Below are 135,796 nucleotides of genomic sequence, written 5' to 3' on the forward strand. Positions count from 1 at the left end.
ATGATGGCAAGTGACCTTGGTTTGTGTTGTTTATTTTCTTATGCTTGCCCCCGGCCATCTGTTTAACTTTAGTGCCACCTGTGCTTGCTAAATCTGACTGGAGCCTGTCCTTCCTGTGATCCTGGTTGTGTCAGAACTCCTCAGAGTCAAGCTGTCTCTGTGATCCTGTGATTCTGGGATCCTGGGATCCTGGGCTTGTTAGATCACCTGGGAGTGTGCCTTTCTCTGTGTGTTGTGGAACTGGCTGCAGAGCTTGTGCCCAAGGTCTGCTTAGAACACTAACCCAGACGGACCGGAAGGAACTGGAGTCACTGGGTTGGCGGAGTTCCTGTGTGCCTGGTCAAGCTGGTCCCAGTTACTCCCAGTGTTGGGACAGATGTTTGTTCCTGCTTACCTCTGATCCTGGGTGTGTCAGAGCGCCTGGGAATAGAGCTTCCTCTGGGTGTTGTGGGACTGGCTGTGGAGCTTGTGCCCTAGGTCTGCTCTGGACCCCAGCCCAGACAGACCAGAAGGAACCCAAGTCACTGGCTGGCAGAGTTCCTGTGTGCCTAGTCCCGATGGTCGTATTTACTTCCAGTGTTGGGATCATGTTTCTAATTTTTTTAAATATTTATTTATTTTATGTGTATGTGTGTGTACTTAGTGTATATATGTGCACCACATGCATGCAGGTACATGCAGTGGCCAGAAGAGTGCATTGAATCTCCTAAATACCCAGACTGCTGCAAAATACCCAGTAGAGGTGCTGAGAAACAAACCTATGTCCTCTGCTAAAATAGCAAGTGCCTTAACCACTGAAACATCTCTCTTTCCCTGATGTTTCTAGTTTTCATGTAGTATAAGTTATATCTTTTCATGAATTTTGTTTTTTGTGTAGTAAGCATCTTCTATGTAAGTAAAGATCATGAAGATCTTGTATTTTATTCTACAATTTGGGGATATTTTCTGCATGTGTATGATATAGTTCTAAGCTCACTTAATTGTATGTGAATGATTTCCAGTATCAATTGCAAATAAGACTATCGTTTACTCCATTGACCTTTTTGGTTATTGTTCTTTAGTTACTTTTGAGTTACTATGCCCAATATCTTACACAACTACCCTTAGGAAAGAGTGTTTTCCTTGGCATACAGATCGATGGATTCATGCCGTTCTGGCAGACAGTGTCATGGATGCAACAGCTCCACCACTGGTGGAGAAAACCTTCAAACCATCATACCACAGTGCCAAGCAGGTTATCAACATCCTTGGCCCAAAATGAGCCCATTTGATTACCTTTTTATGCCTATCCTCAGTTTTATACTCCGTTCAGCAATGCAAGCCCCCCTCCCAATAATCATATAACCTCCCCAAAACCATGTCACCAACTGAGGACTAGATACTCAAACACAAGAGGCTGGGGGACATTTTCTATTCAGACCACAGCAGGAATTTCATTAGCAGCAAATTAATCCTTACCATGAGTGTTTATTTTTGTTCTTATAAGTTGCTTATAGTAACCATTGGCTTGTTTTCAAACCATACTTCATATTGAGTCTGTTCTTCAGCAACAAAACTGCAGTATATTCTGGCCCTCTCTGCTTATCAGATAGCTGCTCTCACCAGCTGAGATGTTCACAGTGGTAGGCTTGCTTTCTACAAAAAGACTTTAAACTGCGCTGTTCTTACACAAATCAGTGGCAGCTTTGCAGGAAAAAAAAAATACATAAAATTTGCCTACTCTGGCCAATGTGCACAGGCCCTGGAATGATTCTTTTTCATAATGTCATGTAGTGTTATAGATGTTTGTGGGAAGAATGGTCTGAACACTTTGCATAGCCATTGTTGGAATGTTCTCCCCCGTTCAGATTTTTATGGGGAAAAATATGTTGTTTAACCTCATTTCAGCACATTTTCCCACAGGAGTTCCATCAAATTATATAATAAAGTAATTTTGGAACATCTGTGTCCATATGGCAGATTGAATCTATGTGTTTATTCCATGCTCCCTACAGGATGTCCCCAAAATAGCACTCATAAAATAAAGCATTCCTCAATGACAGAGAGAAAAATGAAAAGAAGCAATAGGGAAAGTGATACTGTTATTGTGAAAAATACAATCATAACTGACCAGTGAGATATGAGAATTATCTGTCACTACGAGTGACAGAAAGATCTAAGTTAGCAACACACCAGAAACCCAGAAGGCTTGGGTACTTAAGCTACAAGATGCCAGTTAGCTTGCTGACAAAATGGGACTAAATTAGAAGATAAGGGAAGTCTTTAAAAGGGTGATTTCTGCTTTGAGCTTCCCAGCTCATTCTGGAAGTCTGGAAAAATGCCCTTCATATAGTAAAGCTTAAAGAAGATGAACTTTTGTCACACAGAGAGACTGAACTTAAAAAATAGTCTATGTTAAAGGACATTATGGATAACTGAGGTCATGCTGAGCAACAGAAGACAAAAAAAAAAAAAAAAGATAGAATGAGCCTAGAGATACTAAAATCCTACCCATAACTAAAGGCAATCAGGGAGATGTGTATGTCCTACTGGGCAAAAGAATAGAGTAACCTAACTGAGTTGTCTAGGTCAGGAAAAAGCTCTAAAAATGATGAGAACGGGTAGCTCTTCATAAACTAGGCATCACCACCATTTGACCCTACCTTACTATAGTTACAATATGTTAATGTCCAAGTTTCAGCTTTATTAGCATGATAAAATACCTTCCTAAAAACCAATGAAGGTAGAAAGACTTTACATTGGCTCACACTTCCAAGTTTCATAACATGGAAGTTAAAACAGAAAAAATTTAAAACAGTCACATCATATCCATAGGCAAAAGCAAAATGAATAACTAACTGCATGCATATTTACTATTCAAATTATTTTTCCACTCTTACACAGTCTAGGACACAAGCCTAGAGAGTATTGGCACCCACAGCGGGATAGGTCTTCCTACATCAATGAACACAATAAAGTCATATTCCCATGAACCAGCCCACAAGCCAATCTACTCAAAATAATCCCTCATTAAGACTCTGTTCTCAGGTGATTTTAATTGCATTGACAATTAAAACTAATCACCAAAGTCTGGCCAACTAATTCCATTCATAGACATACAGTTTTCTTACAACATTTCATAGCTCTTAACTACAAACTGATTAGTGTGGAGCGACCAGGCATTTTAATAGAAATAGGAGTAGGTATGCATAAATCAAAACAATCAAACATTAGAAAATTTATACTAAATAGGGACAATATAAGAAACAGAAAATGTTTCTCTGAAGACTCCAATTGATAAACTAAAATGATAAATTGAAACAAAGGCAGGTGCTACAGCCAAGACTAATGGCACAAGCCTATAATCCTAGTAATTTAGAAGACTGAGGCAGGAGGATCACAAATTTAAAAACTGTATGAGCTACAGCTACCTCAAGAATTCCTAAGAAAATGAACAGCAGTATTTCTCAAAATAAAAGGTAAGAAGGCGGCTAAGGATATGGCTTAAGGGTGCAGTGCTGGCCTAGCAATGATAAGACTCTGTGTTCAGTCACTTGTACTGGAAAAAGGGGGCCCTCCAGAGAAGGAAAAATGTAGCATGTCTGACATGTAATAAGTACTCAATAAATATTTATTGAACGAATTAAGTTCTTTAGATGTCATAGAGTTTGGATATACAAGTCATTTATAATGCTTTACTACAAAGCATAAGAGATACCTTCAGTAGAATTAAAAAGCAGATGTTGAGAAGTATTAGAGTATCAGTTTCAGTTACTCAATATATTTATGAAAGTATTTGAGAATGAGAAAGACACAAATAAGTGTGGAGGTGAAGGTGATTGATGGTAAGGGCAAGGAAATTATTAAAAAGTAGCCCAAGAAAACTTGTAACACTGATGAACAGAGCTCTCAAATTCAATAAAGAGGGACAAAAATCTCTACAAATTGTAGAGAGCACGAATTACATTAAATGTCTCACCTGCAAAACTAAAGCAATGTCTTTACACGTAGGAGTGAAAATTATTTTCATCCTGGGACTCTATATCCATCAAAACTGTCACATGATACAGTGGGAGAATTATTAGATTTTCAGAAATATATTGTCTCTAAATTTAATCTACAATACACTTTGGCCCAGTAAACTACCATAGAGCATACTGCACAAAAATGAGAGATGAAGTCTAGCATCTAGGAAAAGATGTGAAGATCAGAAAAGGGACTGTAGATCCCTAGACAATGACAAAGAGATAGTGCAGCATAGCAGGTCTGTAACAAGCAATCAGCCTAAATAATACACTAAACCAGACGACTCCAGAAGAGAGAGCTATCTAAGAAAAGCAGTAGAAACTAGAGGAACATTTTACATTTCCATAGAAGTGATAAATCTCAAAGAATTTGTGTGTACATAGAAATCCATGCAAAGGAAAATAATATAATCATTAAACTCAGGAAACATTAACACAAGAAACAAAATGTAATTATAATGCACTTTGTGATTTAACTGAGTAATTTTTGTGCAGCTATCATAATATAAACATTGAATATTATTCTAAATTTATACTATTATTAAGTTACAAAGATAAAATCAGAGAAAATGTGTATGGGGTAGATGGAGAGGAAAAGAGGAAAAGAATTTTCTAACTTTCATATTCAGAAGCCAATAAATATCTACATTTTTAAGATATCATAATCATCTATTTGTTATTTATAATGCAGTGGAGATAAATGAATGCATACTAAAAGTATTCAAAGAGTTTCCTTGTAGGAATAATAACCAGGAGCTGAAAGAGAGGAGCTGCAAGCTTCTGTCTTCAGTTTACCGGTCTGCTAAAACCATTTGAGTTTTTAAATTATGCTTTCATCCATATTTAACTTGAAATGTAAAAAAGTAAACAAATGATGGGCATACTTTCATACTCTCTTCTAATTATGCACTGTAAAAGCCATTCTACTAATTTCCAATGCATCCCAACTGCATCAAATTAAGTCACCCACCAGGAGGAACTTGAACCCAGTAAGACACTTAACAAGAATGGACAAAGCCGAGCAAACTGCAAAGTCAAGTCCTGTCACCTTGTCAGGAAACCCCTTGTGGAGATGAGGGGGTTGCCCCACTTGTTTTTGGTGGTAAAACACAACTGCCTTAGGATATGCTTATTGTATACCTTGGATTTGGTTTCCCCTCCAGATATGATCTGAGCTGGATGCATGATAATTAAAATGTGCACAAGAACAGATGTTCCTAGGTCTCTGTCAGGCACTGAGCAAATGTTTTCATGTGTCACTTCTTCCAGTAACTGTGCACGAAAATCACAAGAATGGCATTTCAGACTCCTACGAGTAACTGCAACAAATTAGCACAAACTTGGTGGATTAAAACAATAGGAACGTATTACCTCAGATTTCTAAAGGCCAAAGATTCAAGCTCAAAGTTTCAAGCAGGGCTGAGCTCATACTGAAGGCTCCTTGGGAGACTCATTCCTAGCCTTTTATATCTTCTGGCAGTGGCAAGGTTGTTTCTTAGCTTTTGGTTGCCTAACTCCATGCTTCTGTCTTTACATGTGTTTCTACTCTTGACCTTGTCTTTCTGTTTGGGTGTCTCCTATAGGGATGCCTGCCATTGGACTTAGGGCCAATCGAGATAATCCATGATCTCATTTTAAAATATCTTCCTTAATGACATCTATAAAAACTTCTGCCAAATACAGTTCCATTCACAGGGGGTTCAGAATATGGATACGTCTATAGAAAGCTGCCACTCAAACCATTAAAACAGTACAAAAGAATAAAGGGGGGAATGTTACATATTATTACCTTTAGTAGAATGTTGTATTTGGACAATGCTAAGCCTGAAATGTATTGTCCTGGAGAATGGAAGAAGAATGAGCCAAGAAAATGCAGAATTCTGGAGACAGTTCTGAAAACTAGTCATGGAGACTTTCCTTTTGGGAACTTGTTTAAACGTCCTCCCAATTTTATTGCAGCTATAAACTTGTTGGGCTTGTTGTCTATTTCAAAATAATGTTATAAAGTAAAACCAGCGTTGACTTGAATTTCTCAATTGCTTCAGTTCAGAGATAAGTGAAAGTGAAGTCTTAGCAATGCCAGTTTTAAGTCTTCTTCAGCAATGGGAAGTATTTTTAGCCCGGTAAAGAAAACACATTTAACATAATTTGACAATTTTAAAATTCTTCCCTTTTAAAATCCCTGTCATCTCATATTTGTTGGGACATCAAGGAGCTGGGATAAGGCTTTTACAGAATGTTGGTACCATGCACAAGATTTTCATATGCGTACCTGCTGCCTTTAATGAGTTCACAAGTAGACTCCTATCAACACCTTCTACTATTGTTGTTTTGTTATGTGTCAACCAGTGTCTTGAGAAATCAGGGCTGATTTCATTGACTCCTTATTTGTGCTGCTCATGTTTAACTGCACTCTGATTTCAGCACTGCTTAGAGCCCTTGAGAAGAAAGAATCCTCAGTGTCCAGGAGCTGAGAGGAAATAATTGAGACAATGAGACTTGGGAACCATTCAAAGACACTCTCTTTGCTCATTTGTGTCCTTTTGTCTTTGTGAAATGGATACTTGCTTTTCTTTAAAAAGTAGTATTAAGTATTAAAATATTTGTTCATGAAGTTATTCTCACAGGCCCAGTCACATGACAAAAATTCAGTAATAATAAGTGTTTCTATTACTTGCTTTGTTACCATCCTCACTGTTCAACATCCAGTGGTAGGATGCTACTCTGCCACTCCCTCCGTTCTGTTTAACTCATTCCATTGAGTGGTCTATTTCATTCATACATTACTGTTGTTCATTATTGACTCCTGAGTCCCACAGTTTGTGCCCAGCCTTTATCTCATGCTTCCAGGATTTGGTTGACAAGGGTGATATGTCTAATTGTTCTTGTCTTTTGGTTTCCATTATAAGTTGTTAGTTATCTGTGTATAGACTACTACCTGAATGGTGACTCTCTTGGAATTTGTATTCTATAGTTCTTTCTTCAGTAGTCTACTTTCATTTACAGTCTCAGAGTTTCCTCTAGACTTTGATCCTGACTTGAGACCTGCAAACTTCCTGCTTATAATCTTCACCCTGGTATTTCCTTAATCACAAAGGCCTAAATGTTCCTACTTCAAAAGTAATACTTCCAGGAAATTTTTCCCTGTGCCAATGTGGTTGCAGCTCTTGCACACTTTCTCTTCTATTGGATTCAGTGTATCTGGTTTTATGTGGATGTCCTTGATCTACTTGGACTTGTACAAGAAGATAAAAATCAATTGCATTCTTCTACATGCCAACTGCTAGTTGAACCAGCACCCTTTGTTGAAAAGCTTTCTTTCTTTCCACTGAATGATTTTGGCTTCTTTGTCAAAGATCAAGTGGCCATGGGTGTGTGAGTTTATTTCTGGGTCTTCGATTCTATACTATTGATCTACCCTTCTGTCTCTGTACCAATACCATGCGATTTTTATCATTATTGCTCTGTAGTAGAGCTAGAGGTCAGGGATGGTGACTCCCTGAGAAGTTCTTTTATTGTTAAGAATTGTTTTTGCTATCCTGGGTTATTTTTTATTCCAGATGAATTTGAGAATTGCTCTTTCTATCTCTGAGAAGAATTGTGTTGGAATTTTGATGGGGATTGCATTGAATCTTATTCCAATTTTGTGCAACTGAGAATAAAATGTCTCTTTGAATCCCTGTGCCTTCCAAACTGTGACAAAGAATAATGCAGATTACCAAATCTGACTCATTGTAAAATCTTATAATTGCTAAATATTTAAAGTGAAGAAATTATTAAAATTTTGGTTTTTAGTTAGTCAAAATTATTGAAAGGTAAATGTTTTATTTTTTGTGTGGTTGAGAAGATATTGGAGACACACTTATAAAAACAGAAATAAAACTAAGAAAATATAAAAAAGTAATGCTATGTCAGATTCACTTAGTAGGAGTAATATGTTTTTAACCCTCCAAATTGAAGTCATGAAGTAATTTTGAGGGCAACATTTTTAGCTAAAAGGTATACCCTTTTTAGCTAAAAGATAAAAAGCCTGACACATGAATGTTTTATTTGAATACCATATTTATAAGCTTCCATGTTTATCAGTCAGAAAGAAAGAAAACATAGTTTGAAAGTCAAAATATAAAAATAATCAAACCTAAAACAAATAGCACAAGAGAGATGAGTATAATATGATAGCACCTTAAGTTATTTCTTTTTATCAATGGTTTGTAATATACAATGAATTCACAAGCCACATGCATTTACCTTCCTTAAGAGTCCAAAAGAGTGAACACGGACTAGGCTGCAAAGATGATAAACATGCCCAATACAGTGTTATTCATATTGATAAAACATCAATAAGGTCTAAAATGTCTCTATTACTATATTGGTTAGAGACAGTTTTATATATAAAATATTTGAATAATGTGCAATTACTTAAATTGTTATGTAACGATTCTATCACTAGATATAGAAAGATATGTATGTATGCACACTGTCTACTAAAAGGTAGAGATTGGAGATAGAAGAAATGAGCTACTAAAAATGCTAAGGGCTGGTCTTTCCTTCAGATTTTCTAACCAGTGCATCCCTATGCATAAATGTAACAAGTCTGCTTTAACCCCATTCCTGGGAATCCTTGAAAAGTAACAAAAGAAATGAAATAGATTCAGATTAGGTTAAATAATTTAAAAGGCATCAGTTTTCAAAGAGAATTAGATATAAAGTCAAAGCTCACTTTATGTGCTGCACTGCAATGGAAATTGAGTCATTTTTCTCTGTCAAGTATCTACTAGTGACAGATGTGGAATTTGAAGCTTCTAGCATCATTGTGTTTGTCCTCCCTATCTTCCTGTCACCATCAGCCCGATAAGTGCTTCCACTCTGGACATCCTAAGTGGCTGTGAAAATCAGTGCATGCTCAAAACTTGAGAGTACTCACCTTTGTAGAAGCCAAATTGTATTTTAAGTGAAAGAATCTTAGGAAATAATTTTCCTTCGATCCTGTGTGTGTGTGTATGTGTGTGTGTGTGGTGGGGGGGGTATTTGGCTTCAGTGGTTGCCTTTAGACAAAATGCTCAGCTTTTCTGAGCATCAGCTGCTTTATCTACAGAATGGGCAGGTTACTATCTATTCCATAGGGTGTATCTGTGGTTGAAATGAGGTAATAGTGAGATCATTCATCTCCTGTATATAATGATATACAGTATAATATATAATTATATATAAGATACACTGACTTCCATCAATGTCAGTTCCCTCCCTTCTTCTTCTCTGTATTTCATGAGATAAACAGTTCACTCAACTATTACTGTTGTTCTTGTGAGGAATTGTTAGCATTTCACCAAGAAAGCACTTCAGTATAAATTTCTGTTGCTGATGCACCAATTTTAGGTGCTCTGTTATGTCAACACTGAGATACTGGCATACATACAGCTGTTTTGTTTTGTTTTGTTTTGTTTTTAGCTATTACTTGTAATGATGTCTCTTAAAGACTATCTCTCAGTCATACCTATAAGAACTATCATTTCCAAACTGAGGAATGGGTTCGAAATGCCTTTTATCCAACTCTAGATAGTACTATCAATATAATAATTCAATAGTAAAGAATATAAGAGCCTGGGAAAATAAATCAGTTGGTAAAATGTTTTCCACAAAAGCATGAGTACCTGAGTTTGATACGCAACAGCCATGTAATAAAAGCTGAGCACAGTGGAATCCCAGCACCTACAATCTCAGGGCTCAGTTGTGGAAATAGGGGAACCTAGGAGCTTCCTGGCTGGCCACCCTAGCCAAATTAGCAAGTTTTAGGTACAGTAAGACATTATCTCAAAAATTAAGGTAGAGAGCACTTGACACCTAATGCTGACTTCTTGCTTCCACGTGCACACATGTTTGCTTATGTTCATACCTGCATCCATGTGTACACACAGGAGAGGGGGAGGAGAAAGGAAAGGAGGGGGAGAGACATAGAAAGATGGATGCAGAGAAACTCAGAATTTATAAAAGAATATGAAGTCTCTCCAATGTAAATGACTAATTCTAATTTTCTAATAAATTACAATCAAATCTGGACTGTTCATCATGAAACACACTGTTATGTTAGACTAGAGATAGATAAAAAAATACAGAGACCTCAATCACCAGAATATCTACATGTCTATATCAAATCCGTACAGTCTATATAAAAATTGTCTGTCATTTAAGAAATATAATTGGACACTTTCTCCACAATTAAGTAAAGAACTTGCTACAAACATCATACTCACATATTTCTATTTTACCATAACTTGTCAGCTATTACTATGGAGATAAACAAATCACGTCCTCTCCTATCTTGTCCCATTTTCCAAATAAAGTTGTCTTCATTTTATGCTATTTCCTTGAGATAGTGTGCTAGAAGTGCAAGTACCAGGCCATAATTATATGCATTTTTAATAGCTTTCATACTTATTACCAGACTGACTTCCAGAAAAATTCATTCATTTGGAGCTTACGCTCAGGGTAATTTGTGCTCTCAAGAGAAAGAGGTATGTCATAGAAAATATTAACAACATCTGTGATCCACTGCCACATTCAGTAATGAACACCACATTATGAGAAACTCAAAGCCACGCATGGTGTTTGCAAAATGTGCAGAAATCTCAGGTCACAACCTCTCCAACACTCTCGGAATGCAACATTTAAACGCAGTGCAAACTAAGTAGCCAGCTGGGGGTCTAAGCACCAGTCTGCTCTATCCTCTCTGCTTATGGGGAGGTTTGCACTGATCTGCACATCCCAGTGTTTAGTTTAGAGATAATTTTCAATAAACTGTTGTCATTGGAAAAGAAACAGTCTGGACAATGTATGGTCCATTTGGGATCCTGAGAAAATAAACAACCAAGGGAATGCCTCCTTGCTTGTCTTTGCAGCCATTTCTGGAATGTCATTCCAGATACCTCCTCTTTTAATCTTTGTAGCAGAAGGTTTTACTTCAAAAAAATAATGCTGTTTCTTCGGTGTGTCCTGGAGACTGCCTGTTGAGGAACCACAGTCATGAATGGCTTTAGGGTCCTCCTGCGAAGCAACCTGTCCATGCTGCTGCTGCTCGTTTTCTTGCACTTTCAGAGTCTGGGTCTGGATATTGACACTCGATCTGCTGCTGAAGTCTGTGCCACACATACCATTTCACCAGGACCTAAAGGTGAGGAAGAAACCTCAAATTTCATACAATATAAGGATCTCTTTCCTCACCTCAAATCCACCCTAGCTGCTGTGTGACTTCTCTCCCCCTCCTTCCTAGTTTCCTCTGGCTTCCTGTCTATTTTGGAAATCAGTGGACTATTAGTTATTTACTATAGCGTTCCCTTGATTGTAAGTTAGACAAGGTGGAAAAGGGTGGAATCTTAGGATATAAGTCTGATGGCAAACACTGAGGACCCTGAGAAACTATTGCATTGTATTTAGATGGGCGTGAAGATTCATAACCGTTTGATTAGACCACCTTCCTTTATTCTAGAGCTGTCATCCTTTCTCTTTCTTCCCTCACACTGATTTTAAAAATAAATTTTGCTAGGAGGTCAAAAATAATTTTTTTCTGGAGTATATATTTTGTAATTAATGGGCTCCTAAGTTCCAATGGGGGAGATTATTTTTAACCAATAATCCAAAGTAGTATACAAATGAATATTTTTTATTCAAAAGTGGAATCTCTGAGGTCAACTGCCTTTGGCTGGAGAATGATAAAATATTGCTTTTTTCCCCCAAAGTAGAGTCAAGGGCTAAGGTTCAAATACCCTTCTAGCACTGGTTGTCGTTGGAACTTTTTTTGTTGGCAGGGGGGGGGGGGCATGCAGTTAAATAAATCTGTTTTCCTTATGTCAGCTCTTACCCTTTTGTTCTGAAAGTGGTCACTGCACTGCAGATTGGTTCTCTCCTATTAGTAATTCATGCTATGCTTCCCAAGGCTATAGGGTGGAAGAATTGTTGCTGCTTAAAATCTCAAATAGAAAAAAAAAAGGATTTAAAAGAAGAAAGAAAGAAAGGAAAGAAACATGGCTCAATGCTTGTCAGTTATTTAAATGTGTATTGCTTAAAGTGCATTTTTCTTAATCATTGAATTAATTTTCTCCTGTGATTGCAATCCGGCTTCTAACCTTTGATACCATAAAATAAATGGAGGGAGTCACAGGGAGACCTTGGGGCTTCCAAATCATTTCCTTGGTGAATAAATGAATAATGCAGGGCCAAATGTTCAGAGAGGAAAGTTTTGGTTAGAAATAGTATTTACTTAAGTCTATTACTGGACTTTGCAAGGAAATTGTGTTTTCCCTGTGGTGTCCTGAAGACTGGATAGTGAAGACTTCCTCAAATGTGCAACTGAGAGAATCTAGCTGAAGTATTTTTTTCCCCTTGAAGAAAATCTACAATTTTTACAATGGAATAAGAATGCACAAGAAGCTCTTAATTAAAGGCCCTGAACATAACACGTTCCCATCCAACTATGTCCCTTGCAATTCAGCTACTAGACATTGACTATATAGTGTCAGGCCCTATCTTAGGCACAATAGTACATATAAATAATATATTAGTGCCATGAGCAATAAAGAGATAAGTTGTTTTGCATAGGTTTTCTGAGAGGGTATTGAGTTGAGCCCTGGGCATGATACTGCAAAACAGATAACAACAGAAATTGTATTGACAGGAACAAGTCTGCAGAATGCGCTTAAGAAAAGCATTCATTAATTCTGGCTTCATGCAAAGGCCGCATGCAATATGTAGTAAAAATCTCAAATTTTTGCAAAATCAGCTAGGTCCCACAGCATTCAGGAGGTTCAAGCAGGAGAATCTTAAGTTGAGGATGACTCTTATCTACCTGATGAGAAACGATGCAAGTCTTTATAAGAGAGAGAAAAAGACATCTATCTTCTAAAAAATTAAACAACTTTATTTCATTTTCTCACTTCAATCTGCAATAGTGTTTATGAAGAACCAGTAGCATCCATAAGACTTCTTTAGTCATGTCTTCACCTGGTGCAAAGGTAGAGTCATCTCATTAGAAATTCAAGTACAGTTTTAAACTTCAGAAGCTTCACTCTCTTCCTGAGCCCAGGGAGAGCTGTGGGCAGATTCTAAACTGGTAAGGAAGGAGAGAGAGTTATAAGCATGCCTTGAAGGAGGAGCTGAGACAGCTCCAGAACACCTCTTTTCAAAACCTCACATCTAGATGTGGATATGCTTTCCTCTTGTGGAGCCTGTGGCCTTTGTACCACAGGTGCTGTAAGTTCCCTTCTCAGTAAAGAGATTCCATGATTCTGGAAGGTACTGGATACTTCCCGAGTTATAGGCACTCAGTCAGATGACATAGGTTTGAAGGTAAGATAAGGATCCCATCTCAGGACTAGGTAGCAAGCTTGGGGATAGATTGCAAGCTCTGGCGGAGCTCCTAGCTGGCTTATATCTTTGTGAACTGCCTTCCCAGTGCAGCAACCTCTGCATGTGTAGTGATGTCGTTCCTCTGTCCTAGGCACAGTATTAGAGGTAAAAACACACAGGACATTCTTATTCCTTGTAAGAACTACAATAAGCCCTCCCTGACTCCAAGAAGGCAGGTCTAAATATTGCACTCCTTGCAAGGAGGAAACATAGCTTGATGGCCAAGATGACATTTTAAGGGGCCAAATTATAGTTTTTTTTTTCTTTAGTATCTTTCCGCCATGGATAATCATTTCATTTCTATGTTTACCATCACAGCAATACTGTGCCCAGAAATTTCCAGATTCTCCGAGAAACAGACAATTAAAGGAACATAACTGTACATTTGTTCATGAGTGTGGGAACTAAATGAATTATTCAGACCTGCAGATGAAGCACCAATAATACATTCCAGTTATAGAATATGCTGTTCATTAGACAGGCTTGCTTTTCAGCATCATTTCTGAATTGCATCCTACCAGAGAAAAGAAGTAAATTCTATTTGACCTACTCAGGGTTCAGCTTCTTTATTTGAAAACTTGGCCTTCATCATATGGATTTCTTATTTTGAAGATATATGAATCACCATAAACTAACCTTGTACAAATATCACAAATGCATTTTTAACAAATTGGGCTTCTCTTTCTTTTGCCTGCCCCTCACATGCACCAACCAAGAAACAATTTTGGGGTTAAGCATTCTAGTTACCAAGACTTCTTTGCTAAAAGTCCCCATTATTATATTTCTTTCTGTATCTGAAATGTTTATATTATACTGCTTAGCAGAAAATGTTCTTTTTTAATTTTTTTTAATCCCTCCCACTTCAGTCTCTTTTTGCAACTTATGTGAAAGTCTGACCTCTGGTGGTTTTTGTTGTAAACAACATGGATGAAAAAAAAAATTAAGAAAAATTTTAAAGACTTTTAAATCAGTAAGGGGTACTTGGCAGATGCTTGGCAAACTGCAAGTAGATTTTGAATACACTGTCCTGTTTAATTTTCACAGCATCCATATCTATTATCAATCTCCTAAGCATACGCATGAGGAAATAATCTTTAGAAAAGCAAAGTAGAGCTCCCAAGTTCAATTAGAGCTACAGTTATCCTGTCCTTGCTCGCCTTCGTGTCCAGGTCTAGTCACTCCATGACATACTTTAGTTTGTAGTTGTCATATATTACACTTGAAAATACAGCCAATGGCTACCTTCTGATGATAGTAGCTGGTTGTTCATTATCACAGGACACTGAACTGAAAGCACCTCAATCCATTGGTGGTATTGGATACTAAAGTATGCTAAAGGGAAGCATGTGTCCTCATTAAGCACTAAAACTGGTGGTTCTTTTATTTGGAAGTAAGCATTATTTTACTCTAGTAACACATGTTAAACAAAGTACTTCCATTTGAAACTGTGTAAGTACTTTGCCACATGGTGGACTTTAATTATCTCAATAAACTTTGCAAAAGAGATATAATTCCCGTTGGCCACATAAAAAACTGAAGTTTGGAGTTACGGGGTCACTAGTATGATGCCACTGAGCTGGAAAGGGCATATTAGACTCTGGGGCAGCACAGCTCCCTTTGTATCCTTTTTTTGCATTCAGCTTGCTGAATGCTCTAGCTAGCCAGAGCATGGCCTTCAAAACATGCTGAGTGTGATATAGTATTGTACGGAGCCAGAAATTAGTTGATTTGAGTTTTACTTAAAACTCTCATTGGTCCTTGTAGAACTCATACATGGGAAGATGAGAGCATGCATCTGAGCAAGCACAAAGCAATACATGTATGGTATATGTGTGTCACAGCTGTTTTTTTTTTCCTAAGAGAGGCCATGCAGTAAGGGAAGATGAGTGAAGATCACCTCCATGGGGAGGAGTAAGCTCTTCCTGAAAAAGTGTTTTACCATAGAAAAGGGACATATATTTGGTCATCTTCTTTAATATTTGACATGGTTCTATATTGCAGAATTGACACAATTTTGGTTATTTTTTCAAATAATTCTCAACCTCCAGTAAGAAGAAGGGTTCTTGTCACTCCCTGATATATAAAACTGGATACATCCAGGAGGATTTGAATCTCTCACATCCTTAGATTACATGTATATCACTTGCCAGGTAACTCTCAATGATCATTTAATTTGAGCCCAATTTTGTGAATTTGAGGTCTAGTGAGGCACACTAATGTGCCAGTTTCACAGGCATTGGTGACCAAGTTCTAAGTAGAACTGAGAACCCATCCTGTTTCATTATCCCTGTTCTCATAATGTGTGTATGTTGATGGCTTGGTTTGACAAGTTAGCATTAGAGAAAGAGATCTATGAGATCATTGTGTAACATGACATAGGATCACATTGATGAGGTCATCTCTACATATTAAGCGGCCTGGTCTTTACAAGGGACTTTTACAAAGCATGTAAGCAAGTAGCTTGGTTTCTTTAACTTTTAGATTCCACATTGAGGGTGTTTGGGACCCACTTTCCCTCCCCCCATTTCCTTTGAGTAGATGCCAAGATAACATTTCAACGCTAGGTTAGGAGGGGAAGTATAAAACCTTCATTCATCAAAGTACAAAGATGAATCAGGGGTAGTGAATGAGAGTGATTTTAAAAGTTCCTTGTCTCATTTTATTAAAGGCATAACCCTTATTCTGTACCTCTTCCCAATTCTTTTATGTAACTATTTGTGTATGTTCAAATCTCTGATTGAGACTATAGCAACAGGCTCTTGCATATTGACAAAACTTGTTGGCTTTGGATAAATATATAAATATATATAGATATATAGATATATACACTTATAGACACACAGACATACAGAGATATAGGCATATATACATACAGACATACAGACATAAAGATGTATATATATATGTGTGTGTGTGTATGATTTTAAATTTGAGAACTTCAATAATTATATATGTGCATATATAATATATGTATACATATTATATATGTATATATAATATATGTACATATACATGCACATATATGTGCATATTATAAATATATAATAATATTAATTATATGTATATAATTAGCCTTGCTGCCTAAAACCTTTGGTGTCCTCAACCGTAAATAGGAGATATGAGTATCATACACATTAAAAGCTTATTTTAAAACTAAAATAATTTTAGCATGTATTTCAACTATCATTATTTAATCCATCCCCTTCTGTTGCTCTTACTGGTCACCATAAGCTTGCTTTCTCTTCTATTCACTTCCATTCAAAAATTCATTTATACACTTAATAAATTGGCTTTACAAATGCACCTCCACCTTGTAAGACCACAACTTTCTGCCTCATTTTGGAACTTTGTATTGGCTTGCAGTCCCACCTCAAACTCACTTTCAGTCTTCCAGGGCACACATCCCAAGACCCCACTTTTAGTCACTTGGATTTCCCTTTCTCTACTTTTCCACCTGGACTTAACATCATTTATTTGTAAAGTGTGAATAATAGCAGGCTTGTAATGGGGATTAAATGAACTTCAGGGAAAATGTTATCAAAACCTGGTTTTTCTCACCTGCAACACAGAGAAGAGAATTCTCTACCTATGTCATGGTGTCACTGTGAGGAAGAAGGAATTAAGCCACATGAAAGACTTAAGACTTAGTATATATAAGACTTAGTATATATTTGATATAACCTCAGGGATTCTGTAAATGTGAACAAATAAAAGGTTTAGCAAATGCCAAGAGAAAATCAGACTGGTTCTTACAACTTTGTTCTTTTTCTCCTTTTTCTCCTTCTTTTTCTCCTTCTTTTTCTCCTTCTTCTCCTTCTCCTTCCTCTTCCTCTTCCTCTTCCTCTTCCTCTTCCTCTTCTTCTTCTTCTTTTTCTTCTTCTTCTTCTTCCTCCTTCTTCTCCTCCTCCTCCTCCTTCTTCCTCTTTCCTCCTGCTCTTCCTTCATGAAGCATCACATCAGCCATGGTATACCATGGGTGACACATTCAGCTGTCCCCAGTCATTGTTGGGAGGCACATATCAGGCAGCAACTTACATCTCTTTTTGTTCTCCATTTAGACTATGAAACTCCACTTGTATACCCTGGTAACTCTTTTAAAATACTTTTATCAACTGTCACAGCTCATGCCATTTCGTTCCCTAATGAGTCTGCCTGCTTTTATGCATCAAATTATTTGATCTGCAATCTTCTATTATATCATAAAAGTCTTCTAAATTATATTTTATAGCTCTCTTTGCTCTTTTAGGAATGGATTGTAAATACATGCAATAAAATTCTGAACTCAAGATAGTCAAGTGAAATGTCATCTAAATAATTTAATATTTGGGGGTTATTTACTGTGATTGTGCTTGATTTGAGAACTCTGTAAGCATCATTTCAGGTCTCTTGTGGCCACTTGACAATACTTGTATCTTTTTAGCAAATTATACGCACATCATCTTACAACAGGGCTCATCCATTATTTTATTTTTAGCACTGCTGACATGTATGGGGATTGTAGCCCTTGTTTAAAAGAGAAGAAAATTCAGGCACTGCTTTTGTGTATGCTTCCCTGAACCACTATGGGCAAGTGTTTTAAAGAGAAATAAAATCTGACTTATTCTCCCTCCTTAACACCACACCCTATTGCTTGTGTAAGCATCAATGATACTGTATCTATTAATTGAATCACATTGCATCAGAAGAACTAGCACTGCCTGAATAAGGAAGAATAGATAGACCACTAATACCAACATGACTGACCAAGTGACACCAAATCAAGCTTCTTCTAGATTCATTTATTTGTTGTGAGCCAAAGTGCTGACATAGTAAGAAATAGTATTTGATGAAGTAAAACAATATTTTCAATAGGGGAGCTTTCCTTGTTCTAAAATGAAGCCCTATCTAGGGAAAACAATACCATTCGGAGACTAAACTTAAAGTCACCTCTATGTCATCAGACCATCTTCTTGGCCACCTAAGGACAAGGCAAGAAAAGATATGAGACTCATATGTCTCTGCAAATATAAGATGGGATGAAATGGGCATAGCAATATGTGGGAGGCTAAACTGAAAGTACCCTCAGAAAAATGGACATCTGGAAATATTAATTTACTGTGTCATCTTGTTGTTCAGTTTATTCCTCAAAAAGCAAGGCAGGCAGTCTTTCAAGGATTGTGTGGCAAAACCAGTGCTGAACACATGGAACAAACCAGTGACAGGAAGCTAGGAAAGTCACAATGCAGGGAAAATGATCTGTTTTCTGTATTGCACCAGACCTAAAATGGGATTTCCTTTTCCAGATTAAGATCAGCATCCACTGTAGCTTGCTTTCTGAAGACTTAAAAGGTAACATCCACATATAAGCAAACAAATACCATATTTGTCTTTCTGCGTGTGAGTTACCTCACTCAGAATGATTTTTTTCTAGTTTCATCCAATTAATTACAAATTTCATGATTTCATTTCTTTTATCAGCTGAGTAATATTCCCTTTTGTAAATGTACCACATACATCTTTAACTACTCTCCTGTTAAAATGACATCTAGGTTGTTTCCAATATCTGGCTGTTATGAATAGAGCAGCAATGAACAATGTTGAGGAAGTGCCTCTGTAGTAGGATGAAGCATACTTTGGGTTTATGCCCAAGAGTGGAATAGCTGGATCATGAAGTAGATAGAGTCCCATTGTTCTGAGGAACTGCCACACTGGTTTCCATGGAGGCTGTACAGGTTCGCACTCCCACCAGCAATGGACGTGGGCTTTGTATTTCACATTCTCACCAGCATGATTTATTGGCCTTTGCCATTCAGACTGGTGTAGGAAAAGTCTCAAAGTAGTATTGTTTTGCATTTTTCTGATGAATTGTGTTTGAATTTCAATGGAGATTGCACTGCATCTGCAAATTGCTTCTGATACAATGACCATTTTTACTATGTTAAACCTGCCAATACTTCAGCCAATGCATGAACATGGAGAGCTTTCCACCTTATGTTATGTTCTTCAAATTGTTTCTCAGAAGTTTTAAAGTTTTTATCATACAAGTCTTTCATCTGCTTGGTAGAAGTTACCACAGGATAGATTTTTTTTTAAGATGATTATGTTGTTTCCTTGATTTCCTTTTCAGTCTGTTTGTAATTTGTATATAAGAGGGCTACTAGATGTTCCCTAAGTAATTTAGATTCATTTGTGTATACTATCATATCACCTGCAAATAAAGATATTTGACTTCTCTCTTTCCAATTTGTTTACCTTTGATCTCCTTCACTCTGGCTAATACTTTAAGTCTTGAATGGGTATAGATAAGGTGGACAACTTTTCCTTTTCCTAACTTTAGTGATATCGTGCGACTTTCCACTTAAGTTGATGTTTATTGTGTATCTTCTGTAAACTGTCTTTATTATGTCTAAGTATGTCCCTTGTATCCCTAATCTCTCTGAGACTTTTATCATACAAGGTTTTTGGATTTGCCAAAAACTTTTTCTTCAACTAATGAAATGATCATGTGGTTTTTATCTTTCCTTTGTTTGTGTGGTGTGTTACATTTGAAGCATCCCTGCATGTCTAGGATGAAGCCAACTTGATCATAGTGGATGATCTTTTGGGAATGTATTGGATTTCATTGGGAATTTTTGTATCCTTTGCTCACAAAGGAAACTGGTAATTCTGTAATTCTCTTTACTGGATGATATGTGGTTTAGGCATCAGGGTAACTGTGGCCTCATAAAACAAATTGAGCAATATTCCTTGTTTCTATTTTGTGAAATAATTTGGGAAATATTGATATTATCTCTTTGAAAGTCTGATATATTCTGTACTTCAGTCACGTGACCACAGTTTGTTGTTGTTGTTGTTGTTATTAATTTTTGTTTTGTTTTGGGTTTTTTTTTTGCCTTTTGGGGGGGTTAGGGTATTTGTTTGTTTGTATGAATGTTTGTTTGTTCTTTTGGTTTTGGTGGTGGTGGTTTTGTTTAGTTGATATTTTTCCTTGTGAGACTTTAAATAACTGCTTCCATTTTACAATGGGATATAGGTTTGTTTCAATTGCTTATCTGAGCTTGATTTAACTTTGGTAAGTGGTATATATGGATGAAATCATCCATTTCTTTTAGATTTTACAATCTGATGGAGTGCACTTGTTAAAGGACATAAAATGTCTTATGGGTCTCTGGATTTCATCAGTGTCCATATTATGTTCTCCTTTCATTTCTAATTTTGTGGATATACTCTCTGCATCTTTTAATTAATTTTTATCGATCTTCTCAAAGAACCAATTCTTGATTTTATTGATTGTTCGGGGCTTTTTGTCCTTTCTCTCTCTTTCTCTTTCTTTCTTTCTTTCTTTCTTTCTTTCTTTCTTTCTTTCTTTCTTTCTTTCTTTCTTTCTTCTTCCTTTGAAAATATTTTCAGCCCTGAGTTTGACCTTTTTCTTTTTGCCATCTACGCTTTTAGTTGTGATATCTTCTTTTTATTCATTGGCTTTCAGGTATGCTGTCAACTTACTAGTATGAGATTTCTGATATTTTTATGTAGGTACTTAGTTCTATGAGCTCTTAGAATCTTTTAACCTTCATTGTATTTTACAAACTTGGGTATGTTGTTTATTCAATTTCTTTCCGTACTAGGGAGTCTTTAACTTTTTTTTCTCCATTTCTGTTTGGGCCCAGTTTTCACTGAGTAGAGAGTTGTTCAGTTTTCATAAGTTTGTAAACTTTCTGTTGTTACTGTTGTTTCTGATATCCAGTTTCAACCTTTAGTAGTCAGATAAGATACAGAGTGTTATTTTAATTTTCTAAAATCTGTTGAGACTTGCTTTGTGTATGTGGTGAGTTTTGGAGACAATTCTATGAGATATTGAGAAGAAGATATATTATTTTGTGTTTTGTGAAATGTTCTGTAAAGATCTTTTAGTTCCAAGTTCCACTTGGTTCATGAGATCAGTTAGCTCCATAATTACTCTGTTTATTTTTGTTTGAATTGCCTGTCTTTTGGCAAGTGTGGGGTGTTAAAGTTTCTCACTAACAATGTTTTGAGGGTCAACATGTCATTTAGGCTGAAGAAGTTTTTTTTGTTGTTGTTGTTTTTAAATATTTTATGAACTGGTGTCCTCGTTATTAAGAATTGAACCAGCTTCTTGATGGGTTTTTTCTTTGATAAGTATGAAGTATCCTTCCCTATCTCTCCTGATTAGTTTTGGTTTGAAGTATATTTTATCAGAGATTAAAATGATTGTACCAGCTTGTGCCTTATGTCCGTGTGTTTGAAATAATTTTTTTCTATCATTTTACTCAGACGTGACACCTATACTTGATTTTTAAGGTGTGTTTCTTGGATACAGCAGAAGGAGAGATTCTGATTTTACATCTATCCTGGTATTTCTCTTCTTTATTGGGGGATTGATGTTGAGATATATCAGGATTTATTCATTCCTCTTGTTTTTGTTGTGGTGGTGGTGGGTGGTGGCGCTGCTGCTGCTGCTGCTGCTGCTGGTGATGATAGTGTATGTATGCGTTTTCCCTCTTTTGATTTACTGATCTGGGATTATTCATTATCTGTTTTTCTTGGCTATGGTTAACCTCTTTAGCTTGGTGTTTTCTTTCTAGTGCCTTCTATAGGGCAGGATAGATGATAGTTAGATAGATAAATAGATAGATAGATAGATAGATAGATAGATAGATAGATAGATAGATAGATAGGTAGATAGGTAGGTAGATAGGTAGATAGATGATAGATAGATAGATAGATAGATATATGATAGATAGATAGATAGATAGATAGATAGATAGATAGATAGATAGATAGATAGATAGATAGATTAAATTTGGTTTTATCATGAAATGTCTTATATTCTCCATCTGCTGTGATGGAAAGGTTTACTGTGTATAGTAGACTTAGCTGACATTTGTGCTCTCTTATGGTCTATAGAACATTTGTCCAGTCCCTTCTGGTTCTTAGATTCTATATTGAGGAATCTTGTGCTATTCTGAGTCCATCTTTATATGTTACTTGGTCTTTTTTTCCTTGAAGCTTTTAGGTTTCTTTCTTCTGTGAATTTGTTGGTTTGATGTATTATGTGACTGATTTTTTATCCCAGCTAATTTGGTATTCTGTAGCCTTCTTTTATTTTGCTAGGTACCTCCTTCTCTAAGTTAAGGAAATGTTCTTCTATGATTGTGTTAAACATATTTTCTATACCTTTAACCTAGGTTTCTTTTCCTTCCTCTCTACCTATTATTCTTTGTTTGGTCTTTTCATATTGTCTTGATTTCTTAGATGTTATTTGTCAGGATTTTTCAAATTTAATATTCTCTAAGGTATCCATTTCTTCTATCATGTCCTCAATGACTGAGATTCCCTCTTCTATCTTATATTCTTTTGGTGAGCCTTGCTTCAGAGATTCCTGTTTAAGCCCCTAAATTTTTCATTTCCAGATTTCCCACTATTTGGGTCTTCTTTGTTGATTAAATTTTCTCTTACAAATTTTAGACTGTTTTATTTATTTCTTCCTTAAGAAGCTCCATGATATTCCTAGCTGTTATTGATTGTGTTTTTATGCTAGCATGTAGTCATCTGAGACTGTTTTTATTTACTCTTTAGGAATCTCTATGGTATCCATAAAGGTTATTTTATGGTCTTTTACTTGGGCTTCAGCTATGTTCCAGTAGTCAAGTCCTATGGTGGTGGTGTTGGGGAACTCTAGTAGAGACATATTGTCCAACTGTTACTGATTGTGTTTTTATGCTAGCACCTAGTCTTCTGGGATTAGGAACATTATAATTCAAGGTGCTGATATTTGTTTTTGTGTCTTTTTTGGTCAGTGTTTTGTTCCTTGGTTTCTATTGTCCTTACTGGGTCTTAGGAGAGAGATGTGGCTATGTATTGTCTAGAAGAAAATTGTTCTAGAATCCTGATAGGTATGACCATTTGAGGTTCTAGGTAAATGTGTTTTTAAGTATTGGGAGTTGACACTTGGTAATGGGGATGGGCCGAGGGAGGGGGCGAAGGTTCATAGAAGGGAGGAAAGTGGGGTATTCCATCAGGTTCTGCTTTGTCCCAGGAAATAGGGTCAGAGAGGAGAATCTTCAACTGGTGTTTTGATACAGAACTGAGGATAAGAATAAGGGATGGAGTTGAAGGAATGGAGGGAGAGGTAACAATATGCAAAAAGCTGACCTGCTTTATTGTTTCCTGCCTTGCTGGGGTTGAGATAAAGCCAAGAATGTGGCAAAGGATGTTTTAGAAAGTTTTATGTGGTCCACTGGAGAAGTAGGCAGAGAGGAAAAGAGGCCCCAAAAAGTGTTCTGCTGCAGAAATGGGGATGGGACGTGAGGATTAGATTTGAGGGAGTAGAGGGACAAGGGAAGATCTGCAGTTAGCATACCTACTTCCCTGGCTGGAGTAGCCTGTTTGTGTTCTAAGGAGATACAGAAATGCTGTGGATTTAGATGAATGGGAAGGTGGACAGGATCTAGGAGGAGTCAACAGAGGAGAAATTGAAATCAGAATATACTGTGCGAAAAAAATCTATTTTCAAAGAAAGTAAAATAGCAAAAAAAGATGAGCTCCCAGTTTGATAATTTTTATAGTATTTTTCTTACCTTGTCTTTATGGGATGAGAAAATACCATTGTGATAATATTGTCTATACTATACTAGCATGTAGTTTCCTGTTGTTCTTTATTCCTGATTCTCTATTTTAATTCTGAACATGTGAGTATATATACAGCTAATGTCCAGAATCACAGAGTTTCTTTGTCTATCTAATAAGTTACCCAATCCATCGTATTACTGTATATTCCCCAACATCCTCTTGGTTCTAGGAGTGAATACAACTATAGAGTGAGGAAAGGTCCTTGGAAAGGAAACCAACTATACTGAACTTACCTATGATGTCTCATAGGTGTATGGAACAGTGTCCTAACTCCAGTCACTGATCTTTACACACTTTCACTCATTAGACAGCATTAAAAGACACTGTTCAGAGATTCTCCACCACAGTCTTAGGCAGAGGTCAGGTTTTGTAAATACAATGTTCAATTCCTTTGAGTCCAACACAGAGCTGGATAGGCAAACAAGCACAAAGACAACAGATATCTGCTCAGTGAATACAAAAGTGAAATTGACACTACAAATGACACTTGATACCCAAGTGTTTCACACACAAAAAAATTGATTAGTCAAATTAAGTAGTGGACATTAATATGAAGTTAAATAAGAATGCATTGCTTAAATAATATGTCAAGGCATCAACTAGAAAGTTGTAACAAGGAACCAGGTGATCCATTACCAAGAAGACAATGTTATCAACAAGCTTGGATAATGAAGGAAATAAGACAGAATTTATAGGTTAGATTTATAAAAGAAGGAGAAAATATAGCCTTTTTTCATTATTTTTGACAAAGTTTGATAATAATTTTGAAGAGAATCTGTATAAAGAGAAGCTAGTGGACTTTCCCTGTACTCTTACCTTGTATTTCTGGATCCACTTCTCTCACTGAGGCTTTTCTATAGATTTGCTCTACTTATGTTTCTTCTTCTCTCTCTCTCTCTCTCTCTTTTTATTGGATATTTTCTTTATTTACATTTACATTTCAAAAGTTATCCCCTTTCCCAGTTTTCAACCTCCAAAAATCCCCTATCCCATCCCCCTGATTCTATGAGAGTGTTATCCCACCCCCCTGCCCACTCTTACCTCCCCACTCTGGCATTCCCCTACACTGGGGCATCGAGCCTTCACAGGGCCAAGGGCCTCTCCTCCCAGTAATATCCAACAAGGCCATCCTCTGCTACATATGCAGCTGGAGCCATGAGTCCCTCCATGTGTACACTGTGGTTGGTGGTTTAGTCCCTGGGAGATCTGAGGGGTCTGGTTGGTTCATATTGTTGTTCTTCCTATGGGGCTGCAAACCCCTTCAGTTCCTTCAAATCTTTTTGTAACTCCTCTGTTGAGGACCCCACTCACAGTCTAATAGTTGGCTGGGAGTACTGTACTTGTCAGGCTTTGGCAGAGCCTCTCAGGAGACAGCTATATCAGGTTCTTGTCAGCAAGCACTTCTTGGCATCCACAATAGTATCTTGGTTAAGTGACTATGTGGGATGGACCCCTAGGTGGAGCAGTCTCTGGATGGCCTTTCCTTCAGTATCTACTCCACATTTTATCTTTGTATCTCCTCCTGTGAGTATTTTCTTCTCCCTTGCAGGACTTAAGCATCTACACTTTGGTCTTCCTTTTTCTTGAGCTTCATGTGGTCTGTGAATTCTGTTTTGCATACTCTGAGCTTTTAGGCTTATATCCTAAGCTTATCAGTGAGTACATACCCTATATGTTCTTTTGTGATTGGGTTACTTCACTCAGGATGATATTTTCTAGTTCCAACCATTTGCCTAAGAATTTCATGGTCATTGTTTTTAATAGCTGAGTAGTATTATATTATGTAAATACACCATGATTTCTGTATCCATTCCTCTGTTGAAGGACATCTGGGTTCTTTCCAGCTTCTGTCTATTATGAACATAATGGAGCTTGTGTCCTTATTAAATATTGGAGCATCTTCTGGGAATATGCCCAGGAGTAGTGTAGCTGGGTCCTCAGGTAGTATTATGTCCAATTTTCTGAGGAACTGCCAAACTGATTTCCAGAGTGGTTGTACTAGCTTGAAATCCCACCAATAGAGGAGTGTTCCTTTCTCCACACCTCCGCCAGCATCTGCAGTCACCTGAGTCTTTGATCATAGCCATTCTGACTGGTGTGAGATAGAATCTCAGGGTTGTTTTGATTTGCATTTCTCTAATAATTAAGGATGTTGAACATTTCTTTAGGTGCTTCTCAGCCATTTGAGTTTCCTATTGAGAATTCTTTGTTTAGCTCTGTTCCCCATTTTTAATAGGGCTGTCTTGTTCTCTGGAGTTTAACTTCTTGAGTTCTTTGTACATATTGGATATTAGCCCTCTATCAGATTTAGGGTCCTATTGACAGTATCCTTTGCTTTTCAGAAGCTTTGCAATTTTATCAGGTCCAATTTGACAATTCTTGATCTTAGAGTATAAACCATGGGTGTTCTTTTCAGAAAAATTTCTCCTGTGCCCATGTGCTCAAGGCTCTTTTACACTTTCTCTTCTATTAGTTTCAGTGTATCTGGTTTTATGTGGAGGTCCTTGATTCACTTGGACTTGAGCTTTGTCCAAGGAGATAAGAATTGATCAATGTGAATTCTTCTTCATGCCTACCACCAGCACCATTTGTTGAAAATGCTCTTTTTCTCAACGGCATGGTTTTAGGTCCTTTGTCAAATGTCATGTAACCATAAGTATATGGGTTCATTTCTGGGTCTTCAGTTCTATTCTATTGATCTTCCTGCCTCTCTCTGGACCAATTCCATACAGTTTTTATCAATATTGCTCTGTGCTACAGCTTGAGGTAATGGATGGTGATTCCCCCAGAAGTTTTTTTATTGTTGAGAATAATTTTTACTGTCTTGGGTTTTTAGTTATTCCAAATGAATTTGCAAATTGCTCTTTCTAACTCTTTGAAAAATTGAGTTGGGATTTTGATGGGAATTGCATTGAATCTGCAGATTGCTTTCAGACTTTTATTATATTAATACTGCTAATCTATGAGCATGAAATGTCTTTCCATTCTCTGAGGTCTTGGATTTTATTCTTCAGAGACTTGAAGTTCTTGTCAAACAGACCTTTTACTTGCTTAGTTAGAGTCACACCAAGGTATTTTATATTATTTATGACTAGTATAAAAGGTGTTGTTTCCCTAATTTATTTCTCAGCCTGTTTATCTTTTGTGTAGAGGAAAGCTACTGAATTGAGTTAATTTTATATCCACAACTTTGCTGAAGTTGTTTATCAGATTTAGGAGTTTTCTGGAAGAATTTTTGGAGTCACTTAAGTATAGTATCATGTCATCTGCAAATACTGGTATTTTGACCTCTTCCTTTCCAATTTATATCCCTTTGACCTCCCTTTGTTATCTAATTGCTCTGGCCAGTACTATATTAAGTAGGTAGGGAGAGAGTGGGCAGCCTTGCCTAGTCTTTGATTTTAGTGAGATTGCTTCAAGTTTCTCTTCATTTAGTTTGTTGTTGCACTACTGATTTCCTGTATATTGCTTTTACTATGTTTAGGTTTGGGAATTGAATTCCTGATCTTTCCAAGACTTTTATAGTGGAGGGGTGTTATAGTTTGTCAAATGCTTTTTCAGCATCTAATGAGATGCTCATGTGTTTTTTTTTCTTTGAGTTTGTTTATATAGTAGATTACATTGATGGATTTTCATATATTGAGCCTTCCCTGCATCACTAGGATGAAGCCTACTTGATCATGATGGATGATTTTCTTTTCTTTTATATCTTTTTTCTTTCTTTTATTAGATATTTTCTTTATTTGCATTCCAAATGTTATCTCCTTTCCTAGTTTCCCCTCCAAAAACCTCCTATTTTCCCCTTCCTCCCCCTGCATCTATGAGGGTGTTCCCCTACCCACTCACCCACTCCTGCCTCACTGCCCTCATATTCCCCTACACTAGGGCTTAGAGCCTTCACAGGACCAAGGGCCTCTCCTCCCATTGGTGACTGAGAAGTCCATCCTCTGCTACATATGCAGCTGGAGCTATGAGTCCCTCCATGTGTACTCTTTGGTTGATGGTTTAGTTCCTTGGAGCTCTGGGGATACTGGTTGGTTCATATTGTTGTTCCTCCTATGGATTAACTGATGTGTTCTTGGATTCGGGTTGCAAAAATTTTATTGAGTATTTTTCCATTGATATTCATAATGAAAATTGGTCTGCGGTTCCCTTTCTTTGTTGAGTCTTTGGGTAGTTTAGTTATAAGCATAACTGTGTATTCTTAGAACAAATTGGGTAGTGTTCCTTCTGTTTCCATTTTCATTGAATAGTTTGAAGAGTATTGGAATTAGGTTTTCCTTGAAGTTCTGATAGAATTCTGCACTAAATCCATCTAGTCCTTAGCTTTTTTTGTTTGGGAGGCTTTTAATGACTGCTGCTATTTCTTTACAGATTATGGGACTGTTCAGATGGTTTAATCTGATCCTGATTTAACTTTGGTATTTGGTATCTGTCTAGAAAATTGTCCATTTCATCCAGATTTTCCAATTTTGTTGAGTACTGGCTTTTGTGGTAGGATCTAATGATATTTTTCTGTTGTTATGTCTCCCTTTTCATTTATAATTTCGATAATTTGGATACTGTTTCTATGCCCTCTGGTTAGTCTGGCTAAGGGTTTGATCTATCTTGTTGATTTTCTCAAAGAACCAGCTCCTGGTTTGTTGATTCTTTGTGTAGTTCTTTTTGTTTCTACTTGGTTGATTTCAGCCCTGAGTTTGATTATTTCTTAATGTCTACTCCTCTTGGTTGTATTTACTTCTTTTTGTTTAAGAGCTTTCAGGTTTACTGTCAAGCTGCTAGTGTATGCTCTCTCCAGTTTCTTTTTGGAGGCACTCAGAGCTATAAGATTTCCTCTTAGCTCTGCTTTCATTGTGTCCCATAAGTTTTGGTGTGATGTGCCTTCATTTTCATTAAATTCTTAAAAAGTCTTTAATTTCTTTCTTTTATTCTTCCTTGAACGAGTTATCATTGAATAGAGCATTGTTCAGCTTCCATGTGTACATGTTCTTTCTATTATTTTTGTTATTATTGAAGACCAGCCTTTGTCTGTGGTGATCTGATAGGATGCATGGCATTATTTCAATATTCTTTTATCTGTTGAATCCAGTTTTATGACAGTTATACTGTCATAGTCCCAAACTGTACACCCTAGGAGGCATAATACAAGAATAAAGATCATCCTCTCTAAGCCATCACTTTTACTATCAGCATAAAATTGAATATAATTATAATCACTAGAATATAATGTTAACCATGGTTTCAACCAGTGTCATAATAACACTTTCAGGTGTTTACAGTTTCTGATTTTTTTTACTTCAAACATTCTTGTATGTTATTTGATTATGTCCATGAAAGAAGTCCCTTGAAGTAAACTAGGGTATCAAATTTTCGATTTTAATTTTTTTCTTTTTCAATACTAGGGACTCAACCTAGTATACCACCCATGGTAGGCATGTATGCTACTATTTAACTATACATGCAGCTCTCTTTTTTTCACTTTAAAAGAATATTTATTTTACATTTATTTATCTCTATCTATCTATCTATCTATCTATCTATCTATCTATCTATCTATATATATCTACCTACCTATCTAACTATCTATTTATCCTTGCCATGTGTAGAGGTCAAAGGACAACTTCCAGAAGTCAGCAGACTCTCTCCTTTCACAGTATGGGTTCAAGGAGGGAACTTGAAACCTCAAGCTTAGCAGCGGGTGCCTTTACTCTGGGATTCATCCTGCTGGCCTGTGATTTACAGGGTCTTATTAAGTTGCTCAAACTACCCTTTAATTCATTATGCAGCCTAAGCAGACTTTAAAGTTTCAATTTTTCTCTATCAGTTTCCAGAGCAGCCAGGATTGCAGCCTGTAGATTTTTTACTTCTTTAGCACATGCACTTTATTTAGTCTAACTTCCAGATTATTTTCAAGATGTTTTTCTGTTGCCAAGAATCATTAATGAGAAACTTCAACACTCTTTATTTATATCTTCTTTGGATCTGTCATAAAATATACTATAGATAGTTATAGAGGAATATAAAATATTTGATATTGATATAATATATGGTATATGATATATATATACCTACACACATACACACACACACATATATATATGTATATATATATATATACATATATTGTATTTCTCATCAAGTATTTGTTATTTAAACCTTTGAGTAATCTTTTAAAATCATTCATTGCCCTTTCTGAAAAGGAATTTTTCTAAGTTCTTTGTATATTATGACAATTACTTCATTCTTATACAGTATTCACTTTTTCTTTTGCCATTTATTTGTTTATAATCTTTATAAATTTATGTATATCTACTTTAAACTCTCACCATGTCATTATGTTTGACCTATCCTTTATGACTTTTGTTTTCTTCTTTATGTGGACAAGATTCACAGAGAAAGAATGTGTATGTGCCGTTCTGTGAGAGCAAGAGCTCAAGGGCATTTTGATGATCAGGAAGCAAACAACTTGGTCAAGAAGAGATTCTACAAGTCAAGACCATAAAATAAGGTGTAAGAATTTCCTTGATGATAATCTGAAAGGCCATATACTAGACTAAGTGTGGTCTTACCCTACAGAAACTGCTAGAACATTTTGAAAAAGGGAATAACAGTGAAAATATTATTTCTAAGATTTGTTTGCAAGTTAGTTTGATAAAGCAAAGTTCAGATTCATGTAAACTGGTATTTCAATGGTTTGTTGAACAGAAACTATTCTAATTGCATTGGATGCATCAATTAGTTAAACATAATAAAGACCATTTAAGAATTACATACAATGGACAACAACTGGGGGCTGAAGACAGAATAGGTAAGATAGAGATAACAAGAACAAGAGGGGAAAAAAAGGTAGAAAATGAGAAAAGGTTAGAATGAAGATGGGCCTGAAGTTGGATAAATTATTAAAACCAGCTTGACTCTTCAGCCTGGGACATTTGACCATGATAGAAATATTAGGACAAAAAATAAATTAGAGGAAGAAACAAAACCACTTCAGGGCAGTAGCAGAAGTACTGTTCTGTGTATTTTCCTAGGCTGCCTTATTGCTTTATAGGATGTACTACAGACTGAGGCCAATTCATTAATCATCCACTACAGGGAATGACATTTCAATCAATCACAAATTCATTTGACTGTATTGTCATTAAGCTCACATTTATCCATCTTGTCTTTAGGGATGTTACTCCTTTCATTTCAAGACTACTTATTGAACAGGCACCTATTCAGCTCAGACTTGGTGCCAAGTGCTAAGAATGCAAGGAAGATAGTATGCCATTTCAGATCTATCCAATACTGGTATGATACCTTATAGTAGGAGGCTATGAGTTGGTGGAGGAGTACCATTAAGGGAGCACCATTAATTCTCTGTGCTAAAGTGCAATCCTGGCATAGGCATACCTGTACCTAGAAGGCTCATGACCTGGGACTGTCAGGAACATATCACCTAATAGAATATAAAAATTCACATGAGCTCTTATTGGTGAGAATGTTTTAGCACATACCTGTTATAACATACTAACAAAAGTATACATTGGTTCATTTTTGTGTTCCTGTCTTAGATGTGAATATACTCTGTTGAATTTCTCTCAGAGATTCTACTTTTTCCTAACAAAAGCAAGGGAGAGCTGGGGATGTGGGCAGACAGAGGCAGGCGGCTCTTTTCTGCTCCTGTAACAGATTCTTTTAGCGTTTGTTACACTGATTTTTGGCTTCCTGTGACTGTGCCCTTGCCCTGAGAAGGATCTTGCTGTCTTAATCATCATCTAGTAGTTATATTATTGAGAAACTTGTATTAGCAAGTAAAAGAAGCCAAAACAGCGAACAGAAGACAGAATGCCAATTTCCAGATTTCTGTACCAGGAAGCAATGGAGCCATGCTAGAGCCACATGCTTGACCAACTTGTTCTGGGCTCACATTTCTTGCCTTCGTTTTGTTTTCCTCTATAATTACCACAGTGTAAAGCTTGTTCCTTCTTGTGTTGTTAGGATATATTCAGCATCTTGTCTGGAACTCCTAAAGACAGATGGATTCTCCTCTATTTTTTGGAAATTCTAATTAAAATCCTTAAATTGAAATTTGTGGCTCCTTATAGGGTCACATGTTATCAGAATCCCAGAAAAAATATACCAAGAGTAAAACCAATGGATGACTATTCAGTATATGCATAATATTTATAAATGGAATACATTTGATCCAAGGACTGCAGTATGAGTTTGATCATCAATAATCTCACATAATTTTCAAGTAGTTTCATAACAAAGTAGTTATATTCTCAATAACTCTGAAGAATAGAAGTTAATTGTTTAGTATAAAATTTAATTTAAATTTAAATAATTGATTAAATAATTTAACAAGTTATATATTAAAATTACTTTAATTCAATTATTTATTAAATATAATGATTTAATGAAATGGAACTATACACTATTAAGCATGTTATTAAAAGCTTTTATTTGGGAAATTTAAAGTTTGAGTCTATCTCATATACATGTATATGTATATCCAAAGTATACCTAAATGTACATTTTTATGTACAGATTTGAATGAGTATCCCAGCACTTATTCCCAAAGCTGGAGTCATTAACAAATTATATCATTTTTTAGATAAATGTGCTTGTTTATTTTTATATAGAAAGTTAAAATTGATTAAATATTCAATTCTGTAAGACACCAGGCATCTTCAATGGATCATCAATCCAATTATAGAGGAAAACAGAGCCAAGAGGAGAACAAATTGCTCACGCATGTGGATCTAGCATGGCTCCATTCTTCCCTGATACCTAAGTTTGTAAATTGACATTTCAGAGCTGATCAATATTGTGAATTTATCATTGTCCATGCTTAAACTTTTCATGAATTGATAGTACAACGTCACATCTTCTTAATGCATTGCTATCTATTTTTAAGATCCTCCATGGAACAACCTTCCATTTAAGATCAAGAGTCCCAGTTAGTTAAGACACAATGGGTTCTTTTGTACTGTGAGCCCGGAAGAATCAGCTTTCCATAACTGTAACAGAATGCTTGATATAACTAACATGTAAAGAGGTTTACTTAAATGCTTGGTGTTAGAGCAAACCCATTACTTTTTGGATACAAGTGGTGGCAAACATGGCAATGACTGAGGTCATGCAAATGCAAACTGCTTCGTTCATGGGCATGAAGCAAAAGAAAAGGAAAGAACTAGATTCCTAAATCTCATGCAAAGGAATACCCCCAATGACCATGGGAGTTCATACTATGCCCAAACTGCTAAAGGTTTAACCACCTCTCAAGTCTTTGGGACATGAACTGCAGGAAACCTCTCTCCATCCAAACTCTAGCAGGTGGTAAGTGATCTGATGGGAGCTGGAACTCTTGATGTGTAAGGTTTAATCCTATGGATATAATCAGCTTATCCCAATCTTCTCAGGATTATTGCTTTCTATAAATGACCAGTAGGAATTTATCTTCCTCAGCTCCTTTTAGTCTATTAGTAGTTCTTTCAGTAGAAAAGAAAAATGACATAATTGTTCATGATTTGTTTTTAAAGAACTCAGGTTCACTCCTATGAATTTTGGCTTCTCTTTCTAACTGTTCATTTCTCCTTCTTACTAGATTAGGCTGAAAGAGCATAATCATATAGGCAGATGATAAGTGGAACCACAAGAATTCCATGAAGCAGATCTTATCAAGTACTTGAGTAAAATTCAGTATTGTTGTTATAGTAATATGCTTACATAGGATGCTGTTCCTACCCTTTAGACATTTGTTGACATGTTGAAGGACGATATGTTGCCATGCTTGTAATTTCAAAAAAGTCAACAAAAAATAGTTAAGGTAGTGACATCAACCTAGTAGCTATATCTTTGTACTGGTACATCTGTTCTTCATCTTTAAGTGTATGAAATTTTTCTTAGTGTGAAGTAAAAAAACATTCAGTCAAACAAAAATGTAATAAAGTTACAGGGTAGGGGTTGAGGTAGTGAATACATGGGGATTATCACTTTTTAACTCCCCATTAAAACACAAACAGTAGAGCACAAAGAAGTAGCAGGACATACCTTTAACTTGAAACTCTCTTATGAAATAGGTAGGGTTTTTTTTCCATTTTAAAAATAAAAATTAAGACCCAGAGAGGTGAAATGGGAATTTTCAATAATTCAATCTGTTCCCTGTGCCTCGGGGAGAGCTGTGCAGAAAGCATTGAATTGAAAAAGCTTGGGGTAAACAGGGAGGCAAATAAAGGCACTGAGGGAATAATAAATAGATAAACATGAGCAAGGCAAACGATTGCAGATCCCAAGAAGGACTGCATATTTCAGCAAAGAACCTGGAGAAGAGAAAATGCAGGTCCAGTATAATAATCTTTTTCCTTGAGGCTCATGAGCCATCTCTGTCCTTGTACTGAAAGCTTCAAAACAAGAGGTGGAATTGGCAGATTTGGAAACAAAATGTAAGGAGAGGTGAGGAGCTTGCTATAGTGGCAGAGGGTCTATGTCACATGCCCCATCCAGGGTGATTAGAGGAAAGATTGCTAACAACTTCTCTCCTGTCTCTAAAGTTACTTTAACATTAGAAAAGACACACTTTCCAGTGATTTTATTTGGCATTTCCAAAATTATGATAGTAATTCCTTTAAATATTTACTCCATTTAAATTCATGGTACAGACTTGAGTTCAGCTATTTAATTTCAAATAAATCCTACCTTTGAAAAAAGGTGGCTGACTATATGCTGTGGTGGAATTCTGATGGGGAGATTATTACAGTATGCTGATGGCCTGGAGGGGCTCAAGCAAATAATTTTTAGAAACTTAAAATTAGTCTATTATAGCTTAGCTTAGCTTGTTTTTTTTTTAAATGTAAGTAGTTATTTTTTTAATAAAGGAATCTCATAAAATATTTCCAAGACACTAAAAGACAACATTGAGATGTGGGGCTCCTTTCCAGTGCTTGTTTTTATGTCTCCCTTCTGTTTTCACTAAAGTAATTCTCAAAGATTAAATAACCAGGACCCAAGAGAAGTAAACACAAGTTGTTTGCTTCAGCTCTAGCAGGCAGGCTGGTGCAGTCACATAGGTCACAGGAACCTTAATCTTGTTTCTGTCCTTCAGGATCTTTCATCAGAAGCCACCAGGGAGCAGCAAATGACTAAATCACTCACCTTGCTTCCTCCAGTGAGACACTAGTTTGGAAATGAATGGGAGAGACCCTAGGGAGGGGAGGAAGGAAGGAAAAAAAATACTGGTACCAATATTCACACCCATGTGGCTTTATGATCTTGCCCTTTAATGACTAGAAATTGTCTCTTTAGTCCCATTGCATGGATCCACAGTCTAGGTCCCAAGATTGTGAGAATAAAAATCCATTTAAAAATCACTCCATTTTTGGAGAACATGGGCTTTGAGGAAAGATAGACAAAATATGAATCCCAATGTTACCATTACACATGCAGTAGCCAGATAGATGTTGTCTCACCTCTGCTTGACCTCATTCCCTCATCTGGAAAATGGAGCTGAGGAGAGCATCCTTCGGAAAGGTTGTCATGGGGATCAAATGATAGAGGACATAACAGATAGAATGGAAACTTTGGTGCATAATATTCAACAACACTGTCATAAAATTTGTAAAGTGTCATACGGTTCATTCAAAGTATAGACAATTCCATCCTATTTCAGACATCAGGCTGTGCTAAATTCTCTATGTGCAAACAAAAAATTGCTTAGGCTAGCAGCCTATCCTTCAGCTCTTAGAGGACTGAATGTGAGCTTTAAGCAGAGATGATCAGACACATTAAATATAAAAAGGTAACCGGAAGAATTTAGCTCAGTCTTCTAATAGTAAAGAAGATAATAGTTATGTATATAATGTCCATTGAATGAAAAATGAGGAAATAAAAGAAAGAAGAGGTGAAAAAGATGGAGGCGGGGGAAATCTTCTGGAAGAAACACACACACACACACACGCACGCACGCACACACACACACGCACACATACAAATAAAAAATTTTTTGTTCATTCCACCACTGAGCAAAACAATACTCAAAAAGATAAAGCGACTCCCAGAATGCAGAATTGCTCTGCTAGTGAGTGGCAAAACCAGGTTTCACAAATTCTACCTCTGAGACATGTTCTGTCTGAATTAAGTCATTGGAATACTAACATGATTCCAACTATCAGTTTTGTTTAGAAGGTAATTCAATTTTTTTCCTGGTAAGTTTCTCCTGTCTCTCTGAAAACTTTGACAAATGTCAAGTTTCCTAAAATCTACCATCTGCTAGAAGCCACTGAAGCCTACAGAGAATTTGTGAAATTTACAAGGGGAGGGCAGAAACAGACATGGGAAAATTCTCACTGGGATACTCAGATATCCTGCAATAATTCAGAAGTATCTTAACTGCACGGCATCCTTGTGGGGAATTGTTGTTGCTGTTGCTTTTTCTTTGCTTTTGTTTTAACTTATGAACTAGAGTGAAAATAGTTTCTACCTCCTGGAATTACCACAATTCCATGTCAAAATCCTTAGCTCAAGTGCACAGCACATATTAACCTTGCTAAATAAACACCACCAACCAAGCCCCCAGCACTGGAAAACACCATCTAGTCCAAACACAACTCCTCTAGTCTTGACCACAGAAATCATCTAAGCATCTTTGTAAAAGCCAGCTCTAGAAGGATCCTATAGTCAGCCTTATAAAACAGCCAGACGCTTGGATAATCTCACAGCCTGGAATCTCATTTTCTACTATTCTTCATGCTTTCACTGTCCTGAGACTGCCATGGTGACAATGTGGGTATATAGTCACAACATGGTATGTGTTATGCTCTTTATTTCCAAAGCACATTCACATTCTTAGGTTGTTGATTCTAAAACAACTGGACAAGTCAAGGAGGGCGGGTAATATCACACACTAACGATAAGGAAACACAGAATACAGGAGAGAGTAACGGCAGCCACCATATTGTGTATATTGGTCCATGGAAACTTCTTAGAAGTCCACACGTTATTATTTTAATTTTCATGAAAGAAAAGTGTGGCTCAGTAAAGATGGCCATTTGTTTGTTTCTCCAGAGAGGTAACAGAGGAATTAGGACTCAAGTCATCTTCCTCCAGAATCAATAAGCTAGATCAGTAGCATATCAAAGAACCACTCAAATTACTAGCAACTAGCATGATATTATTATCTGTGCCTTTCAACTCATAGTCCATTTTAGTAACTGTTTCAGTAGAACACTTATTCAGTCAGCTGGAATTGTTAAAGGTCCACTTGTCTGAGGCTGCGACAGTCGCTGTCACATACAGCTGCTTGTCAGCTGTTTGCTATTCCTAGTCTCCTACTCTTAGCTTTCCAGTCTGTGCCTCAAATTGTGGGGTCCCTCTAATGATGAGAGAAAAAGAAGATATACTACAACTTTATTTTTTAATAATTTATTAATTAGTTATTTGACAATTTCATAGTCAGAGATTATATGATCTACAATGAAACAATGCCCTAACAACTCACTCCTCCCACCCCAGTCTATCTCTCCTTTTCCTTACAAATCTTTTTCCTGCACTCATTTCTATTTCTTACATTCTGACCTGCCAGGGGCCAGCCCTAGCATGGGGTGTTTCTTCTTTCTAGTTGGTTATTCTTGAGGCAGCAGAGAGGGAAGAGCATAGGCAGAGGGTAAGACTTTGTCCTATGATTCTGGGGTAAGACTTTGTCTCATGAGAAATTTAGGGTTGCTGTATAATAAAACATCTACTTATCTAAGTCTAAGCTACAATGCTATTGTAGCTGACCTGTCTTCTGCGATCCTCTGAGGCCAGACACTGCAGTTTCTGGCACTTAGCACCTCAACCTAAAACAGCAGGAGATTAAGTAAAGGATTGATTGCTAGACACTTTTCCCTATTGCCCAGATGCCTCTTGCTTGTCTGGCTAGTGGGGAGTTTGGAGCAATAAACTTCTATTGTACCAGAAAAAGAAAATAACACTTGCAGAAGGAAAAACCTTTACATAAGCAAATATGCATAATCTCACACAAATTCATATACAAATATTCATGTTCATTTTTCATTTATATCTATCCATTCATACCCAGTTGGGTCCAGCTTGCATGCAATCTCACAACTACATACTTAGACACACGTTCATACTTACATATGCATATGGAGCAAAAGACCAAGCACCGGTGCAGAAAGAACTCACTCATTCTGGATGAAAAATGGAGCTCCAATCTTTATTATATAGAAAAAGAAAAGGCTTCTACCTTTTTAATGCTAAATGAATTAAACCCATGTTTGTAAGAAAAAAAGGTTTGTTTCTTTTAATAAAACTAAGCCTTTCTTGTACTTACCATGGGACCTGTTCTGTCCCAGGGTAAGGAGAAGCCTGCCTGCTCCTTCTGCTCTCTGCAGCATCTTCTTTTTTGTTACATATAATTTCTAAGTTATTCCACTCTGCATTCTTAAGTGTTCTGTCTAAAAACTTCTCCTTAGCTAGTTCCTCTCTCTGCTCAGTTCTTCTTACCTTTGTTCCTCTCACCTCAGTTCCCCAGTTCTGACTCTTCTCTTTGTCCTCAGTCCATAAGCATCTTTCAGAATACGTGATCACATGTTAAAAAGTTCATCAAAAGTTCACACAGAAAATCAAATCATAAATTGAAATAGAAGTTTACAACAGAGAATGTTTATGTGCATATCCATTAGGAGTAATTATCTAACTAAACTTCCATCACCTGTCTCAACTCCACAGGTTCACCAAAAGTTTAAAACCATAACTCAGTTATAAGTGAAGTTTTGTATAGGTAAACCCAGTCAATATTTTATCTTCTGTCCTAGCACCTATAATGAATCGTTACTCCCCCTATTATGACCTTTGGCTAGTTGTTTTACAACCTCTTGGAATGTGCTCTGAGTAGGGGAAAGTCTGGTTACCATCTAAGAGCAATTAATTAAGTGCTGACACTTGGGAGACTGGTAGAGTTCTCATCACAGTTTTGACTATCAGAAAATAACCTAGTAGTAGTCCCCTTATAAATGAGCTTAATAATCATTGATATAATTTTAGGAATTCTTATAAAATCATCATAAAATCTTAAGTCATCTATTTATCTATATAGCATCACTATAAGTCAGTACATCTTCGTGGATCTGCAGAGATCTGCTCCCAATGGGGTGTGCTATTACTTAGTGATTATTATATATGTATATATGTAATACAGGAAATGCATATTAATAGCAGGAATCTTTCCTAAAATGAATCCCTTACAGCCTTGCTTAATAAGGGGGCACCTGTTGCAGATTATATAATAATCCAAAGCAGGCCATTTCAGGATGGTCACCTGCTAGTTATTAGCTTGTCCCATTATGGCTCCTGACACTGACCCACTGAATTTAACCAATGCCTTCAAAATGGCCATATGTTTGGAGCTATCTATCAGAGTCTTGTGGGTTCAACAGTGGGTTCAAATGTAAAGACAGTGACCCACTTCCAAACTCCTAGCATCTACAAATAGCCAAGAGTTCAGCAATAAGAATCAAGAATCTATGAGCCCCTCTCCCATCCATGACAGACTGTTGACAGTCATTCTTATGTGGGCCCAGTGCAGGTAACTACAGCTGCTGTGAAGATTTCTATGGATATCCTGGGGGGAGGTGTTCAATCCATATATGTAAGTACATTCTCACATCCAAGTTGCAATGGCATTTTGAGTAGTCTCCTTCCCCTGGGGAGATTGACCTTAGGCATTCATGACCTACTCTCTCTTGCTTTGTTTTAAAAGGAGATGACGGTGAAAGAGGTGACACCGGAGAAGAAGGCAAGGATGGCAAAGTGGGACGCCGGGGACCAAAAGGTAGGCTAGCCTGTCTGAAATGGCCAGTCTAATGTGCAATGTTCCTAACAACCCCTCTCTCTCCTTCCCTCCCTCTCCCCTCTCTCCTTCCTGGACCTTGTCTTAGAAATTATCAGTTTCACAAGCTCTCTGCCCAGAATTAGATGTAATATGTTTGAGGTATGAGTTACCTGACCAGCGAAGGACCCCTGTGGACTTGCCTGAAGGCTAGATTCTGTTGTTTTTCTCAAGCTGTATCATTAAGGCTGTTCACAGTCTGGCTCAGGGAGGAACAGTAGCTGAAAAAAATAAGATGATGAGTTTGAAGAAACATAGTTATCAGAGCTTTGAGGGTAAGGGTACAGGGGGACAAGGACTCAGTTTTCTTTAAGAGGATGGAGTTTGTCCAAATTCCAGAGAGTAGGTGAATGACACAAATTGGACTTATTTCCCCCCTTTTTTTTCTTCTTTTTTTTTTTATCCACAAAGGTGGATAGTGGACATGGGAGGAATGGAAATTGAGTACAATAGGGTGCATGATGTGAAATTCCCAAATAATCAATGAAAATATGTTCAGGGGAAAAAAGACATAGTTATGTTCATAGAAAGGGTTGCCTGGTCCTTTGAAATGCTTGTCTTTTTTCCAAATTTCTCTATTTCTTTATTTCGTTTTCCTTATAATAAAGAATGATGTAGCAGGTCAATGGAGGGACTTGTGGGGAGGGAAAACAATGAAACAACAGTAACACAAAAGCTCCTTGGCAATCTGAGAAGGACTGTATCATTCTAAACGTCATTATGCTAATTGCTAAGTTATTCTCACAAAACAAAGATTTGTATCTACTGAATGTTTTTATGGTATCACTTCTTCTTAGTTATTTTACAGTATCACTTATTTGTGAGTTAGTTTTTGGCTTCGATTTTTAGTTTGGTTTGGCTTCGTTTTCCTTTTTGCTTTTTGAGGGCATTTTGTTTTGTTTTGTTTGTTTGGTTGATTGGATGGATTTCGCTTGTATTTTATGAGGGGTCTCATAATATATCCTTGGAAAATTCAAAATTTGCTATTTATACCAGGCTAGCCTTTTAGTCTTAGAGATTTACCTGCATCTGCCTCTTGAGTACTAGGATTATAGGTGTGTGCAACCATACCCATCCCTTATTATTGTTTTTTTTTTTTTTTAAACAAAGACTTTAAAATACTGCAGGAACACCAGGCTAATCTGCATTACAGTGTGAGATGCTGTCTCCAAAGACAAAAATAAGCAACAGAACTTCAGCAAGACAGTTTCTAATGTCTCTTTCATCACCAGGTTTTACGGCTACACATTCTCTTCCCTCTTCTGAAGTAGCTAAAAACTGTCAAATCTTGTTTGAAAGCAGAGTGAGAAATCAATCCTAAGGCAAAACCAGAACTTTATCTAGAGGTGAACCTATCTAAAACAAAATAGAAGAAACTTACTCTGCCACTTATGTGCCACTTATTTTACAGGCCCTCTGCTGTGGGCATTAGTCACTATTGGTCAGTAAATATTTTAACACCAACATGCCCAGAACTGTCAGAATCATCATATTTCAATTCATAGATACCTTCCAACTCTGTTTAAACGTAGTATATGCATAGTAGTGTCTTGGTTTCATTTTATGCATTTTTTCTAGAAAAAAAAAATACTATTCAGTTTATTTTGTGCTAGCCATCTATTTTGGACCTACCTCTTAAGTGTGGTTTTTCACACCCAGTGAAAGTTCACTGGCAACCCCTTTTTTCTTTTCCAAACATCTTCCAATCTGAGAGGGATTCTGGGTTGGGAAGAAGGGTGCGTGTCCACTTCCCCTCTCAGCACTGGGATCACATTGTGCTTAGACCCATGCAGGGCCTGTACATACTGCTACAGTCTCTGTTTCATGCTGTCAGCCCTGTTGTGCTTAGAATACCTTGTTTCCTTGATGTCCCTCATTTCAGCGGCTCTTTCTGCAAACTGTTCCACAGAGTTCCCTGACCCCTGAGGGGAGGGATTTGATGGCAACATCTTCCAAGGTCTCTCTCTCTCTCTCTCTCTTTCTCTCTCTCTCTCTCTCTCTCTCTCTCTCTCTCTCTCTCTCTCTCTCTCTCTCTCTCTCTCTCTCTCTCTCTCTCTCTCTGTCCCTCTGTCTTTCTCTCTGTCTCTCTCTGTGTCTCTGTCTCTCTCTGTCTCTCTTTGTCTGTGTCTCTGCCTCTCTGTCTGTGTCTGTCTGTGTCTGTGTCTCTCTGTCTGTGTCTCTGTCTCTGTCTGTCTCTGTCTCTGTCTCTCTCTCTCTCCACATTATTCACTTTCGGGTTTTTTTGTTTTTTGTTTTTTGTTTGTTTGTTTGTTTTTTCGAGATAGGGTTTCTCTTATACCCCTGGCTGTCCTGGAACTTACTCTGTAGACCAGGCTGGCCTCAAACTCAGAAATCCGCCTGCCTCTGCCTCCCAAGTGCTGGGATTAAAGGCGTGCACCGACACCACCCGGCTCAGTTTCAGGTTTTTTTGTTTCCATCTACTGCAGGAGGGAGTTTCTCCGATGATGACCAGGGAAGTCACTGAATTGAGTACAGCAGAATGCCATCTGGAGTGGTTTTATCACTGTGTTCCTCTAGCAGAACAGTGGTATAGGGTTTTGCCCCCAGGTCCATGCCCTGGCTGAGCCCCAGGTCGTTTGTCACCCAAACAGGATTGAATATGGGTTCCATCTCACATGGAGGGCATTGAATCGAATCACACATACTGGTTGATTACCCACACAACTTTTGTGCCACCATTGTGCCAGTATATCTTGTAGGCATGACATCACTGCAGAGTTTGTAGCTGTGTTGATATTTTCCTTTTTCTTGTGGTCACATTCAAAGTGTGTTCCAATATCATGGATACTAGACAGTACTAAACACATTGTAGCTGTGTGTAATTGCTCACAGTTATAATTTAGGTACTTGGGAGGCTGTGTCAAGAAAATTATTTAAGGTGAGCCTGGGCCACAGTATGAAAGTTGTCTAAAAAACAAACATATACCAAACAACAGCAACATAGAAATGAATAAATTGTAAAATGCTATTCGCTAAATTCTTCCACTGATTATAATAGTCACATCTAGTAAAAAATTTAAAACTCAGTGCTTTGTCTACTGTACCATATGTAATACCTCTGAAAACAGTTTAGTTGTTGTTGCTTTGAAGAAATTAAAATCATCCCTAGCTTAGAAAAAAGTTTAATCTATATAGTCCCTGTCACAACCTCTTTTTTTTCCCATGATTTATTCTTTAAAAAGAACAGTCCAAGATGTTCTTTCATTATGTAGACTATCTATCAAAGCATCTGATTGTTATATTGCTATGCAAAAACTTTTAAATTTAATTTAGTCCGTTGGCTATTTCTTGAAGATATCTCTATGCTGTTGGAATATGGTTCAGAAAGTTTTTGCATATACACATCTTGATATATGTTTTCTTCCAGTAGTTTCAGGATTTCAGCTTTTAAATTAAAGTCTTTGATGACTTTGAGTTGATTGTTCAGTAGCACAAAAAAGATAAATCTAGTTTCTTTTTTTTTTTTTTTCAGTATATCCAATTTTGTCAGCACCCTTTGTTTAATAGCCTGGTTTTTATTCCCAGTATAGTTCTTGACACATCCTGATAAAAATTCAGATGGTCTTAGCTGTGATATTTCTTCATATTCTGTTTACTGGTCCAAATTAATGTTTTTATGCCAATATCATATAGACTATGTCACTATGGCTCTATAGCATAATTTGAGGTCAGGTTTTGTGATACCTCCTGTACCATTCTTTTTCTTTTCTTTTCTTTTATTAGATATTTTCTTTATTTACATTTCAAATGTTATACCCTTTCCGAGGGTACTCCCTCACCTACCTACCCACTCCTGCCTTCCCACCCTAGCATTCTCCTACACTGGGGAATCGAGCTTTCACAGGACCAAGTGTCTCTTCTCCTACTGATGGCCAGCAAGGCCATCCTCTGCTACATATGCAGCTGAAGCCATGAGTCCCTCCGTGTTTACTCTTTGATTGGTAGTTTTTTTCCTGGGAGCTCTGGGGGTAGGGGGGGTTCTGGTTGGTTGATATTGTTGTTCCTCCTATGGGGCTGCCAACCCCTTCAGCTCTTTTCTACAACTCCTCCACTGGGGACCTCATGCTCAGTCCAATGCTTAGCTGTGAGCATCCACCTCTGTATTTCTCAGGCTCTAGTAGAACCTCTCAGGAGACAGGTATATCAGGCTCCTTTCAGCAAACACTTCTTGGTATCCACAATAGTGTCTGGGTTTGGTGACTGTATATGGGATGGATCTCCCAGGTAGGGCAGTCTCTGGATGACCTTTCCTTCAGTCTCTACTTTACATGTTGTCTTTGTATTTCCTCCCATGAGTACTTTGTTCCCCCTTTTAAGAAGGACTGGAGCATCCACAGCAGTTGAAGCTTGAGCGATCTTAGCACATTGCATCCATAATCAGTAACAGAGAGCAAAGAATGCAAGTGTGTGTGTGTGCGCTCACTTTTTTCTTTTATGTGTGTTCATACTCCAAGACTAAGCCCAAATAATGGTGCAATTCACAATGAATGAGTCTTCCTCCATCAATGAACATAATCAAGACCCCCATAGATATGTCAGTAGGTCAACCTAATTATTGAGCAAACTAACTATCACAATTAGGCATCTTAGGTAGAAGATAGATAGATAGATAGATAGATAGATAGATAGATAGATAGATATAGATAGAATAATATATATTATAAATGGGGAAAATTCTATATAGAATATAGAATAATTTTTCTATATAGAATTCTATATAATATATTCTACCTAAAATACCTAATGTATATACCTAATATATAGATGATAATCAATATAATTAAATATATGTCAGTTATATCCTTAAAGGAAAGAAAAAGCCTCATGTTATAATAATGGCATGCTTTGTTTTTCAGGAGTTAAAGGAGAGCTGGGTGATATGGGAGCCCAGGGCAATATTGGCAAGTCTGGCCCTATTGGCAAGAAGGGTAAGTTGGCCATGATATTTGGAAGTACAAACTAAAGCAAGGGAGCACATGGTGAACACATTCTTTTAATATTTTATATCATGAAAATGATCACTTTTCTTTCTTTTAAATAGCGTTCATTCTATCTCCTGGACTTGAGTCATACACAAATAATATATCCCATAGCTGATAATCAAAATAATCCATGGAATAAAATTAAGCAAGATTTCAGAACAGAATCAAACATACAGTTCTGGTAGATTCTATGTTTAACTCTCTTCCTGGATCTATGGATAGCTATTAACTCTTGCTATGACCCAATGATATTATGATTCAAACACTGTCGTGACTACTCATAAAACACAATGTAGACAAGTATAGAATAAAAAAATTAGTAATAATGTCTCCAAAATCTATAATCAAGATAGGAAACTGAAGTATATCCAAAAAATGCCCACCCCTTTGGACATAATCTGCTATAACAGTAGCCTCAATAAGTTGCTTTTTATTACTCAGTCTCCCCTTCCCTGCCATCTTCTCATAAAACTTCACAATGGTAACAAGTCTCAATTGTTCTCAAATTCATTAATTCGTTTATATATACAGGCATTGTTCCACTTTGGTTGGAAACATGAAGCTGAAGGAAAAATCAAAATGCTTTGCCAGAAGCTTGGAGATCATTCAGAAAGATAAGAGTTTTCTCAAGAAGAATTATAATCCTGAACAAAATAAGTACTAGAGGTGCCAAATGGGAAAGGAAGGCAAGATTGAGATGGGGAGAAACCGAAATAGGTCTCAAGGAATGGCAACAAGTTTTCATGTATGAGGGAAAGACATTTGAGAGAAATGTATGAAATAGTTCTACAAAGGTTCAGATTAGAGGCTCAGTGTCATGAGTGTTATAATAATGCATCCTTTACGTTATGATGAATGCATAATTCATAAACATTTGGCCCTTTTCAAAACCAATCATCTAGTAGTGCTCAACAGTGGATTCTTATAGGCAGCTTGGCAGAGTGGAGTCTGAGCTGAGGCTTGTGGCTTCTAGTCTCATCTGGAGACTCTGTGCTTCCTCTTATCCATCTCAGCCCACACTTCTCCACAATGATCCTTAAGGAGTTTTCTTCAGTGGACTGGGAAACATGAATGGACGTCCCTCTTGGATGTTCACCATTGGTTGAAATCTTTACAGCTGAGGAATGCTACAAAATCTCTTTATTGTCTGGGGCAGCTGTTGTTGCTTGAGTCTGGTGGTTTTATCAAAAAACCTGAGAAATGTTAGCTTCAGAGTTCTTCATTTGCACAGGTCTTACCATAAACCCTGAGAGGCTTACCATGGGTTTACACAGATATATAACTTAGTAAACATTTTATTTCCATCAGCTGAAATAGTTATTCTCTATATTTTTAAAGTGATTGCTCCTCCAACAGCACAATATGTAATATACTAATATATTTGGTATGTATTATATATTAAAGTATGTTTCTTTTTCAACTCTTAACCCATTTGTTGATATGGCTACCAACAAAGCATGAGTTAAGACCACTGTCTCCAGCTCTAAATTCTCTCTATCATCCTTGTATTGAATGATTTGGGAGTGGACACAAAAATTCAAGAAGTGAAAAGAGACAGGCTTAAGTGAAGAAAAACATTTAGCTTGGACTTAATTTGATATGTTTATGTAGTTTGAAGTTACTTTCATAAACAGTGAAGTTATTACTAACAAGTACAATGTAGGAATATCTTCCAAGAATACTCCCACCACCCATTGTGCGGGCCAGTACAAGTCATGAAACAGAAGAGCTGACTGTGCCCAGGCACATACAACACAAGAAATGTAGAGAAATAAACAAGGGGGAAACGCTTGACAAACCTAGGGCTGGAGATAATTTGGAGTTTTCCAAGTCAGACATCTCAGCTATACATGACAAAGGTTTTATCAAAATGTATCCTCATGATGATAGTCTGAAAATGCATATCCTATCAAGAACAAGTTGCAATGATGGAAGAACAGTAGCATAGTTAATACTCAAACAGTATCCTGACTTTAGCTATAGGGCAAGAGCTGTAGCCTACATCAAGTTAATCTTTCTGAAAATTATGACTGGCTAGGTTTTAAAAAAAAAAGTGCTGACATGTGAAGGCATGAGAGAATGGCAGCCATGTTCTGGAGCACAAGGAGTCAAAGTGAAATTAAGTTGTGGATTCTATGTATGACATTTATCAGTTCATATACAATCCCCAGTGTACAGGAGAAGCAACACTGAGAGACTCGGGTGTGACTAGAAACTTGCTCAGACTCAATTGATTCCAAAGGATTTCCAAAGAATAGAGAAGCCCAGGAAAATGCTCCATAATTTAGTTATAACTCCAGAAAAAACAATCTGAAAGTATTTAATTAAACATATACCAACTTGTGTTTTATAGCATAGTAAACTATTTATGCAAGAAAATACTTGATCATATAAACCACAAAGAATCTACTTTAAAAACATTCAACTAAAAAAAAAAAAAAACTCAAAATGTCTTTCTCAAGATTGGCAATAAGGATAGCATCTCCCTCTGTCTCCAGCTCTAATGAGCATTTCTCATGAGTGTCTAGCCAGGACACAAATACAAGAAACGAACCAGGCATCACAGGAACAGAACACAGAGAGGTTCATTACATGGAGCTGGTTTATTGCATGACCAGAAAATTGTAAATAAACTGCAGATAAGGTACTTGGATAGAGAAGAGTTTTAAGGAAGCCAAACTAATAAAAATCAATTTGACTCCTAAATACAAAGAATGAAACTAAAATAACACCATTTATCATAGTATCAAAGTTATCATGTACCTAGAAATATATTTAGTAAAAAGTATATAAGCCCTCCACAGCAAATACAACATGGTAATGGAATCAAAGGCTACCTAAGGAAATGGAAACAGAGTTACTACATCCATACTTGGTTTATACAGTTGATATTATTTTTTTAGAGTGGAAAAATCAGCTGCCTATCTCTAAATTATACTGACTTAGCTAAATATTTGTGTTTAAAAATAATTATTTAATGCATGAGTTGGCTCAGTCTATAAAGGTGATTGTTGTTTTGCATAAATATAAATATAAATGACAGAAGTCTGTCCAGGGTCATTTCAGAGATTATTGGGAATTCTATCTAAATCCCAAGCCAAAGTTTACTTAATGATATTCCATAAAATTCAAACAACAATTTTAAATGGCAAATCTTGTAACACTATATAACCAAAATCTATACTAAATTGATATTTAACCTGCTAATGGATAACAATAGAAAAATATGGTCCTTGCTTTCTCTTATTCTTATGAACATTATGTTTATAAAACTTTGTGTATTCAATAAAAGTCCTGAAACCCATAGTACAATCCTCTTGGCTCTGATTGTGTGGTACGACAACACACTGTGCAAAGTGTGCATGCTATACACTCAGAACTAGGGCTTGCAGTGAAGCCACAGGATACAACACAGGTGAGCATTGCCACCAACACCTCAGATTCATTATCTGAGTAATTTTGAATTGGCTTTTGCTCATGGCATTTTCAAAAACTTTTTATTGTTGGCATGTTTCTTAGAAAACATGCATTTACTTATTCAACCCCAAATGTGGTCATAACCTACAATTTAAGGAACTCAGCATTAGGTAACAGAGAAAGGAGGAGTGAAAAACTTTATTTAGTATGACTACTAAATAAACTCCTGAGCCTCAGAGAGAATGGATCCCAGAAATGTTGAATAATTAAATTTGGAAATGATGGGTTAACTAAACTTCCTCCTTCTGGTCAACTCCAACTTTCCTTTCATCACTCAGAGGTGCATCACCTAGAGTACACCTCCATCATTGTCTTCATGGTTTGTATTAGCCCCTGTATTATATTGGTTCCTGGCTGTGTCTTAATTAGGGTTTCTATTGCCATGAAGACATACCATAGTGAGCCTTATAAAACCTAACATTTAAACGGGGCAGGCTTATAGTTTCAGAGGTTTGATTCTGTATCACATGGTGGGAAACATGGCATCATGCAAAGAGGCGTGGTACTGGAAAAGGAGCTGAGAGTTCTACACCTGGAGAACAGATCTACATCTGCAGGCAGAACAAAATGAACTGTCTTGAGCTTGCGAGACCTCAAAGCCCACCCCCACAGTGACAGACTTCCTCTAAAAAGTCACATCTCCTCCAATAAGGCCATAACTCCTAAAGACCCATTCCTTATGGGCCAAATATTCAAAAACATGAGTCTATAGGTACCATTCATATTCAAACCACCATATGGGGTACAAGATGAAAAAAGTATTTATTGGATCTGTTGACTTTAAAAATATAAACAGGTCCATCCATTTCCCCAAGAATTTCATAAATTCATTGTTTTTAATAGCTGAGTAGTACTCCACTGTGTAGATGTACCACATTTCCTGTATCCATTCCTCTGTTGATGGACATCTGGGTTGTTTCCAGTTTCTGGCTATTATAAATAAGTCTGCTATGAACATAGTGACAGTACCCGACTAATACAGAAGTAGAGGTTCACAGCCATCCATTGGACTGAGTACGGGGTCCCCAATGAAGGAACTAGAGAAAGGTCCCAAGGAGCTGAAGGGTTTGCAGCCCCTTAGCATGAACAACAATATGAACTAACTAGTACCTTCAGAGCTCCCAGGGACTAAACTCCAACCAAAGAGTACACATGGGGGGACTCATGGCTCCAGCAGCATGTGTATAGCAGAGGATGGCCAAGTTGGTCATCAATGAGAGGAGAGGACCTTGGCCCTGTGAAGATTCTATGCCCCAGTGTAGGGGAATGCCAGGGCCAGAACATGGGAGAGGGTGGGGTGGTGATCAGGGGGAGAGGGGAGGGAACAGGGGATTGTTTTAGTTCTGTTTTTTTATTTTTTTATTTTTTTCTTATTTTATTTTATTTTTTTTTCTTTTGGAGGGGAACCTGGGAAAGGAGATATTGTAAATAAAGAAAATATCTAATAAAAAATTTTAAAAATTTAAAAAAACAAAAATATAAACAGGAGCCTGGTGAGATAACATGGTGGGTAAAAGAGCTGGCTGAGCAAACCAAGGTTAAAATCCTGAAGACGAATTTTAAAAGATAGTGTGGCAACTGGCACCTGTAATCCCAGCAATGTGGTGATAGGAAAGGGAAGTGGAGGCAGGAGGATCACTGGAACATGCTGGTCACCAGTAAGGTTCCAGGTCTAGTGAGAGACCTGGTCTGAAAAGATAAGTCATGGTAGAATAGGACAGTCAATGTCCTGCTCTGGCTTCTGTAACCACACATACACAGGCATGCATGCCCACATACACAGGTGTACATGTAACCTACTCATATACATAAATACACATATGCCCACAAAATGTGTGTGTGTGTGTGTGTGTGTGTGTGTGCATGTGCATGTGTGTGTTCACATATAAACTACCTGAGGACTATAATTTCACCTTTATGCCTATAACACAGTAAAAATGTTCTAAAATTTTTTTTGTATTAAGAATGCCAAAAACTTGGCTATGGATATAGCTGAATGTTAGCAAGCTTGCCTAGAACACGCTCTGTGTTTCACACACAGAAACACACACATTTACCAATACATATGTATTCATATGTCTAATCAAAAACTGAATGATAAAGCATACTATTTCCTACGAGGTAACCTGAATTTTCACTCTTTTCTTTTAAGAACCACTTTTCTACACTACAAGTTCTAGGATTGGCTGCCAAGATTTCCTTCCCCTCTAGAGATGTGTCATAAAAATTTATGAGCATGTCTTAAGAAAAATGGAGATGCAGTATTTTGGCTTACCTGGATTAATTTCATTTTTAATCAGTACTTGGAAATTTATTGTCCTTCTTTGGCCATGGCCCTCCTAAGTTTTTCACTGGCTTGGATTAATCTCGACTTTCTCTCTAGGCTGACCTTAATGCTGTCACCTGCATGGTTAAGGTAGCTTTCCAGATGTCAATACTTCATTTTAAGAATAAGGAATAAGAATGATTTAGTATAGGTAAATTCAATCTCATAGCAAAGTAAATGTTTTCACTGAAGGCCAATAATCTTTCTTACACTGAAAGCATTCTGATTTCTTTTGTTCCTCTGAATGTGACCTCTGATTCTTTACTTAAGAGACTTGTTGTAGGCATATTCCCAATCACAGTCTGAATAAGATTTTGCAGGTGACTTGAAATCATAATTAGGAAAGATAGATATACCAAGCCCAAATATTCAGTAAGCAAGAGAAGGATGCAGTTTGAGTACTTTACTCTGAGCTCAGGTTGGCTCAGCATCCTCTGAATAGAGCTGCCAGTGGGAATTCCATTAAAAGATGGGATTGCTTCATTTACTCCCCTAATGACTTATCATTTTAGGTATCATTATTCCCATTTAAGATGGAAAAATACAGACTTAAGAACATTCAGCAGCCTGTTCACAAAGCACCAGACACACAATTCACACATGTGGGCATTCACTTTCACGGCAGTGTCTTCCAATTTGTCACAAAAGGAAAGGACTTCATGTCCATAGCGATTACAGCTTCTCAGAATAGAAGAAGCCACATATCAATTCAAGAAACCATGTCCCCCCAAAAATCAGACCAGGATGGTGCTGCCGTGTAGCCTTTTCTGCTGTGATTTACAAGGGTCTTTTCCTGTTCTGACCACCTACAAGGCTTTTGGTTTATTTTGAAATGTTAGTACATCATAATGTCGATATCCTTGTTCTCTTGTGAGTTTTTATTTCCTTAAAAGCCAATCCTTCTTCCAAAGCAAATATGGACCTTTCTTATTCCTGATTTGCAATGAATTCCAAAGCCTCAGATAATGATCCAGAGACTTTATTCAGCATGAATTTGTTCCCAATTCATATATTCTTTGGTTTTTATTTTTTTACAATGCAGCCATTGCCCCACTCCCAAGTTCCTCATCCCATTCCTTCTCCCCTTCATATCCCAAAGGATATTCCCCACTCCAGACTTCTGCCCTCCCTTGGGCCTCAAGTCTCTCCAGGATTAAGCATGTCTTCTCCCAGTGACACCAGATGAGGCACTCCCTGGTTGTGTCTGGGGCCTCTGATAAGCTCTAGTGTGCTGCCTGGTTGGTAGCTCGGTGTCTAGGGTCTCCCAGGGGTCTGGATTAGTTTAGACTGCTGGTCTTCCTATGGGGTCACCCTTCCCTTCAGTTTCTTCCATCCTTCCCCTAATTCAACCATAGGGGTCCATGAATTCAGTCCAATGGTTGGGTGTAAGTGTCTGTGTCTGTCTCAGTCAGCTACTAGTTGGGCCTCTCAGAGGACAGCCATGCTAGGTTCCTGTCTATAAGTATACTGTAGTATTAGTAATACTGTCAAGCCTTGGTGCACCCACATGAGATGGATCCCAAGTTGGGCCGGCCACAGGACTGCCTTTCCCTCACTCTCTTCTCCACTTTGGTCCCTGCAGTTATTTTAGACAAGAATAATTCTGGGTCAGAAAATTTGACTGTGGGATGGCAACCCCATCCCTCCACTTGTGGCTCTATCTATCTGCTGGAGGTGGTCTCTTCGAGTTCCCCACTGTTGGCATTTCATCTAAGGTCACTCTCATTGACTCCTGAGAGTCTCTCACCTGCCAGGTCTCTGGTACATTCAAGATGGTCTCCCTACCTCCCACCCCATGAAGCCATATATTTCCATTCATTCTGCTGGTCCTCTGGGCTTCTCTCTTGCCCTCCCTCCATATCTGATCCCCTTCTTCCCTTCCCCTCCCCTCTTCTACCTGGAGACCTCTCTCTCTCTCTCTCTGTCTCCCCTGATTATTTTCTTCCCCCTTCTTAGTAGAATTGAAGCATCCTGTTTCTGCTTGTTAAACTTTGTAAGGTCTGTGATTTGTATCCTGGGTATTGTGTACTTTTTGGTTGATGTCCACTTATTAGTGAATATATACTATGCATGTCCATTTGGGTCATACATGTCATGGGTCATTTTATGTTGAAGTCCTTGATCCACTTGGACTTGAGCTTTGTGCAAGGTGATAAAGATGGATCTATTTTCATTTTTCTACAGACAGACTGTCTGTTAGACCAGCACTATTTATTGAAGATGGTTTCTTTTTACCATTGTATATTTTTGGCTTCTTTGTCAAAGATCAAGTGTCCATAAGAGTGTGCATTTATTTCTGTGTCTTTAATTCTATTCCGCTGATCAACTTGTCTGTCTCTGCACCAATATCATGCAGTTTTTATTATTATTGCTCTGTAGTACATCTTGAGGTCAGGGATGATGATTTCCCCAGAAGTTCTTTTATTGTTAAGAATAGTTTTCGCGGGCTAGAGAGATGGCTCAGCTGTTAAAGACTAGGCTCACAACCAAAATTATAAGAATTGTTTTCGCTATCCTAGGTTTTTTGTTTTTCCATATAAAATTGAGAATTGCTCTTTCCTGTGTCTGTGAAGAATTGTGTTGGAATTTGGGGGGATTGCATTGAATCTGTAGGTTCCTTTAGGTAGGATGGCCATTTTTACTATATTAATCCTACCAATCCATGAGCATGAGAGATCTCTCCATTTTCTGAGGTCTTTGATTTCTTTCTTGAGAGATTTGAGGTTCTTGTCATACAGATCTTTCACTTGTTTGGTTAGAGTTACATCAAGTTATTTTATATTATGTGTGACTACTGTGAAGGGTGTTGCTTCCCTTTTTTTTTTTTCTCAGCCCATTTATCATTTGTATAAAGGAAGGATACTAATTTGCATGAGTTAATTTTATATCCAGGCAGTTTACTGAAGTTGTTTATCAGCTGTAGAAGTTCTCTGGTAGAATCTTTTGGGGTGCTTATTTATATTTTCATATCATCCTCAAATAGTGATACCTTGACTTCTTCTTGCCCAATATTTATCCCCTTGCTCTCGTTTTGTTCTCTTATTGCTCTAACTAGAAGTTAGAGTACTGTATTAAATAGGTATGGAGAGTGTGGGCAGCCTTGTATTGTCCCTGATTTTAGTGAGATTCTTTCAAGTATCTCTCCATTTAGTTTGATATTGGCTGTTGGTTTGCTGTATATTGCTTTTATTGTGTTTAGGTATGGGCCTTGAATTCCTGGTCTCTCCAATGATTATGATTCTATTTATGTGTTATTGTAAAACATTTTAATGTGGCAATCCATATGATAGCTGAACTAACAATTAACTAATGGATAGATGGGTAATATACAGAATGGACATAATGCAAATGGAAGATTAATTTGTCAGGAAGCTAAAATGAGATTTTTTTATGCTACTCAGAATATGATGAGAATTTTTACACATCAATTGTTGACTTCTGGAGTATCCATTTAATAATTTTGGATTATGGTTGATCACAGGGAACTACAACTATAGAAATCAAATGTAAGAAGATTTTTGTTATCTATATTTATTTTATGTGGCTTATAAGACTTATCTAGAATATTTATCATTTCTAACTTCTCCTGATCCTACCCTTTCCAGTATCTGCTAACTATTGTCCTACTGTCTGCATCTACAAGACTGACTTTTTCCACTTCCGTATATGAGTAAGATCATGGGAGTTTTGTGTTTCTTTACCTGGCTTATTTCGCTTAGATAACATTTTCACTTTATTTGACTTCATCAGATCATCAGGCAACTCATCTGTGAGCCATTCTGAACTACAAAGTCAGAAATGGTTGAGTTTGAATACCAACCCTGACATTCAAACTGTTGAGCATGTTATTTGCCTACACGAACCCAAATTCCTTCAGTTGTAAAATGAAGGCATCAGATTGCCCACCTCATGGTATTTAATCTGATAGTTGAAGTGAAGCATGTAGAATGGTTGGCAGCTTATTTATATCTAATAAAGGTATGTGTCCTTTCTTCTGTTAACTCATTCTCACAGTCTTCTCTAATTTACATTTGAGGGAATGAAGAATCTTTAAAAAACAACTAATACGTGAGCAATCTCCCTCAGCAAGGACTTGACATGTTCTCATGTGTTTGTCTGTTTGTTTGTTTCTCTCACCACCCGTATGATGTCTATACCCTTCTATCTACTGCTGCTGCTTGGTTGTCTGGCTTAATTGCAAATTACTCCATCTTTCCTACTAGTGTCCTATCTCTTCTGACTCCCTCTTAGGTATCATGTTTGTTAGAAGTGTCTCTCCCAGACTTACCATGTTATGTGATTACTGAGTTCAGCATTGTCCACAGGCAAGTTCTGAGACTTCTACTTTCACACCTGCACAGCACCCTGAAGGTCAAGGGCCTCTTTCCTTCTGTTATTCAAGCACCTACATGCATGACATCACTGTAAAGAAAGTATTCATATAGATCAGCTTAGAAAGGCATGGGAAATAAACCCATGGTATCCCATTCAAAATACTCTCTTCAACATATAAGAATCTTAATGAAAAGAACTCAGAAGACAGAGTTTGTCTAAGACAGAGGGTGTCAGCAGAATGACACCCTCAGAGCAGATGACAGAAGGAACCTGCAGGCTTTACAGTGACCTTGTGAGAGATGACATCATACAGAACCTATTGGATTATATGCCCAACTTCCTGCCTTCCCTTAGTTCTTATTCAGGTAGGACTGCCTCCTACTTCTTCAAACTGGGTGACCTCCAGCCTGTGTTTATCCTTGGCAATGTTTTCTTATATTGACAGATCACCTTTAATGCATGAAACCGTATTTCACCCTGCTCAGTGTCTTCTCTTTTGATCCCCAAGAATCTCAGCCAAACATGTTCTCCTGGAAATCAAAAGCCTTTCCTTTCAATTATTGTGTCTGATGTGGGCTTCAGGAGTTATTTTGAAGTTTTAAAATAGAACCAATATTTTTTTTATTTCTCTCTCCCTGTTTCAAAAGCCCTGCTTCTTTGAGAATTATTTTTTGGAGGCTTCTGACTAAGTAATACAATGACCCCATAGAAAGAACAGAAAGAAAAATTACCAAGGTTGACATTTAAGTCTAACGTGATATGACTCTGAAGAGCAGATATTTGCATGTGTTACTTCCTTCCTAAAAATTGTAAATGCCTTGAAGTCAGATATTGAATCTTGTCCTTCTGTACTTTCTCCAAGAACCTAGCTGTTTGTCTTATACAAAACAAATAGCAAATATTTCTTGAAATCATTTGGGGAAAAAAAAACCCTGTGTTTTTGTTTTTGTTTTGTTCTGTTTGCCAAGGTCAAAGCCACATAGAATGACCTGGAAGATAGTAACTACAGGTAACTCAGTGTGTTAATTAGTGGATACAGATTTGCAAAGCAATTGTATTTTTAAAATTAAAATCATGCTGTCCATTGTATTGGCATTGTTACTAAGGTGAAGTCCATATTATCAGCAAGATAAGTACCACAAATTCTATTGTTCTTTCTATATCCTGCAGGAATTTCAATGATCAATCTAAATAAATCGTGGCTCACCTGATTATTTATGCTTATGAACAACCCAAAGCAAATCAGTGGTAAAACGCCAAGAGCTACTAGTTGGAGATGATGAAAATAAAATTCGGAGGCTATTTCCTTTGGTTTTAGAGGTTTTTAGGTGATATCAGCTTGAAATAATTCACTGTTATATAGTTATTGTGGGTTTTTTTTTCTGTTTCTATTTAGGTGATAAAGGGGAAAAGGGTCTGCTTGGGATTCCTGGAGAAAAAGGCAAGGCAGGTATGAACGCCATGCTCATTTCGTTTTTGTTGTTTTCTGACACTACTCCAAATGTGTCCAGCTCAAAACTCCATGTACAACAAACAAAACAAAACAAAACAAACAAACCCAGAAACCCTTTCCAGGCCTTCAACCTTATTTCCATGGACTAGAGGACATAGAGAGAGAAATTTCCTATCTGCACACTGGTGACTTTCCAAGCCCTGGGGAAAGGAATAAGGGCACATTCCACCTCTGATGTGCTCATAGTGAGAAGCAAGCCCAGCATATCAGGGACTAGAGCTCAGCGTCTGGAACCAAGAGAAACGTCCATCCCAGAAACTGCATCAGCAGCTATGCCTTGAGTCCAGAGCATCTGAGCCAAATGCTGGCCTGAGATTGGCCTCCAGTGCTGATCTTTTAAGGCTATGAAGCCTACCCTGCATGAGCTGGAGGAGTCCTCGGAGAACTCAGCTTGCAATGTTTGATATGAAGAAGGAAATTAGGTTATTTAGGGGAAATTCCCATTGTTTCTATTCACAATGCTTAGTGAAGACTCGTTACCAAATAGCCAAATATTCCCTCTGTTTATCTGTGTCCATGGATTAATTAAAGCATTGGGTATTTTTCCATTTGCCTAATACAATCAGTTTAACTTTTCATACTTTCAAGCAATAAAGAAATCGAAAACTATATGCAGCAACCATTAAACAGGCATAAGAGAGTCATGTGAATTTACCACCACTTTCTTTGATTCTGCTTCTCCTCACTACAACACATGGCAGGTAGAAAACTGGGTGAGCGAAGCAAGCAGCACAAGTTACAATTATGCTTACCCAGTAAACTACAAGTTACAATGATGCTTACCCAGTAAACTATAAGTTACAATGATGCTTACCCAGTAAACTGGACAGCCGCCTTTTAAAGGCCAAACTGCATCTGTTCACAGGATTTAAACATAGGTTTTGAAACTGGACAGCTAGACTCTACATGGATAATCAGAGTTAATGTGTGATTGAATCATGAAAATTTCCTGTACCTTTGGGAGGGCTGTGTGAGCTCATGAATAATGCAATGACACAAAAGAAGCCGGGCTGCAAATACATTTTAAGGAAGCTGTAAGAAGTTTCTCCTGAAATTGAGCAGACCATTTCAAATTGAACAAAAATGCCAAATGGCTCACCATCTCTGGGTAGCAGTTCACCTCATTCATTCCCTATAAAATCCTCATTTAGAGTTGTTTTTATTTTATTTTATTTTTTTAACAGACAAAGGCTTGTCTTATTTTAATGACTGATCCACGTGAGGCCACAGCCAGGCCACTATGTACAGACACGAGGGAAGCTTTATTTCTTGGTCTCTTCCTCCTTGGACAGAGTCTTGATGCTCTCTTCCTTCTTGGCCTAGAGAGGCTCCTCCCAGCGCTTTTCGAGCTTCCTTCATCTTATACCTGTGAGCCTCAGCCTGGTCATCCAGTAACTTCTTCAGGCCTTGTCTGCCTTCAGTTGGTGGATATGCTCCATGAGAATCCGCTTGTTTTTGAATGTGTTCCCTTTGACCTTCAGGTACAGGCTATGGTACATATGGCGGTCAATCTTCTTAGATTCCCGGTATCTCCTGAGAAACCGGAGCAGGATCCACATTCTTCTCATCCAGGTCACCTTCTCTGGCATCTGAGCATTGGCAGTACCCTTCTTCTTCCCTATGCCCATATGCCTGCCCTTCTGTCGGGCCAAGGTGTTTTTCTGGCAGTAAGACCTGGAATGAACAGTAACAGGCTTCCAGACAATCAGCCCATCTTTGATCAGTTTCCTAATCTGCAGACGGGAGTTGGCATTGGCAGTTTCATTGGTCTCATTGGGGTCGGACCAGATCTTCTTTTTTCTACAGCAGAGGATAGAGGCAAGCCCCTTCTGTAACCTGATCATATTCATGGCTGCAGATACAGCAGCCTAGAGTTGTTTTTAAAAACTTATTCCACTCTTTTTTTTTTAATTTATATATTGTTATTTTTATGTGCATTTGGTGTTTTGCCTCCATATACGTTTGTGTAATAGTGTCAGATTTTGGAGTTACAGACAGTTGGGAGCTGCCATGTGGATGCTGGTATTTGAACCTGGGTCCTCTGAAAGAGTAGTGAGTGCTCTTACCCATTTCTCTAGCACCCCATCCCTTTTCCAAACATTTCTAAGAGACACTTTATGAACTTTTTAAGAGAAAATAATAAATTGGTACCCTTGTTTAAACATACAGCAATTCATAGTGATATGTAACCAAGCTAGAAAATGGTAGAAAACACTGAGAATAGAGAAATGGTCCTCTCCAACAGGTCATGGTGTGCTTCAACATGAACTGACAGTTTTGTCCTTATTTGCAAGGTACCATCTGTGACTGTGGCAGGTATCGGAAAGTGGTTGGACAACTGGATATTAGTGTTGCTCGTCTTAAGACATCAATGAAATTCATCAAGAATGGTAAACATAGTGCTTTGCTGTTTCACATATACTAATCTGGTCTTTTAACACTATATTCCTTAGCAAGAAATACCTTGGGTCAAGCAAAGTATCATAGTTCAAAAGACTCTCAAAAGATTGAGTATCCTCTCAGATTCCAATATTTTTAATTTCACTCTACAGATTCAGTCATATGTGTGTGGTGTTTCAGTAGGAAAGGGGACTTTGCTAAAAGTAGGTGTTAATCCCACTAAATGGGAGTAAAGATAATTATTCAAATTCTTTGGTCAAATTAAGCAAGTTTTATTTTCTGTCACACAAGGCTATCTCCCTAAACTGGGGTTGAGAAAATAGCATCAAACAATGGAAGAAGTTGGGCTTATATAGCCCAAAATACTATAGGCCTAGGGGGGTTCCAAGGTTTTTTGGATATGTAGGAACTTAGCAGAACATTTCAAAATTATTTTTCAGAACATCTTATCTTATCAGGGTGGAGGGCATGTGGAACATGCCAAATTCCAGAAAACGGTTCAAGACCTGGTCAAATCCAAGTTTTTCAGAAACAGGAATGAACTTACTCTGACTTCATAACAAGGTGGCTTTTAATCTTAAAATGGTTTGAGGCTGGTCCATCAAACAGAAGGAGAAAAGAGGAGAGCTGAGCAAGCCATGCCCAAAGAAGAATGGACACATATTGAAACAGAATCTCTGATACTATCCTGGTAGCAAGGGCTACATACTTGAGTGCTCTGGATAACTACTAACAACAGAGCATTTGCTGCTTTTCAGTATTATGTTCTATGTGTGTGAGCCACCTGAACATGAAGAATGCCATGTCCAAGGATACAGAGAGCAGAGTAGTTTTTCTGACTCCCCTTCCCCATAATACATTCAGTACAAGTCTTACATGATCCTATAAATTTTTCAGTTTGATCATTTTTTTGCCTCTTGTCCATTTTCCCACACTAGTGATTACCAAAGTCTTCAACTTGGAAAGGGCTTTGCTGAGAGAGTTTTATTGAAGACAAAACTGATGCAGTGACTATGGTCAATTTCATCTCACTGAATTTTCACTTAGTGTAATACAGATTATGTTTTGCACATAAGTAGAAGCAAGCAGATACCATTGATTGCTCAGAGTCACAATGTAATGGCAGAGGCATAGGAAATATCAAAGCTTACCTAAGCAACTTAATTGGTTATAACTTCTAGTTGGAAGTCATAATAAGATTCTGTATCTTGCATCTGGAGAGATGGCTCAGAGGTTAAGAGCTTGTACTGTTCTTTCAGAGGAACCCGGTTCAATTCTGACCACTCATGTCAGACAGTTCACAACCACCTGCAACTCCACTTCCAGAAAAATCTGACACCATCTTCTGATTTCCATGGGCACCCTCATATAACATTCCCTATTCAGAAAGAGACATACACACATAGTCATAAACAAAAATGAATTTAAAGATAAAATTCTACATTTTACATCACTCAGGCTGTCATTAACACATCACAACCAAAAGTTATAACTCTTCAGCAGTTACAGATTTCTTAGTGAAGTTAAAGACCCCAAAATGAATACAAACCACAAAGGCAGTATTATGAATTGGAAGTCATTTTCAATATCTAGTTGTATCCTGAAAATTCAGTAATGAAATCTCCCCTATAACTGTGTGGTAATCTCAATTATTGTGTATACCCATATTCGAAAAACTCCTGAAGTAGACAAAAAAAAATCTTTATTATTCCCATATTGTCTATTGAATTTGCTTGTAATAAGAATTTGGCATTTCTTAGAATGTTCTACACATTAGGTTGAAGAGCATCAGACTGACCTCAAGACATTTACAGTTCAATGGAAGATATGCACAAGCAGGCAGAGTAGACTATGCTGAGTGGTATTGAACGGAGATAGGAGAAGACAATGAGTACATAGAAAACCTCATGTCCACTAAGGGGCATTGGAAAAGCTTCATATGGAAAGGCTCATTATCTCTGAGATGTAAAGACCATCAGCATCTTCCCAGGGTGGGTGGTAAAGAAAAATGCCACATACACCTGATTCAAAAGTGGTGAGATACTCCAAGTAGCCGCTCATGTTAACTGGGCTTTTGTTACCAGGGATGCTATGAGACAAGTATGTGGGAAGGTAAGGAGGAAGGCGAGAGAGAACAATGGTAGACTTTCATTTTGTACCCAATAAACAGAAAGGCACAGAAGAAATTAAATGAGCAACTGCCTCATTATAACCTTACACAAGAGCTCTTGAATGCTCTGAGTACATTGAAATGTAACAATATTATATAGGAATTTGCTTCTTGTTGTATTGAGACACATTATGCTATTCTTCCTCTCCTCCTTGCAGTTATAGCAGGGATCCGGGAAACTGAAGAGAAATTCTACTACATTGTGCAGGAAGAGAAGAACTACAGGGAATCTCTGACCCACTGCAGGATCCGGGGAGGGATGCTAGCCATGCCCAAGGATGAAGTTGTTAACACTCTTCTTGCTGACTATGTTGCCAAGAGTGGCTTCTTCCGAGTGTTCATTGGGGTGAATGACCTTGAGAAAGAGGGGCAATATGTGTTCACAGATAACACTCCACTGCAGAACTACAGCAATTGGAAGGAGGGAGAACCCAGTGACCCCTATGGCCATGAGGACTGTGTGGAGATGCTGAGCTCCGGCAGATGGAATGACACAGAGTGTCATCTTACTATGTATTTTGTCTGTGAGTTTGTCAAGAAGAAAAAATAATTTTCCTCATGTAACACAGTCATCTTTTCCATGGGTCTTCTTCTCACAGTTACTTTTATCCATTTTTGCCTTCCTAATTACATTGCTCTTGCTAAAATGACATAAGGGCTCTGCCCCCACTATCTTCTTCTGTGCTAATTGTGACAATTCTGTACATGATGTTTACTTAGACTATTCTTGGGGCTCTTTCTCTTGCAGCTCTATTTAACCCTTTGGCATAACAGGAGAAAGACACTAGAACTCAGAAGGGGAAGGGAGAGGCAGCTCTGAAACAATACAAGTTATAGTCTTTCTGTTAAATTGTTCCCTGCTATTAATGACCCCATTTTATTTCATGAATGTGTTCATGTATACATTCTTCACCTCAGCATTAAATAATCAAGAGGAAAGGGTTCAAGCCTTTAGAGTGCTAAAGTGCTCACTTCTCCAGGGTCCCTCCCCCTTCCAGCTAATATGTCACTCACAGAGAAATTTCATGGGAGGCCTTTCACTCTCTGTAAATTAATGTTGCTGGAGACGCCCTTTCTACTATTTTGACATCACAGAGATATGTCCAGCACAGCATTTGGAATGTGCTTAAAATCCTCATTTATTGAGTTGGCAACAGTTTGCCTTGAGTTGCAAATCAAACCTCAAGGCAGCTTTCATCTTGCATTTGAAAATAAACAGTTGAACAAAACTCTAGCTTCTCTCCTTAGAAACGGATGCCCTGCTTATGGGTTGTGACACATGATTAGATTGTTTAAAATGCTGGCAAAACAGTTAATGACACAAGAGAAACAGATCAACAACATATGTTCTCCTTAAACCATCTGTTTGTGACTTTGCCCATGATTAACTAACTGGTGGTGAGAAGAGATTACTGGCATTGGCTATGTGAATTCAACAAGACTCATAAGTCTAAGTCCTATGGAGTCCAGAAAGATGACATAAATAGATGAGGGGGGGCCATGAGGCCCCTAATCCACTAGTCACAGCCTGGTTTTTGAAGGAGCCAACTACTTCTTAGCCACTGTTGTTGCTGCCACCAAGGACCCAGAATTATTGCAAGTCAGTATCCTGACATTTGAACTGAAGTCAAATGGCTGGAACTTTATAACTCCATATTTCAAAGTGTTGACAATTAATCAATATCTAGCCAAGACTGTAAGACCTACAAATGTCTGTTAAGTAAATTATGAACTTTCCATTTCCATCTCCGGGGAAAGTTCTGAAAGTTCTAATTTTGCCAGGTGTCATTAGGAAATGACGACTTCAACGTCAGGTCTCCCATGAATGCCTTATTCATTTCAGCTCAATAGGAGAAATTTGTTAAATTTTTGACATTTATCAGGTTATTAAAGTAGTTACAGAGTCTCTTTTGAGAATGTGGCATAGGGTATTTTGAAGGCCGATCAGTTTAATATAATTACAAATCAGGGCATCACGCCAAATGCCAGCCAAGATCTCAAAAAATTGGAACATTCAGAAACATGTGGAGGAGAAGAAAAGGCTGAAATAGGAAGGAGAGGGAGGCAGCCAAGAGCAAACCCAGCCTAGGGCGTCTCCTGTTGGATTCATGTTTACAATTGCTCTGAGTCCCTGAAGTTTGGATATTTTGAACATATGCCAAATGCTATCATTTCTATTATAAATTTATAATGCTAACAATCATTCTCTCAGTAACTCATCTCAGTTTGGAGGACACTTCTCAGAGTAGATGACAGGTTCAAGTAATAGGATCCATCCATTCCTGCCTGGAAAAACTTCTTAAGACAGTACATCAAAGCTTCATGAAAATGAGTACCTTTTTCTATTTGTCTTTCAGGTGAGAGTGTCAGTATAGAATCCAGGCTGTCATTAAACTCGAAATCTTCCTGCTTCATCCTCTTGGATGTTGAGTGACAGCTATGCAATACCAAGCCCAGTTGAGAGTAGAACATTCAACATGTCCTGTGTTCTAGGAAAACCTCTACACCTTCCTCAAGGCGGATGTTTACCGCCATTTTCCAGTGAAAACACTGCCGCTCTAAGAAGCAAAGATATTAACAAATTGGTGCAGTTGAGAGAAAAGCAAGTTTCTATCCTGGTCCAAGCTGAAAGTTCCCTGGATTGCATACTTAGAAGGTAGCAATGTAGCAAGGTCTGTTTGTTAGGGTGTAGGGGGTTGAGAAATGAAGTGAGTGGCATCGCTGAAGGCACTGTCTACAGAGACTGAGATTTGCAGGGGTTATTGCTGAAGAGAGAGTTGGTAGTGTGGGTTCATTTAGGGTGATACACCTGTGTCAGCACTGCACAAAAGTCCAAACTCTAAATCTGGCCATCACAGCTGCCTAAACGTCATTGCTGACTGTGACTCTTTCTAGCCATGTTCTGGGGATATTTTAAATGTCCTTTACCTTGTATCCACATCATTTTCTCTTTACAGAGAGCCCCAACAGCGAAGGAGGAGTTATAGTGAGGAATTGGGAAGAGTATCAACTAGACACAGTATATGGGTGCCACAGGACTCAGACATTACTACTAATTACATGTGCTATGGGGTATGTGAGATATATACAATATTTTATATATATTTAAGTAAATGGAAATGTACATCAGTACATTGTAAATGGAAAACCTATATTTAATTACATAGAATATGAGTTTTAAAACATAAAAGTAAAATCTCAGGAATCTGGAGGGATATCTCAGTGGCCAAGAGCCCATGGGAACCCTAGTTAAGTTCCCAGAATCCACATTATATGGTTAACACATGTCTGTAATTGCAACTTCAAGGGCTCTAACACCTGGAGTGGAAGTTTCTGGTTTCTTTAATAACAAAATTATGTCATGTGATGTTTTCTGGAAGCTGTTTTGTGAGAGGGCATGTGATGTTTTGTTGAAAACAGACACTTAAGAGGGTATGTGATGTTTAGAAAGAATATAAATGAATCCCCACAAGCAGTGAAAGGTTACTCTTGCATTGCAACATTGTGCCAGACTTTTCTGGTCTTTCCTGGTCTTTGTCTTGATTTTGTAGAGCTAAACAAGCCAAAGAATGTCTCATGGTATTCCAGCTGATTCTGACCTTTTATTCTGATTTGTGGCAATTCAGAGCAGCCTTGAACTTTCTGAAAGCTACTACTACTGATTCATGTTTGATGTATGTTATTAGACTGGACTGCTGGTATCCTGACAATGAAGAGTGGAATCACTCCAAAGAATTACTTCTAAACAGGCCCACATCCCTCTTTTCCTATTAACTTTTTTTCTCCCCTACCTCTGGTTCGTGGGGCTAGAAGGAAGATTGAAGCATTTAAGAACCCAAAATAAAGTAGATTTTGACAAATCTAAGCCTACGGACACTATTATCTGGACTCCATATACACCTACCCTCCCATGTGAACAGTCTCACACATACATGCACATACATGCACAAAACTGTAGAAGTAAAACAAATCTTTTTTAAAAAAATAAAACTGTTAGTTGTGCTGCCTTTAGAGTACCAGGCCTTCACACTATGGCTGAATCCTTTCGTGTATGAGGAAGATATCCCATATCAATGGGGATTGAAGAAGAACTATTTCCCATAGATCCTTTATACATAAACCTTTACATGTATAAGGATGTGTTTCACAGTGACTCTAACAGATGCTCATTCAGTCAGTATTTCTATGCTTTGGGTAATTTAATAAGCCTTTGTGACAAATTAAAATACATTTCATCTAATTTGCACTCATTATCCTTGTTCTGCATTTTGCTGCTTATAATTGAGAAGCCTAACCCTGAGATCAGCTGGGGAATCAACAGCACGCTCTGAAGAAGAGATGATACAGGAGAAAGAACTGTCCTTGCCATGCCAAACAATACCAAAGTGATATTCAGTACCACAACATTCTCAAATACTAAATAGTTTCCATCACAACCAATTAATCTGAATTGTGTTCATTAGACACAAGAGGCAAGGATGAAAAGTAAGGGTAGTACTCAATCAACTGGGACATCTCAATCATAGATAATTTATTCAATGTGATGGAGTGAGTGTATTGTACAGGATCTAACATCTGGAGAAGACACTATAAATAAATGGTTTGCAAATCCCATAGAAAGGGTTAATGGCAGGACTCTTGAAGCAATGGGAGAATGAAGTCAAAATTAGAGTCCATGTTCACAAAAGCACAATGCTTTCATGGGAGAGTAGTTAAAATAAGCTGTGTTTAGGATAACAACAAAATTTGTTAACTTCAGCATCGATCATCTACAGTGTGGTATATCTGTTATGTTTCTAGTGGTACTGTGTTGGGAACTGGTAAACACCATGGAGAAGACAGCTCAGATTTCCACCTCATGAGCAGAACTTAGTTCAAGTTCTTTGTACACCAAGTCTATGGTAATGAGGTTCAAGATTAAAGGCATTGCCAAGATTATATAAGGCATGCTGCTTTTACATCTGTGTTGTTTTAACATAATATCTCTTCTACAGTATGCTAAAATAACTTGGCTGAAGAAATTTTGTAGGAGGATTTACATCACCCTTTCTCAAAGAGTAACATTGACACATCTGTTCAAATATATTAATTCATCTATTTTGGCTTACTCATTTTTTATGTGAACAAGATGTCCCATGTCAATGTGTATATCCACCCACATTATTTCCTTACAAGATAGAATATGTCTTTGTGTTTGTGAATGAATGAATATTGACAAGTGGCAAATGTCTCTTGCTCAATCATTCTGCTGACTTATACCAGACAGTCAGTAAAATTTTTATTTGCCCAGATTGTCAGTTTTATAGTGAAACATGAAAAGGATAACAAAGTGACTACCTCATTTTATAGTGGACTAAACTTGATTATAACAAACCTTACCTAAAATTTGCAGTAACTTTTGGGAAATAGAGAAGATTCCTATTTAACTCTCTGTCATATACATTCTTCTCATTATGAAACTTAGTGTGAGTGTGTGTGTGTGTGTGTGTGTGTGTGTGTGTGTGTGTGTGTGTATATAAAGCTTGAAAAAAGAAAGGGTGTGTTTTAGAACTAAACACTTTCAGGAAATGTTAATGTTTGACTTTTGTGACCATAGCACTGTTGGGGAATGCACATCCTTCAATTATTGAGGAAATATTCTAATGGCACTTGAGTTCCCTATATCTCTCTATTTTATATAACAGAGACCTTGCATGTGCAAAGAAGCTTAGAAAACAAAGAAAACAGTTAGTAAACACAGGGAGTATGTTACTTTGTTCATAGGTATGACCAACTTCCAGTCCATGTAATTTATGAGAGGAAGAATTTATTTGGGCTCACAGTTCGAACTCATGTAGCCTCTTCCATCAGGAAAGGCATGATGTTGAATAGGTCACCAGCAGGAGTGTGCAGCAATTGATTACATCTGACATCAGGTCAGTTGGGAGCTGAGAAAGAACAGGATCCTTAAAGGTACACACTTCCCAATGGGTCTGCTTTAGGGTCACCCAAGCTTCCATCCAGAATCCTCACTCATACTTTGTAAGTGGCCCTAATGAACTTCAGTCCCCCCAGGCTAAAGTTTAGTGGAATTGAACGTTGGTTTCTGTCTAGGACTTTAGAAGGAGGAGGTAAGAGTTTGCCCAACCTCCATCACCACCACTACCTAGAACTAAAAACTCTTCCACCGATCAGTAAATCAAATAGGGTAGAATGCCAAATTGCTTTTCACCCAGGTGATGTGGCTGTGGGATTACTAGCTCTTTTTAGTGTAGATATAGTTGACCAAACATAAAGTTTCTGAAGAACCTTCCAAGAACAGATAAAATAATGTTACAGAAAAGGATCAAATTTGACAAAATTATATTTAATTTTCTAAGACTTCTAATGCTCAGTAGATGGCTAAGGGCTTCTGCTGTCTCCGTTGCAGTGAGTAGTTGGCCTTGCCGCCTTTCTTCACAACCAGTAGCTTCATCCATGTTCTTCCAGTGGAGTGTACAAAGGTGTCTGAGAAGGAAGAAAGATTTGCTTTCTTCCTGGACAAATATCTCCCGACATTTGTTAAAGTACTAGCAATCCAGATTGCGTGAACTGAGATAGACTTCATTGAATTTGTGGTGAAAGAAATCCATTAGTTCCAAAGCTTACACTAAGAGAAGCCATTTTGAGTCTATAAACCTAAATGAGGAGGGACTAACTCCTAATTATCATGGCAAGCGCCCTTTATTCTTTTTGGCAATCAATACCAACAAAAGCAGTTGTGTCAAGAGTAAAGGAACTATTATTCCAGATGAATTTGCAAGTTGCTCTTTCCAAGTCTCTGAAGACTTGAATTGGAATTTTGATAGGGATTGAATTGAATCTGTAGATTGCTTTTGGAAAGATGGCCATTTTTACTATAGTAATCCTGCCAATCCATGAGCATGGGAGATCTTTCCATCCTCTGAGATCTTCTTCAATTTCCTTCTTCAGAGACTTGAAGTTCTTCTCATACAGATCTTTTACTTGCTTAGTTAGAGTCACACCAAGGTATTTTATATTATCTATGAATATTGTGAAGGGTGTTGTTTCCCTAAACCTAGGATAGTGAAAACTATTCTCAAGAATAGAAGAACCTCTGGTGGAATCACGATCCCTTACCTTAAGCTGTACTACAGAGCAATTGTGATAAAAAAAAAAAAAAACTGCATGGTATTGGTACAGTGAAAGGTAGGTAGATCAATGGAATAGAAATGAAGTCCCAGAAATGAACCCACACACCTATGGGCACTTGATCTTTGACAAAGGAGCTAAACCTATCCAGTGGAAAAAAGACAGCATTTTCAACAAATGGTGCTGGCTCAATTGGCGGTTAGCATGTAAAAGAATGCAAATCGATCCATTCCTATCTCCTTGTACAAAGCTCAAGTCCTAGTGGACCAAGGACCTTCAAATAAAACCAGATACAGTGACAGTAATAGAAAAGAAAGTGGGGAAGAGCCTCGAGCACATAGGCACAGGGGAAAATTTCCTGAACAGAACACCAATAGCTTATGCTCTAAGGTCAAGAAGCAACAAATGGAACCTCATAAAATTGCAAAGCTTCTGTAAGGCAAAGGACACTGTCAATAGGACAAAATGGCAAACAACAGATTGGGAAAGTTCTCTACCAATCCTATATCTGATAGAGGGCTAATATACAAAATATACAAGGAACTTAAGAAGTTAGACTCCAGAGAATCAAATAACCCTATTAAAAAATGGGGTACAGTGCTAAACAAAGAATTCCCATCTGAGGAATCTCAAATGGCTAAGAAGCACCTAAAGAAATGTTCAACATCCTTAGTCATCAGGGAAATGCAAGAGATTCTACCTCATACCAGTCAGAATGGCTAAGATCAAAAATTCAGGTGACAGCAGATGTGGAGAAAGAGGAACACTCCCTCATTGCTGGCGGTATAGCAAGCTGGTACAACCACTCTAGAAATTAGTTTGGTGGTTTCTCAGGAAATTGGACGTAGTACTACCAGAGAACCCAGCTATACCATTCCTGGGCATATACCCAGAAGATGCTCCAACATGTAACAAGGACACATGTTCCAGTATGTTCATAACAGCCTTATTTATAACAGTGAGAAACTGAAAACAACCCAGATGTCCTTCAACAGAGGAATGGATAAAAAAAATGAGGTACATCTACACAATGGAATACTACTCAGCTATTAAAAACAATGAATTTATGAAATTCTTAGGGAAATGGATGGATCTGGAGAATATTATCCTGAGTGACATAAACCAATCACAAAAGAACACACCTGGTATGTACTCACTGATAAGTGGATATTAGTCCAGAAGCTCAGAATATCCAAAATACAATCCACAAACCACAAGAAACTCAAGAAGAAGGACCAACCTGTAGATACTTTGTTCCTTCTTAGAAGGTAGAACAAAATACCCATGGAAGGAGTTGCAGAGACAAACTATGGAGCAGAGACTGAAGGAAGGACAATCCAGAGACTGCTACACCTGGGAATCCTTACTATATTCAATCATCAAACCCAGACACTATTGTGGATACCAGCAAGTGTTGGCTGACAGGAGCGTGATATAGCTGTCTCCTGAGAGGCTCTGACAGTGCCCGACTAATACAGAAGTAGAGGCTCACAGCCATCCATTGGACTGAGCACAGGGTCCCCAATGGAGGAGTTAGAGAAAGGATCAAAGGAGCTGAAGGGTTTGCAGCCCCTTAGGACGAACAACAGTACGAACTAACTAGTACCCTCAGAGCTCTCAGGGACTAAACCATCAACCAAAGAGTACACATGGTGGGAATCATGGCTCCAGCAGCATATGTATAGCAAGGATGGCCAAGTCTGGTATCAATTCAATGGGAGGAGAGGACCTGGGTCCTGTGAAGGTTCTAGGTCCCAGTGTAGGGAAATGCTAGGGCCAGGAAACAGAAGAGGGTGAGTTGATGAGCAGATGAGGAGTTGGGGAAGGAACCTGGAGAAGAGATATCATTTGAAATGTAAATAAAGAAAATATCTAATAAAAAAAGAGTAAAGGAAGTGGGAATCTATCATCCCAGAGGGTTCATGCAAAGGCTGAGAATAGTCTAACTGAGAATAGTGTGACTGGTAATGCCCAAGAGCTAATGAATGGAAAGGAAAGTTATGATCAAAGCAAGAATGATTCAGAACCCCATGCTCACAAATTACCCAGAAATGCAACAAAACTGACAGTGATTACCAGAAAATAAAGTGGGTAGTGTTCCTTCTGTTGTTTCTATTTTGTGGAATAGTTTGAAGAGAATTGGTATTAGGTCTTCTTTGAAGGTCTGATAGAATTCTGCACTAAATCCATCTGGTCTTGGTCTTTTTTTTTTTTTTTTTTTTTTTTTTTTTTTTTTTTTTTTTTTGGTTGGGAGACTTTTAATGACTGCTGCTATTTCTTTAGGGGTTATGGGACTGTTTAGATGGTTTATCTGTTCCTGATTTAACTTTGGTACCTGGTATCTAGAAAATTGTTTGGATCCATTCCACATACAGTCACCAAATGCAGACACTATTGTGGATGCCAAGAAGTGCATGCTGACAGGAACCTAATAGCTGACTCTGTAACATATACAGAGGAGGATGCTTGCAGCCAACCATTGAACTGAGGAGTCAGAGAAAGGACTGAAGGAACTGAAGGGGTTTGCAACCCTATAGGAAGAACAACAATGTCAACCAACCAGAGCTCCCGGGATCTAAACCACCAACCAAGGAGTATATATGGAGTGACCCACTGCTACAGTCATACATATAGCAGAAGATGGCCTTGTCAGACATCAATGGGAGAAGAGGCCTTTGGTTCTGTGAAGGCTCGATACCCCAGTGTAGGGGAATGCATGAGCAGGGAGGCAGGAGTGGATGGATGGGTGGGGGCACACCCTCATAGAAGCAGGAGGAAGAGGAATGGGATAGCAGATTTCTGGGGAAGGGAGGTGGAAATAGGGAAAGAAGATAACATTTGAAATGTAAATAAATAAAATATCCAATAAAAAAGAGAAAGAAATAAGAAACTCAAAAAAAAAAAAAACAAACATGTATTTATTTAAAAAAAAAAAAAAGGCTACCAGAGGTTTCAAATAACAGGAACCAAGTACGCAGTGGTTTCTGTTCACTCAGAACTGAGAACTGATAGGGGATTTCTGGAGGGGTGGAAATCTGGAAAGGGGATAACATTTGAAATGTAAATAAATAAAATATCCAATAAAAAAGAGAAAGAAATAGAAAAAAGAAACAAACATGTATTTATTAAACAACAACAACAACAACAAAAAGACTACCAGAGGTTTCAAATAGCAGGAACCAGGTACACAGTGGCTTCTGTTCTCTCAGAACTGAGAGCTTGTGTGGAGAGGGCACAGCCTTTGCTTTGTGAGTGATATCACTGTACAAACATGACTGTGATGATTTGTGGGATGGGAATTGATAAATTTCAAACATTTCTTATGAGTCAGACTATTGAGTTTTCTAAAATGTAGGGGTTAGGGCTGTATCACAAAAATCCTTTGGTAGACCCCCAGGGGCATAATGCTCACCCCTGCATCAATGACACTGGTCATCAGAAGGAAGACGGTCCCATACCATCTTTTTGTATTTTCAAAGAGATTGACACACAAAAAAATATTATGACTTCTTAAATTTCTAAAATATCTCATTATGTAGAGATGTCTAGGGTTAGCAAATTCAGAAATAATATTTCCAACTTATTTAGAAACTGCTGTCTGTCTGTCTGTCTGTCTGTCTGTAGATATATAGGAGGGGGGAACATCACATGCATGTGGAAGCCAGAGGACAACCTGGTATGGTTCCACAGGGGCCAAACACATTGGTGACAGGTACTCTAAATGGCTTACAGCTGGCCAATAGGCTAAGCACTGTGGCTGGTGATCTCCAGAGACCTGTATGTCTCTGTCTCCCTGTACCAGGATTATTAGAGGATACCACCAAGCCTGGATTCTTCAGGTGAATTTTGGTGAGTGGGAGGTCCAGCTGATTTGATAGAGATGGCAGCAGTTTGACTCAGAGAACCATTTTAACATCACTGATGTGCTTGAAAAAAAAATGAGACTTCTGCTCTCACCTCTCAAGGCCTTATCTCTGCTCAGTTGTTCTCTCCAACTAGTCCACAGCAGCCTAGAATAGTCAGTTTCTGATCCACCTTTCAAGAACAACAAGATAAATTCTCTTTTACTGTCATTAATAGAATATACCCAACAACTCTTTGACTCATCTCTTACCATGCCACTCTGACACACAGAATGTATGCTATCCTTGTTTCCTTTTATCTCCAATCAGCTATTAGATTATTTTTACTCTCTAACTCATACCCTAAGAACATCTTAGACCTAGATCAAAGAAGTAAGGAATGACTTAAAGTGCTGAAGAAATAAAACTCACACACATTTGATTAATTAATCAAGAGTTATATCTACCAAATTATACATCTAAGCTTATACATCTAAGTTTCCTATCTATTGCTCATTAGGATTCACTCATGATGATAGTGCTCGGCAAACCCACATGAGACAAGACACACACCATGGCAGAGAAGCCCTAGGCAGTCAAGTTTCTTCTTCAAAAGGCTTTGTCAGAAACAACTTATGTTACCATATAAGACTTTGATTTTCCTATTCAGCAGCCATGTCACACATAACTAAAGACCACATTCTAAGATTCACACCATTTTACTGTCAATTTTGCAATCTTATATTAACTGAGCATGTGTCATAAAACCTAGATGGTTTCTACTCACATTCTTTACCGTACTTTCCAAGTTTGGCTATAGAGTACTATAGAAACCATGAACATAGATTAAGACTTGATGGTATAGATATGAGCATGATTACTTACAGAAAAGATGTTGAATTTATGAAGTAGGTTGAGATCTAAGTTATTCTAAATGTTTATTCTTTGAGAGTTAATTCTTTGAGGGTTGAGATTTTTATCATCGTTGCCTGCCTTCCTGAATTCTTCCTAGATCCACCCACCCAACTCTTTGTCTTCCTTTTTAACTCTTCAAGACCAATTTATGCTACCTAAATACTCCTGGCCATGTGGACTTCAACTGGACAATAGTTGACTTACCAGGGGCTGCACTCCTAGAAAAGACTGTCTCTCCCTCTCCTAGCAGCTAACAATTGCCAATATCTCTATGGCTAAGGGTGGGGCTGTGTGCCTAGGTCCTATCTCCATGCTGGAATTTGATCCAGCCTCTAGTTTCCCAGGTTTGTGTGTGTTGTTGTTGTTGTTGTTGCAACGTCTGTGGATTCCTATCTGCAGCTGACCTGCTGCTTTCTTGAAAACATAATGTTTCTTCGTGGTCATCCACTATCTGGCTCTTAACACTCTTTTTAGTCCCCTTCTCAGTAATGATTCCTGAGCCTTGGATGGCAGGGTCCAGTATACAGTATATCTTCATGGCTGAGCATTCTATGATTTTCTAGTCTCTGCATCTCGGCCAGTTAGTTGTAGGTCACTGTGTTAGTTACCATCTACTGCAGAGAGTTTCTCGGATGAGGGTTGAGAGACGTATCAAGGCTCTGTCAGGTATATGAAAAGTTTAAAAACAAAAAGTGAGTATTTCTGCAGGAAGACATAAAAAAAACTGCCTGAAATGTAGTTATATATTTAAAAAATGCTCAAATAGAAAACAATTACTTACATTGAATGTCCCTGGAAGTTTAAATATACAAACGCTTAAAAACATCTGTTGGATTTGCCAATATCACAATGGAGGTGGAAGAGAACATAGAATAAGAATGAAGAGGAGATGAGCTAAAAGAAGTCAAGGAAGAATACATGAGTAGTATTTGATGCAAGCTTGCTTGTAGAGACAAAGGGAAGTAACAAAATCAAGAATGGTGTCTGAAGCCAGGCAGTGGTGGCACACACCTTTAATCCCAGCATTTGGGAGGCAGAGACAGGCAAATTTCTGAGTTCGAGGCCAGCCTGGTCTACAGAGTGAGTTCCAGGACACCTAAGGCTACACAGAGAAACCCTATCTCAGAAAAAAAAAAAAAAGAATGTTGTCTGAAATGACCTCCAGAGAACAAGGCAGTAAGTCTTTTTTCAACTCCAAAGGTTACAGTCCAAGACCTCAGGAAATGTCTCAATCTAAAGACAATACCTAACCCAGTTTATGCATGTCCCTATCACATGCTTCAACAAACGCTATGTCTTTTCCATGCATTTTTCCTGTGCTGTGGCAATAACACTTGCAGTGTGAGGTATGGCAACAAAAACAGTATTAGTCTTCATAGACAGAAGAGTGATTCTTACCAATGCCACTCAGCATACAATATTTTTCTTTTCTTATTAGGCACAGAATTTTCTTTTTACATAAAGGTATTGAATTACAGTTTCTTCTGATTGTATCCAAATTTCCAGTATTTATGACTTCATTATTTGCAATTATTAAGTGAAATAAGAATTAACTGAATACAAGCCATGACAGATAACTGAGGAAGCTGCCAAGTAACAAATGGGCAGATATTGTACAATGAGGACATACTTTACACAGAGATTATTCCTGTCCTAGGCAGATAATATACAGTGAGGATACACTTTACACACAGATTATGTATGTCCTGCGTTGGGAAGAGAGAGGACACACAGACACACAAGATTTCATCATTCTACTCAGAAGAGTAAAGAGTTTTAAATTATAAATTTCTTTGAGGTGGAAATTTCTGGTAATGTCATGTGATTTAGACTCAGGTAGTGATTTGCTAAAGCAGATTCACATGGTGTTTTGCTGAGACAAGATCCATAGGAGGACACGTGATGTTTGGAGAGTATAAATAGGACTCAAGGAACAGTGACAGGGGTTTGCATAGCTAGCCGTGCAATGCTGGTCTCCTGTCTTCACTGATCTTCACTTCCTTGAGAGGCATGGCAGAGAACTTCTCCTGGTATCACAGCTGGTCCTGGTTGCTCCTGCTGACTAGTGTTGATTCAGCAGAGACCTGTTGGTTTCTGCTAGATCATGCCACCACTGTGGTTTGTGTTTGGTATCCTAACATTATCGAACTGGGCTGCTATTATCCTGACAATGAATATTGGATATGCCTCAAGGAACTACTTCTAAAGAAGTCCAAATCCTTTTGTTCTATTTACCATCTTTTCTCCCCCTCCCTTTGGACAAGTAGGGGTCAAAGTATTTCAGAATCTTTATTAAAAGTAGATTTTTTTTAAAAAAAATATAAGCCTACATTTCTTATTTCCAAAATTTTCTATGCACAATTATGAACTAATTGAGCCCAAGCATTTGAAATCATAGGAAATGAACTAACAGATAAAGAGGAATTGCTGTGATAATCATTATAACATGAACACAGTTCTAAGCATTTACATGCAATTTTCATTTAATATTCAAATAATTCTATGTGGTGCTCGTAGTAGGACTAGGAGTATTTTCTATTTTATATAGGAAAAACTGAGTCACAAAGACTACATAACACTCTAAGGTCACATTTGTTATACCCTAAGATCACCTTGTTACAATCTAAGGTCATTGTTAACATTTCAATTACCCCATTGATCTTCTGCAGTATTAGTGAACCTTTGCATTATCTTGTCTCATCATATGATACTGGCAATTGCAAGGTTTTGAAATTATAATATGGCTTTCCTACTCCTGTTGAATGTGATTTCTTTCAGCTCTTTCTAAACCTGGTATTTGCATGTAGAGCACATCTGTTCATGGATATATGGGGGCAGAAAAACATTGCTACTTCACAACATTTCCATCAGTCATGGGTAGGCTTGAAACCTCAGAACATTTCATCCATTTCTCAATAGGAACAAATAGATATTTCAAGAATTCTGAAATTATTCTTTTCTCTGTCCCTCAAAAGGCAAGTAAAAATACAGCCTCACATAAAGGAATTGATTTTAATAGAGATAGAGTGTTCTGAGGGGACTTGGTTGAAAACACTTAAAGTCAGACATGATAAAGTTTCTGAAAAAGAACTGGAGAGGCGACTGCTTAGACAGAAGAGGGAAGATGATGTATTGGAGTCCCCTGGGCTACAGCAATAAGATATTGGAATAGCTTATGACAGAAACATGAAAAGCACAGGGCCCTCTTAAAGGGCATTGTGAGTGCTGCTAGAGAGACACACAGACTTACGGGTGCACAGTGGTAAGGACATGACGTCCTTCCTTTTGGGATTCTACCCTTGATCTTAGCAGAAAGGCTGAGGGGATTCTAAATATATGTAAGTCCTTTACTATAAAATTAGTATTCTAGTGTGTTTAATCCTGGAGAGACTTGAGGCTCCAGGGAAGGGTGAGGCTAGTGGGGTGGGGAAGCTCCCTCTCTGTAGCAAAGGGTAGGAGGAATGGGATGTGGAACAATGGTGGGGACTGAGGCGGGCAATGACTAGAATGTAAATAAGTAAACTAATTTTTAAAAATTCAGAAATAAAAAAGAGTGTTCTAGAATCAAAAATGACCCTCATCAGTCTAAAGTGATTCTGGTCTCCCTGTCTTCCTATTGTGATGTATATACCAGGTTATCTTAGTTCTATTTAATATATGAAGTAGCAATCAATTTATCAATGACAGCCTCATTTTTTCTCTGTTAGCCTCACAAAATAAAACTCTGAACTCTTAACATATACAAAACCTACATGTTGATGAATGAATGTGTAGCAGGAATGGCAGGGCTTCCTCTATGTAAATGCTGGGACCATGCAGCTGCAGAAGCATCTCCTGCAGGAGGACCTAATTGAGGACTTCCTGTGACACCAGCATTCCTGCAGGAGGACCTAATTGAGGACTGCCTGAGAGCATAAGGATTGCCAGTGCAAATAATGCCAGCCAATCAGGTACTGTTGTTTCGAATAGATTGAAAACACATTTCAAGTACAATTTTGTGTTTTTGAAGAAACTTATGTCCCAAGACCCTTATTTTCTTGGCATTTTCTCACAAGTACAAAGAATTCTGCTATATAACTCCATTCTTGGACTACATTTCAACACATCATAATGACTAGTGTATAATAGAGGATCTCATTTGCCCATAGAGTTGATATATCCTTGATATCTATCTATCTATCTATCTATCTATCTATCTATCTATCTATCTATCTATCCAGTGATAGATACATTAATCATCAATACTACTATTTGAACTGTGCTGACTTAAATTTAATTGTACAGCTGAATAGGAGGAAGGTAAATGTGTAAAATGCAATTAATTGGTATATGTAGGCTATGACTCCACCATCATAGTTACTCAGGACTTTATATCTTAAAAGTCCTGATACCATCTAGTTCTTTTAACCAGTGTCCTAAGACCAGTGGGAATATATACATACATACATATATATATATATATGTATATATATGTATGTATATATATATACATACACACACACACACACACACACACACACACACACACACACACACACACATATATATATCACAAGACATCCCTAGTCATCTCGTTAAATGGTAGAATGCCTCCTACACTCCTTATTTCCTTCTGTTCCTTCTCACTCTCCAGTTTGCAGTTAACTTGCTTCTGCCAAGTGATTCAGCCCAGAGACACTTGTCAAACATGACTGCTCTAAGCATGAATTTATTTGCAGTTACACATCTCATCTCAAGACTCTTCTAAAAGATGTGATCTGTTATTCCACAGTGCAGAGCATTTTTTTTTGGTATGAAATGATGAGGTCCTCTCAGCCTTAAACTAAAGCTGGTAGTGAAAGAAATATAGGCAACATTTCTCTTTGACCTGCTCTTCCTTGAGAACACTGGTTTGAGTCTCAATCCAGACAGCAAGACTATGCTTACTGTATGCACGAAAATCAAATATGATGTAACTGCGGGCCGGAATTCAATCTTATAATGCCATATCACTTTCAAATTCACTGAGATTTTAGTTCCCCTAAGTATTTGGACACTTACTGGAAGTTTCCCAAATGGTACACTAGCAAATGCAATTTTCCACAGAGCAAGCATGCAAGCTCCATAATGTATTTCAAATTGTTACAATGTCCATCATCATCTTACTGTGTATTTATACTTATTTCAAGCTTACATTTCAGGAATGAAACAATGTTGTTTCTTTTACTTAAAGCAACAATTTTTCTGTTAAGACAACTCATTATATCTGAAAACTTGACAATACTGTCAATTTGAGAACTGGAGCTTGTTCTGGGAGTTATAAATACACATATGCAGTTTTACTTGCTGACCCTATCAGCAGGGTTCCTCTCTGAGAAAAGAAAATGCCTTTGACTGAGGCATTCTGCCGGCCACGGTTTTGTGGCAAGGACATCCCCTTCGTCCATTGTTTTCCCCAGCCACATCTAATGTGGATATTGGAGACCATGCTTATACTTGAGCTGTGATAGCCTTTGCAGTTCAACTTCTTTTCTTCAAAAGTCTTGGGACCTAAGAGTACTTCAAGGTCTGAAAAAATCAAATTATTTTTTTTTAAAGACCAGGATCTTAGTTTCCTTAGTAATGTATACCCTTAAGAAGTTGGTAGATTTCTAGTCTGCTTACTTTTGGCCCCATGTGCAAGTGCAGAGTTCTTTGACAGAAGGAGTTCTCAAACCCTGTCTATGTTTCCTGGATCAGTACTTGGCTCACCCATCCTGTCACACAGTCTCTCGTAAGCCAATGCCTTTTCTTCTTGGAGAATCTCTGGAACCACACATAATAAGTCTATGTTCTGCTGAAATTTGCTATATGAGGACCTTATTCAACTTCTTAGGACTTCTCATCATCAAGGATTCAGCATCTTCTTACAAGCAAGACTCTGATTTCCATGCTTTGCAGTAATGGCCTAAAATTTTGATATTCTTGTCCTATCCAGACATCTCCAAAACCATAGGTTAAAGGTGCCTGTTCTGCTCTCATTACTAGTAGCATAGTCTTTCTGGTTATGCATCACAGAATAACAAAATTCATTTTTACTCACTTTACATTTGATAGCAGACTAGGCCCTCTTTACCATGTCATAAGGATCCAATAGGTCACCTTTAATCTCCTAGATTGCCACAGTAAAGTAAGACAAGCTAGAGATCTTCACAGCATGTTTTTATAGGACAGAGACTGAAGGGGTTTGAGTACCTATATCTCTTCCTCCATATAGTATTTCATCATTGGTCCCCATAGAAGGATATTACTTGATTAAAGTTATATAAGTCTCCTATAGATTACTAAGGTGACTTCTTTACTTTTTAATTAAAATATAATTATGTTATTAATCACATTATTCTCTCTCTTCCATTCTCTTCCCCAACCTTTCCCAGATATCATTCCCACATCCTTAATATCTCTCAAATTTATTGCATCCTTTTTTTTTGCAAACATACATACACACAAACACACACACACACACACACACACACACACACACACACACCAAAGACACTTTTTGAGGTGAAAAACATTTATTCCTATAAGTTAAAACAAAATAGTTGTTTAAATGGCCCAGTATGCCCAGCAATTAAAATACTTTTCCTATTGAAGAGAATTCAGTCTAAAATGAACCAGGTGGACAGGTGTGGTGACACATAATTTAATCCCAGCACTGGGGAGGCAAAGATAGGTGTATCTCTGTGAGTTTGAGGTTACTCCAGTAAATACTAAGACAGTCAATACTATACCATGAGAACCTGTCTCTAAGTAAATAAATAAAACACAGTGAATCCCATGAATTTTGTTTTAGGATTAAAAAGTTCTATAGATATCTGTTAAATCCTTCTGCTTTCATAAATTCTGTTAGTCTCACTGTGTCTTTCTCTGGTTTCTGTTTCCATGATCTGTCCATTGCAGAGGAGTAGGGTATTTGTTATATGAGGACCTTATTCAACTTCTACCCACTATTATTGTGTGCAGTGCAATGTGTGCTTTAAGCTTTAGTAAAATTTCTTTTAGGAATATAGATGCCCTTACATTTGGAACATAGAGGTTCAGAATTGAGAGTTCATCTTGGTAGATCATACCTTTGATGAGTATGAAGTGTCCCTCCTTATCTTTTTTGATCACCTTAGGGTGAAAGTTGATTTTATTCGATATTAGAATGGCTACTCCAGCTTTTTTCTTGTTTTCCAGCCTTTAATTCTGAGGTAGTGTCTGTCTTTGTCACTGAAGTGGGTTTCCTGTATGCAACAAAATGTTGGGTCCTGTTTACATACCCAGTCCGATAATCTATGTCTTTTTGTTGGGGAATTTAGTCCATTGATATTAATAGATATTAAGAAAAAGTAATTGTTGCTTCCTGTTATTTTTCTTGTTAGAGTTGGAATTCTGTTCATGTGGCTATCTTCTTTTAGTTTTGTTGGAAGATTACTTTCTTGAGTTTTTCTAGGATGTAGTTTCCCTCCTTGTGTTGGAGTTTTCCATTTTTTATCCTTTGAGGGCTGGATTTGTGGAAATATATTATATAAATTTGGTTTTGTCATGGAATACTTTGGTTTCTCCATCTATGGTAACTGAGAGTTTTGTTTGGTATAGTAGCCTGGGCTGGCATTTGTGTTCTCTTAGGGTCATCAACCCAGGATCTTCTGGCTTTCATAGTCCCTGGTGAGAAGTCTGGTGTAATTCTGATAGGTCTGTCTTTATATGTTCTTGACCTTTTTCCCTCACTGCTTTTAATGTTCTTTCTTTCTTTTATGCATTTGGTGTTTTGACTATTATCTGGTGGGAGGAATTTCTTTTCTGGTCCAGCCTATTTGGAGTTATATAGGCTTCTTGTATGTTCATGGGCATCTCTTTCTTTACGTTAGGGAAGTTTTCTTCTATAATTTTGTTGAAGATATTTACTGGCCCTTTAAGTTGGAAGTCTTCACTCTCTTCTATACCTATTATCCTTAGGTTTGGTCTTCTCATTGTGTCCTGGATTTTCTGGATGTTTTGGGTTAGGAACTTTTTGCATTTTGTGTTTTCTTTGACTGTTGTGTCATTGTTTTCTATGGTATCTTGTGTACCTGAGATTCTCTCTTCTATCTCTTGTATTCTGTTGGTGATGCTTGCATCTATGGTTACTGACTTCTTTCCTAGGATTTCTATCTCCAGAGTTGTCTCTCTTTGTGATTTCTTAACTGTTTCTACTTCCATTTTTAGGTCCTGGATGGTTTTGTTCAATTCCTTCACCTGTTTAGTTGTGTTTTCCTGTAATTCTTCAAAGGATTTTTTGTTTCCTCTTTAAGGGCTTGTACTTGTTCACCTGTGTTCTGCTGTAATTCTTTAAGGGAGTTATTCATGTTCTTCTTAAGTTCCTCTATCACCATCGTGAGATATGATTTTAGATACAAATCTTGCTTTTCCAGTGTTTTGGGATATCCAGGACTTGCTGTGGTGAGAGTACTAGGTTCTGATGAAGCCAAGTAGTCTTGGTTTCTGTTGGTAAGATTCTTGCCTTTGCCTTTTACCATCTGTAGATCTCTGGTGTTGATCTCTGGTTCTTGCTGTCTCTGGCTGGAGCTTGTTCCTCCTGTGGGTCTTTAAGCCTGTGTCAGCACTTCTGGGAGATCAGCTCTCCTCTGGTAGGACCTGTGAGCAGAGGCCATCCTTCCTGAGTCCTGGGGTCAGAGCACACCCTGGAGACAGGTTCTCTGCTTGAGAGGAAGGTACAGAGAGGGCTGTGGATCTGCTGTCCCTTCTAGGTGTAGGCAGAGGTAGAAAGGATCCTGTCCCAGCTGCCCTGCCACTTCTGAGGCCTGTGCTTCCTGGCTGGTCCAGCCTTAGAAAGACACCAGAGAGAAAATGGTGATCTCTCCTGAGTCCCTGGGTCAGAGTACTCCCTGGAGACAGGCTTTCTGCTTGCGGGGAAAGGGGCAGAGAGGGCTGTGTGTCCACCAGCCATCCCTTCTAGGTGTAGATGGAGGTAGAAAGGCGAATCACATAAATTTTACGTGAGCAAAATTAAGTTATCTCAAAGTAGAATGACCTAGGGAAATTAGCCTTTCTGTGGGCTCTGGAAGGGAAAGTGTGCCAAACATGGGACAATAATGGTACTGAAAGTTCTAGGTTAAGGGTATAGATAGTGATTTTAAACAAATCATTCAATTCTGTGTTTCAAGTACTTTCCCTTTTAATGGAAGGAATAAATAACTTACCACACTAGATTGTTGTAGATTTTATACATATAAAGTAATGAGCAAAGTATGTTGTGCAGTATATGCTAATGTGGCTTTTAAAATGTCACATCATCTTGGACCTTAGGAGACAGCTCAAGGGATAAAATGCTTGCCACACTAGTGCTAATATCTAATTCAGATCTCAGGATGTTACACAAAGCTATATGAAGAAGTAGGTGGAGCTATGTATAGTAGCAGATGACAGAAACCCCAAAGCTTCTGTGGTGAAATGGGATACAGAGGGAGACAATCTCAGAACCATTGCAGCTTGCAGGCCAACTATCCTGGCGTACATAGTGATGAGCAACAAGAGACCCTGCCTCAAAGGTGGGAGGTGGGAGGTGAGAACTGACTCCTGAGCTCACCCTTTCTCCTCCCACACACACCTTGACATGTACTTACATATGAGCACATATGTCTGCACACACTCAAAGATATTTTTAAACGTCACATAGAAAAATGTTGAAACATCATCAGAACACAGTGCAGCAGAAAGTTAGCAAACATAGTATTTTCCAATAGGTTAGAAAGTCAGGTGTAGATGCACATATGTACATATGGTACATATGTAACCATGCTCACACAGCACTGCTGTCAGTATAACATGCATTTTCATGATTCATATTGCTTTGCCACATTTATATTTGCATGTTTTACTTTTCTTCAATTCTGTTGGTATGAAAAACATGAATAAAACTTTTCTACATGGTCTAATCTAGTTACCTAATAAATACGCTTCCTAAATCTCATTTAGAAGTTATCTGATGAGTGACTGGTGACTTTATCAGAGCATACATCTGAAAAAAAAATTGGTTTTAATCACAAATTAAACTATTTTTTTTACCAAATTTCAAGTAGTACCAGTAATGAGTAGTTATTAAATCTGGTGCCAGACACTGAATTAAACAAAGCTATAAATAATTTGTTTTGCCCTGTGGCAGTAGGAACAGAATATGTGCCTGTAAGGAACTTATTAACCACATGCTTATGAATATGAACCTGTAATTTGAAAGTTTTCTTTGATGTTTTGCTTTCTTCTCTCAGCATAGGAAACAATGAAGTCAAATTTGCCACAGGGTCTGACTAGTGCTGACAATTTTTTTTAACCTCTCTCCAGGTCTTGTATCTATCAGAGTACTAGGATGAAACAGAAGCCACACTTAAACAAGGGATGAATAATGAAAACCTAGGCAAAGCATAGAGAAACACAGAGATCGTGGGCTGGCAAAAAACAGAGTAGCATTAGTACATGTATGTCTGAGAGGAAATGGGAGGGTGTGGTCACCAAAGAGAGACTCTGTGCGTCCACAAGTGAACTTTTGGTCCAGGAGATAGCCTCCTGTGATTCACAGGAAAAGTGTGAGAAGGGGAACATTCAGAATCTCCCTGGATTCCCCTCAGGGTTCTCATTGGCCAAAACATGTGGAAAGCACAAACAGCAAGGGGTCCTGAATTAACTAGACTTCCTAATTCAGCCTTCTGAATCTTCCTGAATTCAGAAGACTTTTGATCTGAAACAAAGTGGACCGACCCTGAAGAGAGTGGGAAGGTACTCCCTCAATGCCAAAATGTACTTTTGAAAACGAAATTTTACAATAGGCTCAACTTATGTTTTCTCAGAAACAACTATCTTTTGGTGAAATATTACTCACATTCATTAATATTTAGTTATTTTCTTACAATAACAAGTGAATTGGCATAAACCAGCTCTAGAATAAAACACATTTGAATCAATACACACATCAGTGGATACTAGATGAAGCATGCAGGTGGAACACATGCTGACAACTGGAAGAATTTTGAAGCCTCTGGGAAGGGTCCCTGTGATTCAACAGGGGATGAAGTCAATCAGCAGAACCACCCAGGCAGATCCGGGTAAATACTGTGTTGAGTTTCATGCTGAGCATGGGACAAATTTTGCAGGGTACCCAAAATGAATAATCATTTGTCTGGCTAAAATATTTTTCATCCATTCTACCTAATCTATTTTTCCTGATGCTATCACAACCTTTAATGTTTGATATAAGCTATCACTGTGGTTAATGTCTGTGTGGACTTCTGCCTGAACATTTCATAGATCAGCACCTTCCCTACCACAGGCGTGGTCCATTTTAAAAGACCAGTTGTGCAGGCGCGATGATTAATGGATCCTGTGAAGGGAAGTAGCAGCTTGTTTGGTGTTTCTGACCTGGATGCTGTAAAATTCATTACCGTTACAAACTGAAGCCTTTCTAATGGATTTAAAATAGATTTCACTATTCTTACATGGTTCCACTCTTAGGCAATCTTGACTTGCATGTCCCTTGTATATGTGCTGTCACCTGTCATTGTTAGGCACTCTCAATAGACTGACTAATATGTATTTATATTTTTTCCAAAGTCAATCTATATTCAGGATGGCAATTTATCATGTTCAATTTAGAAAACAAAGGCAGTACAAATTTTCATGCCTACACAAGGGCCTTTAGACACAGTAAGCACTTTCAAAACAGAATTACATCTTTAGTATTACAAATGAAACTAAGGGGCTCAGATTGTCACTCTGTGGCGAAGCACTTACACTGTTACTAAGTGTATCGGCTTCCCTGTGGTCATGAGGAGGCTAGTAATTACCTGACTCTTCTTCCATGGATAAGTCATACTAGGCTGGCCAAACAGATCAACAGCTTTATCCTACACTGTGATTAGTACGCGAAATGATATATGACTTACATACAAGACCAGCCTCTTTATTCTCATGAGTTAATATACAAATTTGGAGAGGTACCATCTGTCTTCCTTCCTCTGGGATTACTAACAAATAAAGGTGGAGGAGCAGCCACTGGCACCCATCTTCTGACAAGATAGGAACTGTTTAAAGTATGAGAATAACTCATACAGTCAGATTTAATGTGTGGAAGGTCTAATATTCACTTCACCGCTGGATTCCTGTCTGTCCCTAACAGTTACACATGTTAATTTAACATCAACTCTTGAGACTCTCAACATCTTCTAGTAGAGAAATTTCAGAGACTACAATGGAGGAAGAATGTAGGAAGAGAGATGAACATGAATGGCAGCAGAGAAAACAAATCTTATGTTGGAAGAAGAAAATGAGAACTCTAAGTGAAAAACCAACAAATCTAAATTGAGTATCACAGAATTTTAAAAGAATTATGAATTCCTGTGGTTTGAGTTCCATAATTTGAGCAAGAAATGCTCTCCAGTGTCATTCAGAGAAGATGCATTAACAAAGGAAATTGCAATTGAAAGAGGACTGCCATGCTACATTCATACTTCTGACTACAGAATGACTTTGAAATTATGTTAATAGTAAGAACATTCAAGAAATTTATGAGAATATATGATAAAATATATAAGCCACTATCTAACAATCAATGTTTCTGCTTATTGAGACTTTCAAAGTTGCATTTATTTAAGGAAATCTTATTAACAGATGGCAACTTCAATGGAAGCTCCAGAAAGAAACAAACAAGAAATTAGATCCCAGTAAAAGTAACTGATACCTGTACTTAATGTTGCAGGGAATAAACAATTAAAAGTGCCTAGGCTAATCTAACCTCACTAGTGATTCAATTCTGTTAAATATTTGGAAGAAATTTCTATAAACTTGGTTGTAAATTTTTTTTACAACCAAGAATATGTGAGAAAGAAAAAATATTTCTGATGGTTGAAGTATTTATGAATTATAAAATAGGAAAGAGGTAGGAACTTATGCAGTAGAGTTTATCAATGATTAACAGTACCTGTCCTTTCAGAGTTTTGCTGTCTGAATTGTAGTTTTCCCTTTCTACCAAGTTATCATATTTCTTCATCTCATTGCCTGAGCATTTTAGGTTCTTAATAGCTGATCACTATTACTCTAGTAATATTTCCTAAGGAGGAGAAGTTGCAAACACATAGGAATTAAGGAATAAAACCTTAAAGTCACCTTGCAATAAAGTTCATTAGCTCTCTAAGCTTGGTGTTTGCTAGTGTATCTTATTTCCTAAATAGAAAGGCATCCTAGAATTTGGTGTTAAGAGTATACATTGACTACTGTATGTATATTATGAATGTATGTATATTCTTAGTACTATATGAATTTCATACCACTGTTACAAACTCCTAGAAAAATTTTAAAGAAGTGAAGATGTATTAGGGTTTATGGCTCCAGCAGAAATTTCAGTCCAAGGCCAGCTTTGGACTGAAAATGAGGTAGAATATCATAGAAAAGAGAATATCCATGTATGGTGGCCAGAGAGAGAAGAGAGAGAGAGAGAGAGAGAGAGAGAGAGAGAGAGACAGAGAGAGAGGGAGGGAGAGAGGGAGGGAGAGAGGGAGGGAGAGAGGGAGGGAGAGGGGGCAAGGAAAATGATAGACAGACAGACAGACAGACAGACAGAGAAACAGAGAAGCAAAGGGAAGGAAAGAGGCACCCCAGACAAAACACAGTGACTGAGAACATGCTTCAAATGATCTTCAGCCTTCAGCTGGTTCCCATGACTTCTCAAGACAGTGCCATCAGGTTGAGAATAAACCATCAATACATGAGCCTGTGCACAGGGCACATTCAGATAATAAAATATGTACCCAGTACCCATAAACAAGATATAAACCATACATACTGTCATAAAAAGGGAATAATTTACCATTCAATAATAGGCATGTGTAATTATATTTATATACTTGAAAATGTATGAAATAAAAATGAAAACAATCAAGATAAAACCTTCAACCCAGAAATTGTAACTTTAATAACTAAAATTACATCATTGAATTTAAAATTCCAAGCATAAAAGAATCAATATGTAAAGCTGAGCATGGTAGCACACACATTGATCCCAGCACTCATGAGGCAGAGGCAGGGCAGATAGCTGAGTTCAAGGCTAGACTATACCACAGTCTAGTTCTAGGACAGCCAGGGCTACACAGGGGTAAACAAACAAGCAAACAAAAAAAATTAATGTATAAAATGTTTTAATGGCTTGAAGAAATATTTGTCCTATAGTGTATTCTCCAGTCCTTCAAAGTCATGCAAACTAAGAAGTTTCAATAATGCAAATTCAGCATCTTTGAGTTACTGAACGACTAAGATAGTTTACAATATTTAAAGAATTACTTTGAAATCTTGGGCATGACCCACTGAGCCCAGGGACAAGACTGAACTCTGGCATTGAACACAGCAGTTACTCCAAAATAAGCTTTGTAAATAATGACTGTTAACCTAGAAGTAACTCAAATGCATATCTAGATAAAGTTATGGATACACAGATGAAAGGATTAGAAAAACTTCTCCTTCATGAGTTATTCAATGAATTGAAACCCAAACTATTTACTGAGTTTTGAATAAAATGTTATCATTAAGAGAACCCCAAAGAGCATCATTATATCTTTAAAGGATGAAGTATAATTATGATATATGAGCCTTATTTATTTCCATAATATTTGGTGGTATGACGATGTAAAATGTCAAAATTGAAGTTTAAAAGTAATTTAAAGAGACCTATAATCCCAATGAGGTAAAAGTAGTCATTAAACATCAACCACCAAACTCCCCCACCAAAAAATAGTTTAGAGTCAGATGGTTTTAGTGCAGAATTCAGTCATACTTTCAAAATGAGTTCATTCCAATACTCCTCAAATTATTCCACAAAATAAAAACAGAAGGAACATTGCTCAACTAATTTTATGAGGCCACATAGTATGAACCCCAAATCACATAAAGACTCAACAACAACAAAAAAGAGAATTACAAGTCAGTTTCCCTTGTGAATACAAATACAAAAATATTCAAAAAAATATGTGTAAAACTGAAATAAGAGCACATTAAAAGATCATTCATTCACCATGATCAAGTAGACTTCATCTTCATCCAGGCAATGCAGGTATGATTCCATATACAAAAATTAGTAAATGTAATCCACTATGTAAACAAATTGAAATACAAAAAAGAAAAAAGAAAGTATCTGATTAGATACAGAAAAGGCCTTTGACAAAAATCCAGCACCCCTTCTTCATAATGAATGTTGGAGAAGTTGCTCTTTCGTTTCCACACTCTTGTATCTATGTCAGCATCTCCAGGATGGCCTTGCAAAAAAAAAAAAAAAAAATGCAACAGCTAACATTGCTGCCTTTTGCAAGGGAGCAGAGCCTAACAGGGGCTCCAGGCCCTGTGAGGAACAGACTACAACAGGAGCTGATGACACTCATGATGTCTGGTAACAAAGGAATTTCCACCTTCCCTGAATCAGACAGTTTGTTCAAATAGATAAGCATCACCGTATATGAAGACCTGAAGTATAAACTTTCCCTAAAGTTCCCTTACTACACACCCACAGTAAAGTTCCTCACACCCTGATACCACCCTGTTGCCTCCCCCACTCAGTTCAGCCTCCAGACTATGGCGGTTTCTGCCCAAGATGGTCACCAGGGGAATTAAGACAAAAGACCTTCTACAGACCATCAGATTATCTCTGAAAAAAGCTGCTCCTCCAACGTTCAGGCTGAGATTCAACTAAGCCTAGGACAACACCTACTGCCTGAGGACATCCGCAGACAGAGCTGCTGGTGACCTTCGCCCACGGACTCCTTTCTGACTCCTATCTGACTCCTCCTGCAATGTTTATGTTATGCAAATATCTTGTACCTGGAGATTCGGTTTCAGTTTTCCCTGTGCCTATATATTCTCTAAATATTTCTAAGTAAAGTGAAGCCTTGATTCGAATGCAACTTGGCCTCCGTTCTCTTGTTTCTCGACCCCTATTTTTCATGTTCTTTAAACCTCTGCCTGAGGGAACCCAAGTTCGTGGAGCTGCGAGACGGTTCCACTCACCACCCCAACAAGGATACCCAGGGCAACATATGCCTGCACATCTTCAAGGGTAAGTGGTCCACACTGTATGATATCAGGACTATCTTGCTCTCTATCCAGAGCCTGCTGGGAGAACACAACATTGATAGCATTTGGAACATATGTACTGCAGAGCTTTGGAAAACCTTACAGCATTTAAGAAGTACCTGCAAAAAATCTACTTAAAGCAGGTCTGCAGCCAAGAGCCCTGACCCAAGCTATCCATCTTCTATTATGTGTCTTCTTTTTTCTTCTATGGTCTGTCCTATCTTCTTGATTTCTAAGCTGTGATATTATTTTTTTATTTGTTTTTTTAATTAAGTCTGCTTGCACACTTACAATGTATATTAAATAAATACATGTTGATTGTATCTGTATAACAAAAAAAAATAGAATGTTGGAGAGATCAGGGATACAAGGGACATATGTAATCATAATAAAGGCAATTTTCAGAAAGCCTGTAGCCAACATCAAATTAAATGGCGAGAAGCCCAAAACAATTCCACTAAAATGAGGACCAAGGTAAGGTTATCTACTCTATCCATATCTATTCAATATAGTACTTGAAGTTTTACCTAGAATGATGAGAAAACTAAAGAAGATCAAGGGGATACAAACTGGAGCTGAAGAAATCAGTGTATCACTGATAGCAGATGAAATGAAAGTAAAGATAAACAACCCCAAAAATTCTACCAGGGAACTACTATAGCCAATAAACACCTTCCGCAAAATGGCCAGATACAAGACTTACTCACAAAAATCAGTCGCTCTCTGATACAAATGGCAAAGGGATTGAGAATGAAATCAGGGAGAAAATACCTTTCATAATTGCCTCAAATAGTATTTCTTGGGGGTAACTCTAATAAAGGAAGTGAAATGCTTGCATGGTAAAACCTTAAGTCTTTAAAGAAAGAAATTAAACATATAAGAAGATAGAGTGATCTCCCATGTTCCTGGATTGGCAGGATTAATACAGTAAAAATGGCTGTTCTACCAAAAGCAATCTACAGATTCAACGCAATCCTCATCAAAATTCAAACACAGTTTTTCACAGCCCTTTAAAAGACAATTCTTCAGCTTCATATGAAAAAGCAAAAATCCCAGGATAGCTAAAAGAATCCTAAACACTGAAAGAACTGCCGGGAGTCTCACCGTTCCCAATCTGAAGTAGTAATACAGAGCTTTAGTAATATAAGCCACATGGTATTGGTACAAAAACAGACATGTTGATGACTGGAACTTAATAGAAGACTCAGGCATAAACCTACACACTTACAGACACCTTATTTATAATAAAGAGCCAGATCAGATACTGGAAAACAGATAGAACCTTCAACAAGTAATGTTGGTCAAACAATATGGTTCCATGAAGAAAAATTCAAATAGATCCATACTCATTACCCTGCACAAAATTCAACTTCACATGTATTAAAGACCTCAACATAAAATCAAATCCACTGAGCCTAGTAGAAGAGAAAGCCTTAAACTTGTTGGCACAGGACACAATGTCCTGATCAGAACACCAATATCACAGACACTAAAAACAGCAATTAATAAATGGGACCTCATGAAACTGAAATGCTTCTGTAAGATAAAGAATGCCACCAATGTGTACTGGGACAGTGTACAAAATGGGAACAGATTTTTATCAATTCCACATACCATCAAGGACTAATATATATAAATAAAATATAAAAATATAAAATATATAAAGAGCCCATGAAACTAGATATTAAAACAAGTAATAATCCAATTTAAAAGTGGGGTACAGATCTAAACACAAAATTCTGAAAAGGAGAAACTAAATGACAGTGAAACACTTAAAGAAATGTTAAACATCCTTAGCCATCAGGAAAATGCAAATCAAAACTACTTTAATATTCTATCATATACCTGTCAGAATGGATAAGATCAATAAACTGAGTGACAGCTCAAGCTGGTAAGAATGTAGAATTAGGCAACACTTCCCCACAGATGGTGGGAGTACAAACTTGTACAGCCACTGTAGAAATCTATTCTAGATCCTCAGAAAGTTGGGAACTGATCTGCTTCAAGATCCAGCTATAGCACTCTAAGGAAAACATAAAAAAGATACTCCATCCTATCACTAGGACACTTGCTCAACCATGTTCATTGCTGCTCTATTCATAATAGCCAGAACCTAGAAACAACCTAGATATCCCTCAACATAAGGGATAAAGAAAATGTGCTACATTTACACAATGGAGTGTTTGTTACTCAGTTGTTTGTTTGTTTGTTTTTTAATGACATCCTGAAACTTTCAAGAAAATGGATAAAACTAGAAAAACAAAACATTCTGAGTAAGGTAACTCAGACCCAGAAAGATAAATATATTATATATTCACTTATATGGACAGTAGTGATTAAATAAATGATAATCAGCTTTACAATCCATAGACCCAGAGAATTTAGGTATGGAAAAGAGGACATATGGATTTCCTGGAAGGGGAAAATAGAATCGATTTTATGGTTGGACTGGGAGCAGGGAGACTAGAACAGAAGAATCAGGCAGGGAGGAAAGGAGATAAAGTTGAGGGAAGGAATATGGGAAAGACAGTGGAATTGAGGGGAATTTGAGGGATGAGGTGAAAACCTAGTGTCCTGGAAACTTCCTAAAATATGTGAAAGTGATTTTAATGAGGTCTCCTAATAATGAGGGAGACGGAGTTCCAAATGGCTATGTTTTTGTTGTTGTTACAAACTGACCCGTTCAGTACCAAGGGGGTCTTATGAAAATCTCCAAACAACCCAAGCTGCTTCCAGGACAATGGGCTGCTCTGACAAACTGACAGCAGAGTCCCCATTCCTAAGGATAATACCCACACAATTCATTGAATACTGATAAATTGAGCTGGTGCCTATATTGGGCTTTCACCTATTTGTTCTAGTGTCTTTGATGTGGGAAGGAACACTACAGGCTACCAAAAGAAATGCATATACACCAGCCAACCCAGCCACAAAACCTTTGACAAACTATCTGTCCTGCCTACAAAATATGCTAGAGCAATGAAACCATAGAACTGTGGGAATAACCAACCAATGTCTGGTTTGACTTAAGGCTCACTCTACAAGATCAAACCCATGTCTGACACTGCTTAGGTGACCAAGATCCAGATAGCCCAGAGGCTTAGAGTAAAACCAAATACTACTGATCTTCAAAGTAAAAAGTATCCAAGAACCGGAACTCCTAGTGATATTTTGTTATCCTCACAGATCCATGCCTTATTCAGTTATCATCAGAAAAAGCTTCCTCTTGTAGCAAATGGGAACAGATCCAGAGACCAAGCACTATGCAGAAATAGAGTCCCTGGAACACACAGCTCTATCTAAATGGGATGCCTTTATCAAGTCCTTTGCCTCAGAGCTCAGGGAACCCAGCAAAAAGTATAGCCCCTAGGGACTAAACCACCAATCATGGAGGAACCTATGGCTCCAGCTGCATATGTAGCAGAGGATGGCCTTATCTAACATTAGTGGGAGGGGAGGCCCTTGATCCTGTAAAGACTTGATACCCCAGCATAGGACAATGCTAGAGCAGTGAGGTGGGAGTAGGTGAGTGGATAGAGGAGTACCCTCACAGAGGCAAAGAGAAAGGGGATAGGATGAGGGGTTTGCAGAGGGGAAACTGGGAAGGGAGATATCATTTGAAATGTAAATGAATAAAATGATTAATAAAAAGTAATTAATTTTAAAAAATTTAAACTATTAAATTTTTACATTAAAAAAAAGAGCCAGTGAGAATAGGAGAACAAGACCCTCTGAATCAACTGAGCAAGACTCATATGACCTCACAGAGACCAGTCAGTAAACATTATGCCCACATGGGTATGTAACAGGTCCTCTGCACATATACTATAGTTTTCAGGTTAGTATTTTTATGGGATTCTCAAGTGTGTGAAAAAGTGGATCTCTGATTCTTGTACCTGCTTTGGGGTTTTTTTCTCCTTCATTGAGTTACCTTGACTACCTTCAAAGGAGTGTGGGTCTTTTTTATATTATCATATTATATTTTATTTTTTCATGTTTTGTTATCTCCTAGGATCCTGTTCTTTTCTAATGAGAGACAGGAAGGGAGTGGATTGGACAGGAGAGGAGGTAGGAAAGGACCAGAAGGACTCAAGGGAGAGGAAACTATAATCAGGATATATTTGATGAGAAAAGAATCAATTTTCAATAAAAGGGAAAAATCTCATACATAAAAAAGTAATTATAACATTGTTTCTCACATTCTTTTAGAATAGTGATATAGTTCATAAACTCTAAAGTACAGCCAGTAGAGTGTTGCAAAATTGATGTGCACTTTGAAGTCACTGTACTTTGAATTTCTAATTTTCATAGTTTTTCTCTAGGCTACAAAAAAGCAATGTGGTACTGGACAATGGTAGAGTATTCAGTTCACAGTTATCTATGTTAACGGTAGGATAAAGAATTCTAAATTAAAAAGGAAAGGAAAAACTGAGATTACATTCAATGATAAATTATTTATGCAGTGAGGTTCTGGGTTCAGTCCCCATTACCCCAGAAGTAAAAGAAGAAATAATAATTAAGTAATACACATAAGAAGTGCTTAAAGTTGGCCCACAGTAAGGTGGCTCGGTGCATAAAGAATTATGCTGCTAAGCCTGAGGATTTGTTTTGGATCCCAGAGACCTATGTATTAGTCAGAGAGACCTGACTCCTGCAACTTGCTCTCTGACCATGTGCACCATGGCACCCTGCCAGGAAGCAGGAGTAAGAAAAGTGCTTAATGTTTAATCGGGATTTTCAACTTGAGAAGCTGTTACCAAAATAAATCTTTAAGTAACTTATTTTATGCCTTGTTTAGAAACTCATAAACCAATGAGTTTCTAATGTCACCAATGAATGTACACTGTCATGAAGTACCATCTATTTCTCCAAGTATAATACCAATAAAAACTTTAATCTAGCTTGTTGGCCCCTTCATGGAGAATTGAAGTGGTAGTCTTGCATATGCTAGACAAGGACTCTATTGAGCTACATCATCACCCCTCTTCATTAAAACTTATTCTATGAAAAGCTCATACATGTATACATTTTGTCCATATCCACTCCTGACTCTTATCTGTAACTCTTCCTACAACTTCATGCCCCTTTCTCTTTAAAACAGAGTCCAGTGTTGCCTGTTTGTACATGGGTGTAAGGCTAAATATAGTGTGGGCTACAAACCAATAACCACACATCTGGAGAGAACTGACTCTCCCTCCCCCAGCAGCTGTCAACCCAAAAGCTCCTCTGTTAAAGGTCGGGCTTTGTAGACACACACACTCATGCTGGAATGTTGAGTGGCTTGATGTCATACGTGTCTATTGCAGTCAACATGAGCTGCTGTGAGTTTATGACTGCAAAGGCCCTGCCATATCCAAAAGTCATGGTTACAAGACAGTTTTCCCTGACCTCTGGCTCCTATAATCTGTCTGCCTCCTCTTCCACATGGTTTCCTGACCTTTGGGGTAGCAGGTGTGATATAGATGTCCTATTTGTGTTGAACATGCCACAGTCTTTTATTTAATGTATTGTGACCATTTGTGAGTCTCTAAATTAACCTGTGTCAACTGGAGGAAGAGGAGGAGGAGGTAAAGAAGGAGGAAATGTAAGAGAATGAGGAGAACAAGAAGAGGAAGGGAAGAGGGAGAAGCAGAAGCAGAAGAAGAGGAAGAGGATGAAGCAGAAGAAGAATCAGCAGCTCCCCCCCCTGTGTCTAGAGCTGAGGGCACCACTAAGCTGTGGATACATGGCTAGGTATTTAGAAAGCAGACTGATATTTTGTTCATCTGTAAGTTAGGTGTAATTAAGTTGCCGAAGGTAGCCTTGAATTCCCAATGTAGCCCTGTCAGACTTTGACCTTGCAATCCTTCTCTCTCAGTCTTGTAAGTGTCTAGGATGATTCCAGGCCTGAGTCATCAGGCCTGATTCTGTCTGCATCTAAGCCTCACATAGCTGTGTTAGCAACTATTTGTCCTGTATGACACTGCCATCAAAAAGTGTCTGGCACGTAATCGGCATCTCGGTGGTATAAAATGCAAGAAAATTGAACAAGGGAAGCAGTTCACAGCCTCTTCAATCATTTATTTTAAAAATGTACACTGTTGGATGCAAAGGAGATTTAAATTAAAACAAAGGAGATTAACTTGCAGCCTTTGGCATGTTTTCTACATGCTACATTATCTGCACAAATGAAACAGTCATATCAGTATATGTATACATGCCCATTGTAATGCTCTCTTTGCAGTGCCATAGAGTATTAGTGCTGACAATATTATATATATATATATATATATATATATATATATATATATTTACAGTTACTGACTTCTTATGGTGGGTGACTGTGTTAGCCACTTGTTTACCATGAGGGCAACAAAATATCTAATATAACTCCAGAGAAAAGGTCTAGTTTGACTAACAGTTTGATGGCCTTGATCCATGGTTGGTAGACCCTGTGGGTCAGGGCTTTGGCAAAGCAGCACATATGTCAGGAAGCATGAGGCTCCTGGTGGTGAGAAAAAGTAGCTCACCTCATTATAGCAGGAAGCAAAGGACAGAAAGAGGAGCAGATTCCCCAAATCCTCTCCAATAAAATACCTCCCAATGACCTAACTTCTTCCCGTTAGAATCTATGGGTTCAAACAACTTCCTTGTCATACACTTTTGACATTTTAAGATCTTATGTAGCTCAGAGTTGTATGTTTTTCATGTATTAAGTCACACACCTGTTATATATACTTCACATCAATTTACAGGTGAGAAAATCATTTGGTTCTGTAGATACTATGAAATCAGTAGAAAGTGGTGTTATCTTTGTAGTTTGAACAGTTTCTCAGAAGACAGGAAAGGGGAAGATGAAAAATAAAAAATGGAAGAGGAGGGAGAGAAAGGGAACAAAGAAGGGAGAGAAAGATGGAAGGGGTAAGAGAGAGAAAGAGACAGTGAGAGGGAAAAAGCGGAGTGGAAGAAGGAGAGAAATAGAGGAAAGGAGGAAGGAAGGGAGGAAGGAAGGGAGGGGAAGACAGGGAGAAGGAGAGGGAGAGGAGGGGGAAGGGAAGGGGAGGAAGGAGAGGGGGAGAGGGAGAGAGAGTGAGGGAGAGAGAGAGAGAGAGAGAGAAAGAGAGAGAGAGAGAGAGAGAGAGAGAGAGAGAGAGAGAGAGAGAGAGAGAGAACATTCCTGGCCAATTCCTGACCAGAACTTGTTACATCTATATCAGTATGAATCATTCAGAAATTAGGAGATAGATATCATCAATTGCAGGAGGGAAAGAGCTTGGTGGGTGTGGTTCTACTGCAGGATAATTTACTCGTGGTTGGATTTTTTCAAACCTCATGTTTTCTCTATGTGTTTCACTGGATAAAAAAAAATGTAACTCATCAAACAAAACACAGAAAGTTATACTAACTTATACAAAGATTTCAGATATGGTTAAGATTTTAAGGAAAGCAGGTGGTAAATAAATGGTCCTGTCACAGAAAAAGGTCAAGGCTGCCCAGAGCCTTTTATAAAAACAAATTCTGACTTTCTTTTACAGAAAATGAAGGCACAAAGACAACTAACATATAAGCTAATAACATTTTCTTTTTTAAAAAATCAATTCCTTTTTTTATTAATTCATTGAGAATTTCACATGTCCATAGAATATATGTTGATTATATTCACTTCTCATTCCTAGCCTTAACTCTCCTAGAATCCATCCCTTATTCTTTCAAAATCTCTCAACTTCATTTCCTTAAAAAAATAATAGCCCACAGAGTCAACCTTGTGCCACCTGTATACGATGAGTATAGGGACATGGTAGCATGGTGAAGTTACCACCAACCAAGGGACACTCTCAGTTTTTTTTTAAGTTGGTGAAAATTGGAACTTAATACGTGGGATTGGACTTTTTTTATTAGATATTTTCTTTATTTACATGTAAATTTCTCCATTCCCAGTTTCCCCTCCAAAAAACAAAGAAACAAACAAAAACGCATGGGGAGGGGGGAGGCAACAGGGGTTTGTTTTTGTTGTTTTTGTTTGTTTCTAAATAACATTTTCAATCAGAAGAGCTAGCAGCTATCAGGTTAGAGAATAGGGAGGTAAAAACCTTTACAGGAGGAGCCCGAGGACCTGAGTGTTACAACTTCAAAGAGCGGCAGAGGAGAACAACTGATTCCTAAAAGCTGGCCTGTCTACCGTGCACGCCATGGTATATGCAACCCCACAAACACACGTAAAATACTAACAATCAATGAAAGCAATAAAAGTCAACAGTTTTGTATGCCATCTTGAGGAAAGAGTTATATGTAACCATTATACATAACACACTGATGAGTATGTGTGTATACTTGCTTATATATGTTTAAAATACTTATATAAAATAATTTAATATAGTTAGTGGAAGTCCTCAAACAATTCAGACAGCATTTACTGAGTCATTCAAGTTCCAAAGCACCCGGTGTTCAGGATTATGATTTCCTCATTGCACATATAAGGAAATTGAAGCTAGTTACATGCCCAAGGTTACACATTGTATGCAGAGTGTCATCTGATGTGTGGTCTGACTAGTGCCCACAGTCTCATAGCTCTTTATCCTACTGAAAAGCCAACTTGCATTTGATAAAGTACCTTTGGCAGTGGGCCCAAATGCAAACACGGTGAAGGTCAAGATGAGAGCAGAGAAGCAAGGCAGGTTACTGTCTACAGGTTATAGGCTACTATGAGAAGCCCTTAGGTAGCTTTTCTGGTCACACTTCTACAGGTGACCACAACCTGGCACAGGTTAGGTAAAGGTTGCAGTAGGGAAGAAGAAAACAAGAGGAATTGTTAGTCCTCTGACTTGGAAGATAAGCAAGCATAAATTAGAGGACAATCCTGATTAATTATTTCTAGTACAAGAATGTCGAGTTAGAGGTACCTGTCACCCAGCTGAAGATACCCCAAAGAACAAAGACACGGGAGTGAAGCTTGGAGTAGAAGACTGAAAATTCTAGCTTGGGACACTGGAAGGAACATATCCAAGGGTGAGAGAGCTTACAAAGAGTGGGAGAGATTCAGAGGGTTGAAAAAACAGAATAGGAAATCGATCTTGCAAATCACTGACACTTTTGGTGTTGCCCTGCTTCCTAAGACCAATGCTTGATTTATCTAAGTCATCCTTTACTGTCCTGGTTTATCACATAATTAGTGTTTTCATGGATTTCTGTTTGATTTATTTTTTATGCATATGGTTTGTTTGCCTGCATATATGTCTGTGCACCAAGTGTATTCATGATGACCACAGAGGCTAGAAGAGATCATCAGCTCCTCAGAAACCAGAGGTGCAGATGAATGTGGGCCGCTGTGTGGGTGCCGGAAACTGAACCCCAGTCCTCTGCGAGAACAAGTATTCATCACAACTGAACCATCTCTCCAGTCCAATAAAATTCTTTTTTTCTTCAATAAAATGTCGTTTGAATACCTGCAAGTAAGCACGAATTATATAAACAAGCGAAATAAACATTTGTTGATCCTTTTCAAGATACTTGATTTTGAATTTATTTTAAATCACATTATTTTATAAATTATATTTTGCAGTTGTCTGTTGCTCAAGATTTATATTGTCTGTGTCTCTTGTCTCTCCCGTGTTGCTGCTGAATGTATTTGTTAGTATTTCTAAGGCTGCATATCCCTTCTACATTCTAGATACTCAATTTGGAAATAAAATTTTGTACCTTCTTTCCCAATGTCTATGGCCTGATTTCTACCCTCGGTGCTATGGCTATGTTTTCCAACACAACAGGGGTGGAAATATTGAAAACAGACATCTTTTCCTGTCCCTATGTTAAGAGAAAGCAATACATTACATGATCAAATATATTAATTAGAATCAAGAATTCCCATCTTTAAATGATAAGTGCTAGTTTTATGAGTCAGTGTGTGTATTCTACTTGTGTTAGCTTCATAAAACAAGGTACAAACTATCCCTCCTCTTCTTAAAAAAAAATCTATGTTGTTATTTTATGTGATGGCTATTTTGCGTCATGTACTGCCATGTGTATGTCTTCTGCCATCCAAGGTCAGAAGATGAGAAGACAGTGACAGATGTCTTGAAACTAAGGTTATAGACAGTTGTTCTCTGTTGTGTGGGTGCTGGGAATCGAGCCCATCTGCAAGAGCAACAAGTGCTCTTAACTCCTGACTCATCTTTCCAGCCGTCTCTCTGCTTCTGTGGAGGAATTTTTGTAGCATGGTGATACTTTCTCCCTAAATGTCTAATAGAATCAGACGTTCTCTTACCAAGTGGGCCTGGAAATTTTTTATAAAAAATAGTTTATTTTTATTGCATATTTAATACATTCAATAAATAAGAGCTATATGATATCTTCTGTTATCAATTTTAATGTTGCCTTTTAGAAATTTGTCCAGTGTAAATTCTCAAATGGTCTAGAAAATTATTCTTTGATATATCTCCTTATCCTTCCTTATCTGGAAGATATACAATAAGAGCCCTGCATTCCTACTGAATATCAGTATTCATGTTTGTTTCTGTGTGCATGTTTCTGTCTCTCTGCCTTTCTCTTTTCCCTCCTTTTGAGCAGTCTCATTGCTATTTTATCTGGTCTTTTTTGTTTGCATACTTTTCCCTCATGACTATAAAGCCTCCTATATAGCAAGTACCTCTTCTCCCTCTTACCTGTACCCAAAATCCTTGAAGATCCTTGACCTTTGACTTCGTTGATTTTTTTCCTTTCTCCTTTCTTTGGTTTAATTCTATCTAGATGCAAGTGATTGAAACTTAGATCGTTTGGTCATTTCTCTTGTAATGTTAAGCATTTGATGTGACACATTTCACAATGAATCCTGTTTTAACCACAACACATTATTTTTATGTCATGATTTTATCTTTTCATTCAAAATGTATTTCTTACCTCTTTTATTTTCTTTCTTTTATTTACATGTTATTTGAAGTGTTGGTTTTCCAATTTCTAAAATGTGGAACTTTTATAAATGTCTCATTTTCACTGACTTATAATCTAATTGTGTTGAGCTTATGAATCACATCCAATGATTCTGTTCCCAGAGCACATTCTGTAAGTTTTCATCTCTTTGAATCCAATGAGACTTGTTGCACGGCCTGAAAGATAATCTACCTTGACAACTTCCCCTGGGCTTTGTTGGGTGTGGTGCCCACACATGTCAATTACTTCAGCAGCTTGAGAATGTTTTTGGAATCATACACATCTTCAGGACTTCTGTTAATCATGATTGTCACTTTGATGAGATTTAAAATCACCATGAAAATAAATCTCTTGGCATGCATGTGTGAGATTTTCTAGATTGTGCTAACTGAGGTGGAAAGGCCCACCCTAAACTATTCAGTGGGTTGGGTCCGAACTAAATGTAAAAGAGAAAGTCAGATAAGCATAAAGCAGTCTTCAGTCTGCTTCCTGAGTGTGTATGGATTATAACCAGATATCTGCGCCCAACTCCACACTCGTGCTACCATGATGGGTTGTTTCTCCCAGAATTGTAAGCTACAATAAACCCTTCCTTCTCGCCCCCCAGACAACTACTCCAACTCTCATCTACTCTCATCATGAGATTGTTATATCTCATATAACAGCCATGAGTGAGAAGTGTTCTGGACTCTTCAAATCTTCATATATTCATTGACTCACATCTGCTGCAACTGTTAGAAGAGGGCATTTTTTAAATCCCTACTCAATCCTCCATCATCTGACTGTTTTCTCTTTGTTCCATCAGTCAGCAGAGAGGATGATGTGTGCATTTCCGTCTCTCTTCTTTATTTTTGTCCATTTGTGTTTAGTGTACTTGGAAATCCTGTTGTTATGCATGAGTATAACTGAAGTTCTTTCATCTTCTTTATGAGTTAATCTCTTACCCTTCATAGTGAACTGATAAACCCTTGTTTTACTCTAGTCTCAGATTATTATAGCTACATTTGCTTTCTAAATCTAATGTTTATATTGTGTAGCTTTTCCATCATTTTTAACAGTTTGTCTTATTTTATAAAACTGAACTTTCATTTTTATCCACTGTTACAGACTCTGCTTTTGATTCAAACATCATTATTAGAAGGCCTGGGTGGAAGCTGAAATATGCCTGTTAATATATTTTCTCCTTTTCTCCTTTCTTTTTTAGCCAGGAGTATTTAGTCAACTGTGGTATTGTGAATGAGGATGGGTACTATTGGCTCATATATTTAAATACTTGGTCCCCATTTAGTAGAACTGTTAGAAATACATGGGAGGCATGGCCTTGTTGAAGAAGGTGTGTAATTTGGGGCTAACTTTGAAATTTCAAAAGACTACACTATTTCTACTTATAGCCCCCCCCCCCCGTGTGTGTGTGTGTCTGTCTGTCTGTCTGTCTGTCTGTCTCCTGTTTGTGGATGGAGAGGTGAACTCTCATCTACTAATCCAGTGCCATGACTGCCTGCCTTATGCCATGCTTCCTGCCACAATGGTCATGTGCTCTAACCCTCTGGAACCATGAGCCCCAAATTAAATGCTTTCTTTACAACTTGTCTTGGTCATGTATTTTGTTATAGCAATTGAAAAGTTCTAAGGCATGTGTCATCCCCTATTTCCCATTGGCCTTTTAGTGCTACATTTTCACAGTCTTCTTCAGTGGTTACTGAAGGCAACACAATACATTTCTTTAAGAGTTCTTCCTTGCCAGGCAGTAGTGGCGCATGCTTTCAATCCCAGTTCTTGGGAGGCAGAAGCAGGCAGATTTCTAGGTTCAAGGCCAGCTTGGTCTACAGAGTGAGTTCCAGGACAGCCAAGGCTATACAGAGAAACCCTGTCTTGAAAAAACCAATAAATAAATAAATAAATAAATAAATAAATAAATAGTTCCTCCTTTTATAGTTTTTAATTATGTGTGTGTGTTACATACTTGTGTGCACATGTGTATCTTTCTCTGTCATTCTACCTGATTGCTTAAGACAGAGTCTCTCACTGAGCATAAGGCTCACTGTTCCAACCAGAAAAGCTGACCAGAAAGGGTAGTCTACCTACTATTCCTGCCCTATCACTGGATTTGCAGGCACCCAATGCCATGACCAACTTGTATGTGTATATTTTGGTTATTTTGGTTATTTTGGTTCCAAACTCAGATACTCTCATGCTGGCATACCAAGCGCTTTATCCATTGATCTCCTAAGCTCTTTGTTTCCCTTTTGATTAATATTTCAGCCTTTTACATTTATTATAAAGACTATGAAATATGATTTTATTTATTATCCTCATTTTTGTGGCATGTTTTATTTCTACGTATTCCATAAATGCAAATCTATTGCTTTATTATTTTAAACAGTTTATTGTTCTTAGAGAATTGGGGAGAAATAGTATTTTATTCATCAAAATGATTGCATATAAGCTATCATGCAGAAAATAGTTATCATTTAGGAGAAGGCAAATCTCTTCAACTCAAGTGATCTCCAAAGCATGTTGGCAGCCAAGAATTCTCTGCTAGTGATTCATCCAGCAGAGAGGTATTGAACTTTTTTTTCTTCAAAGGTCTACATCATAATGTCTGTCACAAGTATCCAATAATAGCAGAGAAAACTGGAAGACTTTATTATTAGTTTCAGTGAGATTGCCTTTAGAATCTCAGCAAATGGATTTTGGCTACTACACACACACACACACACACACACACACACACACACACACATTCTATATAATTTCATACTTTATGTGTTGTTAAAATTCATTTTATAAATATTGACAGATACTTTTCTATGAAGCTTAAGTATCTATGAGGACACAATATACATTTTGTCCCTGTTTTATTAATAAGAATGATTATTTCAGTAATTTTCATAATCTGAAATTGCTTTTTAATATACACATACTTAAATTGATATATTTCTAGAGATATTTCTTCTGTCTTAAGGAGTAAAATGATCTACCCTTTTCTTTTTTATTTGTTGTTCTTTCATATTTGTTACATTAATTTTGATGACTATAATGCTTTTTACTGGTAGACAAAAATTATTTGGTCAAATATACCCATGCCTTATTTTCCAGGATCTGTGGATGTGAATTTATTTAGCTTATGGCACAATGGAGTTTGTGGATGTGACTTTGGCACAATGGAGTTTGTGGATGTGACTTTGTTCAGATTTTGCCATGGAGAGATCATCCTGGTGTGTCTAACAGCCTTGGAAGAATGGAAGAGGTAAGAATGACAGCATCTGAGGTTCTACATTGCTAACTTCAAACATGGAGAATGTTGCCCTGAGGCCAGGAATGCACAAGCTCCACATAACATAGAAAAGACAAAACTGAGGATGTTCATCTAGAATCTTTAGAACGAACACAGCCACAACCTGAGATGTAGTCCTGGGAAGCCTAATCCAGAGCTTTGAATTGTAAACTGGAAACTACTAAGTACCTGTTGAGTTAGTTGGATTGTTGTGATGTGTTACAGGAGCAGCTGGACACTGATATGGGTTCCCTACCATCTTCAGCATTGGCTCACACTCATGATAGCTTGGCACACATAACATAATGCCATTTCCCCAAACACAGTTCACATGGGCACAGTAGTTTTTATTGGCCCAATTAATCATAACTACCAATTACAAGATACAAAGGTCTCTTTTAAATAGTTTCTTCTTAAAAAGCAGGATCCTGGGGCGGGGGGAAGGCATGTGTTTGTGTGTATATTGGAAGGGGCCAAGATCAATTAATAGCAAATATAATTTTGCTTCTTAAAGAGCATTTATAATAAATATAATTTCAAATAGTCAGAAGATACCTGTCATTGTGAAGCTTGCTTACATTTCTTAGAATTAGAATATAATTGACATGATGAGACAGTTGTGTTATCTCAACCGCTCTTCAGACAGCTCTAAGTCCCAGCAGCAGCCTTCTTCCTGCTTATACAAAATACCCACCCCAACACCTCGGCATCAAACACCTAACTTTCTTGTGTATCACCTTGAAGCTCTCCCCGCTCCGAAAAGATGTAAAAGGCAGTCCACTGACATTTCTGTATTGTTCCTCTTCAAGCTTGTACTAAACCTTTACTTTTGTTTGCAGGTGTTATTAACATGTTCACTCTCTCAGCCTTATGGATAAAAACAAATTTGTAGAAAGGGATTTTCTGATCTTTGGTTTCAAAAGACAGTAAAAGTTGTAAAGCACGTACTCTGGATCCAATACAGCTTTATATATATGTTAGGTATTTTTACTTCCTTGTATCAAGAAGCAGGCAATGGTTTACCAAGAATGCAGACTAACTGGTTCGATTAGTTTTTATGTACTCTATAAAATTTAATGAAAAGGAACTGAACGCAAATGTTTTCTTTAATTTTGGTTTTTGTAAAGTTCACATGTCAGATACTTTGGTTAAAAATTGAGAACACAATTTTAAATAACGATTCTTTTACTTGGAAAAAAAAGGGAAATGATGGCCTTAAAGGGTTGTGATAACACCAACCCTACTCTAACTAAGCAAGTATTTTTATTACCCAGCTGTTTCATTTGGCTCATATAGCTTTTTGTATTAGCTTACTCTTGGAACTTAAAATTTCTCACACTTTATCCCAAGACTGTTCTATAAGGTTATGTTACAGTGATTTTTCCATTTTCATGTAAATTTGAGAACTTGGTATACAAGGAAAGAAAATGCCTTTTACCCTGATTTTTGCTGCCTCTAGTTTTTTGACAAATCCCTACTCTGTGACATCTATACGTATAGAGGGTCTATTATGTCCATTTTCCTGAGATACTAGTCATATAAAAAACATAAGTCACCATTACTGTCCAGCTTGAACCATTTAGGAAAAAAGTTAGAAATCACTGAATTTTTTGAAGACCTCCATTTGTTTCATTTCCTATCATTATTGAAACATGATCATGCTCTGTAACTAAGGCTGGCTGCCCTCCAGTGGTGCCACCCTCCTACCTTTGCCTTCTGTGTGGACATAATCAATTATTCGTGTTTTAATTTATTTATGTATTCATTTATTTTTCATTTTGTTTGAGTGGTAATGATGGGGATATGTTCACATGAGTGTAGTGACTATAGAGGTCAGCAGAGGGTGCTATATCCCCTGGAGGTAGAAATAGAGTCTCTGAGCTGCACAATTTGATCTAGGGGGCCTGAGAAAGCAATACGGGTTCTGTGATGGTTATTTTCAGTTGTTAACTTGACCTCATCTGGAATTAACTAAAATCCAAATGGCTGGGCACATCTATGTAGAATGTTTTTTCTTGATTAAATCATTTAAAGTAAGAAGACCTACTTCTAATCCAGGTCTTAGAGGTGGGAAGACAAATCTCTAATGCAGATATTCTGAGATATAAAGATGCACTTTTCGTCTTGTGCATCAGTTTATATTAAAAGACATGGAAGAAGGAGGCTTGTCCTCTTTTTTCCTGCTTATTCTTGCTCTTGATAGCAAGTCCTTCAATGGCATCCTTAGATGTAGTCCTTAGAGGCTACATCTTAGAAACTCCAATGAATACTGAGGATCAGCTGAAACATCCAGCTTGGAGAACTGAAGAATTACTGGACTCTTGGAATTTTCATTGATACATGGCTACTCTTGGGCTAGCTAGACTGTTGTGAACTAGTATGACTTGGAAATGATTCTAATAAATCCTGTGTATGTGTGTGTGTGTGTGTGTGTGTGTGTGTGTGTGTGTGTGTGTGTGTGTGTGTGTACGTACATTCATTCTATAAGTTTTTTTTACCTCAACAGAATCCTGACTAATAGAAGTTCTTAGCTGGTGAATAGATGCTACTACAGCTGCCTATTTAATTTTTAAGTGATGTTTTTATTAACTCACTATGTATCATAGTGTCTTTGAACTCTTAATCCTCCTGCCATGGCCTCACTAGTCTTGGGATTACAAGCATACGGTACCTGGTCAATTCTTAAATAACTTTTAGGGAGACTTATAAATTTTAACACATTCAAAGCAATGATTTTCCCCACTATAAGACAATAATTAAATCAGACTCATTTTAGGGAAGGAAAAAATCCTATCCACTTTTGGCCAAAGTTTTGCTAGTTTTAATTACAAAAAAAAACCTCAATCCTACACAATCTGGAACAGATGTTCACCCTCCTTTCACATGGCCAGAACCCAGATAAGTTGAATTTTAAACATACTTAGTGAGTTGCACATGTAGTTGACACCCTGTAGGAATCATCAGCATTAACTGGGAAGTATTCATCTCTCAAACTAAAAGCTCAGTCTTTTTACAGTACACAGAGTTACCCATTATTTGATGATGCATGTAGGTAGCTGTCATAGTTAAATAGCATGTTTTCCTTTTATTTACCACTTGATCTTGAAACAGCAATAAAAAAATGCAATGCCTTATAAAATCCAAATGACAACCTTCAAATCCTTTGGTCCTCAGGAGTAATACCTGAGCAGTCACCTTGGCCTATCCACAGCTCATTCTAATCATACTAGAAGTATCAGCTGGTGCATGGGACTTATACTCACTGAGAAGATTGTAATGTAGAATTATTTCATATTAGGTTTGGCATCTCCATTTTAATCTTTACTATGAGTTCATATCTGTTTTATAAATATTTAGATTAGATGCTTAGTATGGCAAAAAGAAAAGAAGACAAAAGAATAGAAAAGAAAAGGAAAAGAACGGAGAAGAAAAGAAGCATTGAATACCATTGACATTACCAATTTGGCTGCTGTTGAAGTAATTTGGAGCCTGATACAAATACCAAAACCATTGATCCAAAACCATTGCTAGAAGAGAATATTCAAGTATTTGAATAGTAACTGATGATAATCAATGAAGAACTATCAAAGATACTCCACACAAAATAATTCCAGCTACTTATTTTATTAAGATGATTATTAGTAAGAACATCCACACAGCCTCTTCTTAGAATACAGTATCCTTGATTTTTCTGAGATATCTCAAATTTAACATGTGCCAAGAAAAATGGCTGGCTCAATTTTATCTTATTTTTCAGACATCTGCCTTTGAATTTACCTTACTAGCAATTCAGATGTCTGATACAGTCATGTTCCTATAGTCTCTCTCTGTTCCTTCACATGATTTGACATCAACTGCTTTTTGTTTATTGTGATTATACATCACCTCTATGTCCTCATTATGATCTTTCCCCCTCTTTCCCTCTTTCCCTCCTTCACTCCCTTCTTCTCTCCCTCCCTCTACCTCCCCTCTCTCTTTCTCTCTGTACAAAAATCCAATTACTTCTGTTCTCTTACTGATCCTACAGCCTGCTTATCTGAAACCTTCAGCTCCTGTCTAATTCGAATTCACACACCCTATTTAAAGGATCTAAAAGACACATTGGTGTTAGTTCTCTGTTTTGTTTGTCTTATTTTGTTTTGCTTCAATAATTTATATAGTTTTTACTCTTTACATCCTAATCACAACCTCCGTCTCTCCTCTCCTCACAATCCCTCCCTTACAAATCCCTTCCCCAATTGACCCTCCCTTTCTCCTCAGGGAAAGGGAAGCCTCTCTTGGGTACCCATTACCTGTTTTTATCTGTTTCCAAGCCCTATGTGGATTTCTCACTACACTTGAAACAGAACCCAAACTTTGCTAAGACTGGCCTGTAATGCCTGCTTTGATCTGATCATCCACTTCCCCTTGCCTTCACACTGCTGCTGAGTTAATTTCACAGAAGCCAGGGACAAGACAATGCTCCTCCCAGGGCTTTAACAAATATTCCTCTCCCATGAAAGTTACTCCCATGTGAAGAAGGTAAGGAAAGGGGAAATGATATAATTATATCATAATCTCAAAAGACAAAAAATATTTTAAAAAATATACAACTTATAAACTATTGCTTCAAAATTAGTTTTCCCTTATGACTTCCTTTACCTTAGAAAGATTTCTGTGGCCCCAGTATATTAAAATATAGCGTAAGTATATAGATCAAACATTTACTGATAACAAGGCCTAAAGAAAATTTAAAACAATTCTTTGCTATATATAATTTACCATTTATTAAAGATTAAACAAAATTTACATATGTTTAAAAGTTTTACCCTTTTAATTTTTTTTTTATACAGGATGTCAAATTCACTCTGCAGCTGAGGATGACCTTAAACTTCTGACCCTTCTGTTCCTACTTCTTGAATGCTGGAATTATAAGCATGCACACCATTCTTAACACATATGGTTCTGGGTTTAAACACCAGGAGACTATGTTCAAAGCCCTTTTTCCATTTTTTGCATCACTTACATACTATCTTTTCAGGGACTTCTGACAAGATTACTGTACCTAAATAGTACAGTTTCATTTTGGCCTTTATTGCCACTTAGCACAATCTGCCTTTGTACTATTTTGGTTTGTTCTGCCTTAGGAGCACAAGATCCATGAGACCAGAGGATATTATGTGTCCTGCATACATGTCTGTTTTCAGTCCGTAAAGCCACGTCTACAACAAAATGGTTATTAAATGAGTACATGTTGCAGAAGAAGCATTTATAATTGGGATGAAAATTAAACAGGCTATGCCTTGCACTATTTAGTCCCTCATTAGATATGGAAACTATTAACAGTGCCATTTAATAGAGAAAAAAACTGGCAGGGAGTACCTGTGATCACATCACTAAAAGATGTTGGTTTCAGAACTGAACCATATCTGTCTGGTCCAGAATCCAGCTTCCTAGAAGCCCTGAGGGTGCAGGAGCACTAACTCTGCAGAGCAGGGAGAAACAAGCGTGGCCCTCAAGGAGCTCTCTTGCCTGCCTGACTAGGAATTATACAACTGTGATTTTTCTAATTTAACCATTTCTTCAATATGACTTAACTAGTCTTCTCCTAGTTTTGTGTGTATACATCCAATACTTGCTATTGATGGAAATTGGAATTAGTCAATAATGTGGATTATATAACAGGGATTTTGAAAACTTAATGAAATGTTTTGAGAGTAACAGAAAGGGAAAAATGAATACTTCTTAGTTTTGTTTCTTCCTTCTTGTATATCAAGAAAGTTATATTATATAACCTTCTTTCCTAGGTTATATGATATATTTACATTGAGAAAGATAGGTAAATATTCTGACAAGATATTGCATTGAAATGTAACACATTTTTATGGCTAGGAGTACAGCTCACTTGGTACAATACTTGCCTAGCATACACAAGGGCTTGGGTTTGATTCCCAGCAACACATAAACTGGTTGTAGTCATGCAAGCCTGGACAGTGAAGTTAAAAGGATCAAAAATTAAAGATAACCCTCCACTACAGAGCAAATTTAAGGCAGCCTGGGTTATGTGAGGCCTTATCTCAGATAAAATAGAATAGAATAGAATAGAATAGAATAGAATAGAATAGAATAGAATAGAATAGAATAGAATAGATGATAGGTAGATAGATAGATAGATAGATAGATAGATAGATAGATAGATAGATAGATAGATAGATATGCAAAGGTATACTACATTTATATTTAAGTTATAAGATTGGGAGAATTAAAGTATTTTACAAATTACCAGTAGGCTTACCATAAGCAAAACTTTCCTAAAATACAAAACATGATATACTTAATCATAAACTCACCTATACAATATGCTTCTTCGATATGCTCCTGGATATAGATGGTCTAAAAACAGGAAAATTAATGACTGATAATGTTATCATCATAGAGGAGAAGAAGATGGATATTTTATATGCTAATTATGTTCTTATTCCAAGAAAATCAAATTATATAACAGCAATGAGTAGACACTGGAGTATGACAGACATGGATAAGCCATTGGGCCTTGAACAATGTGAACCAGAAGGAGCCAGTATAAATCAGATTGTCCATGACAGAGAACATGAATATAAAAATAGGAAAAAAGCTCAAGCTTTAGAGAGTGTATATAACAACCTCTTCTAACTTCACACTTGCTTAAAATTCATGTCTGCAGATAGGATGAGACTTTAGATTTGGTTTTTGAATACTTAAGCATTTGAACAAACCATTGATTTTCCTAGTCAGTTCCCACATTGGAGGAAGACTCATGAAGAGAATCATAGAGTATTACCAAACCTTTTTCATGAGAACCCAATGGTAAATATTCTAAACAAGAATCTGTGGATGGAAAAAATCTTCAAACACCCTGAAAGATAATATAATCATGACACATGAGAGTAAAAAGCTAGCAAACAATGAAAAGAGAGTACGGGAAATTATATAAAGGTATGGTACCTCTTTTTTTCTCCAAAATCTACAAGTGTAGCATATGTTAGTCACTTATTAGAGAAAGCTGTTTCAAAGAAAAACAAGAACAACATAAGATATTCAAAACAAGTCAAAATAAAACAGCTGATGTTTTTCTAAATGAAAGGTCTTCTCATCATAGCTCACTGAGTAGGTTTGATCCTTTAAGGCTACAGAAAACCTAAGGAAGCCTTGTCACAGTTGGGTTCCAGCCTTTTAGTTCCACAAATAATTTTGGTTTACAGCCAAATTTTTTTTTTTTGCTCTTCTTTCTTCTCATATTTCCTCTGTGGCAATATAGCCAACCAACACCAAAAACTTTAGCAGCTTTCTTCTGTTTGTATATTTCTATCAATTTGCAAATTAGTATCCAGTACTCATTAATAAGTATGGATTGGAAAGACAGCTCTACATCGCTAATCACTATATACATCGCTTCTGTTGTGGTGTGAACAGGTTTCTCAGTGTCACACATTGAAAACCTCACCTCTAGTGTGATAGTGTTAGGAGGTGGGGCCTTTGGGAAGTGAATAGCCCATGAAAACAGTGCCCTTGTGAATGGGAAATGCCTTTATAATAGAAGCTTCAAAGAGCTTGTTGAGTGAGTCTTTGTGCCATCTAACTGACAGCAAAGCCTAAGGAAACTCATCAGACACTGGATGCTGGAGACTTGATCTTAAGTTCACAGAGTCTGAAAAAAATTAAATTCCTATTCTTCATAAATTATCCAGTCTTGGGTATTTTTTTCTAGCAATATCAGAGCACTATCTTTACAAAATTTCCTTTTCTCAAACCTCTGATGTCTCATCTTTCCTTCGCATCAGAAGACTTAAAGTGACACCCACCTCTCAAATTCAGGGGAAAAAACAAAAGGATAAACCATTACATGAATTATTCTCAATATTGAAAACTGCATAAAAACCTGATTCTAACTCAATATGTTGTACTTTTTGTCATTTTGAAAATCTTTCTTACTTAGCTCCTCAGACACACGTGGACACATACATACAAATGGACTCAACAAACACAAAAACAGTCTTTCTCACTTCACATCCAAATTCCATAGTTTATCACATTTGCTCCTTCCTAATTTCTTACTTTTCATATCCGATTACCGTCCCGTTCCAGCCATTCTACTAACACTGTGATTGCCAAGTCACTAAACCCTAACTATCAATAAATAGGGGAGTTTCTAAAGCAAAGCCATACCAAAACATACTGTCAGCCCTCTCATTCTCATAGCCTCATTCAACTGGGGAATTCTTTATTCTTGAAATATGCTTTTGTGTTGGAATTCTTGGCACTTTTGATTTTTCTTGCTTTTGATTTTTCTCTTGGATCTATTTCTCTACCCAAACAAGAATCAGAGCTCTCCAAATTGTAACTGATCATCAGAATTCCTTGGGGTTCAGTCCAGTGTTCATACCAACTCCCTTTCTAAGCAATCCCTTCTCACACTGTCTTTGTTACCTCTCTATCTATCTATCTATCTATCTATCTATCTATCTATCTATCTATCTATCTATCTATCTATAATTTATTTATTTGTGTGTGCCATGGCATAGAGTGAGACCTCCTCTCTCACTGTCTCCATTTTGTATATATTTGTATCTATATGTGCCTTAGTCTATGTCCTATAAATCCAATGGCATGGCTATTTGAACTTTCAAACAAAACTCATGGAAGTCAGCAGTGTTTTCTCTGTAGAGATGGCTATGCAGCCATAGGCTGTTGCAGCTGTTGGACCTACATAGTAGAAATGAAGAACTGAAATGCCTAAGTTGTTCTCTGTTCCCAATCTGTATGGCATGGTATATACAAATAAATGATAGATGGATAGGTAGATAGATAGATAGATAGATAGATAGATAGATAGATAGATAGATAGATAGATAGATAGACCATAGGTAGATATAGATAGATATGCAGATAGATACATAAATATATACAGATAGATAAGCAAATAACATTTTAGAAAAAGAATGTTTGCTGCTCTTGTTTTTCTCATATGCCTCTATAAGAATGTTTATGCCCTCTAAATCCGTATCTATCTTCCTTGTCCTCACAAAGAGAGGCATGAGAGAACAAGCACCCAGTTCATTTAGTTGTACCTCCAAACTGTCTCTTGATTCAGTCTTCCTTTCCACTCTATAGCACTACCCTACTTTGTGTCTTCATCATCTTCTTTGGGTGACAATACAATGAAGACACAAATTTCTCCCAAATACTCCATTGCATCCTAATGGTGCCTCTTTGAGTCACCAATGATTTTCTCTCCTTGTAGTCATGGCTTTTTAATAATTTCCTAGCTCTTTTCTTTAGGACAGTGGTTATCAACTTTCCTAATGCCCTGACCCTCTTAATACAGTTCTCATGTTGTGGTGACCCCAAATAAAAATTATTTTCATTGTTACATCATTAGGGTAATTTACCTTTGCCACTGTTATGAATCTTAGTGTACATATCTGATATGCAGGTGTCCTTAGGAGATCCCAATGAAAGGGTAATATGACCCCTATTGGGGCCATGACCCACAAGGTGAGAACCACTGCTTTGGGACAAAAATCCAAACAATATTTACAACCTTCAGTGGACTGGCCCAGAGTTATGTCTAGCTCCTCCCATGCAGCTGTCTTCTCAACCTTGTGCTTCCTTGAAATCCTTCAACACATTCTGCTGTACTTCATGGGGTACCTGTGTTTAAAGGCCTTTCCTTTTCCTGTGCCTGAGGTTAGTGAGTCCCTCTATAATGAAGCTGCCCTTGCTCTTCCTATCCCCTAGAATCAAGGTTCATATACCTTGATATCCTAATCCCCTATGTTGTCTTTACACATCATAAAAATTCAAAATTATTTGCTCATTGGCTTTTCAAATTAACTCGTGATCCACACTTTAGACTATGTATTGCTGAAAACTGGTATGAATTGGGAGGAGTAGGAAAAGATGATGTAGGAAAAGAGTATGCACACCAGTCAGCCTCATTCTAAGAAACCACTGAGGTGAAAATTGCAAACTCCTTACTACTCCTTGTTGACAGTGGCCTGGCAAGCTTGCTATGCAGCTAAATGTTGTCCAAATTCTCAGTTTCTCCTCTGCTGAGATGTGGTAGCTAGGCAACTTTATTAACATTTGGAGTCTAACCCACACATATCTCCTTGCAAAATAAAGTGCTAGAACTGGATGGTTTCCATTGAGAGACACCCACCTCAAGGACAGGAAGATGGATCTAAAGTATGTGGAAAAAAAAAACCCTCTAACAACCAATGTACACTGAACTTACATGGCTATAGCATTTTACCAATATCATTCTGTAGCCAGAGAAAGTATCTGTCTTGATAGCTGAACCACTTAGATTTTCTACATTAAGATGAAGTTAGGTATAAAGGTTATTGTGCTGGATATATGAAGTGTATTTGGAAAGTTGACTGCACATTTCAACAGGGGAAATGAAGCAAAACCAACAGCCGTTATGAGAGGACTTTTCAAAGCATTGAATTCCTGGTGTTCAATTAGTCCAGTAAACAACTCTAAAATGAAGTCATAAATCAAAGGTGTGCTCATATACACCGCTTGAGCTGAGAGGCCCGTGCAAACAGCTCTGCAGACAGCGAGGTTATATTACAAGCAACCATGAAAACAAGACTGTTCCAACAATTTCTTGTTTACCTTCTTTATCTCACTTATTCAAATTAGCTGGAGATAGAACACACCCATTAAATAATTCACTAAGCAGCTGTAAAATTATGATTGTATTATCATAAATCTTAGATATTGGTGCCTGCTGAAAACTGCCCTTCAATACTCTTTGGTATAAGGTGACTGAGTGCTTTATTATGTGCAGCCTGTAAATATGCATATATAATCATATAGAATGCCTGTTAACTCTAACCATTTCCTCGTTCAAACAGACTCATGCATAACTAAAACTTCCTAGTTGAGAAAGATGAGTTGATATATTGAAATTGGATGGCTAAACACAATTCCTTGTAGTTGGTTATTAAACAGTCTAGCTAATCATCTATTTTACTGATTCTCCATTTTGTTCCTTTATGAAATTATGAAACCATTCTAACTTTCTCCAATGCTGAGTAACCCAGAAAATTGTATTTCTGACAAGGCTGAATGCATTTTTTTCTATCCCAAATTATCCAAAATTGAAACAAAAGTATCTCATGGCACTATATGATTATCTTTAGTTTCCAGTGGATAGATTTTCAGCCTATGTTTCTCTCAATAAGGTAAACATACAATTATAAAAAGTAATAACTATATACGGTATACATTATACAGTGATAATCTCTAAAAAATGAAATAAAATACCCATGCTCAGTATTTTCAATATCTTTTCTGACTTATCTGTGCAAAATAAAACTTAAAGCTTCTACTCTGGCCTATGTATAGGTCAGCTAGCTGTAAAATCAACAAATTCTGCTAGATAAGTTGAGCAAACTGTAGTGGTGAATTCCTAAACAGGCATTGATGAACATCCCACTTGCCAAGAGAAAGTTTATGCCAAGTAATTGAAAACCTGAGGTTGCTCTGTGGTTCAATACATAGTACATTGGATATAGTACAAGAAACTGTCTGACTTACATTCTGGGCTTTGAGTTCTGAGAAATTCTTAAGAAGTTCAACCCTGGACCACTTATGAACCATCATGCTTGGAAAGGAGGAAAGTGCCTGAATGGGATTTGTGACTGTCATGTACAAAATATCTCAGATAGCTCATTCAAGGATAGACGAGGTGTTCTGCTGTGCAACTGCTGGAGCATATAAGAAAGGAAGTATACACAAGAATGGAGTACAGTCCCTGGTTTCATGATAGAGCCCTCCCAAAAGACCTTGGGCAAGTTATCAAAACTGGATAAGGCTTTTTAAAAATTCTTCACTAATACCTGTTTTGTGGGATTGTAATAAGGTCTAGATAAACAAGTGGGAACGTGTTTTCGATTCTAAAGGATCTTTCTGATCCAGCACATGATGGTCTTTCATTTCCATATAATTATCCTTGCTATAGTGTTAGTGAGTTTGTGACCTTGGATGGTGCATTCTAACAGTGTACCTAACCCTTTGAATGTGAGTACAGTAAACAGAGAGAACATCTGAAAACTGACAAAATAGTAAGGTAAATTTTACAACATTGGGATAGGCTTGTAGCCAATCCCTGAAATCTTATATTTGATGAGCAACACGTTAAAGTTGCAAAATTATAGATGTCTATAGAAGCTGATTTATGCTTTTTGGTTTGTCTTCCTTCATATAAGGTATTTCTTGAAATGCTACGTAAAACTGACTCATGTTTAGTTATAGTGGAAGAACTCTACTCTTGATTTTAAAAAAGATGCTGTAGTAAATGCAATATATACTTGTAGAATAAAGAAGAACTGCAGTGTTTAAAGAATCTATAAATTTGAAATTTCATATGACTTGTGTTCTTAAAATATGAATTTAACTTAACTAGGTTTTTTTTCCAAATTTGTTTCACCTAGGAGCATATTCATAAACATGAAATATCTATATTTGGCCAAGAGATTTGATAAATGAATTATTAACACAATATTGCTTAAATATGCTCATTGTTTTGAGTAGCAAAATATTCTATCCATACTCATATCATCCAGTACAACAACATTCCTTTTTGCAGTTAGAGTAATGATCACACATTTGGTCTTAGCCACTATAAAGCATTAAAACCAAAACATCTACCTTTGTGTTACAGACTCTGCTTTATAATTATCACTCCTGCCATAGCTAATTAGTTACTAAGATGAATATACTTCCCATTAAAAACCTACCTACTGGCTTTAACTAAGTTTGTCTGCTTGTTTTTGTTTTGTTTTATTTTTAATTTTTTGTTTATTTTTGTTGGTGGTGTTTAATTTTTGTGACAGAGTCTCTCTATGTAATCCTGGATGTCTGGAATTCCCAGAAATCCTCCTGCCTCTACCTCCAGAGTCCGGGGAATAAATGTGTGTGTGTGTGTGTGTGTGTGTGTGTGTGTGTGTGTGTGTGTGTGTGTGTGTATGTGTGTGTCCCTATGCCTGGCAGTGTCTGTTACTTTTGATATTGAATCTGACTGTATTACAATGGTCACTAGTTTCACTTGGGCATCCTCCTAGTTCCAAACTTCTCTGTTCTCCTTATTTTCAATTTCTTCTAATTGAATTCTGAGTGGAGTCAGGCAAGGACAATATTCACACCTGAACCTGAATCAGCTCCAACTTCAGGATCTTCCATTTAGACAGACTCTACCACCTCCTGTTTTCCTGGGTTATAATGTCTTTCCTTTTTAAAGTGTTTCCTAAACCAACCTTCTTTCTAGTTGAAAGTAACAGCAAGCCAACCATACGTTAGGTGAGGCAAAGGAGACAAAACCACAACAAGGAACCATGGTCTCTTGACCTAGTCTGTGTCATCATCAGAATATGACTGACCCCTGCTGTCTATTTCTCTGCATAAGAATACCATGATATTTGATTCTCTGTAATCTAACTTCTTAAGTTCGTTGTATATGTTGGATATTAACTCTCTATCAGATGTAGGATTGATAAGATCTTTTCCCAATCTGTTGGTTGCCTTTTCATTCTATTGATAGTGTCCTCTGCCTTACAGAAGCTTTGCAATTTTATGAGGTCCCATTTGCCGATTCATGATCTTACAGCATAAGCCATTGGTGTTCTATTAAATTTTTTCCCCTGTGCCCATGTGCTCGAGGCTCTTCCCCACTTTCTCCTCTATAAGTTTCAGTGTATCTGCTTTGATGTGGAGGTCCTTGATCCACTTGGACTTGAGCTTTGTACAAGGAGATAAGAATGGGTCGATTTGCATTTTTCTACATGCTGATTGCCAGTTGAACCAGCACCATTTGTTAAAAATGCTGTCTTTTTTTCCACTGGATGATTTTGGCTCCTTTGTCAAATATCAAGTGATCATGTGTATGTGGGTTCATTTCTGGGTCTTCATTTCTATTCCATTGATCCACCTGCCTGTTTTTATACCAATACCATGTAGCTTTTATCACTATTTCTCTGTAGTGCAGCTTGAGGTCAGGCATGGTGATTGCCCCAGAAGTTCTTTTATTGTTGAGAATAGGCTTCAATATCCTAGTTTTTTTTATTCCAAATGAATTTGCAAATTACTCTTTCTAACTCTATGAAGAATTGATTTGGAATTTTGATGGAGATTGAATTGAATCTGTAGATTGCTTTAGGCAAGATGGCCATTTTTACTAATCATCAGGGAAATGCAAATCAAAACAACCCTGAGATTCCACCTCACATCAGTCAGAATGGTTACAATCAAAAACTCAGGTGACAGCAGATGCTGGAGAGATTGTGGAGAAAGAGGAACACTCCTCCATTGCTGGTGGGATTGCAAGCTGGTACAACCACTCTGGAAATCAGTTTGTTGGTTCCTCAGAAAATTAGACATAGTAGTACCTGAAGACCCAGCTATACCACTCCTGGGCATATACTCAGAAGGTGCTCCAACATGTAATATGGACACATGCTCCACTATGTTCATAGCAGCCTTATTTATAATAGCCAGAAGCTGGAAAGAACCCAGATGTCCTTAAACAGAGGAATGGATATGGAAAATGTGATACATTGACACAATGGAGTACTACTGCGCTATTAAAATTGATGAATTCATGGAATTCTTAGGCAAATGGATAGAACTAGAAAATATCATCCTGAGTGAGGTAACCCAATCACAAAAGAACACACATGGTATGCACTCACTGACAAGTGGATATTAGCCCAAAAGCTCCAAATAAGCAAGATACAATTCACAGACCACATGAAGCTCAAGAAGAAGGAAGACCAAAGTGTGTGTGGGAGCTTTAGTTCTTCTTAGAAGGAGAACAAAATACTCACAGCAGCACATATGGAGATAAAGTGTAGAGCAGAGACAGAGGGAAAGGCCATCCAGAGACTGTCACACCTGAGTATTTATCCTATATACAGTCACCAAACCCAGACACTATTATGCCAAGAAGTGCATACTGAAAGGAGCCTGATATGGCTGTCTCCTGTGAGGCCCTGCCAGACCCTTACAAATAGGGATGCTCACAGCTAACCATTGGACTGAGTGTGGGGTTCCCAATAGAGGAGTTAGCAAAAGGCCTGAAGGAATTGAAGAGGTTTGCAACCCCACAGAAAGAACAACAATATCAACCAACCAGATCCCCCCAGAGCTCCCACGGACTAAGCCATCAACAAAGGAGTACACATGACTCTAGCCTTCATATGTAGCAGAGGATGGCCTTGTCATGCATCAGTGAGAGAAGAGGTCTTTGGTTCTATGAAGGCTCAATAGATGTCTCAGTGTAGGGGAATTGAGGGCCGGGATGTGGGAGCTGGTGGGTGGGTGGAGGAACACCCTCATAGAAGAAGGAGGAGGGAGGATGGGATGGGGGTTTCTGGGAGGGGAGGAAACCAGGAAAGGGGATAACATTTGAAATGTAAATAAAGAAAATATCCAATAAAAAAGAAAGAAAAAGGAAAAAATACCATGACCAGGATGAGTGAAGGACTCCCTTCTTATTATCTAAGGTCAGGCCATGATGTCACCTTAGATATTTTTGGTCACATTCTTAATGTACTGCATATGGAAAACTGACCATTTCCTAGAAAGAGAAAGTGGTGTTCCAGAACCTATTTCTACAAGCAGGAAGTCAGCACTTCCTGACAGACAAGGAAATATTCATATACTGGGACAGATATCTAATTGACATCTTACAGTCAATGTTTTTATCTTGATTTTTAACCTGTTAGATGCCTGGTTTTTATTTGTGTCAAAATTAACTTAATGAGGTGATGGGTGGAAAAAAAAAAAAAAACACCTGAAAAAAGTTTTGTGGGAGAATAGAGACTATGTAAAGACTACTCAGTTTTCAGATATTTCTTCTATAATCATTTATTTCCTCCCCTAAATTCCTCTGAAGTGAGAGGTGTGTAATTCCAGGTAAACAAAAGAATAAATAGGGGATAATAAATCATAACATCAAAATTATACAGCTAATAAGTTAGAAACAAGTTAGAAATAAATCCCTGTTTATATTCAGGTGGAAAGGGAAAGATGAAGAAACAGGCAGGATTTATGATCATGAATGTGAAGAAGTGGCATGTAGTACCCAGGGCTCGTCTTTACCCTTCTACTGCACAAAAGAGACTTAATGCTTTTCAAGAATCAAGTCCAAGAAAATCAGACCACATTACTGATTTTTTTTTAGTACAAGGATAAATATATAAATGTTCCCCTTTCTTTCCATTGGGTCAGTTTTATATACTATCCTGTTTTAAGATGGAAAATTAAGATTAGGGTGTAGATCTAGAGAGATGAAGCCAAGGAGGCCAGCTATCCAGCTGAGCACAGCACATGCTGACAGCATTCTGAGAGCATCATGTGGTTTGAAGACACTATGGGGATTTGGTGGGAAATCTTTTAGAAATGAACAGCATGATTTTTTTCCATGATTATCCCTGTGATACAATGTCTTTTAAAAAAAATCCACTGAGGTGTGTCCAGAGAGTAAAGGATTCCTGGACCCTGCTTACTTGTCAAATGCCATTGGATTTTAACACTTGCACAGGAATTTTCCCATGCAGAGAAGAAAGATAATATAGTACTTACTTGAACCCACAGAATACTGTTGAAACCCTTTTTTTATATTATCTTATATTTAATACCCACCTACTGTAGTAACCTTGCACTTGGCTTATAGCATAAAAGCTCAGGTCTTTTATTTCAATCTAGGTATAGTGGACCAACTTTGATATATTCTTCAGTTCAAAACATTAAATCAATTCTCAAGATAATTGTTATATAAGTGACAACTGTGGTAACCACTAGGCATGACAAATCAGCTCTGCACAGCAGTTTTGTAAAGAGGCCAAGAGCACATACCTGTTTGTACATCATCAGTGAAGGCTTTCATTTCATCTGTGGGGTCTGGAGCCCACACAATTTTTCTCATGTCCCACCACACTGAGAAAACATGCTTTTCTTTTTAGTTTATTTACTTATATAATTTTCTATTACCTGAATCATAAATCTGGGATGCATTCACTAAATCAGATACTGGCACTCAAAAGAATTAACCTGATTTGGACACTATAGTGTTAGTTTAAGCTTATGCTGATTTACAATAAGCTAGAAAAGAATATGATCTAGAAAATAAGATGAAATCAGAAACATTTTCCTAATGTGTCCATATTTCCAACGTCCAGAATTGTATCCAGATCTAAATTATAAATTTGCTTATAAAAAGTATTCTCCAAATAGGAATGAAATGACTCTGTATAAGAAAATATGAAATGGAAATTTCAGGATTCTTTGGAAACTGAGTTATGTCATGTGATGTTCTTCTGGAGACTGTCTTATGAGAGGATGGTTTGCTGACAACAGAGAGGGGGTGTTTTTCTGTAAGCTGCCCAGAAAAGGGGAATGTAATGTTTTTCTTGAGTAGATGCTTAAGAGGACACATGATATTTGGAAATGGTGTAAGTATAGCCCAACAGATAGTAGATGGCATTGTGGCATTGGTTTATCTTGGACTCCTTGCTGGGCTTTGTTGGGCTTTGCTATGCTGGTCTTCACTGACAATGCTGTGGCATTGGTTCACCTGATCATCCTTTGTCATGACTTCTTAGAGAAAAATCACCAAAGAGTTCCTTGGCTTCTTGTCCTTCCCAAGGACACAGAATATTGGCAGAGCCTAGCAGTTTCCTCTGGATCAAACTGCTGTTGTTGATTCATGAATAGTGTTTGTGAGTGGATCAAGCTCCCTCTGCTGATTTGTGTAAACTGCACTGCTGATATCTTGACAACAAAGGTTAGAATTGCCCCCAAAGAACTACTTCTAAATAGGTCCACATTCCCGTGTCCTATTAACTTTTCCTTTTATTACATCTGGTTGGTGATGGGCTAAAAAGAAGGTTAAAGTATTTAATAACTCTTATGAAAGTAGATTTTGAAGAATCTAACCCTATAAAAATATCTTGATGTTATTCTTGAACATGGCTAGATTTTATTTTAACCAAAGATTCAAATTATTCTGACCAATATTTATCGACCATTTTTTACTTTCCAAGTATTTTTATTACATATTTATGATTTATAACTATGATTTAGTCAAACAAAATGACACTCACAACCAATATCCCTTTTATTGAAGTCCAAAGCATATATACATACACTCATTAAAATATTACTTGCCCTAATTAATCTATCTCCAGTGTATAGACCTTCAACAATCTTTGATATTAATTATTTAATGCAAATGAAATAGTTTTGTCTAGCTATCTTATCAGTATTATTATGCAGATGATCAAATGAGGATTAAGGTAGTTGATTCAAATGTTCCAAGAAATGTAACTTCTAAATGTTGACACAGGGATATGAACTGATAAAGCACTTTTACCCTGACTTTTCAAACACTTAGTAATGTTACTATCACTCATCCTTCATTTATTCTAAGTATGAATGTTGCTTCACCCTCTGTTAATTCTCTGCAATATTTTCAACAGTTCAATATTACCTTGTCTTATCTACTTTTCTACTCCTGTGACAAAACATTGTGACCAAGGCAGCTTATAGAAGAAACAGTTCTCTAGGGGACTTACAGCTTCTGAGTGTGAGCCCATGACTCTAAAAGGAGGAAGCACAGCAGCAGGCCCAAACAGTTCCATCAAGTGTTTAAACTTAGAAGCCAACGTGGGTCAATCTCATTCAAACCACTATATGCACAGATATTCATTTACTATTAAAATACCTATCTTATGAAAAGTTTTATGTCAGACAAGCTCTGGCCTTGTGTGGTTTAAACTTTAGTCTGTGAATGGGCAATATTTTTTTCATTTCCAAGTTTAGCAGAGCTAATAACAGCAAAAAAATCCTAGCATCTCCTCTTTCCTTCTGTCCCTATTGCTGTGACAAAATGCTGTGAGAAACTTAAGCAAGGGAAGTTTCAGGAAGTTTATCATAGAACTAAAGGCAAGGTGGGCTGGCTCTGTCCATGGAGGAAGACACAAGGCAGCCAACAGTTTATTCAAATTATGCCAGGCAAGAAGCAGATAAAAACCTCAAATTTTTCCCTTAGAGTCCTATTTCTGAACACTAGCTCTTACCTCTAAAACTTTTCACAGCCTGCAAAATAGTGTCAGAAAGTAGGAACTAACAGCTCAGAATGTGACCCTTTGGAGGATGATGAAGATTCAAACAGTCTGGTATAGTGGCACACACCTTAAATCGTAGATCTCGGGAGACAGCTCTCAGGAGGATGTCTTTGAGTTTGAGGCCAGCTTGATCTACATAGTGTGTTCTAAAACAACAGAGTCAAATAAAGAGAATTGGTCTCAGAAAACAAACAAACAAAAGATTCAAGCTGTAGCAAGTTTGAAGAGGCTCAAGGATAAAGAGCTATTGACTTTTAGGAGCAGTTTGGATAGGACCACCTAAAACACTGTACAATTTGTTAAAGTTGGACTCTGCTGGTCCATAGCAACCTCCTGGGGAAGATGTTGACCTCTCTCTATTCTCCTACATTCCATCTCTTCTTAGTGCTCAGCCAATACCACAGTGTGGTAGTGAAAGGGGAAAGGAGTTCTTTATGCTGAACAGATCAGCCTCCTGAATGTGGAGGAGAGTTCAGAAAAGACGAAAAGGTTTGGAGGAGCAACATATCCAGCCCTGGAAATAGACCTGATCCCAGGGTCTGCTACCTCTGCCTACTATCAATTTTATAGTGGAAATAAACCAATGGCTATATCACTGCTGCTCTACGTCGCATCCCCTGCCCTCAACACAGCACCTACAGCACAGAAAGGACTCTGTAATTACATATTAAATAGCCACTGAAGTAACTACTTGGGAGCCTTGTTGACAGAATAGACTCATGATAAATATTTACCAAATTCACTCATTTTGAATGAACCGGTAAGTGCAGACAGCCGGCTACTGCGCATACATTGCACCCTGCTAGAATGCTCAGAAGCAGCCTCTTGTGCTGCTTCTGATCCACTCCAGAAGAATACATTGACTAACAAACCATCAGCAGCCTCAGTTATCTGCAGTGACTGCCAATCTTGCCTTTCAACGAGGACCACTTTTGGGTGAACTGAATCAAAAGTTCCATTTAGCTTGTACAGTGCTGTTCATTTTGGAAGTGGAGATTCAGAGTATTCTTTGCCATGTGTCTCATTTCAGGAGTGATAGGTAAGGAAATTGCAAAAGGGCACTGCAGTGAGAGCCTGAACATTGCTGGTGCTTTCAATAATAAAAAGGATATTACTCTGCATAGTGAGAAAAGATAGCATCTCAGGTTTCATATCTTCCTTTCATCATGTAAGGTTGGTCTCTTAATATTTAAAAGCTCTGCAGGAACTTTTAAGGCACAAAGATAATTACTTTAAAAATCAAATGTTCCCAATGAGACATGGACTGGCATCACACATACTGTCTCAAATGACAGAGTCAACAGCATCCATTATAAATTACTGTCAATACTCTATTACTGCATCCAAAGTTACAAGATCCTGATCCATCCGCCAACTTTATAATACAAAAGTCGCCCCTCATATTTACAATTAAATTATTTAATGATAGCTCCATAAAATTATCTATAATGTAAAATTCCTAAAGGCACATATAACAACATTTAATATGCTAAGTACACTTAATAAATTATTAGAATTTTTATTTATCAGTATTATATCTTTAGATTTATTTATGTGTATATTTGGACTTCATGTAAGTATGTGCACCACATGTGTGTCCAGTGAGTGCCTGGGGACATCAGAAGAAGGCTTTAGATGGGACTTGGAGTTTTAAATTATTGTCAACCACCACTTAGGTGCTGGAACAACTATCTGAGTCCTCAGGAGGAGCCATGAGGGTCTCTACCATGGAGCAATCTTGTTATTCTGTTTTAACTGAACCTGTTCCCTTTGTTTGTTGTTTCCCGTGACCTTCACAAACTGGTCAAATTTACTGGTCTCATAAAATCCCTGTCCTCTGGCAAAACGTCTTAGCTCCAGTCTTTGTAGAAAATGTATTTTACTGCTTTTTTAGCAAAGGTTATAAACAGAACTGTTTTTCCACAAAATCGTTACGGATTTTGATATATTAACTGCCTGCCATGCTATGCCTCAGAAACCTTGAGTCCAACAAGCACAGGCAAGACAAGTAGCTTCTAATTAAACCATGCTTCTATGGGGACCATTGTTTCTCCAAGGCAATGGGGAGAGCGTGGTTAAAGGACAGAGTCACTCTGCTAAGCTTGAATCTGGATCCTTCTTCGACCAAGAAGCCTAACTTAAGCAAGCTACTTAATCTCTCTCTTGATTTCCTGGTTAGTAAAATGAAAATTGAAAATATCATTTACCTGTAGGTACCTTAACAGGGTAAAGGGGCTAACTCTGATATAAGATCTATCTTCCTTTTTTTTTTAACACTAACATTATTTATATTCTGGGCACAGCTGTTGCATTCACAGAGGGGAAATTGGGGTTTTATCTGTGACATCCTTCCACATTTTATCTGTCTTATTTGTCTAGGTAGGTACGAGCAGGAGATAGAATTCTTACAAGAGCCTGTTTAATGTAGCTCTCTTCTAAATATGTGTGTTCAGCATCCATTTACTGAGAAACTTTACGTTAAGTCATACAGAGTTGCCAATGGTCTAATATGGGTATTTCCATATAACTGAATGCAATATTATACTCCAGGAAAAAGGCTGCAGATGCCTAAAGAAACAAGACAAAGTAGAACTTGTCCTCACAAAGGTGCTGATCCTGGTGGTAGCTCCAGGTAATACTACCCAGACACCTTTAGGGCTCACTGAAAAAAACAAAACATCTTAGCCTATGCACTTTACACTTGCACAAACATACTGAGACAAACTTTCTAAAGAATGCCTTAGTTAAGAATTTGATAAAACTTGACTCTACTTGCAAAGCCTACAGTGGGATAGCATGAGCATGATTGATGACAGACTTAGGCTTTTGAAAGCATTCCTTGGGGGTTGGGCAAATGGATCAGTCAAAAGGGGAACATGATTGGGTATTGGGTGGGGTAAAGGACTGAAATCCCTGGGGGTCAGCAGAAAGAATGGAAACATGCAACCTTGGGAGAAAGTTGGGGGGACCCTCCAGAATGCACCAGAGACCTGGGAGGTGAGAGACTCTCAGGACTCAAAAAGAGGAACCTTAGATGAAATGACGTACATTGGGGAGAGGGAACTTATAGAGCCCACCTCCAGCAGAAAGACAGGGATGGGGTTGCCATCCCACAGTCAAAACTCTGACCCATAATTGATCCTGTCTAAAAGAACTGCAGGGATGGAAATGGAGAGGAGCCTGAAGAAAAGAAAGTCCAGAGACAGACCCAAAGTGGGATCCAGCTCAAGGGGAGGCCCCAAGACCTGACAGTATTATGGAGGCTATGGAGCACTCACAAAAAGGGACTTAGCATGATTGAACTCCGGAAGACCCAACAAGCAGCTGAAAGAGTCAGAGGCAGATATTTGTACCCAATTAATGGACAGATGCTGCTGACCCGCATGGTTGAATTATGGCAAAGCTGGAAGAAGCTGAAGAGGAGGGCAACCCTGTAAGAAGACCAGCAGTCTCAATTAACCTGGACCCCTAAGATCTCCCAGAGACTGGACCACCAACCAGGCAGCATACAACAGCTATTATGAGGCCCCCAACACATATACAGCAGAGAATTTCCAGGTCTGGGTTTAGTCAGAGAGGATGCACCTAATCCTCAAGAGACTGGAGGCCCCAGGGAGTTTAGTGGTCTGGTGGGGTATGGTGTGGGGACATTGTCATGGAGACTTGGAGGGTAGGAGGAGGTGTGAGATGTGGTATGGGGGTGGACTTGGAGAGGAATAAAATCTGGAGTTTAAAATAATAAATAAATAAATAAATAAATAAATAAATAAATAAATAAAAGCATGTGCTTTACAAACCTGAGGTCCTGAGCTCAGATCCCTACCAGATATGTCACAAGTTAGCCAAGGCAGCATACACCTACAATCCCAGCACTGGGAAGGCAGAAGTAGGAGACTCTCTAGGGCTTCATAGCCCACAAATCTAACTAATTGGTGAATACCTGGTTCAGTGAGGGACCCTGTCTCGAAATTGGAGATGAAATTGAGAACCCACTGTGTTGCCTTTTGGCATACATACATACATACATACATACATATATACATACACGCACGCACGCACGCATGCACACACACACACACACACACACACACTGACTGATAGGCATGAGTATAATAAAAGTGAGGAAGAGATAATAGATAAGGCTGGGTGTACAGGGAGTAGCTCATTAATAGCATAATTTATATCACTTAACTACTTCTTTGGAAGTGAGGAATGAATAGGTAGAAGAGGCAAAGCAGTGAGGTTATTTGATCCATTCTGTCTCAGGAAATGCTACTTGCCATGTGTAGCAACTCAAGACTTGAAGAGCAACTCAGGAACACTGGTTATCAGAGTTAATGAGATCCTATTCCATGAGCTCTAGTTCTTGGGTTCTGGATTTGTTCATTTTATCCCCCCCTGCCAAATGCATTCATACACACACACACACACACACACACACACACACACAAAACCTTTAAATGCATTTAAATGTAGTATCTCTCAACAACAGGATTTCTGTTTACATGGATGGTTAGTGTGTTTCATTACATGCTGAAATTAACTACTAGGTAACAAGACAAACAGCTCAAGTTAATACCATATACCATGTGTACTACAGTACTGACCTCTCAGGCAAGATCTGTCCACTGGCGCAACATTGACACAACTACTTAGGGAATAAGCAGCCAGTTCAATCTGAATTTAAGGCCTGCACCATGCAAGGGAATACACAACTAATGCTATACAGGGCTGGCTGGGCAGAGGATGTGTCCAAGGGAAGAGTACATGTTAGGGTTTCTATTACTGTGATGAAACACCATGACCAAAAAGCAAGTTGGACAGGAAAGGGTTTATTTGGCTTAAACTTCTACATCACAGTTCATTATCAAAGGAAGTCAGGACAGGAACCCAAGCAAGCCAGGAATCTGGAGGCAGGAGTTGATGCAGAAGCTATGGAGGAATATTGCTTACTGGCTGGTTGCTCATGGCTTACTTAGCCAACTTTCTTATGGTACCCAAACCACCAGCCCAAGGATGACACCATCCACAATGGGCTGGGCCCTCCACCATCAATTACCAATTGAAAAAAGTCCTTAGGGGCTTGTCTACAGCCTGTTCTTAGGAAGGCATTTTTAATTGAAGTTCCTGTCTCTCATATGACTTTAGCTTATGTCAAGTTGGACATAAAACTATCCAGTACAATATAGTATTGTTTCATCCCTAAATAAATATGCTATCAAACTGCCTTCAAATTTTCATTTTTACTCAGACTCATGCTCCTCTTAGGCAGAGGACCTCCTTTTTGCAGAGGATAACAATAAATGCAGACTTGTATTTGGTCAAAGTGCCGAGAACAAATGGCTGGTGAGTGCTCAGCCTCAAATAGGAATTTCATAATCCTCTCCCAACAAGGCCTGGGTACTCACAGAAGAATGTGAAAAGAACTTAAGAGCCAAGGGATAGAGAAGAGTCTCATTAAATACAGCCACCCAGATATTACCTTGCTGTGGAAACCATGAACACACAACTACTATGGATAGCCCCATACTGAGCCCTCCAACTTTTCACCATGGATAAAGGATATGGCCACAAGGCACCATCTCTTCCCACAGATCTAATGACTGTTAATGGTTACTGGGGAGGGAGTGACATTTTCTTTAATGGTGTCATACCTGGAGGACTAGGTGGGAAGAAGGTGTTTAGAGGAAAATCAAGGTGGGTATCAGAGAGCCATAGAAGGGACTATATCACAATGCATTCACATGCAAAAAGAAAAAAATCTTTAAAACATGCTGTTCTGTTTTGCTTTTGTCACTAACACTGTCAGTAAACAAGATTTAAGAAATTCCTTCTAACTGGTGAGATGGATCAGCGTGTAAGAGCACTGACTGCTCTTCCGAAGGTCCTGAGTTCAAATCCCAGCAACCACATGGTGGCTCACAACCACCCATAATGAGACTTGACGCCCTCTTCCAGTGCATCTGAAGACAGCTACAGTGTACTTATTTACAATAAATAAATCTTTGGGCAGGAGCCCACAGGGTTGACTGGAGCGAGCAGAGGTCCTAAAGTCAATTCTCAACAACCAGATGAAGACTCACAACTATCTGTACAGCTACAGTGTGTACTCATATGCATAAAATAAATAAATAAATAAATCTTTTAAAAAAAAAAGAAATTCTTTCAGTGAGTGTCTGTAATACGAAGCACAGAATTACTTCTAATTTTTTCTTCTTATGGACATTTGATCCATAAGGCCCTGTTCTTTCAGACACAACCTTATAAATCTCCTGGCATCTTCCTTGTTATGATCACTAAGCATACAGACCTTAGAAAGTCTTTAATCCAAGAGCCATTAACTGTACGATATTAACTATACAGCTATCAGTTATCTAGATACATTACAGTGTCTCAGGTAAGTGTCTTAATTTGAGTGTCCACACAATCAGACAATGAGACTGGGACTTGAAGCAGTGGTCTATTTGCTGGTGTTCTCGTGGAGCAGAATGGGGAAAATTGGAAAAAATAAATAAAACAGAGAAGGGAAAGCAATATGAATGTGTTTTCAAGACGGTCCTTGTGGTTTCCAGGCCTGGATTCCCTGCGATGTACACACCGCATCAACGTGGAAAGGAGAGATAATGAGAGGTAGGGTACAAATGCTAGAACAGACAGGTGTAGACTGCAGTGACACGGAAATCAATAGAACACAATGTGTTATGAAAATGCCACCGAGAGCTGGACTTGGTGCTGCGGAGGCAGGAGCATCTCTGTGAATCCAAGGATAGCCTGTGTACATGGTGAGTTCTGGGATCGCCAGAGCTACATCATAAACAGATGCTGTGTCTTGGTTGAAATCTTATTGCTGTGAAGAGACAGTATGACTATGGCAACTCTTAGAACAAGATATTTTCAATTTAAAAACATTTCAAGATGTGAGGCAGAAGAAGTATTAACTAAAAGAAATATTGGATTGGCGAAGGGTTGGTTCATTGACTATTAACTCTCATATTTCTGGAGGGCATTTTCTGTAAGCTGACCATAGTCCTCAAGAGAAGACCCTGGCACAGATGCATAAGAGACATCAGCATTAGCTAGAAAGCCTGCTCTCAGAGGGAGAGAGTGGCAAAGACCAGCTACTGTGAGGCTCCCACCATGAAGTCCCTAACAAGCTTTCTGAAGATACATAAACTGCCATTTTTGTAATGTCGCTAGAGTTAACTCTTAGTAGGGTTATTTTACTTTCAACCTTAATCTTGAAGTTGTTCTGTCAACAAATGATATGTGGTTTCCAGAGAACAGACTCAGTGGCAATACATTTAACACTTTAAAACACAGGATGTATCACACCTATAAAGAAAAGCAAAATGAATGAATAAGCCCAAGCTAGGACCAACAAATCATAGTAACCAGGGGAAACAAGGCTTATGAGGATGACAGGGAAGCTGTTCACGGAAGACGAGCTCAGAGGTTTTCTGGGCAGGACTCTGTAGCCAAAAAGTGAGGAGTGTGGGTAGAGGCTTTGAAGTCAGCAGAGTTTCAGTTTGGAGAACAATAAGGGGAGAGATTGGAGGTAAAGGACAGTAAGGAAAGACATCCTTCTCTGAATCCAAAAGAAAAGCAAATAAGTCCTCCTCTACCAGAAACAAATGGGAAGGAGAGGAGTCCAGTCACTAAGAGCGCATAGCAGTGGTTTTATCCTCAACAAAGACCTTGAATGGAATTAAGGGGGTGATGACAGAGTGCAGGGCAGCAAAGAGATTCAGTCCATGAGAGCCAACAGAAATAACTCAGGAGTTCCTGGGAAGTGATGACACTTTTCCCTTTCAATGTGGGTTCTACTGTCAATAAAATGAGTGTATATGTTCCTCTTTCCTAGCCATACACACTCAACATTTATACAAGGAGGTGACATTTTATAAAACAGGCTTTCTGACTTGTTCTACGGAATGAAAGGTAGTGCCGTCCACCAACCTACATAATGCAGAAGTGAAATAGCGAAAAACTTGGAGTTCGTTTCAGACACTTTGAATGTGAGGTGCCCATACAAGACCCGGTAAGCAAGAAATTTGATATGAAGGAGCCAAAACAGCAGCAGCAGTACTTTGGCAGCTGTGCCTCCTGGATGCTAGAACATCCATTCACACTCTTTCACCGTCATTTAGGTTCCTTCTCCTGAGTGAGAAAACAAGAGTCCAGGTCTTTCTCGGTTGTCACACACACTAGTAAAGGGTTTGCAGCCTTGAGACCCTAGTTTTATTATAATATCATTTATCCTCCCTTCTCCAACTTAGTTAGGGAGTTGCCATTGCTGTGATGAAACTCCAAGACCAAAGCAACTCGGGAAGGGAAGGGTTTATTAAGCTTACGCTTCTGTATCATACTTCATCACTGAAGGAAGTCAGGACAGGAACTCAAGCAAGGCAGGATCCTGGAGGTAGGAACTGATGCAAAAGCCATGGAGAAGTGCAACTTGCTGGCTTGTTCCTCATGGCTTTCTCAGCCTGCTTCCTTTCTCCCTTTCTCCCTTTCTCCCTTTCTCTCTCTCTCTCTCTCTCTCTCTCTCTCTCTCTCTCTCTCTCTCTCTCTCTCTCTCTCTCTCCCCCCTCTCTCCCTATCTCTCTTTCTCTCTCTCTCTCTCCCCTTTCCTTCTTTCCTTCCTTCCTTCCTTCCTTCCTTCCTTTCTTTCTTTCTCTTTTTCTTTTTCTTTTTGAGACAGGGTTTCTCTGTATAGCCCTGGCTGTCCTGGAACTCACTCTGTAGACCAGGCTGGCTTCGAACTCAGAAATCCGCCTGCCTCTGCCTTCCAAGTGCTGGGATTAAAGGTGTGTGCCACCACCGCCCAGCCTGCTTTCTTATAGAACCTAAGACCACCAACCCAGAGGCAGCCAGTGCCACCCACAATGGTCTGGGTCCTCACCCATCAATCAATAATTAAAAAAATGTATCACAGGCTTGCCTACCACCAGATTTTATGAAGGCACGTTATCATTGGAGGTTCCCTTCTCTCCGATGACTCTAGCTTGTGTCAAGCTGATATAAAAGTAGCCAGTACATCCCTTCTCCTTGAGCAGAATTTTCATAAGGATTGTGGGGGAAAAATACAAAAAGAAGACTTGGTCCACTGTGATTTGGAGGGGAAAGGGAATTTAAATATTCATTAAAATGTCTTTACAGTCCACAGCATAGAACCTGAAAGAGTACTCCTCGCGTTTGAGTTAGCCTGTTCTGAACTTCCTCTGGAATATGATTCAGAGGAATCAAAGCATTCACTTTGATTTGTTTTCCTGAATGAATTTCTGCTTTCCTTCCGGAACATAAGAACAGAAAAGCAACCTTTACTAATAACTCCAGGAGCATCCCTCATAGATAGCTATGGTAATCTGAAATATAGGAGTTCAAAAAGATATCAGGCTTGAAATATATGCATTGGGATTAAGGCAGTCAGGATTGTGCAAATGACTGATTTCACTTATAAAGGTGACTAAAAACAAAACAAACAAAAACCCTAAAGGCATTAATAAAACCATGGAAACCCAAGGCTCAAAGAGAGTGAAGGATCGTATGCTAGGAGGGAAGGGAGTTACAGAAATGAATGCAGTAGAGGTGGAAAAACATCAAAGAAAAAAAACTAAAGTTTTTCATTTAGTGACTGTAGACATTAAGAAAAGCAGTCGAAGCCAGATTAAACAGTGTCAGTAGGAGTCAGAGACAGGAGGAGCAAGTCAAGTGTAAAGCCAATGCAGAGAGTTGCACACCAGCCATAGCTTTATAGTGAGGTCTTGCCTCAAAATATGACTATAAATAAAGGGATAAGTGAATGAATAAATTAGTTGATTGATTTAACTACTGAGTGAGTTCAGTTGACAGTGAGCAAAAGACGAAGGTTGAATTGGGTGAAAACGAATAAAGCTGAGACTTACGGTAGAAGACAGAAGCTCCTCTTTCTAGAAGTTTCTAGCAATGGAAAGGAAAGAATCACTCAATTCACAGGAGGCCTCATGGCAGGGCATTGGTTGGGGTTTTATGTTAGAAGATAAGAGAGACTTAAACAGATTTAGAGCCTAATGGAAAAAGAATGAAGGTGAAAGGGAGAAGGTTTTCTAATGACGATTAATGTCTGTGAAGTTAAGCTGAAGCAGAATGCAGAGCTCCTGTGTGTGCAAGGAAGAAAGGAAAGAAGGTAGAAAAGGACAGAGAGAGGATGGAGAGACAACAATGGGTAGGAAAGTGAGGTATACACAGAAGGTACTTCTGAAAGAGACCTGAATGTTACAGACAGAAGCCTTGAGAAACAGGAAGGTGAGACACATGATGGGCTGTTTAGGTCCATGTATCAGGACTGTGTTTTTCTGCCCTCTAAGAATCAGTCAGGAGCAATCTCTTCCAGTAGCACCAGAAACAGGTTTCAAATGGTCCAGCAAAACTGTTTCAAAGTCATCATATAAAAATGGCGATGAACTTGTGCCAAAGAGCTCTGACCTTTTTCTCAGCAACACCGTCACTTGGCAACACCAGAATGCAGATGCGATGGAGAAACAGGACATCTCACCAGAACACTTACATTTGCATATTTTAACACTTCGATTATCTGTCACTCTCTGACTTCATCACACATAATTATCAATAATGTTTCCATACATTAATCTCATTTCTATTTCAAGAAAGTCTCCCTCATTCTCAATAATTGTATCACATGTTTTCAGGATTCCAAAAGGCCTCTCTTAAAGCAACTATCCCCACACATGCATATGTGCATGGACATTAGAGCCTATTAGCTTTATTTGACAATGTTTAAATCTGTTAATTTTCTTTTTCAGAACCAATACCTTCCTGGTTTCTTTACAATTACCAAAACAGTTCTAGGATAATTTTATTGTTTGGAGAAATTTTGTTCCACTTGAGGTCATTTCATTGTTTTATACATTGAACACATAATTACTGCATGTAATAGCCACTAAGTATTTTGTGTGTAGGCTGTTACCATTCTTATCTCTTAAACATCTAGTGTTGTGAGGAAGAAAGGTCAGTATATAGGTAATTAATAGACAGTGTAGCTTTTTTTTTTAAATGCATATCTAGATATTCACTTCAGGTTCTACAGAATGCCTGATGATTTTTTTTAATCCTTGCATTAGTTCTAGCAGACTCAAGGCAGACCTCCCCCAAAGGGGGCAACTTACAGACTAGGATTTAAAGTAGTATGAGTAGAAGGCAGAAAGTAGTATAAACAGAGAAAACATACTCCAGAAGAGTAAATACCCAGAGGAAGCATGAAAATCATCCCTGATTTGGTTTCAGGCCAGCTTGTAGGTGAGCGAAAGAATTTTCCCTTTAGCTCATTGTAGGAAGAAGGGAATTGACCTAGAGCAGTGCCAAGAGAGCAGACACAAGGTAATAACAAAAAAATGGGCAGCATATGGCTATAGGTTCAGAAGATGGTGCTTCCATTAGGATGAACCACTCTTATGTGCAATTTCCCAACATGCAATTCCTGATATGTAAATTAGGCTGCTTCTGATTGGTTGGTGTTTGGTCCTGGTTGGGCTGAATAAATGTGCATGCAATTGGTTATGCAAATCCAGACATATAAATGAGGGTAACTGTGGCGTGAAGTTGTAGCTAATTCTGTCTAGCTACGCCATTCTGCTGTTCTGCTTTTTGGGCAGAGCAAAGTTGTTTCTTTTTTCTCTTGTTGTTGAGGTGCTTTCTAGACCCCCACTTACATTGAAAGATCTGTTTCTTTTCTTGCCTCTCAGTTTTAAAAGAAGTGACCAGTGAGGTCACACGGTCTACTCAGATTAGCTTCTAAAAGTTCACCCACCCTGTCTTGTTTGGATTTCACCCTCAGAATTTCACTTCTACAGAAGTGTAGAATGGGTGAGAGTAATAACAAAAGGGATGAGAGGCTCCCATTGGACGGTATCTTCTTCTATAAGCAAGCCACCAACAATGAAGAAAAGTCAAGGGGGAGTTAGAAGACGCTTCCAAAGCAGTATGTTATTTTAGGTCAAAATAGAACTTAAACAGTCTCCAGGTGAAGCTGTTTCTAAAAGCGCAAAAGATGATAAACATACCAGGTTCCCGAGCAAATGCCTGCCACCTCTATCAGCCTGACTCCTTCAAAAACCATAGCCCTTCATTTTCATTACTTTCTGACTCCTTGTTCCAGCTACAAGTAAATCCGGAAGATGGTGTTGAAAAGGAGACAGCAGAACAATTCTGCACAGAGCACCTGCTCCAAGGCATGCTAGGTATGGACTGCTACTGTTACTGTCTTCATTTTGATCCTTACAAAATAAGGTAGGCAAAACTCCCAATGTCTGCACAGAGATATGGAGCCTCTGAGTGCTGCATTTCCACGTTCTCTATGCCAGGCCCTGGGCTGAGCCACAGAAAGCTGTCGTGGGTCACAGTGCCTGGTTTGGGAGGGACCTAAGGACAGAATCTTTGCTCATGCCTTTCCAACTACATCACAAACAGGGTTTGATATCTGTTATCGAGGTCTTGTTGCTTCCCGGACCAGTGCTCATGCAGCTTGCCCAGTTCCTGCTTCTCCAGCTGTCCCTGCCTTTTGCCTCCCTGTGGCACCCTGAGTGGATGGCTGCCTGCCCAGTCAGACTTTGGAGTGAGTCCTCATATTACTTTGCCCTTGGGTGTCTGCAGCCTGCTGATTTCTGAGTGCCCACCTGTGTACACTTCCTCTTTGGCTTATAGCCAGCTCAGAACAGCTCACCTGGTTTCAATATTTTAGTTCCACTTTGCCCCCCTGACCCCAAGAAAACTCTGTCTGACAAATACCACCCGGTAGGAAACTTGACTCTTTCCAGTCTCCAAATCCCTATATGCCCCCTGTCCTACTCAAAGGCTTGTCAATCATTCTCAGACCCTCCAATAAGATAGGCCTTTAGAGCATGCTCTATTTTCTCCTCCTGTACCATCGAGCAATTTAAAACAAATTCCAAAGCAAATCAAAAAGAGCCTCATGATGAAGTATTAAGGCTTTCTGTTTTTAAAGTTACGGGATCCAATTAAGTCCAACAATTTCTTACAAATTGAATACACACAGTCACATCAAGCTCATGGGTAAATTTAGGTCAGAAAACACAGGCAAAGAATTACAAGTCTGAGCATTCTGAAAGGTCATTTACCTTGCTCTTCCCTTCCAGCAGGAACATAATTAAAACTGATGGACAGGGAAGGAGGGAAGGAGAAAGAGGGAGAGGAACAGAGGCCTAGACAAAGAGATTTCATGATACATGCTATTCTTTTAAAGTTCAGGAGATTCTTTTTTTTTTATTAGATATTTTCTTTATTTACATGTAAATTTCTCCTTTCCCAGTTTCCTCTCCA

General features: G+C 37.9%; 1 protein-coding gene and 2 pseudogenes across 1 annotated transcript; 2 read left to right on the forward strand and 1 right to left on the reverse strand.

Annotated features, from left to right (window-relative positions):
• Positions 1 to 10,946: 10,946 nt before the first annotated feature.
• Colec10 (collectin subfamily member 10) lies at positions 10,947 to 61,927 on the forward strand. The gene is made up of 6 exons (XM_031358493.1): positions 10,947 to 11,172; positions 39,781 to 39,852; positions 44,787 to 44,858; positions 56,447 to 56,500; positions 58,858 to 58,953; positions 61,292 to 61,927. Exons 1-6 carry the CDS (start codon positions 11,025 to 11,027, stop codon positions 61,681 to 61,683), a joined length of 834 nt encoding a protein of 277 aa, XP_031214353.1. The 5' UTR covers positions 10,947 to 11,024; the 3' UTR covers positions 61,684 to 61,927.
• Positions 57,753 to 58,413, reverse strand: LOC116081797 (annotated as a pseudogene).
• Positions 61,928 to 88,109: 26,182 nt separating the features above from the next.
• Positions 88,110 to 89,292, forward strand: LOC116081573 (annotated as a pseudogene).
• Positions 89,293 to 135,796: the final 46,504 nt, after the last annotated feature.

Source organism: Mastomys coucha, unplaced genomic scaffold (assembly GCF_008632895.1).
Source record: "Mastomys coucha isolate ucsf_1 unplaced genomic scaffold, UCSF_Mcou_1 pScaffold7, whole genome shotgun sequence".
Lineage (NCBI taxonomy): Eukaryota > Metazoa > Chordata > Mammalia > Rodentia > Muridae > Mastomys > Mastomys coucha.

Bases quoted from the DNA above. Each gene is read 5' to 3' on its own strand.
- Colec10 (XM_031358493.1), top strand. From the start codon at position 11,025: ATGAATGGCTTTAGGGTCCTCCTGCGAAGCAACCTGTCCATGCTGCTG. The intron at 11,173-39,780 runs GTGAGGAAGAAA...TTGTTTTAAAAG, and splicing joins CATTTCACCAGGACCTAAAG to GAGATGACGGTGAAAGAGGT. The intron at 44,859-56,446 runs GTAAGTTGGCCA...GTTTCTATTTAG, and splicing joins TGGCCCTATTGGCAAGAAGG to GTGATAAAGGGGAAAAGGGT.